Here is a 144,179-nt window from a genome sequence, read left to right as displayed (position 1 = left end):
GTATGTATCCTTGTGTGTTTTATATGAAACTTCAGGTCAAGTCTATGCCTGGATATTTTATCAGAAATGTATCATATGAATTGGTTTCTTTAATATGTATCATTGTGTGCTTGATACGAAAATTCAGATCAAGTCTATGCCTGGATATTTTTATCAGAAATGTATCATATGAATTGTTTTCTTTAGTATGTATCCTTGTGTGTTTTATACGATACTTCAGATCAAGTCTATGCCTGGACATTTTTATCAGAAATGTATCATATGAATTGTTTTCTTTAGTATGTATCCTTGTGTGTTTGATATGAAACTTCAGGTCAAGTCTATGCCTGGACAATTTATCAGAAATGTATCATATGAATTGGTTTTCTTTAGTATGTATCCTTGTGTGTTTTATATGAAACTTCAGGTCAAGTCTACGCCTGGACATTTTAATCAGAAATGTATCATATGAGTTGGTTTTCTTTAGTGTGTATCATTGCGTGTTTTATATGAAACTTCAGGTCAAGTATATGCCTGGACATTTTATCAGAAATGTATCATATCAATTGGTTTAATTTATCATGTATCCATGTGTGTTTTATATGAAACGTCAGGTCAAGACTATGCATGGACATTTTTATCAGAAATGTATCATATGAATTGTTTTCTTTAGTATGTATCCTTGTGTGTTTGATATGAAACTTCAGGTCAAGTCTATGCCTGGACAATTTATCAGAAATGTATCATATAAATTGGTTTTCTTTAGCATGTATCCTTGTGTGTTTTATATGAAACTTCAGGTCAAGTCTATGCCTGGACATTTTCATCAGAAATGTATCATATGAATTCTTTTTCTTTAGTATGTACCCTTGTGTGTTTTATATGTAACTTCAGATCAAGACTATGCCTGGAGAATTTATCAGAAAAATATCATATGAATTGGTTTTCTTTAGTGTGTATCCTTGTGTGTTTTATATGAAATTTCAGGTCAAGTCTATGCCAGGACATTTTTACCAGAAATGTATCATATGAGTTGGTTTTCTTTAGTTTGTATCCTGTGTGTTTTATATGAAACTTCAGATCAGGTCCATGATTGGACATTTTATCAGAAATGCATCATATGAATTGGTTTTCTTTAAGATGTATCCTTGTGTGTTTTATATGAAACTTCATGTCAAGTCTATGCCTGGACATTTTATCAGAAATGTATCATATGAATTGGTTTTCTTTAGTATGTATCCTTGTGTGTTTTATATGAAACTTCAGGTCAAGTCTATGCCTGGACATTTTTAACAGAAATGTATCATATGAATTGTTTTCTTTAGTATGTATCCTTGTGTGTTTTATATGAAACTTCAGGTCAAGTCTAAGCCTGGAAATTTTATTCAGAAATGTATCATATGAGTTGGTTTTCTTTAGTATGTAACATTGCGTGTTTTATATGAAACTTCAGGTCAAGTTTATGCCTGGACATTTTATCAGAAATGTATCATATCAATTGGTTTAATTTAGCATGTATCCTTGTGTGTTTTATATGAAACGTCAGGTCAAGTCTATGCCTGGACATTTTTATCAGAAATGTATCATATAAATTGGTTTTCTTTAGTATGTATCCTTGTGTGTTTTATATGAATCGTCAGGTCAAGTCTATGCCAGGACATTTTTACCAGAAATGTATCATATGAGTTGGTTTCCTTTAGTATGTATCCTTGTGTTTTTTATATGAAACTTCAGGTCAAGTCTATGCCTGGACATTTTATCAGAAATGTATCATATGAATTGGTTTTCTTTAGTATGTATCCTTGTGTGTTTTATATGAAACTTCAGGTCAAGTCTATGCCTGGACACTTTATCAGAAATGTATCATATGAATTGGTTTTCTTTAGTATGTATCCTTGTGTGTTTTATATGAAACTTCAGGTCAAGTCTATGCCTGGACATTTTTATCAGAAATGTATCATATAAATTGGTTTTCTTTAGCATGTATCCTTGTGTGTTTTATATGAAACTTCAGGTCAAGTCTATGCCTGGACATTTTCATCAGAAATGTATCATATGAATTCTTTTTCTTTAGTATGTATCCTTGTGTGTTTTTTATGAAACTTCAGGTCAAGACTATGCCTGGACAATTTATCAGAAATATATCATATGAATTGGTTTTCTTTAGTATGTATCCTTATGTGTTTTATATGAAACTTCAGGTCAAGTCTATGCCTGGATATTTTATCAGAAATGTATCATATGAATTGGTTTCTTTAGTATGTATCCTTGTGTGTTTTATATGAAACTTCAGATCAAGTCTATGCCTGGACATTTGTATCGGAAATGTATCATATGAATTGTTTTCTTTAGTATGTATCATTGTGTGTTTTATATGAAACTTCAGGTCAGGTCTGTGCCTGGACAATTTATCAGAAATATATCGTATGAATTGGTTTCCTTTAGTATGTTATCCTTGTGTGTTTTATATGAAACTTCAGGTCAAGTCTATGCCAGGACATTTTTACCAGAAATGTATCATATGAGTTGGTTTTCTTTAGTATGTATCCTTGTATGTTTTATATGAAACTTCAGGTCAAGTCTATGCCTGGACATTTTATCAGAAATGTATCATATGAATTGGTTTTCTTTAGCATGTATCCTTGTGTGTTTTATATGAAACTTCATGTCAAGTCTATGCCTGGACATTTTTATCAGAAATGTATCATATGAATTGGTTTTCTTTAGTATGTATCCTTGTGTGTTTTATATGAAACTTCAGGTCAAGTCTACGCCTGGACATTTTCATCAGAAATGTATCATATGGATTCTTTTTCTTAAGTATGTATCCTTGTGTGTTTTATATGAAACTTCAGATCAAGATTATGAATGGACAATTTATCAGAAAAATATCATATGAAGTGGTTTTATTTAGTATGTATCCTTGTGTGTTTTATATGAAACTTCAGGTCAAGTCTATGCCAGCATATTTTTACCAGAAATGTATCATATGAGATGGTTTTCTTTAGTATGTATCCTTGTGTGTTTTATATGAAACTTCAGGTCAAGTCTATGCCTGGACATTTTATCAGAAATGTGTCATATGAATTGGTTTTCTTTAGTATGTATCCTTGTGTGTTTTATATGAAACTTCATGTCAAGTCTATGCGTGGACATGTTATCAGAAAAATATCATACGAAGTGGTTTTATTTAGTATGTATCCTTGTGTGTTTTATATGAATCTTCAGGTCAAGTCTATGCCAGCATATTTTTACCAGAAATGTATCATATCAATTGGTTTCTTTAGTATGTATCCTTGTGTGTTTTATATGAAACTTCAGATCAAGTCTATGCCTGGACATTTGTATCAGAAATGTATCATATGAATTGTTTTTTTTAGTATGTATCCTTGTGTGTTTTAGATGAAACTTCAGGTCAGGTCTATGCCTGGACAATTTATCAGAAATATATCATATGAATTGGTTTTCTTTAGTATGTATCCTTGTGTGTTTTATATGAAACTTCAGGTCAAGTCTATGCCAGGACATTTTTACCAGAAATGTATCATATGAGCTGGTTTTCTTTAGTATGTATCCTTGTGTGTTTTATATGAAACTTCAGGTCAAGTCTATGCCTGGACATTTTATCAGAAATGTATCATATGAATTGGTTTTCTTTAGTATGTATCCTTGTGTGTTTTATATGAAACTTCAGGTCAAGTCTATGCCTGGACATTTTTAACAGAAATGTATCATATAAATTGGTTTTCTTTAGTATGTATCCTTGTGTGTTTTATATGAAACTTCAGGTCAAGTCTATGCCTGGACATTTTATCAAAAATGTATCATATGAATTGGTTTTCTTTAGTATGTATCATTGTGTGTTTTATATGAAACTTCAGGTCAAGTCTATGCCTGGACATTTTTATCAGAAATGTATCATATAAATTTGTTTTCTTTAGTATGTATCCTTGTGTGTTTTATATGAAACTTCAGGTCAAGTCTATGCCTGGACATTTTCATCAGAAATGTATCATATGAATTCTTTTTCTTTAGTATGTATCCTTGTGTGTTTTTTATGAAACTTCAGGTCAAGACTATGCCTGGACAATTTATCAGAAATATATCATATGAATTGGTTTTCTTTAGTATGTATCCTTATGTGTTTTATATGAAACTTCAGCTTAAGTCTATGCCTGGATATTTTATCAGAAATGTATCATATGAATTGGTTTCTTTAGTATGTATCCTTGTGTGTTTTATATGAAACTTCAGATCAAGTCTATGCCTGGAGATTTGTATCAGAAATGTATCATATGAATTGTTTTCTTTAGTATGTATCCTTGTGTGTTTTATATGAAACTTCAGCTCAAGTCTATGCCTGGACATTTTATCAGAAATGTATCATATGAATTGGTTTTCTTTAGTATGTATCCTTGTGTGTTTTATATGAAACTTCAGGTCAAGTCTATGCCTGGACACTTTATCAGAAATGTATCATATGAATTGGTTTTCTTTAGTATGTATCCTTGTGTGTTTTATATGAAACTTCAGGTCAAGTCTATGCCTGGACATTTTTATCAGAAATGTATCATATAAATTGGTTTTCTTTAGTATGTATCCTTGTGTGTTTTATATGAAACTTCAGGTCAAGTCTATGCCTGGACATTTTCATCAGAAATGTATCATATGAATTCTTTTTCTTTAGTATGTATCCTTGTGTGTTTTTTATGAAACTTCAGGTCAAGACTATGTCTGGACAATTTATCAGAAATATATCATATGAATTGGTTTTCTTTAGTATGTATCCTTATGTGTTTTATATGAAACTTCAGGTCAAGTCTATGCCTGGATATTTTATCAGAAATGTATCATATGAATTGGTTTCTTTAGTATGTATCCTTGTGTGTTTTATATGAAACTTCAGATCAAGTCTATGCCTGGACATTTGTATCAGAAATGTATCATATGAATTGTTTTCTTTAGTATGTATCATTGTGTGTTTTATATGAAACTTCAGGTCAGGTCTTTGCCTGGACAATTTATCAGAAATATATCATATGAATTGGTTTCCTTTAGTATGTTATCCTTGTGTGTTTTATATGAAACTTCAGGTCAAGTCTCTGCCAGGAAATTTTTACCAGAAATGTATCATATGAGTTGATTTTCTTTAGTATGTATCCTTGTATGTTTTATATGAAACTTCAGGTCAAGTCTATGCCAGGACATTTTTACCAGAAATGTATCATATGAGTTGGTTTCCTTTAGTATGTATCCTTGTGTGTTTTATATGAAACTTCAGGTCAAGTCTATGCCTGGACATTTTATCAGAAATGTATCATATGAATTGGTTTTCTTTAGTATGTATCCTTGTGTGTTTTATATGAAACTTCAGGTCAAGTCTATGCCTGGACACTTTATCAGAAATGTATCATATGAATTGGTTTTCTTTAGTATGTATCCTTGTGTGTTTTATATGAAACTTCAGGTCAAGTCTATGCCTGGACATTTTTATCAGAAATGTATCATATAAATTGGTTTTCTTTAGTATGTATCCTTGTGTGTTTTATATGAAACTTCAGGTCAAGTCTATGCCTGGACATTTTCATCAGAAATGTATCATATGAATTCTTTTTCTTTAGTATGTATCCTTGTGTGTTTTTTATGAAACTTCAGGTCAAGACTATGCCTGGACAATTTATCAGAAATATATCATATGAATTGGTTTTCTTTAGTATGTATCCTTATGTGTTTTATATGAAACTTCAGGTCAAGTCTATGCCTGGATATTTTATCAGAAATGTATCATATGAATTGGTTTCTTTAGTATGTATCCTTGTGTGTTTTATATGAAACTTCAGATCAAGTCTATGCCTGGACATTTGTATCAGAAATGTATCATATGAATTGTTTTCTTTAGTATGTATCATTGTGTGTTTTATATGAAACTTCAGGTCAGGTCTATGCCTGGACAATTTATCAGAAATATATCATATGAATTGGTTTCCTTTAGTATGTTATCCTTGTGTGTTTTATATGAAACTTCAGGTCAAGTCTCTGCCAGGACATTTTTACCAGAAATGTATCATATGAGTTGGTTTTCTTTAGTATGTATCCTTGTATGTTTTATATGAAACTTCAGGTCAAGTCTATGCCTGGACATTTTATCAGAAATGTATCATATGAATTGGTTTTCTTTAGCATGTATCCTTGTGTGTTTTATATGAAACTTCAGGTCAGGACTATGCCTGGACATTTTTATCAGAAATATATCATATGATTTGGTTTTCTTTAGTATGTATCCTTGTGTGTTTTATATGAAACTTCAGGTCAAGTCTATGCCTGGACATTTTATCAGAAATGTATCATATGAATTGGTTTTCTTTAGTATGTATCCTTGTGTGTTTTATATGAAACTTCACGTCAAGTCTATGCCTGGACATTTTGATCAGAAATGTATCATATGAATTGGTTTTCTTTAGTATGTATCCTTGTGTGTTTTATATGAAACTTCACGTCAAGTCTATGCCTGGACATTTTGATCAGAAATGTATCATATGAATTGGTTTGCTTTAGTATGTATCCTTGTGTGTTTTTTCAAATGATCACTCCTCCTAAAGAATTCTACACAAACTTCACATTTGAATGGTTTTTCTCCAGTATGTATCACCATGTGCTTCTTTAAATCACCACTCCAACTAAACATCTAATCACAAACACTGCATATGAATGATTTTTCTCCACTATGTATTTTCATATGTCCATTCAAGCTAGAACTCTGGCTAAACATTTTATCACAAACTTTACACTTAAATGGTTTATCTCCGGTATGTATTCGCATGTGGACATTCAAAGTTGACACCCTATCAAATAGTCTGTTACAAATTTCACACTTGAATGATTTTTCTTTAGCATGTAACCTCTTGTGAGCATTCATGCTGGAACTGTGGCTGAACATTTTTTTCACAAACATCACATCTGAAGAATGTTTTTTCTCCCGTATGTACCCTTATGTGCTCTTTTAAACTAGAACTATAGCTGAACATTTCAAGAGGCAAATCTCACATTTGAATGGTTTTTCTCCCAGTATGTAACCTTATGTGCTCCTTCAAATTTGAGTGCCTACTAAACAATTTATTGCAAACTTCACAACTGAATTTTTTTTCTCCAGTATGTACTTTCAAGTGTACTTGTAACTTATCACTTGCAGTAAACATTTTATCACAAACGTCGCATTTGAATGGTTTTCCTCCACAATGTATTCTCATGTGCTTCTTCAATGTGGCATTATCTCTAAACAGTTTATCACAAACTTCACAAATGAATGTTTTATCTCCGGCGTGTATCTTCATGTGGGCATTTAAATTTGAACTCCTCTCCTGCATGTACCCTCAAATGGATTGTCATTATAGAAATGTGACTGAACGTTATATCGCAAACTTCACACTTGAATGGCTTTTCATTACCCTGTAATCTCTTGTGCTCTTTCAAGCCTGAAATGATTTCATTACAAATTTTAGCCATGAATACCGTTTCAACTGTATTTCATCTTTATATATGTTCTCCTGGAATCGAGTCATTTCCACAGTACCCGCAATGTCTAGTCTATTTTTAGGACATTTTTTTTTTCTCTCTCATTTTGGTAGTGATAGAATAGTTATATCTATGCATTCTTGGTACGGATTTAAAGGTAATTGTGTATTCTTGAGAATATGAGCTTATGGTATGGTTGCCTGTGTGATTTCGGCGACAGTGCATAATGAGTAATAAGGTCTTGGTGATGATCCGGAAGTGAAATTTGTGTTCAATTTGAATGGTTATCAGGTCACAATTAGTACTTCCAGCTCAATACCCGCAATGTAGTTCTAATCTATGTTTAGAACATTTTTTCCTCTCTCATTTTGGTGGTGATAGAAGAGTTTTATTTATGCATGTTTGGTAGGGATTTAAAGGTAATTGTTTATTCTTGAGAATATGAGCTCAGGGTGTGGTTGTCCGTGTGTATTTTGGCGACAGTGCACAGTGAGTAATAAGGCCTTGGTGATGATCCGGAAGTGAAATCTGTGTTCTGTTTACATGCTGCTCTCTTGACAGTCCAGCATCTCAAAAAAGCAGGTCAATCTTTGACAATAACTTCCCCGTGAAGGTATTTTAGATTAGCACATGATTTGTATTGATTGTCACACTGGAAAGAACAGTACTGAGAAACAAATATTGAGAACATATAGTAAAATTACTTGTGTTCTATGGCCAATTGCACGTTGCTTTGTTTACAGTCCAGCTTCTAAAAATATGCCGGGAACCTTAGTACAACCACGTAAGACACGTCACCCGATATTTTTGTTCTGGGGGTGGGGGTGATCGGTCTTACCGCCTAACTAACGGCACTGTTTGGCGTGTTTTGATGTCGACTAAAAGTGTAACTAAAGTCAAATTTTCAGAAGTATCACACACAACTGGCAACCAATAACGACTCTTTTCTACACAGTAAAGTTATAATGTTTTGTCAGACTTTACTTACCCTGATGTCTTTTCTCTAATAAATTCAAATTCTCACAAAAGAAATGGACTTGTTTTAAAGTTTTGTTGGCCTACATTTCAATTGGCTTGAAAGCGATGAAAGCCGGAAATGCCGAAATCGGGTTAAGTGGAAATACTATTTTTTAACGACAAAATTAAAAATATATTTGCATATTAGAACTTTAAGGAACGTTTCTTTCCGTTCAAGAAACATATCCCCCACATTAACGTACTTAAACATATTTCGGCATACCTCGACTACTGTCGCATTGCAACAAATTCAAATGTATGTCAATGGAACACGAACATGAGTCCATTGTCTGTGTCATATTTTCATTCCGCCAGGATAAAGACAGCACAGTAAGTATATTAATTACACATAAATTGGTGGGAGAGTGTCGACATAGGCTGCCAAGTGTGTGAGATATTCCTGAAAGTTTTACTACTCATTCCGAGACATCGGAATACGCTATATAAAGCCTTTATTTGGTTAGTAAGACATATCGGTAAAACAAGAGCAACATGTGCTATGTCTTACATTATAGGACTAGGGGAGCCTTTGACATGAACTTCACTGTGATGTCATCTTTGAAGGTATTTTAGATTAACGCATGATTTGTATTGATTCTCTCACACTGGAAAGTTCAGTACGGAGAAAAAAATTAGAGAATATATAGTAAAATTAATTGTGTTCTATGTCCTCCCGCATGGCGTGTATCGTTGCTTAAAATTGACCTGCCATATATGTTTGAAATAATAATTACAAGGGAGGACATACTGAATGAATTACTGTCCTTTCATTGGTTAAAAGAAAACTAAATCCTTTATTTATTTGTAACTTACGTTCAGTTGGCCAATAGAAGGCAGTATTCCATTCAGAGCGATGTTTTTGCATATTAGGCGGGCGCGATCAGGTACATGTCGAGTGGTACCGTGGGAAAAAGATTAGGCAAACCTTATAGGTATTATATTAAGTCAAACTTTTGACAAGGATACACAGTCGAATTCCTGAGCTAAACATTGGTACTGAATTTATTACGTTACGAGAAATGTGGCTTGAAATAACAGCATTTATTCTTAAATGGGTCGCGCGAGAAAGGAGATAAGTGTCCTCCCTTGTAGTTATTATATAGTACATGTTTGACAGGTCAATTTTAAGCAACGATACGATCCCCTCCCTATGTGTCCTCCTGGCAATATCGCTAAATAACCACCGCGAGCTATATTTATTCCGATGATGACCTCGATTGCTTAAACGCTTGGAATCAATCATAATTTTAGTCTGGTTCTCTGCTTTATATGCTCCCTACGTTGCACTCCGAAATAGAAATATAGCGCAGTGCAACGCAGGGAGCACACGAAAAAGCAGAGAATCATACTACCATACTTTAAAAGCCATACTGGAGATAAGAAACAAGAAAGAAAAAAAAATGTTTGATATTATTCACATCTAATGCAATCAAATAAACATACCTTCAAATATAAGATGGAATTTTCATTGATTGAAGTCCCCCAAAAATATTTTTACACAATTTACGAACTGTTACTGAGAGCCAAAATTGCATATTGGGAAATAGTGCTTATCATGCTAAGAGTGCAAGATCAGTTGTATCCGTAAATATAGAGACAGGTGAAGAAATAACATTTTAATTGATATGTGCAGCTGGAAAATATTTTAATATTTGCACGCTTTCTGTTCAGCGCGTTGCAAATAATATAACCAAATCTGCTTTCTTTAAGAAATACAAACAAAAATAACTTTTCATTAGTGTTGAAGAGAGATAACTGTCTCTTTGGCAAGAGTTAATTGAGTATTTATCCCGCTTGTTATTACATAATATTATATTACTAGCTATTTAATTTTTTATCATTCTGAGACTTTCGTTGACAATGAAATAGAAACTACCGGAATTACTATAATATATAATCTTCCGGAGGTTTCACCACTGCCAAGACACATAAGATATTCGCCAAACACAGGACATATAAGAAAATTTTATGTTGATCAAAATGTCAAGATAAAATTTTTATTTTATCAATCTGAGTTTCTATCATCGGTGGAGAAACTCGCAGAATCGTATAATATATATCAGATACCGGTAATTTCTCCAGTCACAAGAATATCGAGATAGAATAATTTTTCTGCTACTTCAATGAAATGTCAGCATTATTAAAGGGAAATAACTCTCTTCTCATGACATAGTAACTTAGCAGTTATCTCCCTTCCTTGATGTCAATGACCTTTATTACGAGATATAACTCTGTAGTATATCTTTCTCCGTAGATCGTAATTACCTAATTAACCGTCAATGTCAAAATTATTATAACGCATTCAAGAAAATGTTTTACTTATATCAGTTCTCTCGAATTCAGCTTCAGTCTGACTGGGGAAAGAGAAATTCTGGCTTGCTTTTATAGTCCAACATTTTGTGAAAACCCATAATTATAGAACACTCCAGGATGACTTGATCATATGATTCTTCAGAATTTTCTAGAACTATGGGTTTTCCCAGACGGGTTTTCCAGAATGACCTAATCACATGATTCTCTAGAGTTTTCTAGAATTGTGAGTTCTCCCAAAATGTTTGACTATAAATTTGCTTATCAGTCACCCAATAGCATATATTTACAACTATAACAATGCAATATCCGGGATATCATTTGCGCGTACATAAATGTACATAAAATAACAGGCTTCGCTGAGGCTCATCGATTTCTAGGTTAATATAAAATTACTTCAACATCCGCAACAGGTCATTGTCATGTAAAGTTTTGCAAAGACAGCTTTTTTTTTTTTTTTTTTTTTGTTCGTTTGTCTTGTCTATATTTTCTATTTGCCTTTGAAACAGACTCATTAAGAGTCGAAAGCGCTTAGGCTAGTTAGATATTAGTTTTGCACTGTTCTTAGTCAGTTTGTTACATTTATCTTAATCAATTCCTGACAAAGGTGATCCCTTATTGGATCCACTGCACTTAAGTTGTTTTCATATTTAATTGTATACAACTTTTCATATTTAATTATAGATATGAAATGTTGCCAGAGAAGACAACATTATTTGACTACTTCGTAAAGATAAACGAGCATACCGCGGTCGGCTAACATAACGTCGTTTGCTTCGGAGAATTGTTAACTTTATACACACAGTGGCAAATCACTCGACAAACTTCTCGGACACAAATCCACTATAGCCTGCTCAGTAGTCTATGGGTTATACAACCCAGCTTCGTTCTCTGTGATCTGAAGAAGAACCACATCAGGAATATCTGACCAAGTCTGAAAACGTTGAAGGAGTGTATGTACGCAAGCCTCACGAGAACCTCTAAACTCACTCTCCTAGAGAAATTTTGATCACTTTAAGCTGGAAGTCTATGCTCGCAAATAAAGAGATGCAGCTTAGAGCCGTGGAAACAACGAAATAACTTATAAGCCTAATTTGCACAAGTTTTCAGTCACGTCCGCGACAAAATTAATTTTAATCCTATTTTGCTTTTACAATTTACCTCAATATTTTCTAATAACGCATGTTTTCAATAACGTCCGCGCCTCACAAACACCAAATTGGAAAACGACCATGTTAAAGGACACAATCCAGACAGTTAAGTCGCATTAAAGAGAAGAAAGAAAGGACCATGAGAACTATCCAACCAGGATACAATGCCTGTTTTCCAAAACAAATATTACTCCGTTAATTGATTTCTTACACAAAAAGCATTAAAAAAACATTAAACAAAATATAAATATTTGCTGATTGGGAAGAAAAAAAAGATATAGAACCACATTTTTTTCATTCGAAAACAAGAGGGAACATATCCATGTCCTAAAGAGTTAGAATGCGACTAGGGGATTGCTATAAAAAAAAATAATTTAAAGAACTTCGAAAATATTGCCGTCATATAGATACAGCCCTTACTAAGATTGCGTAGATCAAAAATATAAGAAACTTGGCAAATATTATGAGTCCTAATGCGCTAACATTAGTTTGTAATCATAGATATTTGTCACACATTTGATATTCAAAAGAGAAGAAAAAATAATGAAGATTCGTCGCTTTAAACAACAATTGTAACTCTTTCTAACTAGATTTGGCTTGTATCTCCAACGCGTTTGTTTTTAACTCATTATATGTGGTATCTAACGCGCCAAAAGTTTTAAGGAGAAAACCGTGCTTATAAACGTGTGTGAGGTAAACTTTATCGTGATAGTAATCTATTCTAACTTGGTAGATGCGTGGTCTAAATCATTAGTTGTAAATATAACGCGCTAGTTTGTCTATAGTTTACACAAATATGCAAATTTGATGTTGGATTTGAATATGAATGGTTGGTATGTCAGTGGCTTTGTATTAGCAAATCGCTCACTCTCAGCAAATACATACCCAACAAATATAGTGTCCCCTTGTTCTTGTCATGTGATGTAAAGAATGTATGGATTAGAACGAAAAGCAATGCCTATGAATGTTATTCTCCCCCTAAGATACAAAACCTTTTTCGAGTTTTAATAGATGTTTGATTTGTGAAGGAATCTATCTATTTATATGTCTGTCGAATATTTGTTGTCTGATTCTAAATTTGCTGTATATTTTGTGTGAATAAGAAAATTGTTCAAGGAGGGCTTTCTTGGTTTTATTTAATATGAAACTTTCTCTGGTCTTTTTGCCAAATCATGTCTTTGCGGTTTTATCTTCAAAAAAGATGATATACTGATATTTCATGGTGTAATGGAAATCATATCTAGAACAAGTCCATATGTTGAAGCGAAGATATCTAAGAACCAAATCCTTCATACTGAACTTCGTGCAGACACAAAATAACTACCACGACCGCAGCCATTCATGTTTGTCAGTGAGAAATGAAATTATTGACAGTACCCCGCTTCCTTTCTACAAATTACCAAGGCAACTATAACGCGCATGGTTTGGAAACCGCCCCTTGCCGATGTTGTGCCATTCTAATTAGTCCCGTTGGAACGTTCACATGATGCTCTCATATATCATGGTAAAGAGACATCCCTGGACAAATGGGATAAACATGTGATCTGGCCGAGTTGCGTGTTTTTCTGTATAAACTGTACGGATAACTACTTTGTACCTAGCATACTTGGTTAGAGCATCCGCTTCTTTTGCGAGAGGTAGAATGTTCGTAACACTGGTAGAGCCATACGAAAGACTTATAAAAATGGTACTCGCAGCTGCCTCGCTCGGCGCTCAGCGGTAAATGAAAACTAGTACGTATTATGAAAAATATAAACTTTAAGGAAACTCAACGAAGTGTTGTCCTTGTAAAAACATAACTTTCGGACCCATAATCGTACATGTCATAATTTTGGACAGGTATATTTATTACAATTCAATTAAAACTTAAAAATTTCTAAAACGGCTAGGTGGGTTTTGACTTTTATAATCAGTGTACAGGAATAATGTTTGCATGTTAGAAAAACTGCAGCTGTTACCGAAGAAGTTCCTGTATCCATGTAAAACATTACGATCATCGAAGACGCACAGACGAAATGTGTTTTTGTGGAAAATCTGCATATACATTCGGGATTATTTTGATCAAGAAGACGGAGAAAGCAGAAAGAGAAGTCAGAACAAAAGATGCAATGGGGCTGGAAGCTTCCAAACTATATGGAAAATTGATTATAGTACGTTGATATGAGATAATGAGGGCTGTCTCAGAACCATTATACAAACGCTGGATTGTCGAACATTAGTATTGCTCTAGAATATTGATGGTGCCATACTTTACTTTTCCTATATCATCGCTTTAAATTGAACATTGATTAGTGAGATACAGTCTGTGTTTATTTAAGGACTAAACTAAACTAAAAGACTAAACTACGAGACGTATAAGAATGGAACAAAAATGATTTTCCTGTATCTATCACAGCCGGGTTAAGAATAGAAGAACAACAATACTCTTAGTGTTAGCCTGCCCGATATATTGTTGGCTTCATCGTACACATTAAGTATTTGGACTAACTCTTAGTTTGTCCTGAGCAGAAATTCATGTCCAGTGAGGTTGATGAAGTGTTTTTCCGCGATTTCTGCTTCTGTAGCAAATCCCCCATACAGGATAATTCCGCGTCATAAACTGAAATTGTACTCCATGATATATAATGTAATTCTGAAGCCATGAATATAATTTTATTAAACAAGATGCACTGCATTTAATTGCCACAGTCACGTCGCGTGCAGCAGTGTATGAAATATATATTCTGAGGTCAGTGTATTGCTCGAAGGAGTCTCTGCTTAGTAAACATCGTTGTAAATGAATATGCTGAAGGTCACCGGGAACAATTCTTCAACAGAATTTAGTGGACTCCTGATATATCCCCTTATATTTCTAAAAGAGCTGCAGTTGTTGGTCATATTGATAAGCCCCTTGTCATCTATAGCTTTATAATTGACGTTTTCCAAACGTTTATATGTCTTGCTCATCTCGAGCGGATCTCTAACGAATAATTTTCTACAGTTGATGAGACTCATGGCGTTATCGTTTCTAGTAAAACTTCGGCATTTGTGTAAAGGTGAAAATCGGACAAATTGAAACTTTTCTCGAAGTTGATTTCTTGTTACCAACTTCGTGATATCAAAGTTGAGCGAACCTGCTGAGAATAAGCACACGTATAAACCACCGTACACAAGGAAAGAGGAAAAAACAAAATCTGTTAGAATTCATCTTTAATTAACACGCTCTATGTCCTCAGGATCAGGGCATCCTGAAAAGAAACCAAAGAAATGATAATTAGAAATGAATTAAAATGGTCACGTTTAAAACCAGCAAAGTGCTATGTTTTCATTTATAGTGCCTGTATGTATTTTGGTATTACAGTTAAAATGAAAATGAATCAGTGTGCAGTGCTCACAGACTGATGCATTTGATATTGGCAATGCCCAATGTTTAACCATTTTCCTTCTTGATTTTCTTGACTATTTCACAAGTGCATTTACCTTCACTTCCTTTTCAATAGACATCAAATGCATCGATATGCTATTTATAAACATCACAGTTCCATAAGCAAAGGAATAAGATCATATCTAAAGGATTTTTACGACACCTTTAATTCACAATAATAATAATAATAATAATAATAATAATTACAAACAATAAATAAATAATATTAAAAAATGTATAGGTCAAATGCCACGCCAGGAAAGTATACTGTGTAAAACATTTGAGTTTCGTATATCATGAGACAACACCTATGTCATAGACATGAAGAACTATATTACAATACATTTTTCTAATAGCTGGGGACTAATACAAATTATAATCTCTAGACTGTAGTTTAATTGTAAAATTTTGATAACATATCCCATCATTTACAATTAAATAGAACCAAAATTATTATATAGTTTCCATGAAATATTTACCGACTTCCTCATTCTTTGCATGTGGAATTGTTACCTGTTGCTAAATGCAGATATTACAAACTGACATCTGTATCGAATATGACCCTTAAACATTTATTTTCTTAACAAAATGAATATTATAGATCTTTGACATGGGAAAGCAGTCCTGTGTAGCAATTTCCTCTCTATGGGCCAATAATCACGTCATAAAGATTAGTATACGATATAACAAGAGAAGATTAGGCGATTATATATATATATATATATATATATATATATATATATATATATATATATATATATATATATATATATATATAGGGCCGGCGCCAGACTATCTGGCCCCCTAGGCAAGGTTAGATTCTGGCGCCCCCCCCCCCCCAACGAAAATATCAATTTCAAAATTTATAAACAATAAATTTTAAAAAAAATTCTTCAACATTTGAAATTTTCGTATACACGCGATTTTCACTCACTCATTTTGCTTGTTCCGGTCAGCCTGGTGTTTCGGTCAGGCTGAATCTACCCGATTATTTGTCCCTGTATAAAATAAACCAGGATAAAAAAACGACCCTCAATAAAACTGAAATTTATTTATTTATATTTCAAAACTGTTGTTGCTTTGGAGAAATGCGCCTCCTGAAATCAGCGCCCTAGGCGGCTGCCTAGTTTGCCTATATGGTAGCGCCGGCCCTGTGTGTATATATATATATATATATATATATATATATATATATATATATATAGTAATACTCTCCGATGAACCTCATTAAATGCCTGTCATATAACTATTGGCCGAAATAATGAAGCGTGAACTGCCTTGTTAATACACAGCCGCAACCCTATTAATGCAGACTATACTACAAACAGGTTCCCCCAGCTCGACACCTGACGTAGAATGTACATGACAATTCCAGTTACTACCCGATGCAATGTACATAACAATTCCAGTTATTATCTACAGGTTTCCCCAGCCCGACATCTGACGCAGAATGTACATGACAATTCCAGTTACTACCAAGGGGTTGCTACAGCAAGGACTCCGACTTATAAGATTAAATCCATACCGAATGAAAGCTTACACTAGATATATTTAGACGTGACCTTTAGGAGAAGGTGGCAAAACTATCTTCTGTGTAAAACTTTCTCAAGTTTATCTTCTGTAAAGACAAATAACTTTAACGCAAAATATTATAACTGATAGTCTGTTTAAATCATTAGACAGCCAAACATGTGAAATGACCAACATAGGGCATGTCATGGAGCTTGACGAATTGAAATTTATTTTCATGCATGTATGTATGTACATTTGTGCGTATAAATCTATATCTGTGTAATTGAAAGTTCCTTATTGTCACCGGGTTATTTAGCGTTTGTACAACGGCCAAATATGCTTGCTTCAGCTGGGTGGTTTATACTGCTTGACTCGAACAATTCCACCACACTGCACCATACATCACCATTGCATCCTCCGTTAGCTCATATATAAAAATTTCCTCTCCTTGGTCCACTAATCGAGTTATATGCACAAGTACATGATTCCGATTTATCAACAGTTGATTTGCAATTGGATTTGGAATCCTCGGTTCGGAATCCGTCGCATTCGGATTACTTGGATCGCAATTCTTCGCATTCGGAATCATTGCCGGATTGTTTGCTTTGAAACGCTTTGCATTCCACAATACATTTCCTCAGATGCCTCGCACGTACACCTACACCCTATCTAGTTTCATATTTGGCCATTAAACCGGCTAGGGACATTTCCATTGAAAGTTGGAGTAATTTGATAAATCTATATTCTGCTGATAGGGCATATCTATCCCGTTCTCGTCGCTGCTGTATCAATTCATGATCGTCGTTTTATCACCATCATGTTGAACCTCGAAACAATTATGTTACAATTTCTCATTTGCAGAGCTAATCGCGTCGATATTTTATTTCATTATCCAGTAAATATATTTCTTTAATAAAAGGAGACACCACACACACACACACACACACACACGTCGATAATGTCATCACTTCACGTCACTGCGTTTTAACTTTGTATATGCTGATAATCCAAACACCAATGCGATATTGTGTTGATGGATCGTGTAAATTGATTGTATTAAATCCATGTGGAGTTCTCTGAGCATGTGCAAAGAAGTTTATAATTTAATTATGTCCATGTCTCCGGGACACCATGTCATGAATATCTCGCAGTCAATCTTTATCAACGCCTTTATTGATATCACCCAAAATTACAGTAATCGTTGATCGTTGTCTAACATAAATGCTGTCTGTGTTTTTATGTCTGCCTCGTAAAAATAGTCTGGCTGGATTTGTTAGTTTGTATAGATTATCAATACTACCATCAAGATCGTCGACTGACGGTGTATCATTTATGTCAGCGTAACAACACCTGTATCGTGCGACATGAAATCATTTGCAGCTTCATGGAATTCCTTAATGACATCATAACATAGTTGGTCGTCTACGCATGGCGCTACTAAATAATGTTTGTCCTATTTGAGCCATCTCATTATCAGGTTGAGCACTATCTTAGTTTTCCGAGACCGATGCTAATCGCTCGAATACAATTTGGTAACGCTGGATGATATTTGACGGGTGCTTGCTCTTGTGTCGCTGAAAAGTAAATCACGTCCATATTGTAAGAATATGTATTATTTATAATAATAAGTATATAATGTTCGATGAAAGTTTGTCACGGATATTACTGGGCTAAGATCAACAACGGCAAATAAAAACAGGTTGATGCTATATTATAAACACGTGTTTCAGACGCGAGTCTTATTGATTTGGTAATATAATGTATAAACATGAGTATAGTTACGCAGAAACATGTTATCGATCGACATGGAGTGGCTGAAGTTAGTAAATCCAGGAGAGTCTGTGTCAGCGCGAGAACAACAAAGGAAAGACAAAAGTACAGAACTAAATTGAAAAGTATGAGTGCCAGTAGTCTTCCATTTAGCTGTATCGTGATATGTAAAATTGGTCTGTCAAGAGTAACCAGTGCCATTATGTTTCCATTGAGCTGTATCGTGATATGTAAAATTGGTCTGTCAAGACTAATCAGTGCCATTATGTTTCCATTAAGCTTCAAATGGCGAATACTCAGTGTTAGTATTTTACCATTGAGCTTAGATTGGTGTATTTAAAATTGGTCTGCCAGAGTCAGCAATGCCAATATTTTTTTCCATTGAGTTGAAAACGGCGTCCATGTACAAATTAACATTGATAGGAACAGCCTGTTTTTGTCGCTGGTCATGTTGGCACTTCGGGTTTAGAAAATGGTTGGTCAAATGGATTTCAAAACACCACCAAGATCTTACTAACCAGGCTTACATGCAAAGCTCTGATCAGCTTTTGTCAATAAAGATCTCAGCACTTTTTGAAATCCCGGATTGTATATTGGAGGACATAGGGCAGTGTTTGGTTGACTCCCCCCGAGGTCACGTGTCCCGTGACCTCACCCACCTACCCCTGCCACTATTGTGATGAAGAACGTACCATTCCCTATTTACGTGGAAGATATTGCTCTTAGATCTTAGACACAGACACTGTGATATCATCGAAAAGTGCTTTTAAAACTTACCCGTTTATACAACAAAGATAAGACATAAAGACGTAATAATGTTTACTTCCTTAGTTTTTGGCGGCATGATTTTATATTGCAATTTCATGGTGTCTATGTTTCTGAAATCGTGTCGTTATAAACATTTTAATGTATTACTTACTTCTGTATGGAGCTTAGAGCTTCTAATGATTAGGTGCTGTACCAAGTCCATATTGCTAAAGTTTATTATGCATGTATGATATGATACCTAGAAACCTTTTCCTCAAATACCCATTTTCTATTAATTAGTCTGTCAAATCAAATCAAAAGAATTGGAAAAATGAATCAGAGCCTATGCAAACTTTATTGTACTTCCATTGATTTTTCCATAGCATTTGATATGTACTTAGGTGTGATTACTTATGTGTGTACCGAAAGTGATGAATAAACACGTTATCTAATGGACAATACTCATTTTAGAAGCCCGAGTGAGCTTTGTCGATTATTTCCCTTACAGTTTGACCATCGTCAACATGTTTTTACAAAAGCTCTTATAAGAAAGCAAATGACTAAGTGAAGTCATTTCAGAACCTTAAACGATCGGTATTTAACATGAATAACATGTTTTTCTTAAACTGGGAACAAAACCATGGTACGGATGGATCATTTACAGGGTACGTGTAAGGGTATTTAGTGAACCTTCCACCTTGTAGCTGTCCCCCGTCTAGCATCTCGTGTTCTAAATCGTTCTTTAGTATCAATACATGTGCGGCTTTTGATAATGTATTAATGCCATTATTTAGTCTAGATATATAATGATAATAAATGAATAATCTGACAGTGTACTTCGTCTTGGCTTCGCCCAAATCTTGGCGCCCTAAGTGGCCGCCTAATTCGCTTATTGGGTTTGAACCGGCTGATAATTTGATGCCAGAGGACATTCCTCATCTGGGATTCCGCTGGATCATAATGATGACGAAAGCACAATTTCAGCCAGTGGCAATAATTCTTATAAAAAGGTCACACGCCCAAACCTTTACGTAAACTAAACGAACTTCATTCAACTCTCTGCAATTAAAGTGGCATCTCTGTCTTTTGGAATAGTTAGATATTTATGCAATTATTGCATTAAAATGCATAATTCTATACGTATTATTTTTATAGCGATTTTTATAAAACAAACTAAGTGAAAAGTGAGTGCAGAATTCAAATATGTTGACAGAGTTTTCACGTACGAAGAATGAACACTTTTAGAACTCAGTTGGGTAAAGACTATATTCAGTCAATAAATGAAAACTGTTGCTTAAAATAATTAGTAGGGCTTGAATTAGTTAATTAAAAATAACAAATATATATTATTATGAGTAGGCAGTGATGTTGATTAAAAGATTGGAGAGTGTGAGGTTGGGCTTATTTCACAAGAAAAATCAAGCGGACTTGAGTCTAATGGATTATGTTTTGCTTGTGGAATAAGCTTATCATTCATGAGGAGTTGATTGTGGAATAACCTTATCATTGATCAGGAGTTGATTGTGTAATAACCGTATCATTGATCAGGAGTTGATTGTGGAATAAGCTTATCATTGATCAGGAGTTGATTGTGGAATAACCGTATCATTGATCAGGAGTTGATTGTAGAATAGCCGTATCATTGATCAGGTGTTGATTGTGGAATAACCGTATAATTGATCAGGAGTTGATTGTGGAATAACCGTATCATTGATCAGGAGTTGATGCTTGGAATAACCTTATCATTTATGAGGAGTTGATTGTGGAGTAACCTTGTCATTGATGAGGAGTTGATTGTGGAATAAGCTTATAATTGATGAGGAGTTGATTGTGGAGTAAACTTATCATTGATCAGGAGTTGATTGTGGAAGAAGCTTATCATTGATCAGGAGTTGATTGTGGAATAACCGTATCATTGATCAGGAGTTGATTGTGGAATAACCTTATCATTGACCAGGAGTTGATTGTCGAATAACCGTATCATTGAAAAGGAGTTGATGGTTGGAATAACCTTATCATTGATCAGGAGTTGATTGTGGAATAACCGTATCATTTATCAAGAGTTGATTGTGGAATAACATTATTATTGATCAGGAGTTGATTGTAGAATAACCGTATCATTGATCAGGAGTTGATTTTTTTCGAATAAACTTATCATCGATCAGGAGTTGATTGTGGAATAAGCTTGTCATTGATCAGGAGTTGATTGTGGAATAATCTTATCATTGATTAGGAGCTGATTGTGGAATAACCGTATCATTGATCAGGAGTTGATTTTTTTGGAATAAACTTATCATTGATCAGGAGTTGATAGTGGAATAAGCTTATCATTGATCAGGATTTGATGGTTAGAATAACCTTATCATTTATCAGGAGTTGATTGTGGAATAACCTTATCATGGATGAGGAGCTGATTGTGGAATAACCGTATCATTGATCAGGAGTTGATTGTGGAATAACCTTATCATTGACCAGGAGTTGATTGTCGAATAAACGTATCATTAATCAGGAGTTGATGGTTGGAATAACCTTATCATTGATCAGGAGTTGATTGTGGAATAACCGTATCATTTATCAAGAGTTAATTGTGGAATAACATTATCATTGATCAGGAGTTGATTGTGGAATAACCGTATCATTGATCAGGAGTTGATTGTGGAATAACCGTATCATTGATCAGGAATTGATTGTGGAATAACCATATCATTGATCAGGAGCTGATGGTTGGAATAACCTTATCATTGATCAGGAGTTGATGGTTGGAATAACCTTATCATTTATCAGGAGTTGATTATGGAATAACCTTATCATTGATGAGGAGTTGATTGTGCAATAACCTTATCATTGATAAGGAGTCGATAGTGGAATAATCGTATCATTGATCAGGAGTTGATTGTGGAATAAGCTTATCATTGATCAGGATTTGATGGTAGGAATAACCTTATCATTTATCAGGAGTTGATTGTGGAATAACCTTATCATGGATGAGGAGTTGATTGTGGAATAACCGTATCATTGATCAGGAGTTGATTGTGGAATAACCGTATCATTGATCAGGAGTTGATTGTGGAATAACCGTATCATTGATCAGGAGTTGATTTTTTGGAATAAACTTATCATTGATCAGGAGTTGATTTTGGAATATGCTTGTCATTGATCAGGAGTTGATTGTGGAATAACCGTATCATTGATCAGGAGTTGATTGTGGAATAACCTTATCATTGATTAGGAGTTGATTGTGGAATAACCGTATCTTTGATCAGGAATTGATTGTGGAATAACCATATCATTGATCAGGAGTTGATGGTTGGAATAACCTTATCATTGATCAGGGTTTGATGGTTGGAATAACCTTATCATTTATCAGGAGTTGATTGTGGAATAACCTTATTATTGATGAGGAGTTGATTGTGGAATAACCTTATCATGGATGAGGAGTTGATTGTGGAATGAACTTATCATTGATCAGGAGTTGATTGTGGAATAAGCTTATCATTGATCAGGAGTTGATTGTGGAATAACCGTATCATTGATCAGGAGTTGATGGTTGGAATAACCTTATCATTGATCAGGAGTTGATGGTTGGAATAACCTTATCATTTATCAGGACTTGATTGTGAAATAACCTTATCATTGATCAGGAGTTGATGGTTGGATTAACCTTATCATTTATCAGGAGCTGATTGTGGAATAACCGTATCATTGATCAGGAGATGATGGTTGGAATAACCTTATCATTGATTAGTAGTTGATGGTTGGAATAACCTTATCATTTATCAGGAGTTGATTGTGAAATTACCTTATCATTGATCAGGAGTTGATTGTCAAATAACCTTATCATTGATCAGGAGTTGATTGTAGAATATCGTTATCATTTATCATGAGTTGATTGTGACATGTTCTTATGTATATAAAACACTATGTTTCCTGAAAGGTTAACATTTGAAAACTGGCTCTTGTTGACAGTAATTTGCGCACTTTGGCAACTGCATTGGGAGAGGCTAATACCACTGGGTGATGCTAATACCACACCTATGGTAAAAGCAAAAGCAAAATGATGTGAAGAATGTAATTTTCGTTTCACTTGTAGTTTAAATCGTCTTGAATCTTATTTTTAATATATTTGTATATACTTTTTCACACAATATTTAAAGGAAACCACCTTTCAATTATTGTATCTGTATAAAATGTGTAATCATTGGATACATTATCGTAACATTATAAAATCTGTGACCATGGGATATATTAATACGTATTTTCATTTATAACCTCAGATATGATGATATGTTATTTTGTGTTAGCTGGCAAACAAAGTGTAACCGTCGTAACGTAACACCAGTAGTCTATTTATCACAATGTAGTGATATATGTAGTATTACATTTATTTCATTATAATGTAATAACAAATATTGTAATAGTATCACATTGTGAATTGTGATTAGCTAAAACAGCCGTTTTAAAAACTGTGACAGGATGATTGAAAACTATAATTACACTTGATTTAAATTAAATTTTACTGGATTTTTCCTTTCAACCTATTATATTCTAATTGAGTTTCTATATGCAGCCACATATTCATATTTTTTTAAAGTAACAGTTGCATAAATTTAATTATCAATTCACAATATCTTCAATAGCCCTTTCTTTTTAGCTATATAACCATACATCTCCATAGGTGTGGATGAAACGTGATATACTTGCATATTATCATTAGAACGTGCTTAGTCCAAGGGTAATATCTACCTTATTATGGTGATTGGCTAATATTTTAAGTTTGCCATAACAATTTCCTTATCGTTGCTATTGAAGAGCCATTTGAGGTTAAGGAATAAGCTTGAAATACTTGCCATGTACACACTTTAGGTCCATTGTTCGAGCACAAGGTCAAGATCGTTATTGTATGCTTCAGTAGTATTTTCCCTTCCAAGATATGGGCTGTTACAGATAATGAATGAAATCAGTACATTTGTCTCCAGAATATGTACTGCATTTCGTATTCCATATGTGGGAGTTCATCTTGAAGGTAAAGGTCACATGTTTGCTTCTGATTTATCTTAGAGGTTTGGGAACTAACCATTATGCACTTATATTTCTCTTTCGTCCCCTCCAGTGTATCACGTATATTTGTCTTTCCTCTTGCATATCACATATATTTCTCTTTCCTCTCGTATATCACGTATATTTCTCTTTCGTCACCTCTAGTATGTCACGTATATTTGTCTTTTCTCTTGTATATCACATATATTTGTCTTTCCTCTCGTATATCACGTATATTTCTCTTTCGTCACCTCTAGTATGTCACGTATATTTCTCTTTCGTCACCTCTAGCATGTCACGTATATTTCTCTTTCGTCACCTCTAGTATGTCACGTATATTTCTCTTTCCTCTCGTATATCACGTATATTTCTCTTTCGTCACCTCTAGTATGTCACGTATATTTCTCTTTCGTCACCTCTAGTATGTCACGTATATTTCTCTTTAGTCGCCTCTAAGATATCACGTATAGTTCTCTTTTGTTGCCTCTACTGTATCACTTATAGTTCTCTTTCGTCGCCTCTAGTAGATCACGTATATTTCTCTTTCATCGCCTCTAGTATGTCACGTATATTTCTATTTCGTCACCTCTAATATATCACGTATATTTCTCTTTTGTCACTGCTAGCATATCACGTATATTTATCTTTTCTCGACTTTAGTATATCACATATATTTGTCTTTCGTCGCCTCTAGTATGTCACGTATATTTCTCTTTTGTTGCCTCTAGTATATGACACATATTTCTCTTATATATATATATATATATATATATATATATATATATATATATATATATATATATATATAGACCATGTAGCTAGTGCCAGCTATTTGCTTGTAAACGTTCTTATTCTTAAAGCCGTTTATAATGGCCCGTATGGCATGTCAAGCACTTATTTTCACTTTTCTAGCCACAACAAACACTTTTACTGCATTTTACAACCCGAAATCTGTTTTTGTTTTGCTGGATAATACCGTATTTTAACGAAGAACTTTTTTCTTTCATGTAGTCTCTCCGTCTTTCCTTCTCTCTGGGGTTTAATCTTTGACATTTTGAAGAATACGCATATGTCTAAAATGAATTTGATCTCGATATAATTAACATGTCGCATGTGCAGTGATATCCTGACAAGATCCATATTGAGTTATAAAGAGTTTTTGAAATTACTGTTGTGCAGAATAAATCAGGATTAATGTATCTTCTCATCTTAATGTTTTATACTGTCAAAATTCAAATTTAATTGACCTGGTTAAAAATTTAAACTATTAGAATAGGTTTTCTAATTTTAAAATCATTGTAGTTTGTTTTGTATTTGATTGATTGGTGGAGTATTTTAAAACTTAATGGATTATTTTGTGCAATCCTTAGCACGTTAAAACTAACAAACTTCTACATGACATAAAAAGGACTGAAACGTGATTGGCATATATGTCATATGTGGACAAAGAACTGAGATGTTAGGTCTATCTGTAATATGTGGACACATAACTCAGATCTGTTAGGTCTCTCTGTTGTTACTATTGTAGGGTTTAACACCATTTTTCAGCACACGATAGGCTATACATTGCGGCCAGAATTAATGGTGGAGGAAGAACCCGGGAAAACCCAGGAAATAACCACCGATATCATCTTACTAGCGTTTCGTTTCATGTAAGTCATATTAAATTTATAATAAAGCTTTATCAAGTTCATAATCATCGAGACCTTGTCTATGCTGAACGGGTGCACACGTGTTCCATACAATTAGAGAGAGAGAGAGCAAGAAATTCATGTACATTTATTAAAGAAAATGCAATACCTAAAACGTTATTTGCTGAAACGATTTATATACACAACTACATATATGTTTTATTCAAAGTGGGACAAAAGAACGAGTTTGATATTGCGCGGGAATATGGCAAGTTTGTATCAAATGAGTTCCTTCCCGCGACTCGGAACAAACACGTGTTTTTTATTGATTAAATATTCCCTTTTATTCACAGCTTCCTTTCAATTTGTTAAGGTTTGTAATGAATGCATCTGGTATTTTTCTTAAAAACATTGTGCAACTCATGTAAAATTCCCATTTACCTAACAGGGGCTTGGCCTAGATATATACTGTGCAGATGCATCGTGGGTCTGTCTGCATTGCATATATGATATTACTATTTAGCTTGACAAGATAAAGTGCCTGCTCTCTCTCTATCTCTCTCTCTCTCTCGTTTGATGCCACTTTGTACAACAGTTCATCTGAGAACTTGTCATCGAATGTTCTGCCCAAACTGCTGTTGATCACCTTAAATAACTATAATTTCTCGGGAGTAGATACAGGGATATGCCCACAAACAGCTCGTCACTGACGCTACTTACGATGTTCTCTTATTATCCTCATTTTCACAAAATACGATTGGCATTCATTTCTTAAAAAATACAAATGAAAAATACTGGAAAAATTTAAAATGTATAGCAATAAATTATTCCTCATATTTTATAAGTGGACTCTTATTGAATATTTGAAGTTGTACAAATAGTTCGAAGTAGGATTTGCTATAAGGAACCTTTAGGTGTGCGATACGGAAACAGAGACCAAATACCTATATCGAACGCTATATAAATCATACGATTAAATGGGTATATAATTGAATAAAGTTTCCAGCATGATTTTTTCACAAATACGAACCTACATTATTATTTACAGAAATAATCTTGGTTTGTGTCTTTTTCCTTTTGTAGACCCATGCCTTTCTGGATAAGAATCTATTTTTCATTTCTTTTTTTATGGGGTGGAGTTGATGAAAATGCTTTCCCAACATCAATTTGCAAGCAGTCATCTGGTAAGATATGGACATGTAGAAGACGTGACTGGATTCACAAGCCAAAGACGTTTAGTAGCATGTCTTGCTTATTTGTAAGGATGGTATGCTTACATATTCGTGGTACTTATATAGCAGGATAGCTTTAACGATTTAGCTATAAACATTTTAGTAACTTCAACACGTTTTCATTGAGTTCCCAAATAATATTGAACCATGCATTATTAATGGAGACAGTTGTTTCACATACTTAAACTTTTTTATCTATAAATTTTTCAAATGTAATATCTCTCTGTATTGTTTCATATTTCTTCATTATGTATATTTATTGCAACTAAAACCTTACACAGTCTTTATCAGAGAATAGTTTCGAGTTAACTAATTGTATATATATATATATATATATATATATATATATATATATATATATATATATAGCTTTATACCATGAACAGTTAATTCTATGTTTCCATTTAAAAGACAAGAAAGACAATTCAAAGAAAATCAGTCTGGGTTTCAAACAGTTTCTATATTACAGCGACAGCCTTAAAAGCAATGTCAACTGGACCAAGTGTCTTAAACTTTAGATAGATTCCGACTAAAAACGAGACGAAATATTTTTCTTCCACAAGAAAAAACGCAAGAGTTCACAAATGAACTGAACGGAATCTAATCGAAAGCCACAAGAATCTATTTTAAATCTACCTGATTTTAGCAGAAAAGCAACAGATTCCATACGGCTTCTGGTCAATATCAGGTGAATATTCTGTGCTGATACTGTACTGGAAACTATGAACGCTTTTTATCAAGTTGTTGATTTTATCAAGGGGCTGTACACGCATTTCAGCATTTCTTTGGACTTGCATGTCAACACTTATATCTTATATTTAAACGAAAACCAGAGCATTAAACACATAAACAATTTTTTCTTCTCTTAATATTGATGATTGGTGACTTTCTATTGTACCATGCTATTCCAAAGAAGAAAGGTGTCCAGAGGAAAACAGAATCAGAGTAATAGTTTAGGATTTTAAGCACACACTTGAAATACCTAATGAATTGTTCGTAATAATTTGCAAAATGAAGACAATCTCTAATTTATTTATACATAAAGTAAAACATTCAACCATTTACAATACAAAATATAATTTTAATATTTGATGTGATGAAATATATGGAAAGTCAGAAAACTCACACGCTTATGTTAAAGACTGGAAGAGAAAAAATGTGCAACACTCAGAATTACCTTTCAATCACAAGCATTGAAAACTCAAATAATCTGAAACAACACATTGGGAATGGAAAATTGATTACAAGTTGAATTACATTTCTGCCGAAAAATAAATAAATATAGATTACAGTGTTTTAATCAATGAATTTAAAACTCCCTGATGAATGATGTTAAAATGTCATTTACATACTGCCGATTGACCGAATATTTCTTGCTCACAATTTTGAACATGCGCCTAAGAATTCTACAAACTGAAAAAAAAATATTCAAGCTGAAGAAATATTTTAATTCTTAATACACTTTTTATTTATTTGTATCTGTTTATTTTTGTGTTAATTTTCATTTCACAGTTTCAATAATAATAATAATAATAATAATAATAATAATAATAATAATAATAAAAATAACAATACTAGTATCATATTGGTATATAGGTGAACTAGATAAGATGGATCTTATATTGTCAAACTGGGAACTAGAAGGAACAACACTTTTTAAGATAGGCACGACGTACTTGCCAAAATCAGCAATGATGATTATTTACAACAGTTATCTCCCATTTGTGTTCAGTAAGAAGGTGTCTTTGGATCAGAAATGCTTTCATTCACTAAATCAAAGCTACCGCGATAGACTATACTGCTTTCCTCCCCATCCAAATGTAGGGGACGCCACAGCATGCCGGCCGAATCTTTGTTCCAGATGTATCCATTGTATTCATTCGTCTGAGACGACGTGATAATGTTCAAAGATGGGAATGACCTTAGTTGCGGACTCCTTTTATGTGTCTTTGATGAAATCATCCTTTACAAAAGAACACAGAATTGTATTATATTATATTATATTATATTATATTATATTATATTATATTATATTATTATATGTTGATTTATGACTGTAAACTATACTTTGTAATTAAATTATCAGATCAATCTTCGATTGTATTCAGCGCATTTAAGATATCTACTATTAAATACATATTTTACACAAATGAACTTCTCAATTTTTTGCAAGAAATATTGAATAAATTGTAAACATATACCAAATGTTGCATAGTTTAGATAGAAAGCAAAACATTGAAATATTTTGCATGAGAATGTTTTTCAGCCATTCAATTGTACCTTTCTTTAATGTCGCGTTTCTATATGATCTTTCAACATAATATATTTATCAACGAATAAGGATGTTTATAAATTTATATTTGAGGGAGACGTGCAACTTAAGAGGACCACTTTCCACTCAGCCATTGTCATCTTTCAGAATTGTATAGCTAATTGTGGATGGTTTTAAGAAGGAATAGTTTATTAAATGTTCAGGTAAATGTCTACCATCTTCAGGTAAATGTCTATCATCTTCAGGTAAATGTCTACCATCTTCAGGTAAATGTCTACCATCTTCTGGTACATGTCTACCAACGAATTCAATTCGATTGGATTACCTCCATGTTCACCACAGAAACGACATCGAAACCTCCTCTAAAACAGTCGTTTTGTCATTACTTTCATATCTCCTTTCCACACATAAAGCCTTGCAAAATAATTAAATCACAAATGATTGAAAACCATGATCGTATGCAGGCTACCTAGTCACATATGAAAAAAGCGTGAAAGGGAATGTAAAGCACTCACAGATGTCTCGCATTCACAAATTTACGACATAAGGACTCCATATTGTGCTTGAGATATTTTTTTTCTTAAATCGGAACATTCTATGCATACTTGTAAAAGTATGCGGAATGAGTATACCTCATATAGAACAAAATCGCAGAGATGAGCTCACATTGTACCAGTCGCTTATATAACACACATATATAAACTATAGACATCTCCCGAATGATGAGCATCAAATAAAGTGCATATAATGTCAGTGTCCACTGGCTGGAGAGCACATTCCTGTCGAGTGCATAGCGTACATTGTCTTACCATTTGGTTTCATGAAAGAAAATCTTCCCAAGCCAGGCCAGTACATTATTATTGATTGTAACTATACTATATTCTTCTCCGTGCAACGGTTCTTTAGATATTTTAACTTTTTATATCAGAGGCTTTTAACAAACATCGTAAAACCGCGCGCAATAAACTACAACTTCTTTGCGGGTACAAAGTTTTGTTACAGTACAAATATTTAAAGAAGAAGCGTGGAACCAGTTCTTTAAAAATTCTATTTGGTTCGCCGTTCAAATAACTAAGGTCCAAGGAATTCAAAGACCATTTGTAAGAGCAGAAACCGGTCTACATCAAAGTTAGATACTTTTCTAAAAGTATGCAAAGCAGTTTTAAACCAAATTTCTGAGCAGGAGCTTGCCAGGAAGGAATTGTATATAAATGAAGATCAATACTTCTGCCTATCGGGGGAGGAAATATTTCAACTTGGAAGACATATTTGTGGTTGTACACGAACACGTGGGACAGTCAAAGTTTCCATGACAACCAAAGGGTTCAACACGAAGGGTTGGAAACACTCGGTTAGTCAGTTTGCGTGGGCAACAACGCTTCAGAATTTGTGAATGAGGCTGCATCAATTTGTCAGCATCTGCTTACCAACGACCTTATGAACCCGGGGTCGTTTTGCACACTGATGCACACATTTACGTAAGGAATTTTCGATGATGCTAACAATTGTGGATTAGGAGTAATGGTGAGTCCCCCAAAACGTATCAGACGAGACAATAAACAAAGGCAACTTGTGAATAAGCATCAGATCCCGCACTGAACATGGATGCATTATACAAATGGATCGAAACACACACAAGTTTCTATTTTTCGTACATGGATAAGGTTCTTATTCAAAAGGATTGAATAGAATTAACGCATGATGCATTTCAGTATTTTCTTCCGTGGATGGCCTTCTTAAAAATTGATGAAACATTTGTACAAACCGACAATGCTGACTAAATTGACAATATTAATGTTGGACTTGTCTACAAGGTCATTATGAAGTGGTTCAGCAGCTAGCTCACGATATTTCATCGATGTAAAAGAACCTGAGGCATATTTTAGCAACGTTGATAGTGCCATCATTCTCCGATTCACCAGATACACAGACTAGTATGCACCATCCGCTCTCTCATCTTTGATATTATAACAAGGATAAATTCGTGCATGCAGATCGATTCTAATAAACCATTAGAAGGTTACGACAGTAGAAGGACATGCTGGAACGCCGCTATAATTGCGTCACTAACAATTACAATACTGAATTCGCTCAGCCTTGAGTAAAACTTAGTGGCACGTTTTCGCGTGCGATTATTCTCAGTCACATATGTGCATTTTGCAAAAATGCTCTGAAAGATATATTTGGTGCCAAACGCACGGTTGCATTATGCCAAAAGGATGACAACAATAATAAAAGTTGGCATGACGGCGTATTTCATTATGGTAAGTTGACTTGTAGAAAATAAAATAGTGGATGACTATGGTGATTCCGTCAATGGCTGCAGAAACACGTGTGTTGTCGTTATGAATTCTGGAGGTATATCACCGCCATAATTTCACACACGTACCACAGGCTCAGCAGAAAACGAGGGTCAGCAATTTCATGGCAAATGACGACCTTACATGGATAGCTCAGGTATGTGGCTTTCTAATAAAAAAACAGTTTACTGGTTAATAGTGTCTGAAGCTTCGGTGCGGTCAACTGATCATCAGGAGCCCTCCGAAGAAATTAAGCCTGACATTGGGCCGGGATCAAACTGTTGACACATGTCTGCAGATTTTCCAGAAAGGCATCACTACAATGTACCCAACGTACTACTTTTTGATGGGCCACCGGGACCTCTAATATTTATGGCTGACATACACTTTTATTCGCATGTAACAATCTTGCAATAGTACGAGACGGTCCCAGTACGATTACTAAGCTACTCAATGGCTATCGATGATACAATAATTAGCATAGCTGAGTTAGAGACGTCATGGATGAAACAGAAAACCACCGATGATTTCATGCACAGATACACAAATGAAGCGTTAGCGGCCCAAAGCAAATATCTCATTTGCAGGAAAATTGAAGCAAATAATGATCAGTACATTTGGCTTCGAAAATCGTTTACTCGACTACGTTAGAAGCCTAATTCTGAGCAAAAATCATTGAAGATAGTCAATAGTATCCAGTGTGTTTGTAAAGGTTTTGCACAATGTGCAAATACGGAATTGTATGCACCGGCTGTAGCAGCGTTTTGGCGGTTTTATTGTTTTCATAGTTTATGCAACTAAAGTTTCCAGTTATTGTATTTGTAAAAGCGCAATAATTGAATGTCTCAAAAATGTATAATTTAATTCGAAATATTATTAAGAGCTATGTCATTTCACGCCAAATGATTGCGCTACGCAAAATTATTCACACTTGCGTTAGCATAACATTTTTGATGCCCTATCCCGCATTCACTTCCATTTGACTATCGGGTTAAAAGTAGTAAAGTCATTTGGTATAGAAGCATGTTGACCTATTTAAGATTCCGAAATCCGAAGCGCCCATTTTGTGGTACTACTTGTTTGCAAAAGAACAGGTTCAACTTGTATCATACCTGTATGCTACATCGATTACGATGACAGTCAATTTATGTTTCAACTTAAAACTTGGATTGTGAAAATCGCAAATAAGAAACAATGAATAACGATTGGACATATGAGCGATAGAAAAATTTGGAGTCACCTATAGTGATCAAGGCCTCTTAAACTGGTTCAGATAAGGTAATGCTTGCTCATACTTTTTTGTGGCGTTTTTTCTTATATTTTTAAAAATTACTTTGAATTACAAATCTATTTTCGCTACATGTCCACTGTTATTAGAAATGTTTAGAGCTTTTGCAAAATATATTCAGATGTCCAGTTAAAATATGGATAATATATGTTTTGATAGATAACACAATCCTTCTACTCACCGTATGCGTACTAACGTAAACACAACAACTCCAAGAAGAAGCAAACCTCCTCCAGCCAGTCCTCCCACCAGGGCAGCACCTGCAAATGAAAAATTACATATTCTTAAGTTTAAATAAAAGTATGCTGCATATTAACGCGGCAAATCTTTACTAGGAATGGTAGGGCTTCATTTACAGAAAAACTGAGAATTTCCTGCTTGTTAAATTCTTACGAATTTACTATTTTTGAACAGTCTAGTCTGTCGGTTCAATTCTTACGAACTTAGCAGATTGAGTCACTTCTTTACTTCCTTAGTTTCCATGAATGTTTGCTTAACATTTGCTAATTTTTACGAAACTACAAAGATTGCAGGTCACGGCTCCGATGGCTTAGTGGTTGGAGCGTACACCTTTGATGCGGGAGGTTGCTGGTTCGAACCCCGACTGAGTCATACCAAAGACTTAAAACAAACGTTTCTAACAACTGCCTCGCTTGGCGCTCAGCATTAAGAGGTTACTGTTAGGACTGGTCGACCTGGTGTCAGAATAATGTGACTGGGTGGGACACATCACTAAAAACTATCACTCTGCAGACATCGTAGGGATATGACAAAAGTTGTAAAAGCTACTTCAAAAATTCAAACACACACACACACATACACACACACAAACTTGCGCATAAAACAGGCATACATTGAGTAGTTTCATCATACCTACTACACAGTTGTCATTTAGGACATCAATTGAGTATTCTGAGTATTCTGAAACGTCAGTTGCTATATTTCATGTAAACTTATCTATATACTGTCTAGAAAAAAGTCCCCATTTCCGGTTATCTTTCCAACACTTTCGGAGCAGATATGTCAATATACTTTTTCATTTTTGGGATATAATCTTTGTTGGGGATTCCAACTCCAGGTGTTATGCAAAATGGGAACCAACTAATTTAAACAAACAGAAGTTTGAGGAAGATAAAACGCTGTTTGGCACAGTGAGATCTATTTGCACTGAAAACTATTCGGAAGATATCTTATTTGCGATTTTTAAGCAGCTATGGTTCAGAAATACTTCACATAAACACAATAGACCGTAAGAAAGTCAACGCTACTTGAATATTTTGTAAACATGGACCGGACAGTGCTTTTAACATTCAACTCGTCTGATCCAGATGTCGTGCAGGATCCATTTGTAATTTTCTCATTGATGTTTCGTTGTCCTTAGTGTTACTTTAATATAAATGGTAGGTGTGACATTTAATGGGGAGACAAGAGTTTATGTGGCATGTTTCAATAGATCTAAAACAAATGATCATATTCGTTCCATCTGATACGCAGATTTAACTTTGGAATGAAGTTTTGTGTTGAAATAAAGTAAATTCAAATTGAGCCAGAAATTTTACATACTTCTCACGGCATTATCGTCTCCCTGAAATTCGTTTCGGCTATTGCTATCGTTCTGCACTGTGGTGGTCAAGGTTGGTATTTTCTCTGTGTGAGCTGATGCATTAATTGCCTCTTTTGTTGTATATGTTGATTTCATTGCTGAAATTGTTGTCCTTGTTGTTACTGTTGTTGATGAATCAATACTGCTAACATCTATAAGGAATATATATTTATTATTGCGTTTACTGCATAAATAATTATCCGAATAACGGAACGGAGTATATTAAAACAAAGATTAGACAAAGATTAGAAAAAGATTAGTGTCTTGTGTTTGGTTATGATATATAACTAGCATTTTACCGGTGAAAACACATTTATTCGTAATTAGATTTAGAAACTTGTGCGATTGCGATTGCGTTTGCACTTATGGAAGGAACTATTGATATTAGTTACAATTTCACTAATGTAGACTATAAACTATAAATGAATTATAATGTTAATTTTATTTTTAAAATAAAACACCGATGACATTGATTAAATCGTTTCTGTAGTTGTTGATATGAAAGAGTTGGCAGCTGTGAACTTTGTGCTTGTGTTGATTCTAGTTAAAAAAAAACAGAGAACGCTAAAGAAGTATCAGATTCGGTAAGTTGTTTACTTGACGCTGACGATCTTTGCAATATGTCAGTGACTGCTGTTATATCCGGGTCCTTAGAATGTTCCGAAACTCTCAAAGACATACTTGAAGCTGTACTTGGTGTTGAATATGTGATTGCGTTTGCACTGGAAAACATTGCAGAAATTGTGGCTGTTTCATTTGTCATTGTAGAAGAATTACTTTTGTGTTCTGATGTAATGTTTATATGCATTGTTGTTGATGTTAGCTTAGCTACGGCCACAGTGGATTTAGAAATTACCGATGACTGCAATATTGTAGTAAAGGTTGATGTATAAACATTCGGCAATGTTGTGGCAACGGTTGTCATACTTATTGTGCTTGGTGTAGTTGATCCATCTGCTGAATCGGTTTCTGTTTTCAGCGTGGAGACACTTGACATATTCCACAGCATTGATGATCGAACTGTTGATACTGAAGTAACGGGTGGATACGTTGGGAATTGTTTACTTGTTATAACACTCAAAAATGTCGACGTTCCTCTAGAAGTACTGTAATCGGGAGAATTTGTACTTGTTGTTGTTGCTAGCGTGTGCATTTCGTTATTGACTGGTGTGCTCCCTAGAACTGTAGAATAATTGTCAAGAGTAGTAGGCTTGCTAGCTGTTGAACTTGGCGGTGACTGTTTAATTCTGGTTGTACTTGTTGGAATTGTTGAAACTGTTGATAGTTTGTCTGTAATTGTAGAGGAACTGGTGGAATACCTGCTGTTTAATTCTGGTGAATTTTGTGTACTTGTGGTTGTTGTTGGATTAGTTGAATGATTAATAAAGTCGGGTACTTCACTCGATGTCTTTATGGGCATCAATGATAGCGATGTTGAAGGAGTTGAAATCGGAGTTGATATATAAATTGTTGACGATTCTTCTGTTACAGTCGATACATTCGGTGTGCTTGATGTGTATGGTTCTTGTACCGATTTATCTTTGGTAGTTAATGTGAAAGCGGTTAACATATATGACTCACTTGTTACTCTAGATGACATTGATGGTTGTGTGGATGCCTTTGTACTCTCCGAAATTGAGGAAATAGTAGAAGACTCCGAAGGGTTGGTTGTTCTGTGTCCTGTAGCAGTGGATGGTTCAGAAATTGTTACAGGCGCACTCGTGTACAAATGTGAAGCAGAAGATATAAGAATGGGAGAGGTTCTTTCGGCAGTTGTAGAATCTGCATATGGTGTACTTGATGTTGTCGTAACTGCCGTTGTGACACTATATAAGGTAGTATCTGCCGTTTGAACACTGGGAGTTTCGGGAACATTCGTTGATGAACTGACTGTTGAAACTGAAATAGGATAGGATTTATTCTAATCAAGAAACGGACAAAACATAAGCAAAAGGTTATATAGGATCATCATAGTCATCGAATGTAGTGAAAGTGGATTTCCACAGCGTATTTACGCTCTCATTGCTTCTTCTGTTAAATTTAAGCCCCACAATAATAGTGAAGTGGGACACCCTAGGGACAATGGGACTTTAGTGTTAGAAAAGGGTATATCCACTCTGGGAACAATGGCAATTTGACATGGAACATTTATCATGGAGTGTACGAGGAATTCAACATAGGATGGGTTCGTATAGGGACAATAAGAATGGAACAGGAGGGGTGACGTCACTGTACTGGACATTGGAAACAATGTTGCAAGTGGCTGACCTCAGTCGGGCGAAACGGGGATAGCGGGGGAAGAAAGAAAAAACCTATAATGCTTGGCAGGACTTGACATATAGCTTTATATAATGCCTTGCAGTGAAGGATATATAATTTCTTTATAGACATTGACAAACAAACAAACAAAGAAACAAATACATCAATATGGCAAGAGAGTAAATCTTTTTGAGGCAATGGAGTGACCCTGAAAAGAGCTTTTATGTTTCTTCTTCTTTGTTTAATTTCTTCTTTTTCTCCACCAACTTCCTATTTTCTCTCTTACAATTTTCGCTTTCTTCTTCCTTTCATTCTCCTTCTCCTCCTTCTTTATCTTCTTGTTTTTCTCCTATTTTTCTATTTTTCATGCCATCTTTTCATATGTTCTTTGTCTTCTTCGTCCTCCTTCTCCTCCTTTTCCTTTTTAGGTAGTTCCTTTAATAGTTCCATCCCTTTCTTCAAATTCTTGATCTCCATGCCTAGTCTGTACCGGCTTTAAGCTATATACTGCATCATAACCAACGATCCTCCACCATTCCTATGCTATCCACCACTTCTTGCAATTTAAGCATCATGTTGACGTGATTGCTTGACATGGCTGATTATTCAATGTTGAATGGCGCGAATGACAATTAACTGCAATTCAGATCGTTGTTGATGCTGTTAAGGGATTGGGTGGATTCAGTTATACGCCATTGATGGGTGCTTTGGTAACTAATGGGGCTACCACTACCACTACCGATGACTTTAGCCATTACAGACCTCTGCCTATCTACATCAAAGGGTATTCCTACGTTGGAAAAGATGGGCCCATTGATATTACAGTCCAGTTTGAGGTTCAGTATCATTACAAGGTAGACTTTAAAACACGCTGTGTAGGTACCTATCAGTTCAACAAGTTGGAGAAGCCGCCAGAAGAATGGGCTACTCAGATGTACTTGGATCGTATTCCATTTTTAGGACACTCCTTTACTGAATTTGCTTTGAAAGGAGCTCTTCATCCAGGGCCCAACCCACCGCCTGTTCAAGGGGATCGACAATCTTACCAGGATGATTTCATATTTCAAGCACTGTCCCACCATAGAGATTCAGCATATACTGGGGATGATTATATGGTAGTGAGTGATCATGATCGAACTATACGTAAACGACCCATTTAAGATCCGAAAGTCAACAGTACAACATCTCCACCTAAACGTCGTCAACTATGACCATTTTAACCAACTCCATGCCTATGGGAGAATTCTTAACCCGGACAATACAGACTGGTTAGAGACAGTCCCGCAACGTGGGTATATTCGAGTCTTTCGTAATGCTCAAGGACAATTGGATTGTAAAAATGTTTTAATTGCTGTTAATTGGAGCTGGGCTCATGAAGTTCACTATGTGTCCCGTTTACAAATGCCATTTATTAGCTGGATTTATGACAGAAATGGTCAACTAGCACCGCCTACCATCCCGTGCGGATTAAGAAAGGAAGCTCGTCTCATAAACGAGTATCAAGACCAGTACCGCCAAAGTATGCAGTTATACCCACTCGCTGCCCCCTCTCCATACCATCTATCAGTTGTTTTAAATATAGGAACTCTATGCGGTTGCTAGGTATTAGAGTGCTGGACCTCGTACCGGAGGTATGTACTGAGCATGCAGAAGGCGGGAAATCTCATTTCCTGGCGTGAAAATACGTAAGCAGAAATTACGCAGCGACGCTGACAGAAATCATTTCACTGCTAGAATTCAATGAGAATGGACGGAATCCAGTGGAGGAATTTCTACGAGACAGTTATTTATCCCAAGTGATGAAAGAAAACGGCCCAGGAGTCGCAGAGGGGGAATCACGCAGAAACCACGGGAACAAATTATGCAAACCTAGTTAACTCGCAGTCCCACTACAACCCAAAGAGAAGACAAACACCAACAGCTGATTGAGCCAACAATAACAACTCCAGGGGCCCTGTCTAATGTTTTGACTGCCCGGGCTAGACCAGATCACGTTCTGGTATACAAACAACAACAACAACAACAACAACACCAAAAGTATTGTTGCATAAACTCCTAAAAGCAGGATTCCACCAGAAATTATCACATCTACTCCTACACTAATGCAGCACGATTACCCCAAGGCACTCAAAGATGTACAGTTGCAACTAAGTGCCATAAATGTACCTAGTACTACCGTCATAGAAGAAACAATTTAGGAATCTGATGACGAGCAAGAAGAGGCGACAGAAAAAGAACAAGAACAAGTAGAGGGAGAGGAGGAAAGCGATCCAGATATCACGAGGCTTTATAACTTGCAATGAACGAGACAGTTGTTGACCTCAAAAAAGCAGGAAATTTAATTAATGCAGTCTCTTATTTGGTGTGAAAGTCTCTCAAGACTATGAAACCCTGGCCTTAACAATTGCATTTTGGTAGACGCATCATCTGCACCTTCTACAATAAAGCTTTCGAGCAACACCCGATGTTGACCCTGATTGAAGCTGCGCTGTTAAAATAAATTACATGTGTTCGAGGCATTCCCTACTCAGTGGTACAAACAAACTCAGACGGCTGCAGATATATGTAAAGAAGAAACCAGTTGGAATACCTTCTAACCAGCTGCCTTTAACAGCCCTTTTTAGGGTTACCAATCAAATTACATCCTACTAAGGGATTCCATATTGGCTTGGAATCCGAATTTGATCAAAACACATCGCTGATTTGATCCTTTATTCGTCATTTAAAATTTAAAATCTTATACCTAATATTGACAAAACATTTCATGTCGCTTAGACAATACTTAGAATAGAGCATTACAGTTTTAAATTATGTACACTAAGTACTCATACTATTTAGTCAGAAAATAGGAACATTGTTTATACTATATTGCGTGACTCTAATTACAATTGTGGCTAGCACAATTGGTTATAGGGAATCCCAATAATTATATAACTGGGAAAATTTGAATTATGCTAGGATTTGACGTTTCAGGCACGTTCCGGCTGGTGTATCCCTTCCTTTCATTTCGGACATTACAAAAGATGAGTATGTGGGCCGCTTCCCACTGGGCATGACGTCATCAATATCATGACCAATCACAATGGACGTCTCAAACTCCAGTGATAGACTACTGGAATACAAACGTGTGTGTGTGGTGGGTCAATTCCCACTCATAATGGCCTTCAATAAAGGTTGAACATGACTTAATTTTCCCTCGATCTGTCTGCTAAATTAAACATCACTCCTTGAGTGAACAATTGCATTGGGATATGATTCTCACTCCTTCCCCCACAAATAATTAAACTTCCTGCTATGCAGCCATTAAACAGTTGCACATGCCCTTGCGGGTGAACTCGACTCAGATAGATAGATAGATAGATAGATAGATAGATAGATAGATAGATAGATGGATGGATAGATAGATATATAGATAGACAGACAGATATATAACAGATAGATAGATAGAGAGATAGATAGATAGATAGATAGATAGATAGACAGACAGATATATGACAGACAGACAGATAGATAGATAGATAGATAGATAGATTAGCGCCATTCAGATAGATGGATAGATTAGCGCCATTCAACATTGAATAATCAGCCATGGAAAGCAATCACGTCAACAAACTACCTAAGTTGCAAGAAGTCTTGGATAGCATATGAATGGTGGAGGAAATGTTGGTTTGGATGCAGTATGGAGCTTATAGCCGGCACAGACTAAGCATGGAGATCAATAATTTGAAGAAAGGGAAATGAATATTACAGAAACTAAGAGGAGGATAAAGAACAAATTCAAAGATGGCATGAAAAAATATACAAAGAAGAGGAAAATGAGAAAAGGAAGAAGGATGAGAAAGAGAATGAGGAAAATGAAAGGAAATTAAAGAAAAAGAAGAAGAATGTAGGAGAATAAATAAGAAGTTGGCGGAGGAAAAGAAGAAATTAGATAAAGAAGAAGAAACCCAAAGGCCCTTTTCAGGGCCAGTCCCATAATGATGTATTTGTTTGTTTGTCTGTTTATTTGTTTCTTTGTCTATGTCTATAAAGAAGTTATAACTTCCGCACCGACAGGCGTTATATAAAGTCATATGTCCCGCCCCGCCAAGGGTTATAGCTTTTTTTCTGCTGTCCCTGTTTCACCCGATTGAGGTCAGCCACTTGCAACATTATTGCCAATGTCCAGTACCATGACGTCACCCCACCTGTTCCATTCTTATTGTCTCTATATAAACCCAACCTATGTTAAATTCCCCATTCACTCCACGTTAAATTTCCCATGTTAAATTCCCATTGTCCCCAGAGTGGATATACTCTTTTTTAACAATAAAGTCCCATTGTCAAAAGGGTGTCCCATTTCGCTACTCACAATTGCTAAAAAATGGTTTCTTCTGTTTAATAATCGTATGATAAATGACCACGTTTGTTTCTATGTGATATAATAGCATTAATACATTATCCGAAGTCCCATAACTTATGTCTTAGCATATACAAATATTGTGTCATCAACGATGCACGTTACCTCAAAGTGGTGCATGTATATAAAGTGTAAACTAATTATAATGAAAGGCCCCGAGTGGCCTAAAGCGCTCACCGTTAGGGATCACTGCCATCTCACCTCTGTCTTTGTGGGTTCAAGTCTCGGGTTCGGCCTATATGGGTATGTAAGAAAGCTTGCCAGTAGCTTCTCTTGAGTCGGTGGTTGTTTCCGGGGCTTTCCCGGGTTCTTCCTCCGCCATTAATACTGGCCGCCATGTATAACCTATATTGTGCTGAAAAATGGCGTTAAACCCCACAACAACAACAACAACAACAACAATTATAATGACAGGTAACCGGCACTTTTGTAAGGAATCAAAACGCAAATTACAGAAGAGCCCGTGTTGCAAGTTCATATTCTGGGCAGTAAAGTTTAATATTGACATGGATAAGTGTTTGATTTAATAAATACTAAATGCTGACAATTGCAAGGCACACTGTCAACCTTACAAAACCAAGTTCTGGGTATATATTTTGAACTGGTGCTGCTATGGTCTGTATCTTAAACAGCATACGTTACGTTTCATGAAGATGTATGTTTGCTTTAGCCTTGTGAACTATATATCACACTTTGAATTTGATACTTTACAACATTAAGTCTCACCAGTGCAATTAATCGATCCTGTGCTAAGAGTCATTGTACCCTCGGGACATTTGATACAGCTTTCCATGCCTTCATCAGTTTGAAAAAACCCAGCTGGACACGGGTAACACAATCCACTTTGACCATATTGTCCAGCTGAACAAGGAACTGTAGTATAAAATGTGGAAATAAAATGAAAACCATCAAAAAATGTTATATAGTACACTTAGAATGTGGAACAAATGAAGTGAATCCTATAAATAGAAACAACTGAAACCCATAAAACAATGTTACACTTAAGCATATCACTGTTATTACGTTAATTATTGTGACTCAACTTAAGCATATCTCTGTTATTACGTTAATTATTGTGACTCAACTTAAGCAAAGCACTGCCAGTAAGTTAACTATTGTGATTGAATGTAAGCATACCCCTGTCAGTGAGTTAACTCTTTTCATTGAACTTAAGCATACCTCTGTCAGTGAGTTAACAATTTAACTATTATGATCGAACTTTGGCATACCGCTGTCATTAAGTAAATTATTGTCATGAACTTAGGCATACCACTGTCAGTGAGTTACATATTGTTATTGTACTTCAGCATACCTCTGACAGCGAGCTAACTATTTTGATTGTACTTAGACATCCCACTGTCAGTGAGTTAACTATTGGGATTGAACTCAGGCATAGCGTGTGTGTGTGTGTGTGTGTGTGTGTGTGTGTGTGTGTGATTTGGATTTTTAACGTAGCTTTAACAATTTTTCAGTCATATCGCTACGATGTCTGCAGTGTGGCAGTTTTTAGTGATGTGTAGCACTAGGGCATCATGCCGCAGACATGTGGCATGATGTCCCAGCCAGTCACATTATCCTGACACCGGGCCGACCAGTCCTAACACTAACCTCTTAATGCTGAGCGCCAATCGAGGCAGCTGTTAGTACCATTTTTGTAAGTCTTTGGTATGACTCGGCCGGGCATCGAACCCACGACCTCCCGCATCCGAGGCGGACACTCTAACCACTGGGCCACCGGAGCGGTCTCTCAGGCATAATACTGTCAGTAACTTAACTATTGTGATTAATAGTATGAACATCATCTGTCTTCTTCATTAACTAGATGGATTGGTCTAAAGCAGCGTTATCAACTGTATGATCTTGTTTCAGCACAGCGTAATTAACTACTTTGACTCAAGTGGGGCAGTGTGATTAATTAGGTGGATTCGTCTGAGGGCAAATTATTACCTTAAATAAAAGAAAGAATGGCCGTTGTATGAGGAATAAATAATGTGATTGAAAGCAAGAATGCCTATGTAGACGTGATTAATTATTGCGATAAAATGCAAGAATATATTCTGCCTGCATGATTAATAACTGCGATTCAGCTCACAAATATCTATGTTAACGTGTTTAAACTACTGTGCTTTAGCTCACGAATATCTACGGTTAGAGTCAAAACATCCCCATTAAAGAACATAAGAGTCAAAACATCCCCATTAAAGAACATGAGAGTCAAAACATCCCAATTAAAGAACATGTTTTAAAAATAAGATTCTCAATAGTGCCAAATATAGGATGCGGTTCTTTGAACTCTTTAATGACAGTGAATAATGATTTAACTTCGTGATCAAGAAGGTATTTTTGCATACATGATAAAATTATATGGGTGCAAATTTATTTACGATAGTTTCTCTTATTGTTGAAACATTAGTATTGTTGTGTAAGTTGGTTCCAAGCTGAAACGAAATGACAACACTGTTGTTTATATTTATTTAGGCAGTGCATTTTGATACATTTTCTTACCGCGGTTTTAATCTGAGATTACTGGATGGCTAAAATGTATCCACAGCTACAACCACTCAACATACATACATAAAACGCATGTCATAATATTACAACGCTTATTAGGTAATTAAAGCAGTCTACGCCGAGTGGCTAATTAGATAAACAGGTCTGACTATGCTAATTGAGTGACTCAGTGACTAATTGGGTAATCAGGTCCGACTACGCTAATTGAGTGACTGAGTGACTAATTGGGTAATCAGGTCCGACTACGTTAATTGAATGACTGAGTGGCTAATTGGGTAATCAGGTCCGACTACGCTAATTGAGTGACTGAGTGACTAATTGGGTAATCAGGTCCGACCACGTTAATTGAATGACTGAGTGGTTAAAGCAGTCTACGCCGAGTGGCTAATTGGGTAATCAGGTCCGACTACGCTAATTGAGAGACTGAGTGGCTAATTGGGTAATCAGGTCCGACTACGCTAATTGAGTGACTGAGTGGCTAATTGGGTAATCAGGTTCGGCAGATTTGAGTGACTAATTAGGTAAGTGTCTGTTAACGTTAACTGAGTGACTAATTGAGTAATCAGGTCTGTCAACGCTACCTGAGTGACTAATTGGTCAGTCAACTCTACATGAAAGAGTAATACGTAAAAGCGAATATAAGGGAATCTACAAACCACAGTCAGTTGCATTAGTTGATCCTTTTCCAACTGTAGTCAAGCCCGAAGCACATACTGTACAATTAAGTTTAGCAGGTAGGTCCTGAAAACTTCCCTTTTCACAAGGAATACATTTGGAGTTGTTGGAATATCTCGTTCCCATTGGACAGGAAACTATATTAATAAATAATTGCAATTTATTATATAAATAAAGTTCAAATAACAAAGGTTTCCCTCTCATCAGTAAATATCAGTATTTTCATCTATCGATCGTCCATCAGTCTATATATATATATCTTGTTTTGAAGGATTGCTTTAAATATATATATATATATATATATATATATATATATATATATATATATATATATATATATATATATATATATATATATATATATGTATGTTTGTGTGTGTATGAGTGTTTGTGTGTGTGTGTGTGCGTGCTTGAGTGTGGATACCTTAATATGTATTGAATCAGCACACAAGCATTCCTACATAAAAGAGAAAGCTATAAATCAAAGAAATATCCTAATTTTGAAATAATTGTCCATTTATACTAACAAGTACTTTAGTTATATATTTATTAATACTTTAACACCAATTCTACGTTCTTATGTTTGCAAGTTAGTTTTGTATATGTTTTAAAACCGTACTCATTCAACGTGTCTTTAATTCCTGAGATTAATTATACTCTCATGTCAAAATTGAAACTTAATAATGAATAATAATAATTAAGATCAATGACTTAAGAATTGGCATTATGTACAAAAGTCTTACCACAGATTCCATTATCTGATACGTATCCTTCAGTACACTCCAGACTTCCAATAGTTTGAGAGGAATTTGAGTCAATAGAATAGGACACACCATCTACAACCATTGTCATTAATGTATCGGTGTTGTTCGCAAGTATTTGTGCAGTAGTTTCCATCTCCGTAAATGCTGTGATGTATTCTGCTAGTCCCTTGCTCACTTTGATTTGAAGAAGAGAATATATATATATATATATATATATATATATATATATATATATATATATATATATATATATATATATATATTTCTCTCAAGAAGTTACTTAAACCTAATATTCTATACATTGGAACAAAACATCATCATTAAAATATATGAACTATAGAATGAAGTTGAATGAACGCATTTGTCATTTGGAACCTAAACTATCTTATACAAGCACGAGAATATATATATATATATATATATATATATATATATAGAGAGAGAGAGAGAGAGAGAGAGACAGAGAGACAGACAGACAGACAGACAGATAGAGATATGGAGAGATAGGTCGGTGGATAGATGGGCGGACAGACAGACAGAATGATAGACAGATAGATATAATTTACAACTGGTTGATTTAATTGTCCTGCTTTTTAGGTTAGTGCTGAAAACGATACATTTAGAAATATATGTCACTGACTCACCTATTCTAGAACTATAAAATTGCTCCAACTCTAAGTCATTCTGTGATAGAGCTGTTGAGAGTTTAATGTCAACTGTCACTGGTTGATTTGAATCAATGACATGTAAGCCACATCCGGAGACTTTTATGTTGACTTCACATGTTCCATTTTTTACACACTGCAAGGTGTCCATGTTTTCCATAACAGCTGCTTTTCCCCTCTCTGGATCATCGCAAGGGAATTTTGGGTACTTCACGGATGTAATGGATTCTATTTTTGAAGGCTTCTCTACTTCTGTAATATAATGCGACACAATATTGCTGTAGGCTTTGTTTGATGCATATTTCATTAATTTGTCAATTGTCTTTAAGTATTTAATTAACGTATACTTTTGACCAAGTATTTGTTTCAGTCTTGCTACTTAATTTGCCAGAATTTAAGAGGTCAGGAAAGTACTAAATTTATTTAATAAGAACAGAAGAATGCAAATTATTCAATACAGTTTCATACTTACTAGCTGGAGACATTAATACTTTTCGAGATTTTTTTAAAAAATTTAATTCTACCAATCAAGAGGTGTAGGTATCTTATCGAGCAATAATATCCATATTATCCCTATCCAATAATATCCATAATAACCCTATTCAATAATATCCATAATAACCCTATTCAATAATATCCATAATAACCCTATCCAATAATATCCATATTATCCCTATCCAATAATATCCATAATAACCCTGTTCAATAATATCCATAATAACCCTATTCAATAATATCCATAATAACCCTATTAAATAATATCCATAATAACCATATTCAATGATATCTGCAATATCCCTATCCAATAATAGCCTTAATATCCCTATCCAATAATATCCATAATATCCCAATCCAATAATATTCATAATAACCCTATTCAATAATATCCCTAATATCCATATCTTATAATATCTGCAATATCCCTGTCCAATAATATCCATAATATCCCTATACAATAATAGCCATAATATCCCAATCCAATAATATCCATAATATCCCTATTCAATAATATCCATTATATCCTTATCCAATAATATACCTAATATCCATATCCAATGATATCTGTAATATCCCTATCCAATAATGGTCTTAATATCCCTATGCAATTAATATCCATAATATCCCATTTCAATAATATCCATAATATCCTTATCCAATAATATCCATAATATCCCTATCCAATTAATATCCATAATATCCCATTTCAATAATATCTATAATAACCATATCCAATAATATCCATAATATCCATATCCAATAATATCTGCAATATCCCTATCCAATAATAGCCTTTGATTATTACCTCTTTCTGCATGGGTTCAAGTTTCAGGTTCGGCCTATGTGGGTATGTGAGAAAGCTTGCCAGTAGCTTCTCCTGAGTCGGTGGTTGTTTCCGGGGCTTTCCCGGGTTCTTCCTCCACCATTAATACTGGCCGCCATGTATAGCCTATCGTGTGCTGAAAAATGGCGTTAAACCATACAACAACAACAACAACAACAACACTGTATAGCAATTAGGCTATACTCAATACATCTTTCAAAGACACAGTCTTCTGTTCTTGGAATGTTTAAAATATTATAAGTATATATATATATATATATATATATATATATATATATATATATATATATATATATATATGTATATATATATATATATATATATATATATATATATATATATATATATATATATATATAGGTAGTTTGGATTGGAAATTGAACAGGTAGAAAAAGGAAATATTGTTCTACATATAATCGTTACTGGTGTTTTACCGCGTTTGCTGTCTAAGGTGTAAAATCTCAACACACTTAGAACATAGTACAACCCATAAATATCCATTAAACTTCGGGAAATAATTAACTTGCTAATCCAGATGGTCAATTAAGAGTTTAATGTTGCATTTTTTCCGAGTTTTTCGTGGTATAAACTTTAAGTTGCCGAATCGCATAGGAAATAACGCCTGAAAGGCGTTATGTAAGCTATAAGAGTCGGCAGCTGAAGTTTATACCACTATAAACTCAATTAAATCAACATTAAAGTTCTAATTGCAATTCTGTATAATTGCATTAATTCTTTTTAAAAAATATTTTTATGTTTTAATTTTTTGGTGCTTTTTTAAAGGTATTTTGTAGCAGTTTTAGAACTCTATCTGAGCTTGTGAATTCTTGTTTAGATCTTCTGCTATATAGCTATTCATGGCACAGAAGATTCGCTATCATTAGCGTCATAGCTGTGTCAACATCAAACAACCGATTCTACCAATGGCAGCTGATACAAGGTTTTGAACATTCCACATCATGGTTGTATTTTATCTAAGGTGGCACATATGTTCTGAGTAGAAGTTCAATATTCCTAGCAAAAGGATGTGTTCTTTTGTTGGACATGCAAATGACTCTTCGATTCGATACTATTATGGTCGAGTTCAGTGTGACTTCGCCTATTCATCATTGGTCAGACTCGTGAGTAACTAACTTTTATGTCCATAAATCTTTTTACAAATGAAATTAAGACTATCAGTAATTGGTTTTAATAATGGGCATCACGAGGAAAATGAAGTAAGACATCAACATTGACAGTTACGATAGGAGAATGGTGAGATATATATCCGAACGCACCCCCCACCCCAAAAAAAAGAAATTGTAACCATCACGGTTGGCGTCTTAAATTGTCTGCCTATGGGTCCAGTTGTTATAATGTTATTCTTTGAATCATTTCATTTGTAACCAGCCTCAGTGAATTAAAAATATCTAGCGTATATGCAATCGGTTTTCTCCATTTCTATATAAAATCTAGTCAAAGATATAATAATATATTTTCAGAAATATGCATGTTATTTGTTTTTGTTTTTTTCAAAATCAATTCATTAAATTTTTCAGGATATGATATAAACCGACCAACATTTATTTATATTTCATTTTAAAGGCATGCAGTGCGCATGCCTTCCTTTTGAGTATTTACATTGGTTAATTTGCACGTGATTCTGTTTATAGAGGTTGGTATAAAGTAGTTCCCCGTGCAGTTTATATAGAAATAAATGCAGATCATCCTGATCACATGGTTTCATGCTGACCACTGGAATTCTTCGTAACATTTACTACTGCAGTTGCAATTATGAGGTTTACGAGGTCTTTAACTCCATTTAGAAAGATAATGGTCATTAAAAGAATTGGTGTCTCTAAATTCATCATCATCATTACCTTCTCATCTAAATTCATCATCGTCATTACCTTCTCATCTAAATTCATCATTTTCATTACCTTCTCATTTAAATTCATCATCGTCATTACCTTCTCATCTAAATTCATCATCGTCATTACCTTCTAATCTAAATTCATCATTGTCATTATCTTCTCATCTAAATTCATCATCGTCATTACCTTCTCATCTAAATTCATCATCGTCATTACCTTCTCATCTAAATTCATCATTGTCATTACCTTCTCATCTAAATTCATCATCGTCATTACCTTCTCATCTAAATTCATCATCGTCATTACCTTCTCATCTAAATTCATCTTCGTCATTACCTTCTCATATAAGCAGGCTCTGAGCGGTCTAATAAAACTCATTCACAAGTTTGTTTTGCAAGATTAGAAGTACAAAATCAAAAGAAATAGTACTGCGAAGGATTATCTCGAGTTCTAGATTAAATATAATAATGTATTTAATTTTTATATGGTTTGAAACTTGCATGGATCAGGAAAATAGCGTCTGATGATTCAAAATAGAAAAGCTTGTTTCAATATTCAGTGTCAAATATGAACTGTCTTTCATTTTGAACATATTTTCTTAACTCAGCAAAACGGGATCTCGGTCCCTTGGGAAATAAATATTAGAAGCATTTATTGAAGTAACCAGATCATGAAAATGGTCATTGCTAAATGCTTTATAAAAACACATGGTTTAATCCTTGCATTACAATAACGGAAATCCAATTATAGCTCTAATGCAAAGCATACATTCCTAAATATCGTTGTATATAGCATTGTAAGAAATGAACAAGTATGTAAAGTTAAATATAACACATTGAATGGAAACAATGAACTACTAACTTTAGATGGAAATTAAATTTTTAGCTGTCAATGTAGAACATAATGATTGGCATCAATTATTATTGGAAACATATAAAACAGCAAGTTTTGCAGATCTTAGATGGTTTCAGCTTACAATATTACAATATTATACAGAATATTGACTGCAGTCATATTTCTCAACAGACTTAGAATCATTTGAAATAAACTCTGTTCCTTTTGTTCGTTATTTGCAGAGGCAATATCTCATTTCTCGGGACGTTGACTATCACATAAATAATATATTTTACAAGGGTAAAATATAAGTGATAGTTTTTAATTCATAAAACTAAAAATGATCTTTGGAAGAAAAGACAAAACTCATAATTGCAAAACAGTAAATTTATCAGTGTAGATTTAAAAGAGACAGGCCAAATTTGTGTTAGTTTTATAAGACTGTTGCTTTTAATGTTGACATTTACTAACATCTAACTTTTCAATCCTCCCAAATGAAACAATTGTTTTAAGTCTCTCTACTACTCCCTCGTGTTGTGCATTCCGTGCAGTTTATCCATCACTGATTTTGGATCGTTCACTGCAAACGATTCAGTCTTATTAACTTTCTCTGGCATCTTTTTGTCTCTAATTAGCCATCCTCTATATTTTAATCAAACAGATCGAGCACCCTAAACGTTCTCTAAAATGTAGGCAGTAACAACAACATAAATTCAAACAAAGGTGTGAGCATTGTATTGTACGTAACAGTTTACTGTTAAAACTACTATGCTGACAAGTTCCTTTGACAGATGTTTCTTAACTTCGTTGCCAATAATATGTCACCCCTCTTTAGGGACAATTATCTCTTCCTTGTTTCTCTCGGGTTAAGCAGAAATTGAGCCAAACACTTGCTGTGTGAAATGGCACACGGTGACGGATTAACTAATAGTGAAAGCTACAGTGAACTGTAATTTTCTTGAAAACCTTAACTTCCAAAATTTCGTTTCAAATCATTTCACTTAAAGCTTACATTCATCCTTTAATGTGCATTGTATTGGGGGAGAGGGGCATATGTAAATGAAAGCAAGAGTTTGTGATCACATTATAAAAATAAATCAGCGAACCATAGTTCATCTGATTAAGGGCACAAGATTCCTCTATGTCCAAATTCGCAAACCATACATTGTCTTCCGTTATATTTAGATGCAGGAATGCAAACAAATTATAAATATATAAATAAAACAACATAAAGAAGACATAATTACCTGAGCAGGATGGTAATGTATCTATTCCACCAGTACTGTTGCTGGTCCAGACGTAATGGGTACTCCATCCACACAAGTATTCGAGCTGATTAACGCCCAGCCCCAAAAACACTAATCCTGGACGACATGACAGAGTACAAGTGATTTCTCCGTCTATACCTTTCTGTGTGCACGTCCGATTTGCGTTATTAGGTTCTTTAAGTTCAGGACAAGCTGAAATTCATCATCAAGGTCATCGTTCATTATTATTATTATTATTATTATTATTATTATTATTTATAATCAATGACAAGTGTTCTGAATATGCCATTCATAATGAAATGGTTTGGTTGCTTGTGATCACTGGTAATACAGACTGACAGTAAAATCTATCAACAATTGAAAAGGTATACGATTTAAACTGACGTCTAAAGAAGCTGATAATACGGTGACTTTCACAGGAAACATTAGACATGTGGCGTGTGTGATGAACAACTTACTTGGGCACGGGCTCTCATTGCAAGCGATTGTTTCGTTGCCATTTCCTTTACAGTCCCTGCCAAACTCTCCAGGGAAAGGATTATCACATCTGCGTATTCGTGACCTAGATCCGACACCACAAGATGTTGTGCATGCCGACCAATCCTCCCAAGTACCCCAATTTCCATCAACTGAAAATGTGCGGAAAATGTATTCACTATATATGTATGTATGTATGTATGCATGTATACATGTATGTATGTATGTATGTAAAAAAATATTATTTTTATTATTATTATTGAAAGCAAAGTTGCGCTTATTTAATGCACTTTCCATATGTACATTTATATATATATATAAATATATATAATATATATATATATATATATATATATATATATATATATATATATATATATATATATATCCCTCCCTTCTCTCTCTCTCTCTCTCTCTCTGTGCATATATATATATATATATATATATATATATATATATATATATATATATATATATATATATATATATGCATTTAAAAGAATTATGTTCGGAAATTATTACTGGGTGGTATGTCACATAGTGACCCTTTGTAGCCAGGTAAACATTGACATGTGTACGTGTTTTCCCCATTCTTGCATGAAGACCCTTCGCTGCAACTGTGGTTACGACAGTAGTCTGGAGCCACCTCGCATCTTATCCCAGAGTAACCATTGGTGCATGTGCACTCAAAGCCGTTTGTTGTGCTGGTACATGTATGGTTTCCGCAAGGGTTGTCGATGCAATGATCCAAAGCTGAAATGAAGTATTTTGATATATTGGGCAGGTTCGTAACCCAAATGCAGCAAGGTGTCTACAAACCGAGCAAAGACCTTCTGGCGACTATGAAGAACTAGCTATGCTGTCGTTTCAATCGTGACATCACTGTGCTGCATCACAACACATATTTACTATAGCATTTAAGGTTGCGCTTTTACGAATAGATTCTGGTTTGTATCATCAGATAATGGTAAAGATTAAATATTGTTCTGCAAAAAATAAATAACGATATTAATCTTAGACGTTTAATGTGTTGCCCGCCTTTACCTTTGTTCTTATGAATTTCCTCTCCGAACACGTTTTTTCTTTCCTATCATTAAGTGTTTTTCTAATGCAAAGCAGCTATCACTAACGGAATGATAGGGTTAATTAAATGTTAATTAAATGTTAATTAAATTTTAATTAAATAATTGTAGTGGTATATTGTGTAGCAGTGAATAAGTACATCTGAGGAAAAATCAAACATACCTCTCAGAGGTATAATAGTTTTATCTTTGAAAAGTAACATCTAATCAACTCTCCAATTAAACAAAGCAAAATATTTTTCCCCGCTGAGTAAACGTTTGACGTGTACCCAAAATATGAAGTAGTTCCAGTTATGCCTAATAATTTGCTTGCACACTCACTTTATTTAATACGGTCATTTATATAGAAATGGAAAAATAGTCAAAGGACAGGTTACCTATACATGAGCCAGGAATGTTTACAGATAGTTTAGCAGCAAGGCCAATAAATATGGACATGTCCATAAAAGCCCTATCAAATGTCGCCAGGCAACTGGACATTGGCCACGACCTAGGCGGACCTCTAAATGGCGAAAAGATCAAACCAGAAAGCTGTACGCCTGAAAAAGAAGTCACAAGAAATTTTAACTGAAGTCCTACTTTTTGTTTGCTTTAGTTGCTAGAATGGGTTGGTCACTAATAATATATTTGCCAACAATTTACATAACTACATACTTACAAAAGATACATGCATACATACATACATACATACATACATACATACATACATACATACATACATCCATCCAGCCATACATACATACATACATACATACATACATACATACATATATACATATATACATACATACATACATACATACATACAACCATCCATCCAGCCATACATACATACATGCATACAACATACATACATACATACATACATACATACATACATACATACATACATACATACAATGTGGGTGTGTGAGAAAGCTTGCCGGTAGCTTCTCGTGGGTCGGTGGTTCTTTCTGGGGTTTTTCCGGATTCTTCCTCCACCATTAATACTGGCCACCATGTATAACCTATCTTGTGCTGAAAAATGGCGTTAAAAGCTACAACAACAACAACATACAAACATACATACATACATACATACATACATACATACATACATACATACATGCATATGTGTAACATTGAATAAGTTAAATAATAATTATTTTTAATATACCTTCATCACTTTCTAAGAATACTTTAGTCCTTTCTTCAACAACACTTTTGTTCGACAACGATGGTACTTTTATCTGTACAACACTTTTGTTTCCAATACCAAAGGTGGCCACGCCGTAAGCTGTGTCCAAATGAACATGAATGTAGTTCCACGCGTTGTATGACAGCTGTATGTCGGTAATAACAGTCTTACTGTAAAAGATATGCAACAAGAGATTTTAGTTCTTTCCACAAGTATCATCTTTCAGTCATCTAATACGTAGCGTTCTAACGGGGTCTGGGTGCGCCAGAGGTCTTGAGACGCCAAAACAACTGATAAAAAGTAATCCAAGAAAATCATTTACGAGGTCATCATGAACGCCCCGGGCTCCATTTACTCTTAGTACGCCATGGATTTCATATTACATTTATATAACAAAATCAGTTTTGTGATGATGATGCTCTGTAAAACTAAAACGTTTTAGGGTTGTATAGTACTTGCAGTGGGACCACTAAGGTGGCTTCAGTGGATAGAGTGTCCGCGTCGGATGCAGGAGGTCACAGTTTCGAACCCCGGCCTAGTCATACCAAAGATTTATAAAAATAGTGCTTAAGGTTGAGAGGTTAGTGTTCGGACTGTTCGGCATGGTGTCAGGATATTGTGTATTACCTTATGTGTTCCTACTCGTCAGAAAGGATGGTGAGATAAATATTGACCAGTGGACTGTCGGAATTGTTAAAACAATGAGAGCAATGAGTCGTGTGTGTGTGTGTTTGTGTGTGTGTGTGTGTGTGTGACTTGGATTTTAAACGTAACTTTAAAAAACAATTTCATTCATATCGCTACGATGTCTGCAGTGTAGAAGTTCATACTGATGTCTACCACTAGGCCATCATGCCGCAGACATATAGTATTACGTCCCACCCAGTTACATTATCCTGATACCAGACCGACCAGCCTCAACACTGACCTCTTAATGCTGAGCGCCAAGCGAGGCAGCTGCTTATACTCATTTTTATAAGTGTTTAGTATGTCTCGGCCGGGGTTCGAGCCCAGACCTTTCTCATCTGAGGTGGACGTTCTAACCAGTCAAGCCACTGGGGTGGTGATATATAGGAAAGGAAGGACATCGGCAACATTGCATTGAATGATCCATCCATCCAATAAGGTGCACGGTAGAATGAAAAACGAATTAATCTCAGTTCTGCTACTAAAGAAATAGATCAAATATTAATTATTAACTTTTCAGACGCTATCAGAAATGAAGTATTAAGTAATCAGACACTATCAGAAATGAAGTATTAAGTAATCAGACGCTATCAGAAATGAAGTATTAAGTAATCAGACGCTATCAGAAATGAGTAAATTGCTAAACTAAACTTAGATAAGCGACGGTGGCTGACACTGAAAAGGCAGTGGAACATATTTTGTTACGGTGAATCCATGTATTGTCCTGAATATTTTTTCCTTCTGATTTCCAAAAACAATTGCATTCAGTTTTATATATAGCTTTGATAAACCGTTGTGTTTTTATGTTGTTGGTTTTTGAAAACTAGATAATCTTTCTATATTTGTGCCACACAAAATTAAGTGAATTTCTAGTATGGCCGAATTATCATGCCTTAGAGTATATGAACCGACAAACGCTATGCTTCGTCAACATTTCTTCCATAAATGCTCTTACTTTGCGATTTCCACTGTCACATCTTCGTGTATCCTCAGTGATACCGAGGGATTCCGAGTTTGGTTGATTCTGATAGAAAACGTTTGATTATTATCCATTCTGAGCCAAAATGAGAGTGTATAGTTTTCTGGTTCTTTCGTCATTTCAGCAAGTACCACTGGTTCCATATTCCACCCGAAATGCACATCAAACTCTGAAAACAATTGTGTTGACACTTTTTAGAACACAATACCGTACTTCGATCTTGGATTTTATTACCCTGAGAGATTTAAATTAGGTCTTCAGTTGGGTTGAACTTGAATCTATTGTACGTCATTCTTAATATTAAAGCACAACGCTTAAGTTAAATGTGATATCGATTATCATAATACGATAAGCTTAGGTTAAACGTGATATCGATTATCATAATATGATAAGCTTAGGTTAAACGTGATATCGATTATCATAATAAGAACAAATATCCAGCGATCTGATACATACATACATACATACATACATACATACTAATTGATTACTTATGAGTAGTTACTTGTCAAAGTTGTGGAGAACCTTTACGCGCAAATCTCGGTACAGAATTTTCACAGAATTGTCTGTGTGTTTGTATGTCAAATATGAATCAATGAAATGCACATCAAACTCTGAAAACAACTGTGTTGACACTTTTTAGAACACAATACCGTACTTCGAACTTGGATTTTATTCCCCTGATAGATTTAAATTAGGTCTTCACTTGGTTTGAACTTGAATCTATTGTACGTCATTCTTATTATTATAGCACAACGCTTAGATTAAACGTGATATCGATTATCATAATACGATAATCTTAGCTTAAACGTGATATCGATAATCATAATACAATAAGCTTAGGTTAAACGTGATATCGATTATCATAATACGATAAGCTTAGGTTAAACGTGATATCGATTATCATAATACGATAAGCTTAGGTTAAACGTGATATCGATTATCATAATACTATAAACTTAGGTTAAACACGATATCGATTATCATAATACGATAAGCGTAGGTTAAACGTGATATCGTGACAATACGTCCAAGTTTTAGAGTATTAAATCTAAACCTCAAGTGATTTAATTAAAAACCCATACAAACAATCTGCAGAGATTTTTCTTTTAGTCAGGAGAATGATACGTTTGTTTGATTGGTTTCAAAGCTCTTACGTAGGCCTCAATGCAATTTTGTATTGGATCATCTTTGTCCAACACATTCATCCCATTAATCCTAGTCACACTAATTTTAATTATTTACATATGAATTATAGTAATTGTCATTATTCAAGCATGGACAATATATCATAGGTCACAGTATTTAAAAATTTTCAACATGCAGAGTAACAAATGTATGTATCATCTAAAACATCGAGAAGACTTCGACAAATAGCAATAGTGTATTTAAAAAAAAATATCATTTGTGTTCCCCTTATTCATTAATCTTTTTCATTAAGAACAAATTTCCAGCGATCTGATACATACATACATACATACATACATACATACATACATACTAATTGATTACTTATAAGTAGTTACTTGTCAAAGATGTGGAGAACTTTTACGCGCAAATCTCGGTACAGAATTTTCAGAGAATTGTCTGTGTGTTTGTATGTCAAATATGAATCAATGATATCACTGTCTTAAAATGAATGTAGATTGCTCCTTCAGATTTAAAAATTAATGAGAGATGCAATCGAAGAAAACTGTTAAGACATGTAAGCCAGGAATTGTTGTATACCTACCCTGACAATCTATTTCGAAACGACTGCCAGAGAAGAGAGTTGTCGTTCCTGAGGGGCAAGCCAGACAACTGCGTGAACCATTCTCCGGTTGATAAAATCCACGTAGACATTGGGCACAAGGGGAAATTCCAGAGAATGAATAGCTGCCGGCGGTGCATATGTCTGTAAATAAGTAAAGAATTAAAACAATGTTATTGTCATTGAGAGAATTATACAGTGATTTATTTTTTATTAGGCAATACCAACTTTAGATACAACATTCCATATAAATCTACTTAATCAGAGGGCAAGAAATATAAGCATTATCATTATTAGTCCAAAAGAATAAGGTTGCGAGGCAAGTTCTGCTGGTATATATCAGGTGGATTATACTGCACAAAAGGAACAGAAAGTCCTATCATAGTGTTTTACTGGAGAATGATTGATAATAAGTAACATAATTATTATCAATAACAATAAAAAGCATCAGCATAAAAGATTGAGAATATGAGTTCGTACTCTACGAGATTCGGAAAATGACACCCATCTCCTTGCCAGTAAGAACCGATCTCTATACCATCACCACTATGCACACATCACCAAAAGATGATGGTACGTAGTCGGCGGTATAGGAATCTGTGCGTAGCAAACACACACACACACAAACACACACACACACACACACACACGCGCGCGCGCGCGCGAAATTAATTCTCTAAGTAGTTTTGGTACCTGGAACTATCCAAGGTTTTAAAATTCAGATCATAACAGTGTACTGTTTTATGGCATCGATGTTTGAAGCACTAAATGTGCGAGCATATCCCCCTGGCAATTTATTCTTGTAAAAGAATGTAAGCACTTTGAAAATTTGAAACCATGGGGTTCTACGTTTTAGAAGGCTATATCACTCTGAGGCAAGCAGAGTGAAGTATGTTGTCCCCTTACACGCCACGGTAATTGTACTGTTGGTAGGAACCAAACATGCATCATTCTGGGCACGACTCCAACGCTTCAGCTGTTGATCTATCGCGTCTATTCAATCAACATTCAATGTACGAAATACAATGATGATAACTTTCTTTCTGATGCTTGTGGACTTATTGTCAATTTAAAATTTAGACTGCATATGAATTTTGTTCTAATTCTTACAAACTGTTTCATTGTGTAAACTTCTGGTAATCTCTTGAAGATCGTTTTAAACAAACGCAAATTATTTCTTTCTCTCTCTCTTTCTTTCTCTTTCTCTCTCTCAGACAGACATTATATCCTCCACAAATGTATTCCTCTTTTATCAAATAATGTGAAAATACCATCTACCACGTATGACTTTTTTGTTTACACCAGTTTTGGAAATCAAACTTGGAAAGTTAAAACAATAAAACATGTAGCTAATATCTCTATCACACTGTGCAAAATTAAATGTCATGTTAATTAGTTACCATTAAGTTTCTGACTGCAGTTAAATAAACATAGGTTAAAACCCTAGCATAGCACTTAGAATCAGAATCAAGTTTAGAATGTTAACAATGAAAACAAAGACCGATGTACATGTTTATAGGATTAAATGATCATGTGTGGGCATTTATCGATGTGCAAATTTTACCTAATCACTCACAAAGTAAATGAAGTCAGAAGGACTTTATGTTAACTTTGTGAGTGATTAGGTAAAAATTTACACATCGATAAATACCCAACTATGGGAAGTTACATTGTTTTAACTTATAATGGACGAATTCATTGTGGGGTTCTTAAATTTTGATTGGAAATCACAGGGTGGGTCGTTTTGGCTTGTTGTTATTATTATTGGGGTCTAATGCGTTGATATTGATACAACTTCACATAAAATAACCCCGAAACAGGAAACCAAAAGTAGTCCGCAGAATTTATCGATGTGTAAAAATTCCAGACCAGTATCACAGGACAGTTGACATCCAATCAAATTGTAGAAAACGCGGTTAATTCATGCAAACTGAAATTATTATCACATAAATTCAAGAATAGTGAACTAAGTGTATGGCCAATATCAGCATCCTCACCTTTACAATCTGCAGATATTTTAGCCCCAGTTATAATCGTACTCGTACCGGCTGGGCAAGGAGTGCAGTCCCCTACTGTTTCATTTTCCTGATAAAACCCTATTGGGCATGGTTCGCAGCTTGCCGTATTGATATTGTAGTACTTCCCTGAGGAACACACCTCTGAAATAGTAAATTCATGCAGAAAGTTACATTAGAAAATCTCAAACGCCAGCCACCTTCTCTATCGGGTATGCTTTGTGTTTCAACAAGATGGTAATATATTAGTTACCTCAATAGTATTAACTACCCATTCTCAATAGTTTTAGTTTCTGAGTTGATATGTGTTGATATACAAATTCCTAAAATACGCTGCAATGCAGTTTGGACATTATATGAAACAAAAATGCACTCTTCACCTAGTTCTTCAGGAAATAATTTTTTTCCGCTCAGTGGATAATACTGTTCGAATAGCTATGCTTTCATTTACGTTCCACTTAATAGGTTCTACGATTTGAATAACGATACGTTTCGGTGCGTTCTTTAATGAATCTGCAAGCGGCAAAAGTTGAATTCTGGAATGATTTTAATTGATTTCGACTGATAACTCTGACTTCGTTTATCAAAGTGATCGATAGTGTCATTAAATAAAGTTAATTGTTTGTAATTATTTCCTATGCTAGAATAACGGGTCCATTTTTTTATGCAGTGTTCCAAAGCCTCTGTGTTGTAAAGTACTACTTGACATGCGAGAATGAACACTTTTCTATGGCTTAAAGAGGAAGTAAAAGGTTTATACACAAGTTCTGGTCTAAGGGTGTACATTATCTGTAATCACATCATCTGAGAAGTTATCTTGTCTGTCAAGTCCTGTGATTTCTATATATAAAGAACTTTGAGTAATTGGGCGGATCGCCCAATTACTTGAAATATTCATCAGCTAGGGCCTTTGTATGATTTATAAACGTAGGAATGTAAGGGCAAGTTTCTTCAGTAAAATCAGTGTTATGAAACGACAGTATCATGCAAATGGAAGTACTTGCTAGGTACGATTCCATTTAGGATTTCAAATGAAGCCAACATGTTTCTACGCAAACAAACCTACAACAGCCACAAATGTATGACCAATCCATGCGATTGAAACGCCATTTGCTACTTTTTATTCTTCATACGTACCGCATTTTCCAGTCATCTGGTTTAGGATTCCATCTTCACAACCCGCAAGTTCGCCGAATTCGCTATATTGCAGAGAGCCTTCTCGAAGCTCCAATCCAGGTAAATTGTAATTTCCAGCTAAGATCGCTGTACTAATTCTACTTCCAACGGATTTGGCGATGTTATCATGCTGGTCTAATGCGTCAAAATAAGACATGTTTCCACGATTCCACGGAACTACAATTGAAAAAGCCACCGTCACGGCATTTTCAATCGCCCTGCGTTCTCTCAAAGTGTCATATTCGACGTCACCCTCCTCAATATTATCCCAGTCTGATCCCATATTTATTCTAGCGGATACACGCTTTGAGTGTCTGAAACTGGGTATCGCGAAGCGTCGTCTTCGTCGAGCGACCTGCCCGCACGTAACAGTCACATCATCCGCTTTGCATCCAGTATCTGGATTACATATTGTTATGTTGTAAGCCTGTTCAGTCTGGCGGGTGGCGTTTAAGAAATTCGCTTTTATTTCGTCCAAGGATATGTTGCACGTGTTTGTGAAGTAGAAGAGTTTACTGGGTAGTTGCATGAACTGTGGATAGCGGGTACCTTAAAAATAATCATTGTTATCATCATTATTGATCATGATAATGAAAGGACAACTTTGTTTCTTACACGATGTATCGCCATTAATGTCTGTGTATTTGAACGCAAATTCTTTATGAGAATCCACGCTTCTTTACTTGACTGAAAATGGCTTTTGACTATAAAGTTACATTATTTTCTTTTCAGTAGATTTCCATGTTGGTTTTGATTTGGGCTTTTGGTTATTTAAAAATTAATTTAAAGGTACAGGAAAACTGTGATACATTATTCGCCTCTGTCACACATATACGATTTAAACAAGGAAAATCCATCGGACCTTTCTACATGTTTATGTCATATGTAAAACATGAATGAAACATTTTCACTTTACATACATAAACACATGTAATTTCTATGCACGAGCTATCTATTGAGTAAATTTGCAGTGTACATTTTCCAGTGTCATATAGTACAAACGTTTATGTGCAATATTCATGACATAATCTACAACTCAGAATATGTGTTATATATAGCATATGTATCAGGCTGAACCCATGTGCTTGCATGTGTGGTTCACATATGGTTTATATGTAATCCAGTCATGCTTTAAATGTGTGGCAACTGTGACATTACATACGCATACTGTCACCCTTTTATTCCAATTTTTGTAGAGCCGCATCGGCCTCGAAGGTCCGTCTGTTCTTATGTCGGTCCATATGCTAGGTTAACTTTAACGTTTAAGTTTATAATCACGTATTATTTAAAAACCATTTTATCCTGTCTTTTCGCATTTCGAAATACAACTCACTATATGCCTTTCTTAATCTAGATACATGAATACCCCCCCCCAAAAAAAAAAATCAATGCTAGGGGAGACAACTACAGGCAGACCACGATTAGTCTCGATCCCTGCTTAGTATGCTCAATGCATACTGTCACCTTTTTATTCCAATTTTTGTAGAGCCCGCATCGGCCTAAGCAGGAAACTAGACTAGACCACGATCAGCTTGTTTTCATGGCCTGATAACCAGCCCTTATTATACTTCTTTCTAGATTTACAACAAAGATGTGTTGTTTCTTTTTAAAGCAAATGTAATAGCATTTACGTATGCAGTCAGGCACTGTGGCTGTCGGAACCCAGGTTCCACTGTCAGAGCATAGGAATATTCCTGAGAATTTGGTCTCAACATCGTAGCCTTTCATGCAGGACATCTGGCAGAACGGCCTGTTGTTTATCGTATCATGACACGCTATGGCTCCGTTTTTGGGAGGAAGCAGTTCAGGACACGTGATCACTTTTATGAAAAATAAAATCTTGTTATATCCTTATGAAAAAAACGTAGCAAAAAACTAATGTTAAATGATAACTTATAAAACTTTTTTCGGTCAATACTTGCATTTGTGTTATAAAGGATACAGTTTATCAATGCACTGTTTGTTTCAACAACAACAACAACAACGATAATAATAATTATAATGATAGCAATGTTATTCAATCACAAGGTGAGAAATATTTAATCTTTATCATTGCAAACGCTGACACGTATATTCTTTACTAAGTGTTATAATTAACGAGTCTTTCTTTATGACAATAACCTCATAAAAAATCTAGGACACAATACAATGACCAGGTTGTGTGTTAAAAAAGTCGAAAACAACATAGGCCTTGAACTCAAGCATCTGTACACAACCTATTTATAACTTATAAACAAGACCAACTGAATGTATGCCTTCTAGAAGCTTCTAAGGTCAAAGGGCCATGCCAAATATTTACGTTATCTTAAAGAACACTTTACAATTATGGACAAAAGTTATATATATGCATTTACCCTACTTTGCTAACTGCTTATATTGCGTACTTTTGACTGATTAATGTTCCTTTCTCGAGTACATGAGAGCGGTCATTTAAAACAGCTTTCTGGCTTAGGCTTGATATATTTATCGTATAGCGAGTGAATGACGTTCATGGGTCCTGGGCAAGATCTGAGTCAAGGTAAAGGACTTAAAGCAACCCCATATGGACAATATAAACGTGTCGTTGAGAGATAACATCAGAAATCGAAGGAACTGTCTTACCAACGCATTGAGGATCCGTGCCATTTAACGATTCCCACTTGCCGATACCGTGATCTGTTGAATTAGGTGTGGTTTCGCATGCAATGACTCTGGATCCATTTAATGGATAATTAAATTGGCACCTGTTTTCGCATACTCCACCCCAGCTATAACCGAAAGGACAGGAAAAAATAATGTACTTGTCTTGGAACTGACTTTCGGGTGTACCACACTGAATCTCTGCAATAAAGACGGCATAAGTAGTCACTCACCTCTGTCAGTCTGTCTGTCTGTCTGTCTGTCTGTCTGTCTCTCTCTCTCTCTCTCTCTCTCTATATATATATATATATATGCATGTAGGTGTGTGTGTGCGCGTGTGTTTGGGTGTGTGTGTGCGCGTGTGTTTGTGTGTGTGTGTTTGTGTGTGTGCGCCACGCACGCTGGTTTCAACTAATTTGCTATGATGATAAAGCTAGCGTAAAAAAGTACGCTACTTTCAAGTTTATGTTATATTGTTATCTTGTTATATTTGTAAAAATGTACAGCCCAAGAATATTACAAATCCAACGAAGCAAAACTGCACATATTCTTCATGTGGTCATTGGGCTTTTTCATAGAAATTGATTACAGTGATATTATAACATCTTATACAAACATGACAAGAACAGACAAGTCAAATGCAAGGTGTTGACATAAGACAGAGAATAATTGCTATTAGGTGGCGCTTTTATTCACGTATTTATTGATGTCCTTACAGTGATTAACCATATATATATATATATATATATATATATATATATATATATATATATATATATATATATATATATATATCTTGTTGGGGGTGGCGAGGGGTATGAATGTCGTTGAGCATCAAACCTTTCTTCGGTACTACGTCGCGGATGTGATGGTGCGAATAGGGACTAGTTTTAATCCTTATAAACCCTAAACTTTTTTGTAATACCTTTCACCTCGATATTGACCGAACAGAAGGGAGAGACGTTTCCACTTGGGTCTGTAGCATAGTAACGGGAAGAATAAATCCCAATAGAAATGGTGGTGTTTACAAGTGGACCATCCACCTGTGTGATTGTTACAGTCTCGTTAGAGGAATCAGTGGCTGTAGGTAACGGCCATGTAACGAACGTTGATTTCCGACCCTTGTCAGCATAGTATGTTTGCATTCCTGGGCACGTGATCATTGGTGGCTCTTTGTCTGCAAAAGCAAAAGGAGCATAAAACACATTTCTTTACATAAAGCCATCCTTTATATATTTAAAGTAAAAATACATTGAGATAATTCGAATACAGCTTTTATTTCATCCAAGGCCAAATTAAGATTAATACTAGTAACTGTGTTTGAATTACATTCATCAAACAATTGTTTTTGTAAGGCATATTTCCAACGATAAGACACGGTGCAAGGATGAACTTCAGCTAGGACCTTAAATAAATAATGTTACTGGCACAAAAGTACTATTTGAAAAATGCCAAAGTAGTATACTTTTTGTCAGCGAAAGTATGATTAACTAGTGTTCGTTTTGTAGATAACACCAATATGAAGTAGAGACAACTTTTACAGAGCTTAGCTTATCAAATAAGCCAGCTAAAAATTTAATTTACTATCGTGAAACCTATGCATGAACTTTTCCAGAAGAAACTAGGCGCTACAATGGTCGATTTGAATCGACTTGCACCGTACCAACTGTAAACACCATAAGGATGATTTTAATGAAAAATGATTAAATTTTTGAAGAAAGATATGTGCAACAAGCATTAGAAATTTATGTTCTCTTCAAATTATGTTACGTTCGGTTAAGTGAAGGCATGCCTTCATAAAATGTATTAAATTCACCTGATGTTTGAAAATTAATATATTCATTTATTTGCCCGTCAATGAGAAGGCAGTCAGAAAATGTATATTATTTATCTTTTCTGGTTACAGCTACGTTTTTGAAAAGTATGTACGTATGTATGTATGTATGTATGTATGTATATATGCATGTATGTATGTATGTATGTGTGTGTGTGTGTGTGTGTGTGTGTGTGTGTGTGTGTGTGTACTTGAGCGAATTACATATGTATGTAAGAATATACGTACATGGTTGAATTTGTGCCAACATTATAGCAGTGAATGCAACGTCGGTTGACATGTATTTATCACGCTATTATTGTAGAGATGAAGGCTTCCTTTGAGTGCCACTGGACTTCGTTGTTGCAAAAAATGATTAGAATGCGAGGAATGGCAAATATACTAGTGTCGAAGCACCACGATTGCCTCTTATTTACTCTTCCTCTTTTCTATGTACTATACATCTCTATAATGTTCTCCTCTTCAAACGAGAAATTTCAGAGCCAATAACTTCTTTAAGTTCAGAACGAAACAAAAGAACGGACAGTTCACCAGTTTGTGTGATGGAGCGGTAGGTACCAAAAACCAATATTCTCTTGACCAAGCTGAAGCATTAATGCAGTTCTCTCAAAATCAAATCTGTATAGTCATTTTTATTTATAGATAATCCCAATTTGTTAATATGAAAATGGTTTAGAAAATCGAGTGCATTCTTTCAAGGGAGATCCTAATGTATAAATTAGCCAAGCAAGACTTTTAAATCTATTTAATTATTTCTTTCTATGTTAATATTTATTTTACGAAATGAGAACATTGAATTGGTCCCTGTTATTCATTAAAGAAGCAGATTGATTGCATCATAGCATTGAATGATATATCACATCAACCTTGAGTTTATCTCTTTCTGTCCCGCTGTCTCCTATTTTTGTCCTCTACACTTTAATTTCAACATAAAGACATGCTTTAGATATTAACGTTAGTATTGCATTATTTAGAATTTGTGTTGCATACAGCTTTGTATCAAGTATACTTAAGTAAGACAGGGGACACTGGATTATGCTGAGATCATTTATGGGCCGATCCCAGTGCCAGTGTAATCAAGAAGCATTACAACGTTGAATCTGACAATCTCCTATTATTTACAAGATAAAACTGAATTGATGTGGATTTGTCCATTTACGTGTTTATTGGCTTATTCGTTGGATGCAAACCAGATTAATAGTGTCCTTCGAAATACAGCACTGTCACTGTTTATTGTACCATTCAAACTACAGCGCAGTACAGACTTTAATAAAACACGGATTGCTATAAACTTATGCTAAGCCCGCAGTCTGTAGCTTGTAAATTGTAGTTCAAGATAATAATCATTTGTAAACAACACGTTCACTTAAGTTTGAGCTCACGGCCTAACCTTCTTTAAGGATTTTGAATGTCCTGGAAGTGAACTTGTTTATAATTTGGTCCAACATTCCACTGGAGAAAAAAAATGCGTTTTCCAGAAATTACATTGTGGGTAAGGTCAAGTGAAATTAGTATATATATGACTTATTAAACATTTATTCCTTCCTGTTTAATATCAACCTTTGTGAATCTGTGATCAGAGAGTTCACATATATATCTTTAAGAATTATTTATACAAATTATTCATTGCAATTACAAAGTGCTCCTAGGTGGGACTAAATCATTACTTTGGGATGATTGAAAACTTTTTACAAGACGTTCTCGATTATATCATTGTGACAAATCAGGACAATCAAGTATATTGGAATTCATTCGAAAGATTCTGTACTTTTGGAATTAATCTCGGACATTTAGGATTATTTGCAATTTAATTCACAATAATGTAACTGTCGTTTAAATTTTCACTTCTTGTTCTAGCGAACTAAATTGTTTTATTTTGTGTTATTTTGATTTTAAATTTTATTTGACTGTTGGTTTCACTTTCTTTCTGTTACACAGTTTAAGACCACCTAGTCGTAACATATTTAACATATCATAGTTGCTATATGTGTTTATCTTTCATAGGTTTTGTAAACTTCTATATTAATCTTGCAGTTTTAGTGTTTTTGTCTTACTGTGTCTATTGCAGGTGCACCATACAGGTTGAGCATATTTTCAACCGTAAAAACGGCTTAACCGCAAGTAGTATTAACAACGACTCAACCTTTCGGAGACATTGGGACATACGTCTTATGAATGGGTTTGCGGTTCATTCAGGTGTATCAGCTACAAAATTTGGTGAAAGTACGTACATATTTATTCGAACAAATTATGGCTATGCAAAAACCCCTACTATCCCTAAACGAGTTCTAGTGCAAATATGTATAATTATGTGTTACATACGAATGCTTCTGTTATCGTAGTATCTGATAACCACACTTGTTCCTCTGAGCCACAACTCTACGATTCATATTTCCTACCAATCTTACCTTTGCAGACTGCCTTCTTGCTAACCGTCCATTGTGCAGCGGTATTACACTGGATGACAAAGCCTTCCACCAGTGTGTACCCCTGGTTGCACTTGGGATAGCACGCCGTCGGATAGGAATACGACGATTGCTCCGTACATTCATATGCCCCGCTAGCTATGGGTGGAGGAGGCTGGCACCGTACAGCTGTAACAAATTAAAATCATAAGAAACCATTACATCCTATCTAACCTAGCTAAGGTATGAAGCGGTATGTAAATCATCGTTCATATCATGTGTGGTAACTAAATGGGAGCGGGTAAGTAAAAGAAAACAAGTTCTATCGATATTGACAGTTCTACGGTTTTCCAATCTGATTGTAAAACATTTCATATTGATATTACAGTTGTGTTTTCTTTTCCTTCATCAAAGATCTTAACTTAAATTGTTATATATCTAACCGCACCGGCAACGATGATTCTACGCACCGGCAACGATGATTCTACACACTGGCAACGAAGATTCTACGCACCGACAACGAAGATTCTACGCACTGGCAACGATAATGATATACAGTAGCAACGACAGCTCTACATTCCGTCGATATTAATTCTACGCAAAGGCAAATAATAATTCTACGCACTGCCAACAATAATTATACTCAACCGCAACGATAATTCTGCGCAATGGCATCGAAACACTTGGCTGAACTCTCTGCTTCTCTCTTATAAAGCATTGATAGTTCTGCTGGTGGTAATAGCTAATCGGAATGTTTAAAAGATTCTTAGTGTGAGCACTGAATAATAATAATAATAATAATAATAATAATAATAATAATAATAATATTATTATTGTTATTATTATTATTATTATTATTATTATTATAAAGTCCTGTTGTTAAAAGGTAGACCGAGTTATTACAAAAATAAATATCCCTTGTGATATTTATTTACATATGTAGAAACACATCTATCAAATGCTGATGGAAAACAAGTATCAAACACAATAAGTATTAAGCATTAGTGTACAGAGAGTATCGTGCACACAAATGTAAAAGACTGTGGCTTTTTTCTTTCACACACACAGGTAAATATTATGAGAAGCGTTAATATAATATATGCATATACTTATATAAAATCAATTTTGCCTTAATTTGTCATACAGTTCATGTTTGTGATAAGAAATAATAAAGTTATTGGATGATACTGAGCGTGGTATTGCTATATCACTATCTATGTTAGTATTATTCGTCCATTTACAAAACACATCATTTGTTGAGCATATAAACATTAAACACCCTTGAACATAAATATAGCCTTTCTTTAACGCATTCATTCATAAATGGCATGCCATTCCAATTTTTTATATATTGTCGGTTGTTATCAGCGTAATAGTAATTGCCCCTAGCATAGATCCTTGACATTTTCCACAAGGTACACCTTTTCCTTCAGGTGTGTCAGGTTCATGGTAACATCTGGTGTATTTCCTTTAAAAAAGTACTTGAGAAAATTTAAAGAGCTATTACTGAGATTGTTTACTGGAATCATGATGAAGTAAGTCTATATCTTTCCCAAATTCACCAAATAAAAGTCTTATTGGGTGTACATTACCTAAGGCCTCGTCCAATTGTTTAGTTATTCTAGCAAGAGATGAAGGCATGAACTCTACGTCAAGAAAGCTCGTTCGAGAATCACAAAAAGGTATCTGCAGAACTCTTCATAAGACACAAAGGAATGAAACAGGTCTAACAAATTGCATCTCTCAAGAGGGTCAGATTTATGCAAATTTTCTATTTGGATAGACATTGATTAGACTTAAAACACTACGAATACATATATAAACTACGCTTTTTGAACTGAAAGAAACTGCTATCCGCAACAGTCATGAAGTAAGCACATACGAATTGTGTTACTTATAACTTTCGTAGATACCTTAGTATGTTACCGTCAGTTACGAAAGACATTTATTAAAAAGTATCATCGGGTATTTGTTCCTTCGCAAAGGAATTGAATCAGTATAATTATAATTGGTTATTTATTTTCAGCAATGCCAGTAGGAACGTTATGGAACGCCCTACTGATATCTTCATTTTTATGAATACAAGTACTACCTTTCTTGGGGCGCCGAGAGGGCGAGTGGTCAAAAGAGCTCTCTGTCACGGATCTATGCCATCTCACCTCTGTCTGCGTGGGTTCGAGTCTAGGATTCTGCTTATGTGGGTATGTGAGAAAGTTTGCCAGTAGCTACTCGTGGGTCGTTGGTTCTTTCCGGGGTTTTCCCGGGTTCCACCATTAATACTGGCCGCCATGTAAAGCTTGCCAGTAGCTACTCGTGGGTCGTCGGTTCTTTCCGGAGTATTCCCGGGATCTTCCTCGACCATTAGTACTGGCTGCCATGTATCGTGTGCTGAAAAATGGCGTTAAACCCTAGAACAACAACAACATTTCTTAAGATTCTATAGCTTTTAGATGTGAATTTTAGAAACAACCTTTCCCAGTTTCTAGTTCCTTTGAAAGTTCAAAATGTGTCCTGGTTGCTGTTAATATTCGTGAACCAGTTGTTGCTAATGCGATTTGTTTGTTCAGATTAATGCCTCGTACAATATCATTCTTCTTTTGGTTTTCTTGGTTAATACGCACAAGGACGTGACGTTTAGCACGTGGTTTGATGGATTCTAATGATCTGAGTGTAAGCTGTGTTTGCTGATTATATATTCAGCTAGGTGATCTTTTCAAAGGAATACTCCCATCATTTACATCTAAAGTGACTAAGTTGAAGTAATCTAATTAACATCATCAAATATTCATTTAATATCCATGGACTACTTTGAACTGTTTTTTAATTGAAAACATGTCTAAAGCTATAGCATGCTGAAATGATTGGAGTGTGAAACCATTTATCACGCATATTTTAAATGTAGGACAATGGTCACTCATGCCGATGGAAGTGTACACCAATAAAAGTTACATAACTCGAAGACTTCAAATAAATATGGTCAAATATAATTTAGCGTTTTACCGAGACATCTCTGTTTCACTTGCATAGCAAATCATTCGCAATGAAGCAACATAATAATTGTTACTTTTACTCTAGTTAATGCTGCTAAATAGAGAACAAAATACATTTTGTTCATTGTACTTATACAATAGCAACATTTCAACACAGTGGGTTCTGCGTTGACTGAGAATTAGGTGCAAAACAACGTTTTTCTTTAATGCATAGTTTTCGTGTTATAAACTAAAATTAGTCGCTTTACTAGGCGGATGACGCGTAATTGGTGACAGTGAACTTAATTGTCACAAAGATGATGATTACTTTGAATCAAACTGGAAGGATATCACCTTTTCAAAATTGGTCCAAGACTGAAACCTTGACATTGTTTTCATAAACTAGTGACCTCATTCCAACTTAACTATAAATAGTATCACTTGTTTAGGTTCTAATCAACAGTAACACAGAAAGAGTTAAAAACGACAAGCTTTGTAAAATTTAGCAAATTAATTATTTCCCTGGAAAAAACACCATAGAAACGAAAAATAGTAACTTACAATTTTAAGAATCAAATCCAAAAATAATCTAGGAATAATCCAAAATTAAATTTTAGATGTCCTAGTAATGAAATGTTCTAATGAATTCAAGTTCGAGTCCCGACGAAAAATCCAAAAATGGAAGGCGATGACGTATGCTGTAACCTGTATAGCACTGAAGTGTCAAACAGTTCTTTGTTGGACCACAACAAATAATATTTCGGTGTTTGAATTTCCGAATAAAATTGGAAGAAATGTCTTTGTCCATGAATTCTTTATGAGCACTCAAATATTTTCAGAGAAACAAATTACTTTTTGAGAATCCAAATAATCTGAAGAAAATTTAAAATAAAACTCGAAACTCAAATCTGGTCAGCACAGTAGAAAACAACTTGACATCAAGTGTTTAAAAACCCAAACTGTAAAATCTTTCTCTAAACAGCTCTATTAAATCACACTTCTGTGCAATTACGGAAAAACCTAGATTTTGAAATAGAGGGTCAGGTGATCATGTTTGCATCTTAAAGTCACGTACTTCCATATGACCCTGAAACAACCAATCATTTTGCTCTAAGAATAAAATAAAAAAAGAAAGTTGTTTACTCCACTGAGTGACTTCTGATCCTAGGTCGGAAACTAAGACAAAAATAAAAACAGTGTTTCTATTATTAGGTGTTTATGAAAAGATTCAGGTTAAACTGATTTTTCTATTTAAAAAAATGCCAAATCAAGTAAATAAGATCACATTACAATAGCATGTAATAGAATAAAGTTTTTTTAAGCTAACCAACAACCAATTAAATTAAATCAAATATAAATTTAATCAGATATTCGTATCAATAGAAAGAAATTAATGTTTTAATTTCTAAGTTAGTCATATTCCGCTCTGTAATGATTCGTATATACCTTAAAATCATCGCGTTCCACCTGATTCGTAGAAATATAATGTTGATAATGCAGCTGGTCCAAATAACTCACATCCATCTATACATTAGAGTTGAGTTAGTGAACTGTACATGAGACGTCTTTCTATATTAATGTACTAGCATCTGCTTACTTTCCGTATTCTATCATTACCATCTGCTTTACCTAGTATTCGACTCTAAATATACACACTGCACCTACTGCTCAGATAAAAAAAATTAAGAAAATGATTTTAAAGAAACGAACAGCAGGATAGTAATGTTCATTTAAGCAATGATACTTATAAATTACAAATACAGGATAAATTAGAGAGTTATATCTACAGGGTGTGCCCACGGTTGGATCTTAGGAATTAAACAAGATATAAAGTCTGCCTCTACAAACTGAAAATATTGTTTTGATTTATCCGCTCTCTCATTGTGAGCATATAAATTGTTCAAAGGTCTTGAAATAATAAAGAAGAAGAAATCGTGTTTGTAAAAACTGTCTATTACATAGCGTTGTTAAACGTAATACGTTTTATAGACATATTTGCAGGTATTCATTGTGAAAGAAAGTAAGAATTAAACAATCAGTCTATATAACACTCAGTGAAGCTATTATCATTATCAATTAATCTTGTCATTTATATTGACAAAATATAGAAGTCGATTATATACCCTTCACGTGGTTTCTGCCACCACAATTTTCTTGTTAGCCAGTTATAAATGCCATTGTTTTCTATTCGATATCTTTGTCGGCACGTTATCTTTAACACATTTGATTAGTATAATCCCTCCATATTATATTTTATTTCGCGTAATACGTTAAATACTGAGAAATAATGATGTGACTTTTTTAAAAAAAAATCAATAGACATTTATATTGAAGACAATTAAGTAAAATGGTCAAAGAAGATAAAGATTCAGGAAAACTGATACCAAAAGAAACTTCATTTGTCAACTTCTTTTACGTAATAATGACTGTATATTTAAATTTGTATAAGTGTTGTATCTCTCTCCCTGAGATGTCACTAAATAGATGTGTCTACATCCTTTCTCAACGAACCCTTAACCCGAAACCCTATACTTTTTTCCCATCTATGCAATATCAACATTACGTTCGCAGACTGGTTGCACTCCATCAGTCCTCCATGTTTTTGACGTATCACACATTGTAGTTTGGGAACCAATCAAATTGTATCCGGGATGGCAACTGTAACGACAGCTCGCACCATATATATAGCCGATTGCATCACATTCAATGTATCCATTCGTTAGCGGTATTGGTGGTGATTGGCAACTTATAACTACAACAGACATAACATTATTTCGATGATGTTAAAGTTTTAAACAACTAGAGAGACAAAGAACACTGGAAAATTCATACAAATTGCTTAAAGCAAGATTTCTCAAAAACGAGAACACAGATATAAATATATTTAACTATGAAACAGTCATCTTTTTCAGAAATTTCAGCACAAATAAAATATTTATTCCAGAATTCAAAAAAAGCAAATCAACAATATATTAAGAAAACAAAATAATAAATATAATGTTAAAGGCAAACAAAAATAGAATCCATATCTCTATTCGGTCAAAAACGCTGTTTTAATACATTTTGCTCCCCCATACAGATAGTGTTTGGTCACGTGTCTGAGATTTTTATATTCATGTGCAATTACTAAACAATCTAATCTACCATGGGATTATCATGATGTTCTTGATATTCAACGATTTCCTATACCCCCAACCTTCTGTGAAACGCGTTTGACTGGTCAATGAATCCAGTCCACACTCACATACTCGAGAACTAACAAATATCACCAAGTGTAGACACTATATGCTTTACCATAACCAATTCAAGTATCACCAAGTGTAGACACTATATGCTTTACCATAACCAATTCAAGTATCACCAAGTGTAGACACTATATGCTTTACCATAACCAATTCAAGTATCACCAAGTGTAGACACTATATGCTTTACCATAACCAATTCAAGTATCACCAAGTGTAGACACTATATGCTTTACCATAACCAATTCAAGTATCACCAAGTGTAGACACTATATGCCTTACCATACTCAATTCAAATGAAAAAGAGGCAACATTTTTCCTTGAAAATCCTGTTACGTTACTGAAATGGTACTGACTGAAATCGGGTCATGTTTAATGCGATGTACCGTGACTCGAGGTTATCATCGAGAGAACTTGTTCATCGGGAGACTGCACTAGTGCATGCTAGGACAATAGATCTTCGAACTTGGAAAGAATTTCATTAGCATTATACTGTCAGGAAACTAGAAGTTCTTTCTTTACATTATATAGTACCAATTCATTTTACATTGTACGCAATGGGCGAAACTTGTTCGTCGTCATCACTATTTGATTTCAAATATTAAATGATTCAAACATCCGTGTTATTTAGCGAAAGTGTTAATCTTTAATATAATGATAGTTAAATCTATGAGAGAATAGTGGGATGAATTACCTTTTATCTCGATGTTGAATACACACACCGAATATCTACCGCCTTTATCGGTTACGTTGAAGACGACATAGTTGTTACCTTCCTGATATTTGTCTTTCTTTCCAAAATAATTCCATTTGGCCCTTCGAGAAATAAAGTACAAAAAAGCATAAATACATATCCCGACTGTTAAAGAACAAAAACACCATTAATGTAACAATAAACACAGTATCATCTAGACAGAATAATAGTAAATGTCGTATATTTGGCTGTTATGTGCAATTTATAAAACAGCAGAAACAGAATCCTATTCTCATTGCAACAGTATACTGCAAACAAAGATTACACGTCTCTATTTCCGAAGAAATTACTTTCCTAATAAACTCATTATTGGGTCGTATTAGTTTTAAAAGTACGTCAGTTTGACTCGACGGAAGAGTTTTGTTAAACCATTTAACATTTAATATGTAACCATTTAATCACTGATTAAGGATAGGGATTTATAAATTCGGTCGTGACTTCCGCGGATAAAAAAAAACGATTTTCCCAATCGATTATTTTTTTTATGTTTGCAAATATCTACTGACCGTATGGTATATATGATATATTGTTGTCAATTACTATGGCAAAATATATGTTACTGTAGAAAATGCTATGTACAAAATGCATCAGTGATTGGAATTCTAAAACGCTCATATCCACTGCCAATGGAGATGAGCATCTCTACTTTTGTGATGAACATGGTTAGTTCATATCGGAATTAAAACATGTAGTTGACCAATCAACAAAGTTAACTTTTCTCAGTGACTTAGACAATTCTCCTTCGTGCTAGAATCATTGCGTCTCTATATGATAGATTTATTCCGCTATAAGTAATAGGAGAAGAATTCATATCCTAGTAGTGGTCGACAATAGTCATACTTTATTGACTGTCTATACTGAACTACTTATTGGCCGTAATTCATGGCCCGTGAACTCTTAAATTGTGATACACAGCATCATTTTGTCAGACTGAACAATTATCATCAAATGTCTGCATTGTTTTTAAACAAGATAGGGAACCTTTATTGTGCAGCGGTCTATAATGATCACGGTTGTAGTAATCACGTCTATAGCAATCACGTCTATAGTGATCACAACTGTAGTAATCTTGTGGAATTGAAACAGAATAATGGTTGTTATTTTTGTTGTTGCAGTAGGGTTTAACGCCATTTTTCAGCACACGATAGGCTATACATGGCGGCCAGTATTAATGGTGGAGGAAGAACCCGGGAAAACCCCGGAAAGATGCACCGATCCACGCGAAGCTACTGTCAAGATTTCTGACATATCCACATTGACTGAATCCGAGACTCGAACCCACGCAGACAGAGGTGAGATGGCAGTGATCCGTAACGGAGAGCGCGTTAGACCACTCAGCCACTCAGGGCCCCAAACAGAATAATGGTGTTTCGCACATATATATTTACAATGTTAACTAACTTTAGTTAATACTTAGTGAGAAAATCTAAAACTAGTCATCGTGTCAAAATATACAATCTGCACTGACCATGCACCCATTGCCACGCTTGTCTTATTTTTCATGATAATGAAAAACCTCAGCATTTGCTTATCATTACGCCCAGCTAGAGCTGAATTAATGTATACTACCATCAGACCTAAAAGGGACAATTAAAACACAGCTCTTCCAAGCTAAATTTGAACATTTATACCAGCGTAAATTCTGGAAGCAAATTAAAGAAACTGCTTCTGCAACTTCAAATAAGCCACCAATTTGTATTGATGGCAATCATAGTCCAAATATCATACGAAGCATATTAAATGCATTTTGAATGCTTCCGCAATACAAGTGGTGTTAGTAACAATTCCAATAAGGGTCATGTTCCTTCAGCAGGCAAGGCCTCTTCTAGGCACTGATTTCATTGTCTCAGATCAAACATATACTACTTGTGCAATATTATGTTAAATGTGCAGGCTGACATGTTATATGTAGAACATGTTTGTTCATGACTTTCTTCAAGCTAATCTCACAACCACTACAACCGGTAGTACAAAACCTCATTATAAACAAATCGCCTCTGCGACAATTTTTTGAGAATATTTGAACGTATTGTACACCAACGACGTGAAATCACAATTTCTGATAATGAATTTCCGCTTAACAAACAAATTCAATCGAAGTATGCCTCTATGCATTTGAAGAAACTGTCAAATATATTTAGAACATGATAGCCCTGTGACGGTACCTATTATTAGACGCTAGTAAGGCATTTGATAGGGTCAATCATTAGAAACTGTTTAAAATGTTGTTCGTCAGTCAGCTACACGTAAACATGGTTCACGTCCTATGTGAGTGGTGTGGCAAACAGTTGTTGTATGGGGTAGGGAAAGTGAGGTATCCAATTTCTTCCTTGAAGTGAGGCAAGGAGGTGTTCTTTCGCCTTTGATGATTAATTTATATATAGATGATTCAAATCGAAAGTTGAGTTATCGTTACGCGGGGCTACATTTTACACCAAATGCTGTATTTCTTACCATTTTAGCTTTGTTGATGGTGTGTCATGTATTAGTCCTTCATTAATGTTTGAAATAGAATTATAGCTTAATTCAGGACAGTCCAGTCAGAAATAAAGAACACTTATTTTATCTTGACGGAAAAGTTGCGGGAGGAGAAGTGTATCTTCTGACTTTAATTAGATTCAGGAACCCACTCATTCTTGTAACCGAATACGAGTGACACCGGATTAGATATGTTGACATATGTTTGAAAAGATATATTTATTATTGCGCTTTGAACCTTGACCGGCAGTACACTTTATTTTGCTTAAAGTTTTAGTTCTCAAACCATTGTGATTCCTGTCAAATTTTATGCTTTTGTCTACAAATAAAAACTGGAAACGTTCCATAAATTTAAGATTTTATATACCTTTTGATTCTATAGATCAAAAGTTTACAAAAACGTACCTAGCAGGAATTATTATACTTGGGTGATATACCTGCCCAAAATAATTATTATTAATATTATATATATATATATATATATATATATATATATATATATATATATATATATATATATGTGTGTGTGTGTGTGTGTGTGTGTGTGTGTGTGTGTGTGTGTGTGTGTGTGTATCTGTGTGTGTGTGTGTGTGTGTGTGTAATCATTTTGTGTGCGATTGGAAACTAGCCAGACTGATTTGTAAACATATAAAGGAAAACGTTGTAAATATAAAATAGCAAGGGGCGGATTTTGCAGAACTATGCATGCAGAGTAGAATATCATTTTCTGTTAGTAGGTAGGTTTTTTGGTATATGCGTAAGTAGGTAGGAAGGTATAAAAACATAAAATAGGCTGATTGACTTTCCCTAGTCAAAATTTTGGAAGTCATTCAGTCACCTGTGATTTGATTCATTGCAGACTGATAAGTAGATCGCTGTAAATTTTGTGTAACAAACTAAAACCGGAGATTATTCACCAGTTGTTGTTAATAAACGCCTTGCATACATACTGTTCTTTTGATCCGTCAAATACTTCAAAGTCTGGATCAGTCCAGGTGGCAGTTCCTGTTCGAGTGGCTTTTGTTGCTTCATAAGAACTAAATAGACCATCAGGAGGGCATGTCTTGATCTTCGGTGCTGGTTTCTCTGCAATTATGCATAAAACAAAATCAGCCACCATCTACCAATAATTTCGGTTTACGTAGGTTTGATACTGTCAATGAGGTCAGAAAATGCATTCTCATATTCCTTATCATTATTGATTATTAACTAGATGGGGCGTATACTGTGTGGATGGCAATTTCCAACGTTTTTTAACTCATTTCATTTTCTTTCTCAAACAAGAATAAAAATAGAACGTAATTATAAGCTGGAACATTCCCTTTCACTCCGCTATAGGAGCATGCAATGATCCATGCCTAGGTTTAAACAATACATACCTTACAACAGAAGATTGGCAAAGAATATATTAGTCAAGGACAATTAACAATCACGTGATATTTAAATTCATAACCTGTAAACTGTGCAATCTCGACAATGGTTTGTTTTTTGTTTTTAATTAAAGAAACGATTACTTTAAAGCTGGTCAAATGAATATCACAATTTTGGGACGTTAGGTTTTGTTTCAGGCTTAGGACATCAAATGTATGATAAATGGAAACAAAAATTGTACGCGATGAAGTGTTTACAATACAAGAAGTGAGCTATTCTCCGCACTGATGATCCTTTCCTAACATAATACCAAAGACCTGGGAATGACATGATGCAATACATATATATGTATGCTCCATTACACAGCCAATCTATTTTATCCAATGATACTTCGCTTAAATTAATACTGACGGAGAGCAATACATATGTGAACAGATGCTAACAGTTGTTACTGGGTGTTCTTTACATATAAAGGTTGTTTCTCATTGTACGTGTACATTCAAAGCACATAAGTACAATCAGGTGCTGAAGTCTTATGGGATAAACACTACTACTGGATCCCCATGACCCAATATTTTCGTCCAATGAAATATATTATTGCTCGTCATTTCCGAGTTGTTACAAGTGTAAGCGTTCAAACATGACACAACATCCCGATTCAGCAGTTAGATAAGACATGAATGCTAGTGTATGTGTATTTACAAAGCTGAATGCGATTCCAACCAAGAAGTTGTTTTCGGCTCTTCGTAAACTATTTTCTGGTGCAGTGAAAATGAAATGTTCGGAATGACGCTTACGCATACTTACAAAATGGACAATGCCCCTAAGAGGACAGTTAATTTAGTTTTAATATGTATCCAAATAAATAAATCGTCGATGAAAAACGTATCTTTAACGCTTTCCCTTATCCTTAAAACCTCACATAACTCACAGAATACACTGCAAACCCTTTTAAGTATGCATATATGGCTGCGTATTTTTTTCTTTATTTCTGTACATTTTATTTTATTTGTTGTGACCAAATCCACTAGTTGTTTCTAATCATCATCATCAGCATTATCATCATCATTATCATCTAATGATGACGTGATCATCATCGTAAACTACGAATGGTACACACGCATCGAAAGAAATGTCTCCACTGATGAAGACTAATGATGGTATAAGCCTAAGAAGGAAGTAGTATATTAGATAGTTAAACATATTTGCAATTTATCATCGATAACTTTGCATACGTCTTTTCAAAAATGAACACTGTCATTGAATTAGTACTGTTTTCATATCAAACATGAAATTTTCATTCTTGTCTAACGCTACCTCCCGCTTTCATTCAATTCACTTTCTCAAACTAGTAGGATTAGTTTTCCTGCAGGATATCTTAATAATGAAACTAATTCGCTAACAAAAATTCCAAATCGCATTTGGTCAAATCAAAATGCTATATGTGGTGTGATTACAGGAATCATTATCATGACCATCATAATTACCATCGTTAACATCATTATTAAATTACAAAACTATATCGGGGCCCCGAGTGGCCGAGTGGTCTAAAGCGCTCTTCGTTACGGATCACTGCCATCTCACCTCTGTCTGCGGCGGTTCGAGTCCAAGATTCAGCCAATGTGGGCATGTGAGAAAGCTTGCCAGTAGCTTCTCGTGGGTCGGTGGTTCTTTCCGGGGTTTTCCGGGTTCTTCCTCCACCATTAATACTGGCCGCCATGTATAGCCCATCGTGCTGAAAAATGGCGTTAAACCCCACAACAACAACAACAAAACTATATCAGTAATTACGGGCAATATCATGAAGTAATGGGATATTCAAGACGTACAAAGTTGGACACTTAATATAACTTTGTTTTCTTCCGTGTGTTCAGGTTTAATGGTGAATAATGGTTTCAGTACAAGTATAACGCGCAAGATCGTCTAGAAAATAGGCCACTGTGACACTAGACGACAACGATTGTACAAGTGCCATAAACGAACTGAGTGACCATAACGTTAGCAAAATTGCACGAATATCTCGTTGGTAGAATCGAAGGATCGTGATTGTATTGGAAACCGAAATCCTCTCAGTTGCTGACAAAGTAATTACAATATATATATATATATATATATATATATATATATATATATATATATATATATATATATATATATATATATATATATATATATATATATGCTGGATTAGAACAGTAGCTGCCTGGACATGCTAAAACGTAGGCAATATTTTGTTTCCTAAATTGATGTTAGTCACGCTGAAAATTTTTGTACATTGACACAACTTCTATGCATCAGTATTTGTATTTCCAATGGAAGGTAATAGCCATATATTCTAAACCCATTTCGAAGACAAAGGGAAACTCAATCTATATTACTAGTAATGTAGTGGAAATGACCACCCCACCCATCTCTCTCTCTCTCTTTCTCTCGTCAAACCGGTACGGCGTAAGAATTTACATACTTTAATGATATATCTCCCAAAGAAAGCAGGTTGTGAAATTTTATTACAATTATAATTATGTCTGACGTAACTGTGTTTGCCATACTTTCGGTATATGCATTTCAGAAAATCAGCATGCCAATTCATAAGAACCGAACTGGATTATTATTGGTGGCGGTGCATATTTTTTCTTTGTTGTCATATATGCACATCTTATTTCCACACGACCACTGTTTGTTGATGCTTACCTTTGTTACATAATATAGCACAAGTGATTAGTCCAGCCGTCACTCCTAGTAATACTATTCCTATTACTATCCATTCAATGAATCGCTTATGTATCGCATGCCCTAAAAATAAAATTAAAAAAAAGATTTGAAAGTGAATTTAGTGACTATTGAAATATAGACGGTAAAGAATTTCATTAGTCGAGAGTTGCTTTCAGACATGCATATAATTTTGATCCTAAACTCTGAAAATTGATTCATGTTTTTAAATAAACGATATCAATTTAAGATAGTTAAAATTCAATCATTCTGCCAAAATAATTTGCAGAAATAAATGGATGCTCTTTTGACTAGCGACCAAAAGCCATTTCTGTATATGTATTGTCGGGCGCAGTGATGTCTGTCTTGGGGACTTTCTTTAGCTCGATTACCTGAACATGATATAGTTTGTGATATGTTAACTAAGCTTTAAATGTAGACTACTCAATTAACCAATTCTCTCTTTGACTAAAGAGATATGAAATAAATCATCACTGAATTGCTTAGTAATACTTTATATAAACATGTCATGTCTTTCTTGAAGTAACTGTGCGTGCTATATAGCTTTATAAATATTATCCATTCATTCTCGGCTTCGAATACGTTCAGTATTTGTAGAGCTCTTCTTAACAGTGGACTTTTATCTTTACAGCTGCAATATGACATGGTTCATATTGATACGTACAAATAATGTTAATTATTAATTGCTTGAAGCGAAAACAAACAAACAAATGTTGTCGCTAGTTATTTAATATCCACAGAAAATTTGTATTATCTCAGGTTTGTTTTCCTTTAAAAATATTAACTTGGGTCACTTAGCGCGACTTTTAGTATTCTGAAGTGAAACAAATAATAAGAACTATGATAATCGTTGACACGTTAACAGCAAACAATGATAAACAATAATTGTTTCTAAATGGCATCATATATTTTCGTACCTACGTCAGTTCCAGAATGTGTTTTATAGAATAAACCATTTAAACATATCAGCTCGGTCGTTCTCCCATCTGTGTCTTCTTTTAAAAGGCATCGACTGCTCTCATTAACACTTGCATGTTCGGTCGTTGCATTGGTGTCACATGATTCTATCAAATGATGAATTCTTTCCAATGAACACGTTTCTTCCCTGGACGCCTGAAGTATGTTCTGAAGCTAAAATAAGAAAATAGTAAAAATAATTGGCATAGTTTAAACCATGTCTAATATTTCGTATCAAAGAGATTTTGCAAAATCTGACCAATGGCTGATAGAACCAAAAATCACCCTACGGTAATTTTAGTAATGTATGCGCTTTTGGAGTTTACGAAATATAATTGTGTTTACCTCTGCTTACCGTGAATTACATCTTTTACATAATTCGATGTTTATATGCATGGGCAGAAACTGTCGCTAACAATATCCAGTTTCTTTCTAAAAGCCACCGTTTCCTCCAAAACGTATCGGACAAAATACCATGTGTGTGAAGCACTTTTCTATTGACTAGACACTGTACCCTTTACACCTTTGAGCTTAAAACATAAAGGCACGCATCTCACTGGCTTCTTGTATAGACACGTCTTACCAAACAAAGATGTACTTGAACAAACGATATAAACAAAATCTATCTTTGCATTAACTGTTATCGTTTACTCTAATGAACCTTATTGTTATTATATGAAAACCATTTCTTCAGAAAGATTCGAAGAAAAGGAAAGGAAGCAGGGATATTCATTCCTGTTTCAAACAATCTTACAGTTCTGAGAAGCACTGATTTCAAAATATCTAAAAGAGAATCAAGATTGATCAGATTAAGTTTCCGGAAGAGAAACACTATCAATATATGCCGTGCGTATCGATCTTCGAACTCTGTTTTGCCATGAACTAATTTTGGTATTTAACAATGCCTTAGACGTAAATATTGAATTGAGTTCCGTTATGAGTGCCAAAGGGATTCACATTATGCACCTTACGCGATTTTGCAAGGGTAATGAACCTACCAGTGTTTCCCTATAAACGTAGGGCCAGTCTGTCCAAGAAGACATTGCTTCTAACTACAATATAACAGATCCATCCAAAATCACTAAAAAGATACTAACATCTACATAATGAAAGCAAAGTCCATGTGAAGGTTATTGGTACTAGTGACATGAACGAACATGAAATTGCATATCAAATGAATCTCCTTTTTCCAAACTTGCTCAGTCTGATTTTACACATCTGAACATATAAAAACATACTGCCTTATTCATCATAACATTAGCTGATACTGTTGATATTATTCCTAAAATATACACTAACAAAATCGGCGGGTCCGTGTTGAATTCACCCCAAAGTTATCAATACGTCGGAGTTATCAATGTTTGGTTTGTAAAAAAGACGAAATAAACGTTAGTATCACATCCAAATAACTTTTAAAGTCAATCAAATCCGAATAATTGCAATTCATAAAAGAAATGAAAAGAATGAATTATAGAAAACATATCTGGTCCATATTTACTTGATAAAGGTTATTGGAAAACATGCCAGCCATAATTTTTATCGATATTTAGTATGAATTCTTCAATAACCCTCAGAGGTTTTGTAGACCTTAATTTGTATTTATAGTATGATCCCTCTGAAATCCGTTGCACATGCGCATGTAGTCTGCCAACGGCCATACCTGCATTAGCAATTTTTTCGCTGCCTTCATCCTGAATGTGGACTGCACCTGACAGTGTCCTGCCGAGATAGGTTAACTTGTCCACAACCACGATTGTTTGGTTATTTACAGTGAGGGTAGGCTTTGCGTATGGCTTCCCTATTGTAGGTTGGTGCTTTCTTACTATTGATTGTAAAACCGAAAGATGAACAGAAATGTTGCAAGACAAACGCATAGGGAAGAGACGTCAGCAAATCGGAGATTTTAATGGACACTTCCTGTAACTTTGTGTTCGAAGGAAGACTCTTCAGACTGAAGAGCCTGCCATTAGTCCGGTATCTAAATTAATCTCTTTGTCATGGTCAAGAAAGGCTCCAGGGCAGAGAACATGATACTAAAGAGGACCTGGGACCAACGCGCAGCCATGCTGGACTTCATCGGCGCCTGGGAGTCGTTCAGATGACTGTTCGTCGAACACGACACAGATGAGCTTGGCACCATGTAACGGACGCATCACCATGATGAATTTATATGGACAGCAAAGCTTTCCATTACTTTGTCAAAGGCATATGTCAGGTCAGTTAATGTCGTGTACTAGCTGGAGTACTATTCCTGACATTTTGTCAGGTTCCTGATGAACATAGTATTCAAAGTATCATAGAAGTTCATCATGTCATTCGTGTCTGTGCAGAACTGAATCTCATTTGCTGCATTGCTGTGTCATGCATCTAGCAATTCGCTGCATTGCGTTAGAGAGTCCTCTTAATGTTATTGAGGGCTGCCTTTTTAGATGATGGAGTGTTTTGTTCTAAGCAGGCCTACTGTGTTGAATGTATCTAGTTTGCTGCACAGTTGTGCGACGAATTTCTGTTTCACATTTTTCTGTTTCAATTTGGCAACATTAAGCCATTTGAACACATTTTCCTTATGGTAGTCCGCTAGGCTGCATCCGGATATTGAGCTTGAAGATTACGAGTCTGTGGTCAGTCAACATTCTGCACGTCTCATGATCTTCGTCACTCAGACATTATATATGTCTCTTCTGAATACGAAGCCAGAACTTGTAGGTAGGGTGCATCCAAGACATTGTTGCAGTTTGTGATGCAGAAGAAGACCGTGATGGTTATTAGGATTTTGTGTTTAGAGCATTTCCCCACTAGGAGGAGTCCGTTATTATTTCATTTACCAACGTTGTTGTTGTTATTGGGTTTAACGCCATTTTTCAGCACAAGATAAGCGATGCATGGCGGCCAGTATAAATGGTGACGGAAGAACCTTTGAAAACCCCGGGAAGAACTATTGACAAACGAGATGCTACTGACAAGTTTTCTCACTTACCCACATTAGTCGAGCCCGAGACTTGAACCTACGCAGACAGTGGTTATATGGCGGTGATCTGGAATGGTGAGCACTTTAGACCACTCGACCACTCGTGCATCTCCCAACGTCATTTCGCCAATCACACCTGGTCATGTCTAATGTCTAATACCAACTCAGCACTGAATTCCTTACCTTCATTTAAATTTGTCTACATCTCATGTGGGATGGTCATTCGGCAAGTAGTGTTGTACCCAGTAATGATGTTTGGAAGCTGGATACAGCCAGTTCTCTACCAACCAGAGTTGTTGTTCTCTCTGATCTGTCTGCTGATGCACTGTCCATTAGCGTTCGTACGTTCTTGGTACCGATGATAATTTGAGTCATAATTTTATTTTTGCAATATGTTTGACCTTTAGTGTGGAATTCCCGTCAACGTCAACAGTTTTATGCTGACTTAGCACATAGCGTGGCTCTACATAGGCAGTCGTAATTCCTTACACATTATGCATGTGTTCGGCCTAAAACATGTTGTAGAACTTTTTGAAAAAATATTATAAGTCCTACTTAAGCAAATTTGAAAATTACAGCTCATACATTTTTAATCTGAATGTTCCTTAAAATTGAAAAACATTTCGTGTAAGTTTTTGCTTTATATTATAATTAAATCTTCACTGCATGTACTATCATCATGGCTTTAATGTTTGTGTCCTCAACACAACAGTGTTTCGTGTTGGAAGCTGGAGAAATGACTATTATGCGGAAAATGTATCAAACGTAATACCTTCAGAAACATTTCGATCATTCAAGGAGAATTGTTCATGAGTTGCTGGTCCTCACCACATATACTAAGTGAGATCATTTTAATAGTTTTATAACATTTTTATTGAAATAATTAGACATTTGAAAACAAACTGCCCAAGAGATTGGGTTTGTGGTGTGTAGTTGTGAATACTTTGAAATGGTTTATGAGTGGGAAAAAAACCCAGCAAATTACGTCAAAATAAGAATTTTTGGACGCCTAAACTTAATGTTAACATGCAAAAGTACCTCGCAAAATGAACCGAAAAGGTTGCAAAAAGAAAGGGAACAGATTATATATGTATGTCTTATTTATCATATCTGATCTAAACATCAGAACTAGAAACTGCTGCTGGAAAATATCTAGCCTTCGCTGCGTTATGTTCAAAGAATTCGTAAACTTTTTTCATGCTTAGCATGAACTATTTTGTAAGATATATGCCGCACAGATGAAATGTGGGGACAAGATATTTAGCCAGATATACGTATCTCATATGAGATGTGGGGACTAGATATTTATCCAGATGTCTGTATCTCATACGACGTATGGAGACTATATATTTACGTCTTCTGACAACAAATTCATATTTAAGTAAATACGGAAATAGAGTGAAACAATTCCCCAGGTTTCTCGTATTTTGCACAAGTTATACGAGGATTTTACGTAACTTTTCGTAACAACGATAACAATTTCTTCAAGTCAAAATGCATGACATTAAAGTAAAGATCTATTTATTTTGTAAAATAATATAAATATTTACTTAGATGCTCCTTTGATGGATGTTCCTTCATTTACAGTTATAGTAGCAACGATTTATTGGAGTTAGATAATTGAATAATATTTGTATTCTATGTAATTTTGTATGGATTGAACACTGTTGCAATCCTCTAAGCAGCAGAGAGACTGGGCCCACCAACTATTTCGTCCAACAGGACCATCTATCGAAAACTTTTCTGATAGAAGGTCTTATTTCACAAAAATAACCCTTCTAGCCAGAAACTATGATGACTAAATCCTCTTTTCTGGCTAGAAGGGTTATTTCGACAAAGATAACTCACTATGAAAAATGTTTCTTCACGTGGTGACGTCGACGACGACGTTAGCGGCCCAGTCTCTCTGCTGCTAACGATGTAAAATATTTTAGGATTTTTAACTAAAAAACGTATCAAGTCCAACTCGGTATCGTGTCCAAGGATCATGCAACGCTATCGTCACAAACCCGTGTGGTTTTCGTTGAGCATGACTAAAGAAATTTCTGAATTTATTAAAGTCCATGTCACCGCCGCACCAAGTTCGATGAATATTTTGTAGCGTGTGTGCGTCAACGCCTTTAAATACTGCAAGAATGTTACAGTTATCTCTGATCACTTTCGGAATTTGTGTATAACGTTGAGTTACATAAATCACATCAACGTTTTTGTGCCTGCCACGTGAAAATATTCTGGCAGGGTTTGATTGTTTGTCCAGCATGATATCATCGTACCCAACTAAATTATTAATACTCCCATCGATATCATCGTACTCGGTGCTTCATTGATATCGGTTATAAAATCAATAACATCTTCGTCGTTTATCGATTTTGCACTTTCGTTAAAATCTTTTAGCACTTGATAACACCGCTGATCGTCCACTGACGGGGCTATCAAATATAATTTATCCCACTTCATCCACTTCATTATTAAATTAAGTAACAACTGTGTCTTACCCGACCCAGATGGGCCTATGATAATCATTCGGATAGAATTTGGTAGCACTGAGTTATGCTTGATTGGTTCTCGTCGCTTTGTCGCGGAAAAGTCAGTGATTTCCATTAGATATATCATAAAATAAATATGGATTTATATTGTGTGAAATGCCGAGCACGTACCCCAACTGCGGATACAACAACAATTACAACAAAGAATAATCGACAAGCGCTTACAGGCAAGTGTGAACGATGTGGCACCAAAAAATTTAGATTTATTTAAAAAAAAGCGGAGGTGATATCGCAGCCAAGTTAACAGCGTTGCCAGGAGCTCCGTGGGCTAAATACCCAGGAGAAAAACATCTTCCAGGATATAATTACTGTGGTCCAGGAACCCGACTTGATATCAGACTTGATGCTCAGGATCAACCAAAACCAGGTGAGTATCCGATAAACGCTATTGATAGCGCGTGCCATGCTCATGATGTAGCTTACCGAAGCAAGGATTTGCAACAGCGCCATCTCGCGGACATGAAATTAATTCACGCGTTAAATGCCATCCCTGATAAATCTTTCAAAGAAAAGTTAACATCCTGGTTGATAAAATCCGCAATGAAAGGTAAATTAGCGTTGGGTACTGGTATATAATGGAGTCGATTTATTATTCCCCAAGCGGATACTGGAGAGGTAACGCAGCAATTGATAAACTTGCCAGCGCGGCATCAGTAACACGCGCGGTTGCCAAAAAATGGTTATCCCGACAGGCAATATGGCAAATTTATCTACCGCGCCCTAAACAAATTCACTTTGCGCATTTCGATGTTAGTGTACCAAATGAGGTTCATCAAGCTGATATATTATTTCTGCCACATGATACTATCCGAAGACGCACATACAAGTACGCGTTAACCATAGTTGATGTTGCCAGTAGATACAAAGATGCGGAACCGTTAACAACTAAAACAGCATCTGAGGTTGCTTCTGCGTTTGAAAGAATTTATCAACGAGGTGGTCTACGCTGGCCAAATTTATTACAAGTTGATCCTGGCAAAGAATTTCAAGGTGCAGTATCATCGTTGATGAAACAACATAACGTCACCATACGACGAGGACACACTGAAATTCACCGTGATCAGGCAATTGTTGAGCGATTCAATAGAACACTTGCTGAGCGGTTATTTGGATATCAATACGCGAGGGAATTTATTCAAGATGCGAGATCGCGCGAATGGGTTGCAAGATTACCAAGCGTGATAACTGCGCTAAATAATGAAATTACCGAACCACCAACATGAAACCTTCCATCGCGATCACAAAAACACAAGGTGTTTTTCAAAAAAATATACCACTACAACGAAAGAAAGAAAAACCGCAAATACTGGGTAATGTCACAGTTAGATATTTATATGAACCAGGTGAACTTGAAGGTGGTAAACGAAGAGCGACTGATCCCATTTGGAGTGTTACCACACATAAGATATCCACCGTGACAAGATCCACTGGCAGACCAGCAATCTACAGGTTGGATTCAACTGCTCCTCAACGTGGATTCACCCGTGAGCAACTTCAGGTAATTCCCGAGGACACACAATTGCCGCCAAAATCACTGAAGTGACTTAAGTAGCGCTGGCACCCCGACGTCGATTACACTCAAGACAGGTCAACATGACATTATCACGTGTATGACCGCGATTGTTATCTTTTCTGTCTACGGTAAATTGTCTTGAATTTTTATTCGAATACTGCCATAGCATTATACAATTACAGCTAGCACAGTGATTATTCTGTTGTTGTTTCAGCGCAACAATGAAGTCATCCTCAAGATCAAAATCGCGATTATTTTTTTTGTCACTCTGTTTGTAACCGGCGAGTTTTTTTCTTATTATGTTGCTGTTGTTTTCATTATTAATTTTATCAGCGTTTGAATGAAAATCCGAAGGATTTTTCAAGACAATTCTTCGCAGTTGAGATATTCTTCTGACTCTGGACACCGCTAAGTAAACTAAGTTTGACCATTCGATTCGATCATCAATGATCCAGACAGTTGTATCTGAAATAGTCAGTCCTTGAGAACAATGAATGGTCATTGCGTATCCTAGCGTCCACGGGGATTTATTCATCGCTAGTGCATCCTCGACAGCATCGATGTCAACTAACACAATATCATTCAATACTAAATTCTGTTTCTCTGTCTTTCCTGGAATATCAACATCTATATTTTGCAACCGCGTATCAGTTGGTCTATAACATAACGGCGTTGGCAGCATTGGAAACTTTATTTTTTGTAACCGAAATAGCTGTTGTTGAAGTGTGTCTCTGACTATCTTTCTACTCGCCACTATCAAATCGTTTGGTTTCCACACGCGTAAAAAGTCACTTATCGAAGTTTCAGGAATCATCTCGCGCATAATTTCACATTGAATTTTATTCGGTTGTAGCCTGATTAATGTTTTAAATTCTTTCAGCGTTGCATCAAGTGCTCGGTAATCATCAGACACTTCTTCGTGATAATCAACAAAATTCCTCAGCCAATCATGAGGAGATGCGCCGACAAACGGAGGTGGTTGACCGTGATCGCTGTCACGGAATGGTGTAAATGTTGTTAATTAAATACATGTACTCGGGTTTCGTTTCTTTTCTCTGTACAACGATACCCGAGGGTGATTATAATATGGTCTATGTATTTCGAAATCGTGAGTACGATTCGTCCTGTGCCACACGTGCAAGGTGCCTTTGATAAAGAATAACGAAAATTCTAAAGGTATAAATACGTTACTACATGTAAAGGACCTTGACAATACTAATGGTTTTGTCAGCAAGCGGCCTGCTAAAAGGATTTCGCACAACTCCAGCTGTAGGGCTGAGTGAGTGTTTTGATGGTAGGAATATCCGGGGTGTCCGGTGTTGTCAGAGTGTAGAAACGTCCGTGTGTCCGGAGCGTTTAAGGTGCCGGAGCGTCTAATATCTAGCGTCCGGAGTGTCCAGAGGGACTAAGGTGACCCAGCTGTAGAGCCGTCAAAGGACCAGGGGGTCCGGAGGGTCTAATATTGCAAGTGTCCGGAGGGTCTAATATTTCAAGTGATCATAGTATTCCGAGGGTCCGGAGTATATATTGGTTGTGAAATTGATTCGGAGGAGCTGTGGAGCGGATATGGTGCACGGGTGACGGAGTGCATCTCCACACATGTATTTTTAGCTGTATGCTAATTTTGGGTTAGTAAGACCCAGTGTATTATTCAGGACTGGAAGGATAGATTGCATATCCGTTCTTGTTTAGTGACATAATTTCGCTACCTGAGCGAATACATTTTTTTTACTATGTGTAAACGCTTACATTGTTTACTATTTGAGTGAACTGTATTCATCTTTCCATTATTGAATCATTTGTGAAATCATTTATCCTGTGTTTTAGGGTTACTGACCTAAATCTATTTGTATATTTTTTTCATCTTTGTAACTGTGCGTTTTTATGTTAAATAGATCCAATATTTGGATTATAAATACGCACACATCTTCATCATCCACTACTCATATAAATCGCCACATTAAACCATATATTTGTGTCGTCAAAACGTGTTCTGTTGTTAATCCGAAATATCCCACCCGGTTATCTTGTTACAATCGCCGCACATAACGACTGCAGTATTTTTCGTTAACAGCCAATCAAGAAATGTTTTTAACGTTTCCAGCGACACCGTACATATCTCATCCCAAATTATTATATCATTGATATATTTTGTGCCCATTCGATCTGGCGTCCACACACCGCCGCTATATTTGAAAAAGCTGTGATAAGTACAAGAATTGACTCCTCGCTGTTTCATCTCTCTGGCAAGCCTGTGTGTAGGTGTTAGCACAATCATATCTGAATTTCGAAATAATTCAATCGCTCGAGTTGTTTTACCAGACCCTCCCGGCCCGTTCAAATAAACAGTTTTATGTCTGGTGATTGGATCATTCACAGACGGTGCGGAAGATATTTCTGGCATTGTTGATTTACAATAATCATCCTCGATTGCAACATCAGCGGATTCACAATACTCGTGCAACATCTCGGCTTTTATTCTCCACGAACCCCATTCATCTCCGCCGCAGAATTTCATTATACCGGTCAGTGATTCTGAATATTTCTTGTCGATGTAAAATGAATCCGTGGCAACTCTGACTGCGTTACCAGGAAATCGATTTACCATCGATAACAAATTTATAGAAACATAAGCCAGCATTGAAGATCTCAAATGTGTGTATTGAGGCGATTCTCCGTCGATATAACTTACAATTGTACCCAACTTTTTCCCGTCGGACAAGAACACATCCTCCTTGTTACAAAATATGTCTCTGGCAACCGCGTCGGCGATTATAAAATCCAATTCAGCTTCATCGATAATCAACAGCGAGTGATGCATTTTATGATCAAATGCTGCACCCTGAGTAAATTTACCGATTATTCTTCGTCCAAGATCTTTCGCTGTGCTTTCACTGTTTTTGAGTTTGTCCCACATCCCACAATCAAGAATTACGAAGCATCTCGCGAGGGAATAGTTAGAAATAGCAGGTTGAAAAAACCAGTTGGTGTTGTTACTAATTCTGGTTATCTCCATTTTAAGGTTTCTGGCGGTAAAAGCTACTATAATCATAGATTCGTGCACGAGTGTTTCCTCGGAGAGATCAAAAACGGCTTTGTAATTGATCATATTGATAATAATAAACTTAATAACAATTTATTCAATCTGAGAGTTGTGACGCAGAGCGAAAATTGCAAAGCTGGTAATACTGGCCGTAACAATAAAAGAGCCAAGAAGGTTGTTTCAATAAATTTAGGTACGAATGAACAAATAATATTTCAATCGATATATGCAGCTAGTAAGCATTTTGGTATTTGTGCGCCCTCAGTACGAAAAGTCGCAGAAAAAATATATAAATCCGCGTTGGCAAAAAAGTATAATAATCAGAAAATTATATTTCGTTATCAGGAGAATTTTCCAGCGGAGATAACTCTGCAGCGACTGTGTAAAAGTCAATGATACAATTATTTCCCCGTTGACGCTGTCAAGGTGACTTTGTCAACAGCGCGCTATAACACTTTACAGGTGCGAGCAGACGATTTTCTGCACAAGGAAGTAAATAACTACCTGATTTCACAGGTAGATCAGTATATGATATTTTTTAAACCCTGTATTATCAGATTGGAAAGTGGCACAATGGTAACGCGTTTGACTTTCGTCCCGGCGCTATCAAATGTCATGTTCGAATCCTCGTTACGGACATACTGTCGACGGGCCCGATTTATAGGGTTTTTATAATAGTTGGGGGGTCGAACCCCAACGAAGTTGCACAACTTTCTCCGTTATCACCCGTCAGGGGTGATCTTTTGCCCCCAACGGGATTGATTTCAGGGGTGGGTGTGCAACTTCGTTGGATGTAGAATTATAACCCCGCATCTGTCTGTGTTGTCTATATGTTTGTATCGTCCTAGGATAAGTTATATGTTTGTGCCGTCTTAAGATAAGTTAGAATTAAGTTATGTATTTGTACCGTCCTAGGATAAGTTATATATACAATTGTAAAATACAACTGCTGTAAATAGCTTCTACTGCTGTAAATATGCTTCTACTGTAAATACTATATGTTTGTGCCGTCCCTAGGATAAGTTAGAATTAAGTACTAGGATAAGTTATGTGTTATGTGTTATCCCCATATGAGCCTTGCTAGCATATCAAATGGTAAGCTAGGAGGTTCACAAATGGGGAATGTCTCGTCGTTTCGCAAACACACCCTCTGGGCTTTCTAGACTGCTATTTGGCAGTTTAGCAGCTCAATCGGGGGTAGTGTTTCCGCCCCCTCCTGAGTTTGGTAGGATGTCATAAGACACCCTAGAGACTCAAAGGAGATGTGATGTTTTTTCTATTTTAAAGATATAAAAATATAATAAATATGAATCAAGAAAATATCAATAATGTGATTGATGCTATTAAAAAATTAGAAAAACAAGGATTTAATATATTACTAAATGTTGAAACTATTCTGTCAGATTTTGAATCATTATACGCAGGGCGTTATATTCTTCCTGCTCAATATCGATTCATAAAGATGATTCAAAACAATTTGTATAAATCGCTGGCCAGCGTAGCGGAGACACAAATAAATGAATTTGTTCCACTGTCTCGTGCAATCGAAAAGATCAGGCTGGCACTGGCAGCCGAGTATGAAACAAAAAAGATAATTAATAATCGGGTCAGAAAATTAAAGCATTGTATGTCCGCTGACGAAGTCAAGGGTGAAAATCCAGAGAATTTAGAAAGCAATGATAGCTTCGTCACGGATTACGAAGTAAATACCTCACCTTGATTGCATTACTTCCTTGACGAAGTCAAGGAAGTGAAATCGGGTACCTAGAAGTGAAATCGAAAGTAAAGAAAAAGTAATATTTTTTTTACTGTGTAAATTATGCAACTGTCCGATTTCGTTGGTTTGTACTAGCTGATACCCTATGAAAATCAGCGAAATTGTCAGTGGTAAAAAAATATATACAAAGTAAAATATTTTTAAGACATTTTTAAAAATCCTAAAGGATGGAAATATCGAAGATATTTCTACTGCAGTATTTTATCGAGATGATCCCGTGAAATGCACGAGTGAGCAACATTGAGGATTTGGTCTGCGTCACAAGTAATCATCGTGATATTGTTTTCGCGGAGTTGTTTCAGCTGAAAATCTGTCAGTAAAAAGTCATCATTGCCGTACTTATCGATGATTATTTTAACAACGCCCGGGAAATGATTTCCGGTAAATATTTTTCGGATGAATTCTTCAAGCGCGCTTTTGTTGTGTATTAAACATTTCACGTGCTGATACATACTATTATTTTCGCGTTCATTTAATATAATTTATTACGACAGTGCTATCGCTGATGGTGATGTCGTTGGAAACGCCAACCGGGCTATCATCGGAATCACTTTGCGATTCACAATCACGCTGTGTTTCACTGTCAGAGACATCTTCATCACTGACAACAAAATCACTGTCAGAATCACGCTGTGATTCACAATCACACTGTGTTTCCATGGAAATGTCAGAACTGTCAGAGAGATCATCATCGGAATCATACTGTTGGTAATTCGAAGATTTTTTGTACATTATTATGATAGTGATATCGCTAATTGAAAGTCCTTGAAAAAATCGAAGATTTTTTACGACGAAAATCCTTTAGGATTTCACCAGCAAATTAATACTAACAGTCTCTCCACGCAGGTCCAAAAGTCTACCCTGTTGGTCAGTGACTTTAAAATTTATCCTTGTGAGCGTAGGGTTATGACACCGCAGAAATACAGGATTGATTGGCTCTTGCACAATCAAAAATCCAGGTGGTTCTCTAGGAGTAAATGAATACAATATAAATCCTTGCTGGGCTTGATTTGATTCCGTCGTGGTTACGCTGTAGCTGCCATCGATGACATCACATACAAGATTGACCGCGACGACATCAGTGATATTTACTATCCCGGGAGAAATATGTCTGCCATCACCGCTGGTGGAATTATCGTGTTCCAAGATAGCGGTTCCGGGAATGATTGCTTGTGCGCGGCAAGAATATCCTTGAAGGATTGATCCAGGAGATTGGATAACGACGTTACCATCTCAGGTACGTTATATCCGGGTAATTTAAAATTTCGTAATTCATCTTCCGTTGTTTTATACAGTTCCAGAAAATTCTTCTTCTCGGGGGCATCAATTACCATCTGAACCAGTCGCTGGTTATAATATCTCATATCGTCGATTATTCGATTTATTATTTCGATATGTTTAATGATTTTGTCACGTGGACTGTATAGATCAGAAATATGTTCCTGAAAGGATTGCTGCAGAAGTTTAAGTTGTGTTTTAAATGCCTCGTTCATTGCTTTAAGATTCTTGTCATCTCTATCTTTCCGAAGAAAGATAAATAATCTATCGGGGACGGGGGGGGGGGGGGGGAGAGGCTCCCCCGAGGGGGGGAGAAATTTCCAATTCATCCCCACTCCTCCCTTGTCATCTCTATAATTTGTGTTAGTATTTGCTGGATTCTTCATTTCGCGGATATCATCTATGTATCGTGATTGAAGGTCATGATATGACATGGTATCCGTGAAATAATCGGATCTTACAGGGTCTGGTATACGCGGTTTTGCATCAGGGGCTTCACCTGGCCATCCTAACACGGTTTTGATTGAACTGTTATAGATATCAACGGCGTAATCCGGTGTTGAGATTTCGATGATCGTGGACAACGTTGGCTCGTGTGCTAATATGCTGATCTTTGCTTCTTTTCCGATGATACGCTTCATTTGACGCTGTATTTCTTTGTTGATTTCTTCTATCTGATAACTCCCAGTATTCCAATCTGGTGTGCCATCAGCGCTATTCTGATATGAAAATACAAATGAATTATTCGACAACTGTCCGTGAAATGATGTCGACCTGATGTTGGGCCAACTGTGATATACTCGTAATTGTGCCAACGCTATTTCGGTAACTGGAATTGCAGTTGGAAAATTAACATTGAATTCAGGTTGCGTCCAGGATATTGATATCATTGTGGTCCTTACCGGAGTTGTATTTGCGGCTATCTATTGAAGTATCTCCGTCATTATTTATCTTCATCGTTTTCAAATTAAAATTCTTTGCACGCTCGTAATCGTTGTATATGCCAGACATCAACGTGAATTCGGAATCTGATATTGTTGTATCGTCAAGGCTGGATGATATCAACGAGGACAATTTCGAATAGGCGCTGTTGGCCGCGTTGTTTACCCGGTCATACTCGTGTAATTTTGTTATCGCGCACGAGGATATTTTTTTTGCAATTATATTAGCAACTCCTGCAATCGTCGTTGATGCTGAAATTGTGATTGTGATAGCGATTGCAGCAGTCACTGGTGTCAGCGCTGACAATAGCACACCCGTGGATGCAACTACCGCGGATACCGAATACACTATTGTATCCAACACGGTTACACGCCGTTTGTATTTTTTTATTTTTGTTGCGCATTTGTCAATGGTGTTTTTCAGCGTCGCCTGCCATTCTCGTACTTGATCATACCGGTATTGCTGAGCGTCTAATGTTGTCGTTGATGCTGATTTCATTTTTATTATTCAAAATCACTGGTGATTTTCAATTACGCGGTAACCAATTGAGGCGTTTCTGCGACGAATTCCAAACACCACCAGTAAGATGTTGCGGTTAATTTCTTGTCTGCGGCTTCAAGTACAAATATTTCTTCGGTTCCGCTGTTCAATATTACAGTTACAACCCCGGAAAACCTGTCGGTGGAATGACGCCATGGAAAGGTTGTAAACATTTCAAATTTAGCGGCGGAAAACACAGACAACCTGTACACGCCAGTGGCTGTTGCCGTGTATTTGATAGTATTATTTTGTCGAGACCATGTTGCGAATCCCGATGATACCGTGAATACGATGTTGGTGATATGCCCGGAGGTAACTCCAGTGGGGACTTTAATCAGACTGGTTTTGTTAACGATCTCAGGAATTCTCGCTACGATGTTTTGCTGTGTTTGTTTGATCGTGTTAATGTTATTTTCTATCAACGCGATTTGATCTGAAAAACTTTTTTCTGTTCTGACTACACCTAACCGGGTATTAATCTTGTTGATATCGTTGGCGTTAGCGGTAAGATTTGGTATGATTTCAGAAAGTTTCATGTCGATGACCGGAGGAACCCCAAAGAACTTATCCGTGGCATCATCAGTTTTTGCGAAGTTTCTTCGAAGTCTTGTAAACGCGCCCACGTGAACATCATACTCTGTCCGCAACGTGGCTAGTTTACCGTCAATGGTGTCTACGTATTTTTTGTTGGTGGCATCTTCGGGACCTTCCGGATCCGCTAACACAGTTATTTTGTTACCGTTCATGCTGAGTTCACCTGTCATTGTATCACCGGTCTTCGCTACACGGGCAAGTGCAAGTTTTTGCATATCATCTCGAAGCGCCGCGATTGATATCAACGAATCTGATTCTGCCACTGTCAGTGAATACAACAATGTTGTCCGCGGTAGCTCCAAGGACCCTGCGAATTATGTCATTCCACTTAATGTTACTGGTTTTTAGCTTGCCGTGCCTGTCCTGAAAAATAACAACCTCATCTGGGTCTATTCCGGTTAACGTTAAAAGATTATCAATTTCATCTTTGGTCGCATACGCTGATAAATCAATATCTTTTTTTTCTTCCTTGGTTCTGCTTGATCTTCCGTAAATATCAACCATTATCAATTATGGGGTTGTTTAAATTTGGAAATCACATCTGTGGTGTATTCATGCACGACTTTGTGAGGAGGACTCGCTGATTTCGAGATCGCATCAAGAACATTTAATACTTCACGACCACATATCGGAGGATCAATCAGTGTTTGTGTTGGCAGCGTTGACTGCCAAACTGGCATGTTGGAAAATCTTTGGACGTACCTGAAAAACTCAACTGGCGGTGCTAGCCCGTACGAGTCAAAATAGATAATTCCACGTGGATCGATCGCGTAAGCAACCCAGTGAGTTCCAGGACCGTTTTTATTATCGAGATTAATAATTCCTGTTTCTGGATTATTCGGTCGTGCTGGTAACTGATCTCGTATAAATACACCTCTGAAATTCTTTATACGTAATTGTTTAACAGCATCAAGCAAATCAAAATTAGAAGCTGGAAGCTTCAACATCGGTGTGAAAACGCTAGCGTTGAAAGCACTTAAAACCTTTTTGGGTACCATGACGCCGGAGTTCCTGGAAGTCTGAGACCTCGGCACGTTTTTTTCGATATAGTTTTCCTGTGGCTTTCTTTAGTGCCATTCCAGCTGCGGTTCCAACAGCTCCTAACGCGGCTGCTTTTGCGACTGCGGGAGCAGCACCAGCTATCAGTGCTGGTATCGCGGCGAGAAGAGGAAATATACCGCCGGTTTTAACCATATCTTTGACCGCGGCCGGAGAGAGATCAAGTCGAACTCCAGTCGTTGCTTGTTTCGCTTTATTGAAATGTTTTAGCTGAGTTTTAGTCAATGACAATTTGTTTGGTCCGCCCGCTAGCTGATCGTGTTTTAGTGTTATTGATGTCCCACATGTGCTCGCGTTCTTCGATTGTAATTTCTTCACCTGACCAGGAGTCAGTGTGACATTAACATGACTGTATGACATTTTATTTAATACGATGTTGATCTAATTGCATTGTTAAAACAATGCTACAAGTTTTCCACTGGTGCATCAATGACTCTCATTCGGCCGCCAGCACCTTCAAGTAACATTGCTTTATCGGAAAGTATGACCGCGATTGCTCTAACACCTCCAGGAACTACTGGTGGACCAGCTGCCCCAGCTGGTACTCGAGCCAGGCGAGCCCGAATAACTATATCAACGACAGATTTTCTGAATAAATCCAAATGTTCCAACGAAAAGTAATAGATCGGATACAACGTTGTAAAATCACGCTGGGATATCTGCAGCCCAGTGTCAACGTTTTGATCACGCCCATCATAAGACATCAATTGATAATATGCCCGTGCAACATCATTTTGTTCAAAATTTAGATTGATATCCTCAGCGGGTTCTTGATGTCCGTTTATTCTTAATGAAACTTCAGAAACTCCAAGTGTGTCAAATATCATTGGATTTGCTTCCTGGTTATTTATTCTAGAATTTGCCTGAAACGCGATAAATATATGTCGCGCTGCTGATACTCCCTGTTGTGATCCCAATTGCCACGTGAACAGTCCAGGAGCGTTGATAGAAGTACTATCTGCTGTCATTGCTAACCATGATAACAACGATTTTCCTCCCTGATTCATAAAAGAAAGTAACCGTTCTTCTTCAACGATTGATGGAGTCATTGTTGGCATCCACAGAGATAGTTTTCTTAACACTACTTGACCAGGATCAACTCCAGCAGCTCTCCATATTGCATCATTATCAGAGTTTTTTCTGACAAGCGTTACTGTGTGTTTGGCACCAAATATAACCTTTCGGACACTTCTACAAAATCCAAAAATATGAGATAGTGGAATAGCACAGGAAAACTCTTCGTCGCCGTTCAGCATTGATCGACGCGCGGCAAAACCCAAGTTGAAATTTTCATTCATGGCTTCAACTGCATTCCCAGCCGCGTTCATCGTTACATTTCTATTTTCGGGATGATCAGATGTGTCCTTCACAAACATCATTGTTGGACCAGCTGATCTTGTGTAATCATCAGAATATCTTGCAAGACCAAGTATTGTCGTGGCAAGTTCAACATTATCCAAACACGACTCAATATCTTTTCCATCAATCGAGTATGTGGCTTTGCTAAATAACGCCATCACACCATTATTAACAAAACCAACACGATCGCCTATTCCGTATCCAGTACCATCCGCTTTTAAGATTCTACCTGTGACCTCAATAAAAGCCTCACAAGGCAGAAAATATCTACTTGTATCATGAATTTGAAACTCAATTCTCCCCGGCGCGTTAGGTGTTTTTGTATCATAAGAATAAAATTGATAATCACGCAAGGATTCATCCTTTCTGACTGGTTTAACCATATCAAATGCTACGTTGGATATGCGCTGAAACATCTTATTGTAATACATTATTATCTAAAACGAAGACCACTTCCCGCTACTAAACTTGAAGCTATATTTTTTTTCTTTTTCTTTGGAAGGTATCAGTGACTCTAGTTTCTGATTCGCAGTTTCATTTATTATTTTGCTAACATTTGCAGGCATATCCGCAGTGCTTGGTAATTTTACCGGCGGAGGCTTTCTGCGTATTAATCGTACTAGTCTGTCCTTGATCGCCGTGAACACTTTGCCGGCAGCATCACCGATTACACCAGAAGCTTTATCTCTAATAACATCAATAGCTTTTGACGATAATTGTTTTGCAATTGGTCCCACCTTTGGAGCTATTCTTGTAAACAATCCTTGAACAACATCTCCAAGTCCATCTCCATAATATGCACTGTAAACAGGATATCGCGAATTTACCACTCTCTCTCGTCGGGTCATATGATGAGAGTCATGTATGATCATTTTATTTAATTAGTTATTTCTCTAATCGACTTTCAATCGCTGTCCACGAGTTCATCAATAAGTTCTCGATAGATGTGAGTATCCATGATGCCGCCGCGAAATAGTCGCTGACAGATATCAGCCGCTTCATTAATTATTCCTGGTGAGTTATTTCCGGCACGTTTTCCTCCGATGAGAACTTCTAGCCGTGATACATCATTGATGATATTATCAGGGCAGGGAATAAAACCAGACCCTAAACCTCCCCCCGATTTTTCTTTAGGCTCATCGAAAAATTCCTCTGGAATGATTTCCTCCTTGGGGGGTGATCGTTGTCGTTGTTGTATCTCTGCTAACTCTACCAGTCTCTCATTAAATTTTATATAACCAGGATCGCTTGGATCAACGGGTAAATCTTGTCTATCAAAATATACCGCCTCTGCCCATTCCTCGAAGGTGTCAATTTTTTGTTTACGTTTTTTTTTTTTAAATTTTTCTCTGTCATCAAAATTATTTGAAGCAAAAGCGGGAAGAGACATAGTCATAGTATTTTCTATTTTATCAATACCGAATTTCGTAAACGAACCCCGAGGAGTTTCTTGCTGGGTCTGCTGCAACGGAGGAGGAAGTCGATATAATTCTTCTGATTCTTTTTCTGTTGGATCTGCGACGACTTGCGGTTTAGCTATTTTTTTCGGAGTTGGTTTTTTATGTCGCTTTGTTTGTCGCATTTGGACATCAAATCGATCTGATCCTGACATATACTCTCGATAAAATGCATCACTGGTATCTAACCGTTCAACACCCCGTTTTATTTTATAAATTCCATCTAGAAATTGTTGTTTAGATACCTTTTGATTAGGATCTTAAATAAACTTTTCTCGAGAGTGATAAGCCCCAGCAGCGTCAACACCAAAAGCAATTATTTCATCTCTATTTCTGACTGGACGATTTTTAATTTCATCCACAAAACCTTCAATAAAATCCGTTTTATAATTAAATCCTTTGATCGGTTTCGGTTGAGCCTTCTTAAGTTCTTCTATTGCCTGAAGAAGACTTTGTTGCGGTTTATCAGGATCAGGTTTTCCTATGATAGCGGTTTTTATTGTTTCAGTAGCTGTTGTTACGGGTTTAAATAATTCTGTTGTACCTTCCATGAATTCAACTTTTGCTTGCTGTTGCGCTTGTAATTTTTCTCTAACACTATCACGAACAGGAAGAAATTTTTTTATTGCTTCTAGTCGCTCTCGAGCTAGTCTAGCGGAATGTGCTTCTCCAATGTTGGCCATTATTGTTAACTTAAATTTTTAATTCACAACAGAAATCCTAAAATATTTTACATCGTTAGCAGCAGAGAGACTGGGCCGCCAACGTCGTCGTCGACGTCACCACGTGAAGAAACATTTTTCATAGTGAGTTATCTTTGTCGAAATAACCCTTCTAGCCAGTAAAGAGAATTTAGTCATCATAGTTTCTGGCTAGAAGGGTTATTTTTGTGAAATAAGACCTTCTATCAGAAAAGTTTTCGATAGATGGTCCTGTTGGACGAAATAGTTGGTGGGCCCAGTCTCTCTGCTGCTCTCTAACATTCGTTTACCACTCGTAGATGGCTGTTCGATTTATTGGCTTGTCGGCCACTTCATAACCGGACGATTTCTTCAGAGTTACCTGCTCTCAAAATACCTTTTTAACGTTATAGACGTCGATTAAGAGCCATATTGAAAGCACCTATACTAGAAATTGAAAGCACAGTTGCTTGCACAAACATAAGTTGAATGTATGAACAAATAAACCGTGACAGAATTAAAGAAAATGAAATCTTGAGTTGAAAGAATGTCTGCCCAAACAATCTTCGTACACATTTCATGTGCAAAATAGTAAAACGTTTCCCTGTTGACGTGTCCATATTATTCACGTGGACGATCAATAGCCTATATTCACAGGGTTCAATAATAACGTTGATATGGCGCAATCTTGTCAAAAAATTACCATGTCTCATATTTTTCTTAGAGATGAGTAAAATGATAAGCATTATGAAAAACAACTTAAAATCGTGTAAAAAGCGAAACCCATAAAGAATATTAGATTTTAACTTTGATTAGGATCTTGGCTTTCTAATTATGTATATTATGAAAACAACAGAAACAGTATATCCTATATCCTATTTTCACTCCATATATCATCATAAACAGATGCAAGATTATGTATATTCACATAATAATTCAGAACAAGCCACAGTCTTTAATTCAATGGGAAAATTCTCATGATGTAATTATTAAACAAAATAATTTACACAACTATAGTTACATAAAATCTTCTGTTTGAAATGGCATTTTCATGTCGGCTAGAAAAGTTAGAGCACTTGATTTGGGGGTATCTTTGTTTCAGTGGGGAAGCATGTGATACAATATCCCATCTATGTATTGAATGGGAAAGAAGAACGAATTGTGAATGAATAACAATTTTAAAATTGTTAATACTCACTATTTTCTGGATGTGGTAATTGCTTATTTCGTTTGTTCTCTGAGAATAAGTCAATTGTCCCTCAAGATGGTTTCTGTTGCCTGCGTTTGCAATGGTATATGTTGTATTTTTCTGGCGTACTTCCACTGCATAGATTGGTAGTGTCAACAAAATTAAAGACATACCATACATGGAGAGTCCAAACTGCAAATAAAATTAAGATGCCTATATGCTTTTTGCCATCTTTCTTCTTCACAAACAACATGAACTCTAAGACTAATATCTAAGCCATATAGCACGCATTGATTACCACGTGGGTAACAACGCCATTTTTCAGCGCATCACAGAGTATATCCCGCGGTCAGAATATTTGGTGGAGGAAGGAAAAGGGAAAAGCCACCGACCGACGAGAAGCTACTAACAATCTTCTGCACATATTCCATAATATCCGTATTATGTTAGCATATTTATTTAATTAAATGAAATACTGAGGTACAAGTACCCAATACATCCCTCTCCCCCCCCCCAAATACATAAATATATCAGTGCATACGGCTGTCACTAAAAGAACGGATGAAGGTGACTCAAGATTTCACTTAATCGATTACTCATTTAATCAATGAATAATTAATCAGTCAATATATCGATAAAGTATTTCGATATGTTTTTAATTCATGCATTATTCAGACTGTTTCTGATTTTTTTTATTCATTTAAGTTAGTGCATAATAAAAAAAATGTACGGATGTAGTATATTTCTCCGAAATCTGAACGAACTCTAGAAAATTTGGTCATAGTTAAATAATTACAAAATGGTAATATATATATATATACAGTATATATATATATATATATATATATATATATATATATATAGAGAGAGAGAGAGAGAGAGAGAGAGAGAGAGAGACTCACAGACACAAAGACTTACCTCCTTTGACTTCATTGCGCCGGGTGTACTCTTGGTTGCTCACTCTGCGGCCCATTTATATATTTACTTGACACCCACAAGGAAGTGCCATGGCGCTCAACCGGATTGGTGAAATGTACATAATAGCGTTTGACGTTGCGTATTTATCAGTATAATATTATTATGTGTGAATGAATAATTTTGTATTTTGTAAATTATTGCCAAGTCTTTATAACATGCACCTAATAGTCCATTTCGATCATGGGGATTCTTTGTCTTTTAACGGTGCTCTCTCTCTCTCTCTCTCTCTCTCTCCATATTTTCCTGAGCTGTTTTATACGCCTATATTCTTCTGTATTTATCGACCACTTTCACCCAACATATTTTTAAAGGCTGTGATGCTATAGATTTTGAACTTTCAATGAAAGAAGGTCGCGAGGTTTGCACTGGCCTTCAGATGTTTCTGATATTAATTTTTCAAAAATACTATAATATAAAAATCTTTTTAAAAAATTCATTTCATGGAATAGATATTTAAAAATAAAAGGTTTATTATGAAAATACAATTAGCCTGGGAACCAGTTTCACCCGAAATAACGAAGACGAAATCTGGACATTTCTAAAAGTAATGACTGCGGAACGACGCAAACAATTACAAAATTAATTATTGTTATGTGGGACTTGAATCTCATGTGAAGATGCGTATCACTTTACATAAATTGTTACTCTTTCTCAGTTAAGCTATGATATGAAAAACAATTACGACATTAGTGGAAGCTTTATCGACTTAGTAACATACAAGGGTAGTTAATTTGTTTAAAACTTTGCTAGTACTTCATTACTGAGACACGATATGTTGGGTCACATCAAGCAGTCATAACCAAAACCATTTCAATCAGCCAGCAAAAGCAAAGAATATCAGATAAAAATATTTATCAGTTTTAAGTTTACATACGAATATTGTGAACAAAATAAGCAACTCACCCGGACATATCAAAAATAAAGGACTATGAAACATATATCCTAACACCGGTGCGTAGCAATAGCTCAAGCATACACAAGCAATTAATGCTACTGATGGGGGGGGGGGGGCGACGGGAGCAAAGAAATAATCTCATATGTGTTTTGCGGGTGGGATATGGGTGTCGGAGTATAATATCTCGCTACATTACAGCCTATTGTACGTAAGCATCTCAGTTAATTGGTTTCTGGTTGATACAGTTATATGTGCTTCAGCGATAGCAGCCTTATCGTGTATATTTCTCGCGTCAAGAGGGATTTTGATGAGAAATATACGGCGGATTGTAATACTACCTTGGCATTTGATATTTTCTCCTGAATGTAAAATTCAAGAGACGTCTAATGTGTTTCTTTTACATATTATAAAGGGAAACCTTTATCAGACTAAAACTCGATATGCAAAGTGTGTTCACGAGCGTAGAAACTTGCTATTTTTGTACAATTAGACAATATATTCTTGCTGCAGTTTCAGATCAGATATTTAAAGATAATATATGTTATATACTGCTTCATATAATAGTGACGTAGCAGAATTATTTATGCTCAAGATTTATGTTGGTGACATTTTAAAGACGAAACATTTTTAAATGTTCCTGGTTGTCAAATTATAGAGGTGTATCAGCTTTATGATATAGTTAAGGTACAGACTTGATTGCATAAGGATAAAGCGTGACAAGGTTTTATTTTCAAAATACTTAACGCTTTTCAACTTGTTCAATAATGGAACACGCCAAAACCAAGTTCCCCTACAGTATCTTTACTTTCTTGTCAAAATCAGTTATGCCTAACATTGAAAAAAGAATTAGTTGTTACTCCAATATAGTAAGACATTCCAATGAGCTGTAGTAATCGAACACCTAAAATACTTTATGAAACCACACGGGTACAAACCCCCATTGATATATTGTATTCGTACTTAAACGTTTACTTTTAACTCGAAGCATGGACTGAAACAAATGTGGAGTTACCCTTTCACAATTATGAACGCCTCTAGTATCCAAACCAGTTTATTTTTAAGCACTTACGACACTACCATAAAGATCGAAATACTTACAGTGCTGTGCAAGAGAAATAATAAATTGAGCATTTTTTTTCTTCAAAGAATGTGATGGTAAATTTGTGACATTGCACAAAAATACAGCTTCATATCGGGGAACACGGACATGCAACAACATAAAAGAGCAATTCTTTGCTTACACATTGAAAACTCGCGGCAACAAAGCCTGTACAATAGGCTTGCTATTTTGGACTTTCAGGCCATTTCTCAGCACGTGCTAGTTTGCCCATGGTGACCAGTATACTTGATGAAGGAAGAACCATGGACGAACGCCAGAAGAACCATCGACCAACAGCAAAGCTACTAGCAACCTTTCTGATATATCTACTTTCTTTTTTTCGGGGGATGTGGTGGGGGGCACCAGACAGATGCCCCACCACCACCACCACTTAACCAAAACATAAGGTGTTTTTATGTATTAGTGTTACCCATAAGGTGTGTATGTTTCTTTTCTTTAGAAAAGGAATTTAGATCAAAAGTTTAGTTTAAAGCTAAATTTTGATGGAGTATTTTTGGTTCCCTGGTGTTTTCGAAAGGTTTGTTCAGCCGATAAAGGGTGTGATCCCGAATATCAGAGTTTATTCCCATGTGTGATATGTGTTATCAATGCTATATTGTTTGTATGATATCTAGTCTGTATGTAAGGACGGCAATCTTCAGCAAATATATCCCAGTTGTCTTAACATAATATTTTAGACTTCATAAGTCTAAGGTTATCATTATGATATAGTTTAGTTTTTATTATCAATTTAGAATTTCGACGAGAAAATGGTGTACTGAGTCATTAAAATCAAAGAAAACCTAGTAGTGTGTGTGTGTGTGTGTGTGTGTGTATGTGTTTAAATATGTGCCGTTCCCCGTTAAACTAGTTATATCATAATTTCGTTATCTTTCGATTGTTTCGGGTTAGGCCTTCTCTTTTACTTATTTATCTTACTCTGCTAACAAAGGGTTTTTTGTTGTTGTAGTTGTAGGGTTTAACGCCATTTTTCAGCACAGGATAGGCTATACATGGCGGCCGGTTTTAATGGTGGAGGAAGAACCCGGGAAAACCCCGGAAAGAACCACCGACCCACAAGAAGCTACTGGCAAGCTTTCTCACATACCCACATTAGCCGAATCCGAGACTCGAACCCACGCAGACACAGGCGAGATGGCAGTGCTCCGTAACGGAGAACGATTTAGACCACTCGGCCACTCGGGGCCCCTTCCGAAAGGGTTTAAGTATTGGATTAATTCTTAAGTTAGAATGTATAACCTTTTGTTAGTTCCCGTGTTTGTGTTCGTTTGTGTTTGTTTGTCCATGCGCTTCATGTGGATTTTCCGATACTCTTTCGCAAGCCTGTTCACTTCGAGTGGCGCATTGTGAAGTAGCTCTGCGACGTCTATGCATCTTACTTCATCCACATGAAGGCCCCCTGTATCCTCCCTAATATAGGAAAAGTTACCGTATGATTTGTCATTTTAAAACAATAGTTTTGTTCTATTAGTAATCCTAATCTGAGTTACCCTGTTAGTCATTTTGTGTGTTAGTTAGAGCGTAGAGCTGCAAAACCTCAACATGGCTTAAAATAAAAGCATCTCTAGGCCTGAGTAGAGGGATGGGTGCTCCAGTTAGCGCACTAGCAAATTGAAGCCCCCCCCCCTCCATCCACCCCTCATTATTGTCATGTTCTGTCTGGTCGATATTGAGATTATTTAGTCCGTTTGTTAGAAATGTATAAAATATTTTGTATTGTTATCCAAAGAGGTGAAATGATGGAGTATTTTTAAAACTGAAAACTTAGAATTACAACGCTTAGAAAGAAAGTAACCCTAGACCTGAGTTGGTGCATGAGGTGAGGGCTCCAGCACGCGCACTGGCGGTGTCGCACTCCTAATAGGTAGCAAACCGAAAAACCCACAACACCCCCACCCACCCCGTATAGTATGAGACATTTAATATTTTTGTATTCTTATTACCTGACCACCGGATAGCATTGTTATCGTAATGTAATCTATTATTTTCAAAATTACCTTAGTATCATATTTTACATCTAAATATAAAATATTATTCCTATGATACTTGTATTTCTTACATATGTCCCTGATTAGCTTTAATCAATTAATTTTAGTTTTGTCTAATTATCATAATTCTATTATATCCATATTCTTTAGTAATATATATATATATATATATATATATATATATATATATATATATATATATATATATATATATATATATATATATAAATCGTCTTTGAACTTCTATTTTTGTCAAGTTATTATTTATAATACCTTTATCAAGTTTATTCAGATTTTTATTTTCCATGTCAATTGATCTAACAGTGTAATTTATATTTGAGTAAAGATAAGTTTTTGCTACTCGTCACGCTCCATAATGCAAAGTGGCGTTAAAGTCCAGATATTTACTTTATCTTTAATCTTTTTCATTAAGTGTTCATAATGCTCTAATTCATTATTTCTATATATAAAAAAACTCCTAGATCTTTCATTTCATCTCTCAGGAAGTGCGGAGGCAACCCAGGGTGGTTTCCGTCCTAGTTACCAATTTTAATATTTCGGTTAAGTCGTGATTTGTTTTAGAACCAGATGGGTTACCGAAATTTTCAAATTCTTCCTGTAAATAAGCATAACGTTTAGCAGCTCTTATAAATTTGGTGCAATCGTCAGTATACTGAATCATTTTTAATTCCTTTAGAAGATTTGAAATTTGAATACTTTGTATTTGTGAGTTGTTTCGAATTGTATGGCTTAAAACTTATATTGCTATCACGTATAATATGACAATTGGCATCCTTGCCTGACTGATCTTTGGATATCAAAATCCTTCGTGCATTTTCCATTTACCAGTACACATGAGGTTATTCCAGTGTATATCATTTCGGTCCACTTACGGAAATTTGTTCCGAAACCGAATTTTTCAAGTGTTTTCTGTATATAGCTATATTCTTATCGGTCAAAAGCTTTTTCTTGATCGAAAGGTGCCATAGCAACTTTCGATCCTTTTTCATTTATATAGTCAATTATTGTTTTATGTTTAGAATGTTACTTTGTATAGCTCTTCCATTTCCACCACAAATTTGATGTACATTGATTATTTTTCCTAAACCAGTCTTTATTGGTTAATATTTAACTGAAGATTTTGTCGTCTGTATTTATTATTTTTTCCACTAATTCTGCATCGATTAAAATTTTGTTATTTAATTATCCAATGGTCTCGGAACCTACTTACGCCTATTTCTAATTTTTAATTCAGTGTAAGCCATAATGTGGTTAGATAGTTTAAAATCAGTTATTTTAACATTTTTATATGTCAGTGGATTAATATTAGTTCTATAAAATCTATTTAGCCTTCTTGTCTGATTCCGTTTATATCCATATGTGTATTTTTGTCGAACTATATTTAGTTTCCTATATAGTTCGTCTAAATTGTGTTTATTAATTACATTTATCATACCAGTTTTACATAGTTTATCATAATCTGAAAGGTCAGTTGTCCTATATATTTCTGCTCCTAACCAGTTAAAATCCCCCAATCAGATTTTCCATTGAAAAATTTAGCAAATAGGTAAATATGTTTTCAATAAAAACTTGTTTTTTCACCTCTGTTCGCTGGAAAATATACATTAATTATATGCCACTGGTATATCTTAATATGTAATAGACGCATTTCAAAAATTCTCCTACAGCCATTTGTTCCCAACTTAAACCTTGTTTATTTTTTATAATTGTGGCCACCGCCAGGGCTCTCTGGTATCTTCGTTAATATAATCATTACAGATAACAAATGAGTTTAGTTTGTCTTCTAAGATATATTTTAATTCCGGTGTAATCCCATTATGAGTTTCCTGTAACAAAATCTCGTCAAAGTTAATTTCTTTGGTTAATTTGTCTACGTTTCCTTTATTTATCCCATTGCGAATGATAGTTGCAATTCGGAAGTTTCTTCCCTCTATTTTAGGCTACACTTAACCAGATGCCGCATCACTAACACTGTATTCCTATTTAAAATTGTGTTAAAATATTTACAGGTATTGAACAGTAAAGTTATTCTTGTGTTTTTGAAGGGCTCTAAACTAATTCCAGAGCCTCTTATGATTTCTGATCCATTTATGATCATATGCCTAACAGGTGGAGTAATTGTTTGTTGGGTTTTATTTATGCCAAATTCATCACCACTCACCTCCTCGTCTAGGGAGGGGGTCTGGGATGAATTTGTATGTTTCCTTTTCTTTGGGGCCGGTGTTGATGTGAGGGGTTTCAGCCCTATCGGAACGACCAGCCCAACTTCTGCTTGATGTCCTCTGGTTCTTGAGTTTTCTCATTCTCCTACACATGAAGGAGGTAGTAGAGATTTGTTTTTAAATCTCCCTTCATTTTCAAAGGACACAGACTTGCAATATTTTCTGGGGTGGCAAAATCCTCCCATTCGAGGTCTTTAACCCCACCCCCACCCCAGAACTCCAGTTATTTCACTTTGGGCTTAGACGCTGTTTGTGTCTGTAGCATCATCATTTGATGGTGTCGTTATTTGGTAAATCCCATCATGGGCAGAAATTTGGTCATTTGCTACTCGATCATTTATTGCCTCAATATGGGCTGCCTGGATATCTGTAGCCTCACTTTGGGCATCCTGTTCCATAAGTGCTGAGGCTATTTCTATTTGTGTGGGTCCTACTGCCAGTGCTGCATGTGCGGCATATGTGCCAGTGACGTAAGGTTACTTATAGTCCCTTGGTGCATGGCCTGTTTAATTACGTCTAGGGCAGGCCCTTTCTAACTCGCATCATCTGTACCAGGATATCAGTAGACAAATATGGGTATTTTCACCGAATCTTCCTTGGCTATTGTAAGTATTATTATGCCTGTTTTGACGGTTTGATAACCCCACACCACATCCATTTTGTCGGCCATACCTGGTGCTTTGAATTTGTGATGTATGTTCTTGACTAATACTTCGTTGTGGACCTCTAGAGGGAGCCCTGAGATAAATATTTCTCTCTTTTTTGGCTCAACCTCTCTTAGTATTGATGGTACGTTTAATACAGTCGTTATCATTCCTTTGAATTCTAGCTCGTCAAACTCTAACACAGGAGAGTCAAAGTCCTTTGGGTAAATCACATGTCCTTTCCCCCCATTTTGTATACCATTATCTTGTCTATTGCTATTCCCTTCAGTTTTAGGGCGGTTAGTATGTCGGAGTGTCGGGGGCAGTTAATCACTGCCCCGCTGCCGCGAAGTCCAACAGTTGACAACCTTTATGGTGATCTGCACCTAAATATTCTTTTCTCACCATTTCTCTACTCTTACAGCAAGATATTCTTCTTATTTTGCTCCATTGCACATGACTTGTTTTCGTATCTTATCCATTCTATTTGATTTGAGGATAATTCCCCGTATACTGGTAAAATTTCTCCTAAAGACTAGTACGATTATGAGTAGAGCTCACTGATAGATACGTTGATGTGATCTTCACTCAATGGGTCTCACACCACTAAACACTAATACAAAAAATGAAGTTTGCATAATTTGTTGAAATGGCAAAATGAAAGGGTCAAATGCAGATTTATGCAGCTAACCAATCTACAAAAATTACAAAACGCAAAATGGAAATAAAAAAATGAAAATTGTTGGCAAAAATTTTGTATAAAAAAGTACATCAATGCACTTTGAGAAAGATTTTGAAATGGAAAAATCAAAAGGTCAGGTGCAGACTAAATAGTCTGAAGCTAACCGAAAACTTCAAAATTTACAAAATTGGAAATTAAAAAGATGCAAAGGAGAAGATGAAAACGAAAAATATAAATTGTAAATTGCAAGCAAAAAGGTAAATATCAAAGATGTATCAAGGCATATACTTCAAAACCTTAGAGCTTATGAGCTCATTTACTTCCCGTCGCTTCCCATTACTTACTTTGGTCGAGGCGAATCTCGAACTCACGAGGTCAGAAAAGAAACGTGAGCGATATATACATGCTATCACCTTAGGCATGTACGCCACCCCGCGCCTAAAAGTCCAGTGTGAAGTAACGAATCATTTATTAGTCATTCACTTTACAGAGCTACACCTGTATCCTAAGTACTGGTAGTGGTGGTGATGGTGTGCATGTTCGAGTGCTATTGTTCACGACTTTTATGTTTTTCCTGTTTTCTGTCACTTCCCCAATCTTGGAACTCGTACGTGATCATTGGGTAATACGCACTGAATGACGTTGGACAATGTCTACTCCTATCATTGTATTTATAATGTCTGGAGTAAATAATTATTAAAGAAAGCGTATATATTATATAGTTATGATTTTGACTCTCTGCTTCATACAGCTATATGTATAAACTAATTTTTAAAAGGAGAATTAAATTTTTAAGATATATTTATCGTCACCATAAAGAACCTCACAAGAACACATGCTACCTCTACAGTGAAATTTGCCTAGAACGTCAACGCATAGTCGCAGGGATGGAAAGTAGTATGACAATGGATCTTTTTAATCAAGCTTATTGATATAGGTCAATATATTCTTTGCTCTATGAGTTCACTAAGTTTGCAAATTTTTGCACAATGTCGCGCTTGAATGTCATATTTACGCTTGCGGTGGTAGTGGTGCGGCGATAATAGCAGCACAAGCAATCACCGCAGGTGCGGGCTATCTTGTTTGAATAAATAACGTCAATAGCGTGATCATTGTCGAAACTCTTTGTAAAGATGAACGAAAAATAATTAATTGTGGATAACGTAAGAAAGCCATACAGGAAAATCTGCAGACCTGTTGTAACAAAATTGATCCCAGTCCATGAACCACCACTTCTTACGATATGCACGTGCAAAGTAATAGTTTGAGACTTCCAGTAAAATTTCCTCGGAGGGTTCCTGATAACAGCTGACACAATTCAGACACTCCAAAAAAGTTAAATGACATTTCATTGCGCCCAGAGTTATAGTTCGAAGCGATATCAATGCATGTCTTGCTGCGCTAATGCTGTATTGTGCAGTTTTTTTTCCCTTGATAATTGCTGACCGTTTACTTCATGAAAGTCAGTGGAAATCGTTTGAAATGATAGCGGTGATGTACCAGAACTCATAAATGAAAACAAACGTGTTTCTGCAGTCACTGAAGTATCTACAATGCTAATTTTGCCAACACACCTTTGCCTGCAGCATCTCCATGACGCCATTGCATCATTGTCTGTTGATTTTCGGTACAATAAGAATGTGTGTTTGGTTCCGAAAATAACTTTCTGTGCATCCATTCAAGACACAAAAATGTGCCATAGGTATCACGCACTAAAGTAATAATTATCTCCGTGAAGTTGACACCGAAGCTGTACGAATCCAATGTTATATTTTGCATTCATACCAACTACGGAGGATATTATAGCATTTCCTATCGTGTTTCTGACGTTTCCAACGGTATACTGGAACTGATCATGCTCGAATGCATACTTGTTAGACATCATAAACAGTTCAGCGGAATATGCATAATCATCACTGCATCTGGTGAGTCCAAGATTGGTTGTGACAATGTAAACGTTGCTCATACACGCCTAGGTCTCCTTTCCGCCAATTAAATAATAATAAATAATAAGCGCCGCTAAAAAACACCAGACGCATGACAGAAGCACGCAGATATTTGCGTGCCGACAAATGCGCGCAATGATAAACAACCTGATAAATACGCACAAGACAAAAGCGCACATGTACATAAGGTTGAGTGATGTGATGTGTGATTTGGATTTTTAACGTAGCTTTAACAATTTTTCAGTCATATCGCTACGATGTCTGCAATGTAGCAGTTGATAGTGATGTCTAGCACTGGATCATCATGCCGCAGACATATAGCATGATGTCCCTGTCACGGAATGGTGTAAATGTTGTTAATTAAATACATGTACTCGGGTTTCGTTTCTTTTCTCTGTACAACGATGCCCGAGGGTGATTATAATATGGTCTATGTATTTCGAAATCGTGAGTACGATTCGTCCTGTGCCACACGTGCAAGGTGCCTTTGATAAAGAATAACGAAAATTCTAAAGGTATAAATACGTTACTACATGTAAAGGACCTTTACAATACTAATGGTTTTGTCAGCAAGCGGCCTGCTAAAAGGATTCGCACAACTCCAGCTGTAGGGCTGAGTGAGTGAGTGTTTGATGGTAGGAATATCCGGGGTGTCCGGTGTTGTCAGAGGGTAGAAACGTCCGTGTGTCCGGAGCGTTTAAGGTGCCGGAGCGTCTAATGTCTAGCGTCCGGAGGGTCCAGAGGGACTAAGGTGACCCAGCTGTAGAGCCGTCAAAGGACCAGGGGGTCCGGAGGGTCTAATATTTCAAGTGTTCGGAGGGTCTAACGTTTCAAGTGATCATAGTATTCCGAGGGTCCGGAGTCTATATTGGTTGTGAAATTGATTCAGAGGAGCTGTGGAGCGGATATGGTGCACGGGTGACGGAGTGCATCTCCACACATGTATTTTTAGCTGTATGCTAATTTTGGGTTAGTAAGACCCAGTGTATTATTCAGGACTGGAAGGATAGATTGTATATCCGTTCTTGTTTAGTGACATAATTTCGCTACCTGAGCGAATACATTTTTTACTATGTGTAAAGGCTTACATCGTTTACTATTTGAGTGAACTATATTCATCATTCCATTATTGAATCATTTGTGAAATCATTTATCCTGTGTTTTAGGGTTACTGACCTAAATTTATTTGTATATTTTTTCCATCTTTGAAACTGTGCGTTTTTATGTTAAATAGATCCAATATTTGGATTATAAATATGCACACATCTTCATAATCCACTACTCATATAAATCGCCATATTAAACCATATATCTGTGTCGTCAAAACGTGTTCTGTTGTTAATCCGAGATATCCGGCCCGGTTATCTTGTTACAAATGGTGTCAGAAGTGGAATCATTTCGTATATAACAGAGCACTGAAATTGTTTTACTATATTTGTATGCTTTTTGTGTGTTTCAGATGCGTTTGACAAAGCACCAAGGTTAGGTAGATACCTAATATTACTTTATTTTTTGTATTTAATATTTTTGTTGCATTTCGTGAAAGAAAATACGGTTTGTGGTAATTACGTGGTTTGTATAAAACTGCACTTTAAGGTTGGTCACCACCAAACTTTTGAAATGACTTCTATGAAAGAACTGGTAGAACTGGGGAAACAGTTTGGTTATGAGGGGGAGTCCCTTAGAAATTTCGTTCGTGAAGAACAAGCCCGGGAGAGGGACCAAAGATTAAAGGAGAGGGAATTAGAAAGGGAAAAAATGGAAACCCAGAAGGAAATGATAGAACTAGAGAAACAGGCTGGGAGGGAATTAGAAAGGGAAAAAAGGGAAACCCAGAAGGAAATGATAGAATTAGAGAAGGGTAAGATAGAACTAGAGAAACAGGCTGAGAGGGAAAGGATAGAATGGGAAAGGGAAGCAGACAGGGAGAAGTTAGAAAGGGAAAAACAGGTAAGGTTAGAAACTTTAGAGATGGAAGATAGAAATCGGGAGAGGGAACATCTAAGAAATTCTGAGCTATTGCAAGCTAAAAAAGAGGGGGAACATGATGTGAAACTGAGAGGTCCAAAATTGCCCCCATTTGAAGACGATAAAGATAATATGGATAGTTATCTAAATAGGTTTGAGAGGTATGCTACGGTACAAAAATGGAAGAAAGACGATTGGCCGCTCCATCTTAGCGCGTTATTGAAAGGTAAAGCGTTAGACGTGTATTCGCGTTTATCCACGGCCGATCCGCTAAAGTACCCCTGTTGAAAGAGGCACTTCTCAAGAAATATGAACTAACCGAGCAAGGGTTTCGCAAGAAGTTTAAGTATAGTAAACCAGATAGAGGCGAAACATTCACACAGTTCGTCAGTAGGACTTGCAATTATTTGCAGCGATGGGTGGAATGTGGTAAAGTCGTCAGGACATTTGAGGGTCTTGTCGATTTCTTGCTTCGTGACCAATTGTTAACAACTTGTGGCAAGGAGTTATATTTATTCTTGAAGGAAAGATCCTTCACAAATGTACATGAAATGGCCACACAGGCGGATTTGTTCGCCGAAGCTCGGGGAGGTTCGCAGAATGTCATCACGCGAGATGTCAAAGGTGGGAATCGGGTCAACGACAGAAAACCCAGGGAACCTGAAAAATCTGGTAGGAGTAACCAGGGGAAGCGGAGTGACATGCAATGTTTCATTTGCAAGGAAGTGGGTCATATCTCCCACTATTGTCCTAAGCGGAAGGGACCAGTCCAGAAAGTAGCGGTAGCCATTAGAGGCAGAAGATCGGTAAATGGAAAACTTAATGTTTCCCAGCAAGTTAAGCGGAAAGCGGTGCGTGAACCGGTGGTGCGTTCAGAGACCAGTCGCGATGTGATCCAATCAATCGGCACGTGTATTTTTCCAGAGGCACGGGTGCCGACCGCAAACGGCACTGTTAACGGACAAGAAGTCACCGTTCTACGAGACACGGGATGCACTACTGTAGTCGTGAAACGGAGCTTAGTCCGCGATGATCAATTGCTTGGGTTTAAATCACCTTGCATGTTGCTTGACCAGACAATCGACCACGTTCCAGTTGCAAGGATAATGATAGATACACCTTTTTTGACCGGGACTGTGGAAGCTTTATGCGTAGCCAACCCGATCTATGAACTGACGATTGGCAACGTACCGGGTTCTAGACTTCCAACCATAGCAGATTTCCGACTCCCTATCATCCAGGCAGTGCAAACTAGGGCTCAGGTAAAGGAGGAAAATAAACCTTTGCGTAAGTTAAAAGTACCGGAAGCCATTACTGATATATCCCGCGAAGAATTCCAAAATGAGCAAAAACGTGACGCGTCTTTACGTGCAACCTCTGAGAAGGCATTAACGGGTACCGTGAGAAAGTGTAAGAACGGGGGTTCCTCTAAATTCCTTGTTCGAAAGGGTTTAATGTACAGGGAATACTCTACATCGGATAGGAAGTTCTTGCAGTTAGTGGTTCCCCAGAAATTTAGGGCACATGTATTAAAGGTCGCGCACGAGTCGAGTATGGCAGGTCATTTAGGCGTAAAGAAAACAACGGATAGGGTATTAAGAGAATTTTATTGGCCTGGCGTCAATAGCGACATAGCGCGGTTCTGTCGCTCGTGCGACGTTTGCCAGAAGACGATCTCTAAAGGCAGGGTAACTAGAGTACCGTTAGGTCAGATGCCCTTGATAGATACTCCGTTCAAACGAGTAGCCATCGACATTGTAGGACCAATATTTCCGCATACAGATCGGAAAAACCGATACATCTTGACACTGGTAGATTACGCTACCAGATATCCAGAAGCCATAGCTTTGCCATCAATTGAAACCGAACGTGTAGCCGAAGCGCTCGTAGACATGTTCAGCAGGGTCGGAGTGCCCGAAGAGGTTCTTACGGATTGTGGAGCGCAATTCACCTCAGATCTTATGGCAGAAATTAGTAGGTTGTTGTCCCTTAAACAGTTACGCACAACACCTTACCATCCTATGTGCAATGGATTGGTCGAGAAATTCAACGGCACATTGAAGCAAATGTTGCGGAGAATGTGTGCGGAAAGACCGAAGGATTGGGATAGATATATGAACGCCCTTCTGTTCGCATATCGTGAGGTTCCTCAGGAAAGCTTGGGTTTCTCCCCGTTTGAACTATTGTACGGTAGGACAGTTCGTGGTCCTATGCGTATACTTCGTGAACTGTGGACAGACGAGGTCGCGGACGAAGAAGTTAAGACCACATACCATTACGTAGTTGATTTGCGCGAAAGATTAGAAAGTACTTGTCAAATGGCGCAAGACGAACTCGCGAAATCTAGTCGTAGGTACGCCAAGTACTACAACCGAGGAACTCGGAGTAAAAAATTTGACGTAGGCGATCAAGTGTTGGTGCTTCTCCCAACGAATAACAACAAGCTGCTAGTCCAATGGAAAGGGCCATATGAAGTCAGACAGGTGAAAGGCGAAATGGATTATATCATTGATATGGAAGGGAAATCCAAGACATTTCATGCCAATATGCTTAAACTCTACGTAGCGAGACCTGGACAAACGATTGATAAAGGGATTTTGAATGTAGTATGCGTTGCGGTGATAGAGGATAGGTCTGTTGACGAAGCGGAATTCGTCTCCAGCACAGAAATACCCCTTGAATACCCCATGGACGTTGGTAAAGAAAGTATTGACCAGATACATGTATGCCCTGAGTTATCGGAGGGTCAACGTACACAGATTATGGAGGTTTTGTCCAAATATCCAGATGTGTTCACGGACAGACCAGGCTGTACGGGTCTAATTCGACACGAGATCAAATTGAATACCACTGAGCCTATCAGGATTAAAGGATATCCGATACCCTTTAATGCACGGGAGACAATCAGCGAAGAAGTGATGAAAATGTTAGACCAGGGAGTGATCGAACCTTCAAACTCCCCATACTCGTCCCCCGTGGTGTTAGTCAGAAAGAAAGACGGGACCAACCGGTTTTGCATCGACTTTCGGCAATTAAACAAGATCACCGTATTTGATGCAGAACCAATGCCAGATATGGAAAGTGTATTTTCAAAATTGGCAGGTCATAAATACATTTCCAAATTAGATCTAAGCAAGGGATATTGGCAGATACCCATCGCCGATAATGCCCGCGAGTTAACGGCATTCGCGACTCCCAAAGGACTGTTTCAATTTAAAGTTATGCCTTTCGGTCTAGTCAACGCCGGTGCGTCGTGCGTTCGTCTCATGCGCAAATTATTAAACGGAACGGAAAACGTCGACAGCTTCGTAGACGACATCTTTGTTTACACGCATACATGGGATGAACATGTTAAGGTATTACGGGATCTGTTCGATAGACTTCACATTGCAAACCTTTCAGTTAGGCCTACTAAGTGTAGCATAGGGTATTCCAGTCTGGAATGTTTAGGACATCTGGTAAGTGGACTAGGCCAGTTGCAACCTCATCCAGATAAAATAGGAGCAATCAGGGATGCCCCTAGACCAGAGACAAAAAAAACAAGTAAGGTCTTTCCTAGGTCTAATCGGGTTTTATAGGAAATTCGTCCCCAACTTTTCGGCTATTGCCAGCCCATTAACGGATTTGACTAGGAAGGGGCAACCGAATAAAGTTTCATGGGGTGTATGCCAGGAAAAAGCGTTTAACACTCTAAAACACAAACTGGTAAGTGCACCAATTTTAAAGTTGCCGGAAATAGATAAACCTTTTGTACTGAGGACTGATGCGTCCGATACGGGTCTTGGGGCTGTTTTGCTACAGGAGCAAGGGGGGATGAAATTGCCCATTGCTTATGCAAGTAGGAAATTGCTCCCTAGAGAGGAAAAGTACTCCGTGATTGAAAAGGAGTGCCTAGGTTTAGTATGGGGAATAGGAAAATTCCATACATATCTTTTTGGGAGGGAGTTTACCTTGCAAACGGACCATCAGCCGCTTTTATATTTGAATAAAGCAAAGGTCACCAATGCAAGATTGATGCGTTGGGCGTTGTCTTTGCAACCATACAGTTTTCGAATCAAGGAAATTCGAGGGTCAGAAAATGTGGGAGCTGATTTTTTAAGTAGGGTGTAATTAGCAAATCATTTCGTTCGGTCTGAAAATTGGAAGTTTTAATAATGATTCATTGTTCACATTCCGTGATTGTTCTAAAAGTGATACCACTTTTTTTTAGGGGGGAGGTATTGTCACGGAATGGTGTAAATGTTGTTAATTAAATACATGTACTCGGGTTTCGTTTCTTTTCTCTGTACAACGATGCTCGAGGGTGATTATAATATGGTCTATGTATTTCGAAATCGTGAGTACGATTCGTCCTGTGCCACACGTGCAAGGTGCCTTTGATAAAGAATAACGAAAATTCTAAAGGTATAAATACGTTACTACATGTAAAGGACCTTTACAATACTAATGGTTTTGTCAGCAAGCGGCCTGCTAAAAGGATTCGCACAACTCCAGCTGTAGGGCTGAGTGAGTGAGTGTTTGATGGTAGGAATATCCGGGGTGTCCGGTGTTGTCAGAGGGTAGAAACGTCCGTGTGTCCGGAGCGTTTAAGGTGCCGGAGCGTCTAATGTCTAGCGTCCGGAGGGTCCAGAGGGACTAAGGTGACCCAGCTGTAGAGCCGTCAAAGGACCAGGGGGTCCGGAGGGTCTAATATTTCAAGTGTTCGGAGGGTCTAACGTTTCAAGTGATCATAGTATTCCGAGGGTCCGGAGTCTATATTGGTTGTGAAATTGATTCAGAGGAGCTGTGGAGCGGATATGGTGCACGGGTGACGGAGTGCATCTCCACACATGTATTTTTAGCTGTATGCTAATTTTGGGTTAGTAAGACCCAGTGTATTATTCAGGACTGGAAGGATAGATTGTATATCCGTTCTTGTTTAGTGACATAATTTCGCTACCTGAGCGAATACATTTTTTACTATGTGTAAAGGCTTACATCGTTTACTATTTGAGTGAACTATATTCATCATTCCATTATTGAATCATTTGTGAAATCATTTATCCTGTGTTTTAGGGTTACTGACCTAAATTTATTTGTATATTTTTTCCATCTTTGAAACTGTGCGTTTTTATGTTAAATAGATCCAATATTTGGATTATAAATATGCACACATCTTCATAATCCACTACTCATATAAATCGCCATATTAAACCATATATCTGTGTCGTCAAAACGTGTTCTGTTGTTAATCCGAGATATCCCACCCGGTTATCTTGTTACAGTCCCACCCAGTCACATTATCCTGACACCGGGCCGACCAGTCCTAACACTAACCTCTTAATGCTGAGCGCCAAGCGAAGCAGCTGTTAGTACCATTTTTGTAAGTCTTTGGTATGACTCGGCCGGGGATCTAACCCACGACATCCCGCATCCGAGGCGGACGCTCTAACCACAAGGCCACCGGAGCGGTATATAACGTTGAGAAGACAATAACAAAGTTTAAATGAGAAAGCAATACAAAAATGTTAACTGAGAAAACAATACAAAAATGTTAACTGAGAAAACAATACAAAAATGTTAACTGAGAAGATAATACAAAAATGTTAACTGAGAAGACAATACACACAAGTAAATTGTGCAATTAACTTAAACGGTTGAGAAGACGGAGAAGCTAACATTGCTTTGAATTAATGTATTATGAGAAAATGTTAGTTGATCCACGCAGTTAAATTGTAAACAAGACCGTAAGTTTGTGCTTTATCTGCTCAACTTTTGGTACTCATTCTTGCTTCGGTCAATTATAAATAAATTTAACCCTCCGTTGATCGGCAATAATTAACAAGTGAAGCGTGTTAATTGGCAAGGCATGTGGTCTATTCGAAAATGATATAGATACGTATGCCTAAAAAAAGATTTTAATGCCTTCTATTGTAAGATGATTTGTTCACACGTTCTTAGGCGCGCTTATGTCTGCGCTGTGCGCTTGTGACTGTGCGCTTATGTCGTCGCGCATTTGTCTTGCGAGCTTTTGTCAGATCACCCAGCACCATGATACCGTTGTTCATGATTCCAACCCGGGCATTGACGGGGCGTAAATGCTACGAAATGTCATTAACATTATCAGTTGTCCCGGATCACTTTAGGCAAGTGCAAGCATCGTTGTGTTAGATAAATCATGACTGGTGTTGTTGCTGTTCTAGGGTTTAACGCCATGTTTCAGCACAAGATAGGCTATACATGGCGGCCAGTATAACTGGTGGAGGAAGAACCCTGGAAAACCCAGGGAAGAACCACCGACCTACGAGAAGCTACTGGCAGGCTTTCCCACGTAATCACGCTTGCCGAGCCTTGGACTCGAACCCACGCAGACAAAGGTGAGATGGCAGTGATCCGAAACGGTGAGCGCTTTAGGCCACTCGGCCACTCGGGGCCCCCATGGCTGTGTTCTCTTGATCTTCACGTATTACATCGAAGTGTATGACATGATTATTTGCACTCGGGGCAAGATCATCATCGATTGAGTAAAGTATTTTCATTTTTTTATATCTTTAATTCCTGATATATGGAATTCCCGTAAATCTTACCGTGTTTGGGTATGGAGAACTATCTGTTCGGTACAGTTAACTGTGAAGGTCTTTATAGTGAAGTAGACGTTAAAGGTAGCATATTTTTAATGGCTTTTTGCGTTTTTTACAAGTGCGTATTTTATAATTTGGTTATGATTTATGGGATGTATATATTTAATTATTAATGGTCTCTTGATAGCTGGCGGTGTTGCAGCATAAAGTTGATAGGGTGTGACGGAATAGAGCGGGCAGTGTGGCAGTATAGAGCTGGTAGCATGTGACGGAATAGAGCGGGCAAGGTGACAGTATAGAGCTGGTAGGGTGTGACGGAATAGAGCGGGCAGTGTGGCAGTATAGAGCTGGTAGAGTGTGGCGGAATAGAGCGGGCAATGTGGCAGTATAGAGCTGGTAGGGTGTGATGGAATAGAGCGGGCAGTGTGTCAGTATAGAGCTCGTAGAGTGTGGCGGAATAGAGGGGGCAGTGTGGCAGTATATGGCTACCAGTGTGAATCTGCCTGAAGACCTTACAACACGAATGAAAAACTATTCGCGTAACACAATTATATAGTCCTCTAAATGTCCTCAAGTCACAATTAGCATTTTCTAAGTAAAACTATTAAGTAATTGAAAATAACTTTCTTGAAATATTTAATGCTTACAAAAAAGATTAGTCATAATTAGAAGCTCTGTTACTAAGACTGTAATACTGGATGTGGAATATATCAGGTTGGGAAGGTCTATTTGTAGGGGAATTCTAATAATCTTGACCCATACCCCAAAAATGTTTATTTCTATTAATAATGATCCTATATTTTAAACCCATACACAAAGAGATTATTTTAGCTATGTATTAATTGTTTGAAAATAAACAAAATTAATGATTCAGTTCAAGTAGAAAATAAACTTGATTTTGGACAAGGTCAAACCAAACATCCAATGTTATATTACAATATCATATAATGAAATGTATTTTTTTAAAAACTAACAAAAACTATCAAATAATGCAAATTAAATATACGTAACAAATAACAGTTTGGTCTCATATCTGGCAACATAACACAATACTAATATCACCGAAAGGGGCGGAGGATCAAGAATTCGTTCGAAGTAGGTGAATTTCTAGCTATATAATAAGACATTGAATTGTAAATTTGCATTGTTAGTGCAAATTATTATATCAACTTCCTCATTTTTGTAATGACATATCCACAGTATTTTGATATCATATCTTTGGCGAATGGTATCTTTTGACATATTCATGAGAAAGTCTAGTTTCGTCTTTTCAATTAAGTCATAGTATGTAAGGCAGATCATTATTAGGCAACACGTGTCTGTTTGATGTTAATTGTAATAGTTATTATATTTCTTTATCCATCTCATTATGACATTACTATTTATGATGATGAATACGTATCAATTACTGCACTGATTCGAATACTACAAGGTTTTGTAGGAAATAACATGGAACGAGAAACCTTTGCTTGTTGGTTTAGACAACAGCTATTGAGAATTTCTCCCATTGATTACACTTTGCTTCTGCAGCGTAGCACAACATTTTATTAAAAGAAGTCGAGTGTGGATGCCATTGGTATATTATAATGCTAAAGGAATCTCCCTAATTCATTTATTCCTTGCGATCTTCACTTCTTGTACTACATTGATTAAAAAATTAAATGTTATAGATGATGTATTCACTACTCGTTTAATTGTCAATGTAAGTGATTTCACTTTTTCTTGCACAAGATCATACAATGACATTTCCGGCCTTTTTGATAAAGGCTTCACAAAGGTTTATATTGCTATTTTTTGTTCTAAGATAATTTCTTAGTCGATTAATCTATATTAACACATCGGATACCGAAAAGGAAAATATGCATCTTTCTATAATAAGTCTGCATGACGCAACTAAGCGAAACAGCCATTTCGTCTTTGACACATTGTTAGAAACATTACATTGCTCGGGTAATATGATTCCCGCATTGTATATTCTTTCAAACTGATATACTCAAAACTCAGTGAGCATGCTCTTATAAGGGCACAATGAAGTAATAATTGGTAATGTCAAGGAGTATTGATGACGTGGACTTATATTGGTTAGGTCGGTCTAAAAAAACCATTGCAATATTACCTTTAAAATATATTATGATTGTCTACATGAACATAAGTATTGGTGGCTCGAGACTAAACTAGATCTTTCTTGATTATTTTATTGCATATCAAAACGTTTATTTTCCAATTTCTCTACGTTATTCATCCCTATTATTGCTATAATTTTTCACTGTTTCTGTCTTTCTTTTTCATATCACGGATTTTTATGAATAACTGAAACTGTTATCCAATGATCTGAAATAATTTCCAAATAACAGCGAACATTTCGCTTCAAATTCTGGTTACTTGCATAAATAAATTTGTCTATTTGTCATTATGTGCCTCATATTTTGCTTATAATTCCAGTTTTCTGAAATGTATGTATGTATGTATGTATGTATGCATGCATGTATGTTTGTATGTATGTATGTATGTATGTATGTATGTATGTATGTATGTATGTATGTATGCATGCATGTATGTATGTATGTATGCATGTATGTATGCATGCACACATGGGACTTGTTCAGTAACTTGGGTTGTCTTTGACTGAACGTCGCCTGTGGAGTTCGAATTCGAAACATTCAAACATATATGTATGTATGTATGTATGTATGTGTGTCTGTCTGTCTGTCTCTATGTATGTATGTATGTATGTATGTATGTATGTATGTATGTATGTGTGTGTGTGTGAGAGAGAGAGATGTTACAAGTTCTTTATTACATGAATTCTACTAATGTGAGATAGTAATTTACATATGTCTGGGAATGTGAGATATGTGGCTGATTAAAACATTGTGTCTAATGTTAACTCAGCATGTGCAAATTTTACCAAACATTTGGGAAAACAAATAAATGTTTTGCTAACGTGTTCATAAACAATGCCAGATCCTGACCATTAATGTTCTTTATACGGTTGAGGTCTTTAATCTTCTTTATACGGTTGAGGTCTTTAATCTTCTTTAAACGTTTGAGGTCTTTAGCGTTCTTTATACGGTTGAGGTCTTTAACGTTCTTTATACGGTTGAGGTCTTTAATCTTCTTTATACGGTTGAGGTCTTTAATCTTCTTTATACGGTTGAGATCTTTAACGTTCTTTATACGGTTGAGGTCTTTAATCTTCTTTATACGGTTGAGGTCTTTAATCTTCTTTAAACGGTTGAGGTCTTTAATCTTCTTTATACGGTTGAGGTCTTTAATCTTCTTTATACGGTTGAGGTCTTTAATCTTCTTTATACGGTTGTGGTCTTTAACGTTCTTTATATGGTTGAGGTCTTTAATCTTCTTTAAACGGTTGAGGTCTTTAACGTTCTTTATACGGTTGAGGTCTTTTATCTTCTTTATACTTATGAGGTTTTTTTTTCAATTTTTTTTTTAATACCCTGTAACTTTTGTCTCCAGCGCAGTGAACTGAATAATAAGCACAATGAGACTGACGAACTCTCTCTCTCTCAAAATTATGATCATTTGCCTATTTTCTAATGCGTACCTTCTACAAATTGTGTTCAACGTTGCATAAAATGTTACTATCTTGTGAGATAAGACATATACTGTTCACGAAAGCATCTAAATATCTTTTTTGCGACGGGTACAGGTAAGACGTTTGACATTACACCTGTGTCAGATAATGCTGACACTGCCGAATTATTTATGCTCTAGATGTAGTTCATTATCATTTGTATGAGATCTTTTTCCTCGTTCCTTCTTATCAAATTATAGCTGGGTATTACCTTCGATTTTTATTAAGAGTACAGGCTAGACGTATGTCACATGCATGACTAAATTAACATATAAACAAACAAAGGGATATTTAATAAGGTTCAAGTTATTTTCAATAATGGAACAAGCCGAAACCAGCCCCACGTAATATCTATCCAAAGTATCCAGTTTCGTCTCAAAATTAGTCAAGCCTGACTTTCTTCTTTATTAATAAGATACAGGAACATAACTGCATGGGCCGTTGCAGCAGAACAGCGAAAATATATTACGAATCTGTAGCAATAATAAATCGCCCTCGATATTATGATAACGGTGTTTACAAGCATAATTTTAAATAGAAGCATACACTAAGACAAACATTTTATAATCATCCGATTGCTTTAGTGCCCAAACTAATTATTTTAACACTTCCAAGAATCCCAAAGGGTGAGTATTAGCATGCGTGCGTTATATTGATAACGTACAGATAACATTTACCTCATTATTGGGACATCGCCAAAATTGATTCATTGATTTATTGATTGATTGATTTATTGATTGATTGGTTGATTGATTGATTGGTTGATTCATTGACTGACATTCTCTTGTTTAATTTGAGAAGACTTTAAAGCTCCAATGTTAAGAAATTAAGCTTAATTTACGACAGGTGCTTAAAATCATCCTTAATATAATTGGGTTGTATTAGTGAATAATACACCAGTGCATCGTCCCAAATCAGTCAACATTCACCTCTACACACTATATCTGTCTGATTATCCATTTATTCAATGCTTCTTTTTATCAGCTTTTGACATTCTAAATATAAACTGGCAAGCTACACTCCCATCCGCATAGATACGAGAACACAATATATATTTCTGACAGAACATACCACTATATTTAAACAATAAAATTAAAGCCAAGTTCAAATTTGCATTTATTTATTTCTGTCACTGAGCGATGTCATTTATATTCTCTCTCGCGTGAAGCATAACAGGTTCCTCCTAGCCCATTACCGTCATTATATATATGGGTATCATTTCACCTTATACTTTTTCGGAGCAATGCGGAACGAGGAAAATACTTTTGAAACGTATATATCCAAATTGATATGCCCTTTGTTTGATTCAAAGGACTGTAGCAGATCCTCATATCATTTCTATCTTTCACAAAAAGTTGTTTTTGTCAGAAAATTACTAAGAACAAAAAGCACAAATACTTTAAACAGTCTCAGCTTGGATTTATAATATTAGTACTAGATTATAAAACAACAATTTATTCTTAAATTAAGATGAGCATATGTTCATATACGACCTGTATGACTCTTTTGATAATAGTTACGGTGCAGAACATTCGATAATCAAGACTGAACAGACTTTGGATTGGTAAAATTAGTAGTAGATTATAAAACAACAATTTATTCTTAAATTAAGATGAGCAAATGCTCATACACGACCTATATGACTTTTACTATAAGATTAAGCGTTCCTAACATGTGATATACTCTTAAAAAATTACGATCTGAACAGCGCTCGACCATTTCCGTTCGCTCGTGAACTTTATTTCTCAACTTCACTGAAAAGACGGAGGATGTTCCGATTGCGAACGTTACTGACGTAAAACATATGAAAAGGAAAGTGCGCATGAGCTCGAAGCAAAATAAACGCATGTAAATAAATAACTCGAATTATACACAATGACACTTCACAAGTGAACTCGGGGCGATATGAAGACAGTAATTTGCTAATCAAAGATAGGTATATTTTAAATCATCAAGCATGACCAGCAATGGCTTGGATACTCGTTAATTTCGACAACTGCACCTTAAACCGGAACTTAAGATATAATATACAGGACAAGGTGAAAATTAGTGCTTAATCATCTAAGAAAGTTGCTAAGAATGCCTGATTTAAGAAATCTAATTTCCGACTGATAAAGTCAGAATATCAAAAGTTTGAATTAAAATGGATTAGGAATTTTTCTTTCAAACTAAACTGGTTATTTATCACGATAGTATTCGTACACCCTCCCGTTTAGGCCACCGTATAATAACTAATTGATTAAGCCAGCTTGATTTCTAATTTTTATAAGATCCACTTTATCGAAAGTTGGAGTTGAAGAGAAGAGCAGCAGAGAGGACGAACAGACCTTTTGCTGGAACGTCATTTTGAAAACTGAAACCTCATACGGACAAATATAAAATAATAAAGTCAATAACGCCCATCCGAAGCCTCTAACTTACCGAGAGTTTCTCTGCTTGGGTTAGGTTCTTTTTGTTACTTTATTTTTGTCGAAATTTGTATGTGTTGTCGTTTACCCGCCTGAAGTCTCATTGAGGTCGCAACCTCTCTGCTTCTATAATTAGATCATTATTATATCAGCCAAATATTGTATCAAGACCTGCATGATATCTTGTTCTGGGATCGTGTAAATCCGTGCGGTGCAGATAGTGTTTTTGAAAAGAAGCTACTAAATTCAATTATGTCCATATATCCGCTGCAGTAAGTCTGATGAATATTTCTCAGAGTATGTGTATCAACTCCGTTAAATCCAATTATAGCATTATATTTATCTCTGCTCACTTTTGGTATTTGTGTATAACGTTGAGTGACATAAATTATACCTGTATTTATATGCCTACCTCTAGAAAATATTCGAGCTGGATTTATTTGTTTGTCAAGCATTACTTCGTCGTATACTACGATATTATTATTAAAACCATCTAATTCATCTACGAACGGTGCTTCATAAATATCAATTATGACATTAATAATGTCATCACCATCTTCATTTAAATATTTTGCATTTTCATTAAAATCTTTAAGTACACCGTAGCATCACTGAGCATCAACTGACGGAGTTACTAAATATAACCTGTCCCACTTGAGCCATCTCATTATCAAATTAAATAACAATTGTGATTTACCGGACCCAGATGGACCTATTATTATCATTCTAATAGCATTTGGTAATGCTAAAATATGTTTTACTGGCTTTTGCTTTCATGTCGCTGAGAAATCAATGACATCCATGTTGTAAAAATACAATGAATAATATGAATCTATATTGTGTTCGATGCAGAGCACATACACCAACGAGTATGTTGACAACCATACTAACAAACAATAAAAGACGCACACTTTCAGGTAAATGTGTAAAATGTGGCACAACAAATAAATTTATTTCTACTAGTAAAATAGGTGGTGATATAGCTACTTCATTAGGATAATTACCAGGAACGCCATGGGCTAAATATCCAGGAGAAAAACACCTTCCTGGATACAACTATTGTGATCCTGGTACCCGACTTGATATCCGACTTGATAAACAAGATCACCTAAGACACGGAGAGTATCCTATAAATGATATTGATCGAGCATATCACGCTCATGCTGTAGCTTATAAAAGTAATGATTTACACCAATGACATATTGCAGATGTGAAATTGATACATGCATTAAATTCTATAAAAAAATAAATCTTTCAGAGAATCATTAGCTAATTGTTTGGTAAGATATGCGATGAAAGGTACATTATTATTCGGAGCCTGTAATTAATCAACAAATTATTAAAATAATAGACTCGATCTGTTACAGCCCAAGATGATATTGGAAGATTAGAGCAGCGATTAGTGAACTCGTTGATGCAGCAAATGCTACACGTTCCGCTCCTGCAAAATGGTTAGCACGATAGGCAATATGGCACATTTTAACTGCCACGACATATATAAATTCAGTATGGACATTTTGATTTCAACACTCCTAACAAAGCTAATAAGGCTGATATTTTATTTTTACCCCACGATACTATCAAAATTGGTAGACGTCAATTGACATACAAATACGCGTTGACTGTCGTTGACGTTGCAAGTAGGTATAAAGAAGCAGAGCCACTATCAGCTAAAACAGCAACTGAAGTTTATTATGCCTTTGAACGAATTTATCAAAGACGACCCTTACGATAGCCACAACTATTACAGGTTGATCCTGGAAAAAATATGCGAAGGAAATAATTCAGAAAAATACCAGATCCCGCGATTGGGTTGCAATATTATCAAGTGTGATAGCTGCATTATATAATGAAATTACTCGAATAAATGCCATGAAACCCATTAAAGAGACTACAAAAAAGAAACATATGTCAATACAACGACATGACTTTTCAGAACAACCAGTATTAGGTAATGTTACTGTCAGGTATTTTTATTAACCTGATGAACCTGAAGTTGGTAAAAAGAGTGACTGATCCTATTCGGAGTATTACGACATATACAATTTCGATCAGTGTAAAATTCACAGGTAGACTTGTAATATACAGAATAGATTCAATAGCTCATCAACGTCGATTTCTATGTGAGCAATTACAAGTAATTTATGAAGACACACAATTACCACCTCATTCACGTTTGTAAACTAGCACCTCGACGTCGATTACGTTCAAGACAGATCGGCATCACATTTTCGCGTGTATGACCAAACTTACTATTAATTATGTTTACAGCAAATTGTCTTTAAGAATATTGTTCAACAACATTACCGTACTACAGCTCGCACAATTCTTATTTTGCTATTGTTTCAGCGTTGTTGTTGTTGAGTTTAAATATAGTGGCGTGCGCACAATTGTGCATGTGCCACTTTTTTCTGACTGCGCCGCAGCCTGCTAGTTGTTCCTGGGGAAGGGGATGGTGCCACCTCCCCCAGGCTTTTATGGATTCAAGGAACCCTGATAGTTTGGCCTCAATCTGTGGGTCCATAAAGGTCCCTTACAGTTGAATGGTTGGCTGTCATTAGTGGGAAGGAGAGCTCGGGAACAGTCCTGCTTGCTTTACATCGCTGGTTTCTTGTTGCATTTGCCTGGTGTTTCTTGCGATTTTGTTTTTCGAATTTTTTTCTTCTTCAAAATGTTCTAAAAGGGGGGATGTTCTATGCTGTTTATAGAGGTTCTTAGTAGAAATCATGTATGAAGAGAGATTCTCAAGGTTATTATGGTATTACTAGTCGAGGTGTTTAGGGTTTGTTTCCTACTTTATGTTATTTATAAGTTTTTAGATTTTGCCTCTTTAAGTTATTTATTAATTAATGTTTTTAGAGATTGAATGTTATTTATACTTTATTTAGCAAGAGACCGGAATCCTAGCTGATTACTCGGTTCGTTAAGGACATCTAGGACATCTGATTTTGCGGTTTCCTTAGTTTTTTATTGGTGCTTCGTAAGTGAATTATTTATTAATACTTTAATAAAATTGAATGATATGTTATGGGTTTTTATGTGGTGGCGTTTAAATTTATTTAGCTAGTTACTGGGTCTTTTGGTTTTGTGGGGATAGTAATTATATTTTGTTCCTAAGTCCTGCTGAGTCTATGAATTGATTTATATATTTATATGCTGATTGTTTATTTTTATTAGAGTTCATACGTAACCCTGGGTATGTGTGTGGTGATCCAATCTCTTTATGGTTTTTGATAAATATTTTCTAAGCAGGTTGATATTTTGGGCATATACTGAATACGTGGTGTAGATCTTCGGTGGTGTGGCAGTTAAAGCAGTTAATGGTTGCTGGTTTGGGTCTTATAAACCTTCCAAAACTGCTAGCTAGCTTAGTTTATCCAGTTATTATCCTGTTCTTGGCGGGTTGTTTATTTTTGATCCATCGGTATACATTTTAACATAGTCCGGGTAATTTTGGTTTATTTCGTTTACCAGTACAGATTTTAATAAGTTTTCTTGTTCTTCTTTATTGCCTAATTTGGTAGTTTCAATGTTAATCCTTGGTGGTTTTTGTAACCATGGTGATTTGTTCTGGTCTATGTTGTTTTTTATCTGTTTTTTTTAGCAGAGGTATCTTCTCTCTTAGTTCAAGGATTACTTTGCCACTGGGTGTGGTGGGTATGATTTTGGGTTTGAAGACAACTTTACCCTTATTTATAGCTATTTTGGTGGGATGGTTGTCTGGGTGGGTATCTAATCGAATAGAATATCGGAGGAGCAGTTCTTGCCTACGTAATTTTAAGGGTAGGTCTCCTCTTAGTGTTTGTAGTTCTTCTAATGATGTTGAGGGGAGTGTTCCTGTGCATAATAGTAAGGCTTTTCTCTTGATAGTGTCAAGTTTGTATAGTACAGGCTGCTTAGTCGAGTTATATGCTTGGCAACCGTAATCCAGTTTTGATCTAATTAGGGTTTTATATATCGTGAGGAGGGTTTCCTGGTTGGATCTCTAGTCAGTCCCTGTGATGTTCCTGTGTAAATTGAGATCTTTGTTACAATTCTGGGTGAGTTGTTTAATGTGCTGTTTCCATGTGAGGTGGTTGTCAAAGAACATTCCTATTAATTTTACTATTGTTACGAATTTGATTAATTGATTTCATATATAGAAGTTTTGATAGGCTAGGTTGTTATTTCGTTTGGGGGTGAATATGATTGCCATAGTTTTTAATGAGATATTTTGAAACCCCATTTGTCCACGCATGTTCCTATATTGTCTAGGCTCTGCTGGATTTCTTTAACTACTGTCTTATTGGCAGGATTTCCATTCCTCCATATGCCACTATCATCTGCAAATTGTGACAAGTTTATCTTTGTGGAGGCTGCACTGAGGTCAAGGTAGTTTACCATTAGGTTAAATAGTAAGGCACTTATTACACTGCCTTGCGGTGTTCCATTTTCAAGTGAAAATTCTTCCGAACGGGTGTTGCCTATTCTTTCCGGCCTGTGAGGAAATCGCCAATCCAGTTGGAGAAGCGTCCAGTTATTCCAAATTGGTTTAATTTGGCCATTAGTCCATTGGTCTATACTAGGTCGAACGCTTTTCTAGGTCTAAAAAAAACCGCTATGATGTTGCGATCGGTTTCAGCGTGATCATAATTTCAGCATCAAGATCAAAGTCGCGCTTATCTTTTTGTCACATTGTTTATAGTATAAAAAAATTCTTACTATATCATTGTCAATAACATCGCTATTACCAGTGATTTATGTAAAGTCTGTGACAGTTCTCCGCAGTTGAGATATTCTACTGACTCGACATAAACTAAATTTGACCATTCGATACATCATCAACGATCCAAACAATTGTATCAGAGATGGTTAATCCTTGTGATGAATGAATTGTCAATGCGTATTCTAGCGTCCATGGAGTTTTGTCCAATAACGTGTTGTCAACAACAACGACAGGAAGTAAACCAATATCATTTAATACAAGATTTTGATTTTCTTACGATCCGGGTATATCAACATTGATATTCTGTCGTCGCGTATCAACCTGTCGATATCACAATGGTATGGAAAGATTTGAAAGCTTTTCTTTATGTAACATAAATACTTATTGATGAAGTGTATCACGAAATATTTTTTACTTGCAACTATCAAAGCATTTGGTCTCCATAAATTCCAATAAATGATAATAGGAGTTTCTGAAATTATTTCACGCATTATTTTACACTGATCTTATTCGGTTGTAGTCTGATTAAGTTCTTAAACTCTCTTAATTCTGGATCAAGTGCTCTAGGATCATCAACTATTTCTTCATAATAATCTACACAATACCTCATCCATTTATGTGGAGGTAATCCAATAAAAGGTGGTAGTTGACCATAATCGCTGCACATTATCACAACAAAATATTTTGTTAATAACCAATGAAGAAATATATTTAACGTTTCTAGTTCGATCAGGAGTCCATGTATCTCCCTTCAATCCAAAGAATTTATGATAAGTGCATGATTTAATATTTCTTCTTCTCATTTCTCTTGCGAATCTGTGTGCAGGGGTTAAAACGATCATATCAAAATTCCGAAATAGATCAATCACACGAATTGCTTTAAAAGAACAGTCTGATCGATTAAGATAAACTGTTTTATGTCTAGTTACTGGATCATGAACTTACGGTGCAGATGACAATTTTGATATTTGATTATTTTTGTAGTAAATATATTTGATTTCAATGTCGGCGGATTCAGAATAACCGAGTATATCTTATTATTTTATTTTCCATTCTCCCCATGATGCATAAATGCCGATATTCAATTTTTCCAACAATCCTGAATAGTTTTTATTTATACCAAACGAATCTGTAGCGAATCTGACAGTAAACCTAAAAACTCGATTTATCATCGATAATATATTTATCAAAACGTACGCCACCATTGAAGCTCTTAAATGAGTAAACTGCTGTGACTCACCATTAATATAACCCACAATTTTACCTAATTTAGTTGTGTCCGACAGATTTACATTGCTTCGACTTATATATGTATTTTTTTTCGTTGTATCAGCAATTTTAAAATCTAACTCATCATCGTCTATAACCAATCTTGTACAATGTCATTTATGATCATATGATTCTCCTTCGGTAAATTTACCGATTATTTTTCAACCAAGATCATTTGCGATTTTATTTTTCGTAATCGGTTATGTCAGGATTTTCATCATCAGAATATTTCTTTTGTTGTGGTAACCAAACCTCTTTCTGCGGACGAAATGATATAATTGATTCACATGCTGTCAGAAATATCGGTATTTTTACCTCGAACATGTATCGTAATAATCCTAATGAAGCCCAATGTTTTTCTCAAGAATGTTTGCCAAACCAGACATGACAAATTGGATGAAGATTTTCGGCCAATTTAAATGACTCAGTTCAAGTGAATTTCAGTCAAATTTGGCAATATTCCGTTTATCGATACTCTGGTCATTTCGTGTGTGTGATGACCAATTCGCTCATAATACTTATAACACTCTCCTATTCCAATAAAACTTCCGGGATAACACGCAACCGTATCAACCGAGATAACATTTTTATGATTGTATTTACTATTCCATAATACACCGTGTCCCTATTCGACACAACTCGATATTATATCATTGAGAAAATCAAGCCGAGTTGGTTTCCACGAATTTTTCTCTCTACCAAAAGGAGCCGCAACTGACGGAACTGTAAATAATTACTGAGTAATTGTTAAGCATCATCGGTATAATTTAACGCAAGGATTTTCATTTCTTCGTGGAGAGATTATGTACGATAAATAACGCCATTTGGTCGTACAAACTGATCAAAGCTTCAATCATCAGAATTTTGAAACAGCCACACGGATACAGGATAGTTTTTACTTATTTCATTAATAAAATCAAATATATCATCGTTATAAAATTTAGCAGTTCGATTTCGTGGAAATATTGCTACTGCATTAGTCCACGCATGCGCACTATGATCAATAATTTCGATCGAAGCTCCCTTTGATTTATATTTTGATAGGTACAAAATCTCTTCGGTTGTCTCTTTTTTTACTATTATTGGGAATTTTAGTTTCTTTCCTAGCTCAGCGACATCTTTGACATACGTTCCGGTATCTTTAACTATTTTCCCCACTTGCTTCTTATTTTACGTCTTTTATCCGTTTGACCGTTTCCACGAGTAGAAACGGTACACTGTTCCGTTACTAGTTCGGCTACACGATTTAGCCAACGCGCAAATAACTGCTGTTACATGATACGCTCGTTCATAATACGGTTTGTCAATACCAGTCAACATTCCTGGTTTGGGATTTTTACTCAGAATGGCACTTTTTTCATTATGAAGGACTGGGTCATATTTGCCACGGATAATCCAAGTATTATTATCTGTTTCTGCCAATACAACAAATTTTGCTTTACAAAATATCTTTGTCGAGATAACTAATGAATAATACCGCTCGTTTAGTAGCATCGACACCTTTGGAGTTGCGTTTGATTTTAAATGTTGCGCCATCTTTGCTAAATTCTTTTTTGGCGTCATGAATTTTATTAATCAAAGTTGTGTTCGTCTTATCAACCAGATCTTTTATCGGTAAGTCAAGGGATGTTATGTCAAGTTAAATTTTTCTTTAGAAGGAATAATCGTGGATAATCTCTTAAATTCATCCATATTATAATTAAGGCAAATATTTAAATTGGAATATTACATATATAGAACAAATGCAAGTGGTTAATGATAGGTTATACGACTCATTGCAACAAAGCTTGAGTAAACGAATTCTGTGAATATAATTTACAAAACGTTCGTAATGTAGGTCTAGGACCAAAACCTTGTCTGAAGTGTGGTGTTGGAGTTAAAAGAGAAACGCGTTTGCGCGTGCAATGTGGTGGTAAAAAATACAGGGAACTGAAAATATCTTATGATAGAAAAATAACACCGACAATAATGACAAAGTAAAAAAGTGCAGAAAATTATCCTGCTAGATTTAATAATGATTTATACAAATCATTATTTAAACATATGATATTATTTGTAAAATGGACAAAATTGTGAGAAATTCCATGATAACGAATTACGAAGCATCTTGTGATGGTATAATCGGGACTGTCGACGAAAAAGACCTTTAGTCAGCGTTTTAATAATTTGGTTATCGAAAATTTACTGTTGGGAAGAAAAAATATTTCTGCCATATATTTATTTACGAATGTTTCAACGGAGTAATCAAAGATGGTCTTGTGATCGATCATATTTATTCAGATCAAAACAAAAATAATTTATGTATTTGCGAGCAATCACACAAATTCAATATTGCAGATTTGGAAATACTGGATATAATGATAATAACGCCGAAGGAATTGTATTTACAAATATAGAAAATGGCGAAGGGATATTTACATTGACATATGCAGCTGGCAAATATTTTGATACTTGTTTTGTCTCAAAACATTCGGTGGTAAAAAATATATAAATCTGTATTTTAGAAAAAGTACAAACAAAATATTACATGTTAGTATTGATAAAAGAGTTTACTGTCAAGCAAAAGTTTCCCCGGTGGAGTAATTATATTACTAACTACTTATTTAATGTCTTTTTCCTTGTATCATCATGATCATTGTTAATATAATTATGATAGAACGATTATTGTACCATATCCATACTTCTTACGTTGGTGGGGAAACGTCAGAGTAACACACACACACACACACACACACACACACACACATATATATATATATATATAAATATACAATCAAATAAATTATTTTTAGATCGGTTACACAGGAATATATATATATATATATATATATATATATATATATATATATATATATATATATATATATATATATATATATATATATATATATATATATATACTTTTGGCTCTGGCGGTCCTTGATATTTTGATGGAACTTCAGGCCATTCTAAAGCAGGACTAGTTAATGATTGATAACTATCTAGAACGAAGTTGGAGAATATATTTCAAATTGCAGCTGATAACGTTGGTTCGTGAACTGTTATAGTTATTTTTGTTTCTTTTCGGCTATAGATTTGATTCTGCGCTGGAATTCATCATTGATTTGTTCGATTTGATAACTACCTGTAGAAAAAGAAAAAAAAACATTCCAGTATGGTGTTCCATCATCGCTATTTTTATTTGCAAATACAAGCGAATTATTTGCCTGTAATCCACCAAATAATTTTGATCTGATATTTGGCCAGCATTAAAATACTCATAATTGTGCTCTTGTGATTTCTTTCACTGAAATCGCAGTTGGAAGGTTAACACTAAATTCTGGATTCGTTGAGCTTACTGATATCATTGTTGTTTTTTGAAGTTGTGATCGTTACAATTTGTTGTAGTAGTTCGCTTGGCGATGTCAGTTGAATTGACATTATTATTTAAATCCTGATTTTCTAAACCAATCACAGTCATTGCTTCTTTGTAGATTTTGATCATATCCATGAACTCAAAATCTGATATTTTTCCATCACTTAGACATGTTGATAATAACGAAGATAATTTGAAGTATGTTAACGTCTCTGTGTGTAATTTTATTATATAATCATGCAATTTTGCATTTGTGCACGTGCATATTGTTTTTGCAATGATATTGAGAATACCGGCAATCGTTGTTGCAGCTGAAACAGAACTTGTTTACAACTACTGGTGCCATCACTAGTGATGATGTTATTGTTGATAATAATACGTCGGTTCCAGCAATAACAGCAGGCGCTGAATAAACAATTATATCAACAATAACTACACGTCTGCGATTTTTCTTTACTTTTACTATATACTCGTCGACGATATTTTTTAATTTTATTTGCCATTCACTTACCTGATTGTATCTATAATGTTGAGCTGCAACATCACGTTGAACATTGATCGGAAGGCTATTCTATTTTATTTAGTAATCAACTGAGGTGTTTCAGCCACAAATTCTAGTCACCACCAGTAAGACGCTGCGGTTAAATTTTTATCAGATGCTTCCTGAATAAATATTTATTCGTTCCTTTTATTTAATATGATAGACACTACTCCAGAACAATTATTGGTTGAATGACGCCAGGGATACGTAGTAATATCTTAAAGTTTGCACAACTGAACACGGACAGCCTATACACACCAGTGACTTCTGCGGTATGTTTTATAGTGTTATTTTACTGTGACCATATTGAGAATCCTGATGACACTGTGTATACTATGTCGGTAATCTGCTCGTGGGGTATTTTAGTCAGATTAATTTTTTTAACGAGATCAGGAATCCCACTTATAACATCTTCTAGTTTTTTTAATCGTTTCAATATCTGATATAGCTGTTTTAATGTCAGCAGGTTTTGTGATAATATCAACGAGTTTTACGTCAACAGTCAACGCACTTCCAAAGATCATCTGCGATTTCATTAAGTTTTTGAAAGTTTCTACAAAGTCTTGTAAACGCGCTTGCGTGAGCGTCATACTCAGCTCGTAGAGTGGATAATTTAATATCTACTGTATTATAGTTATTATCTACATATTTGCTATTACAGCATCCTAAAACACCTATCTTATTTCCGTTCATGCTGAGTTCGCCTGTCATTGTATCACCGGTGTTCCGCAAAAGAATAGCTTCGCTTCTTGCAATTTAATTTCAAATAGTTGCAAATGATACATTTGAGTGTCTGATTCTACCGCTGTCGGTAAATACTGGAATGTTATCCGTAGTACCACCGAGAAGTCAATGAACTGTATCATTCCATTTGATGTTGCTCGTCTTTAAAACACCGTATTTATCATGAAAGATAACGACTTCATCTCGATCAACTCCAAAGAGGTTCATAATATCAGTGAGTTCATCTTGGGTCGCGTAATTTGACAAATCAATATCATCTTTTCTTCATGCCCTTAGTGGTACCACTAAGAGAAGATCTTGCGAAAATATCAACCATTATATTTTAAGATCTGTTTAAAACGATTAACGGCTACTTGTATAATTGTGTACGAGTTTATGAGCTGCATCTGAAGATTTCGATATAGCGTCAAGTACATTAATTACTTCACGACCATATATCGGTGGATCTATCATTGTTTGTTGGTATCGTTGAATACCAGACTGGAATTTTTATTGTCTTTTTATATCTTAGAAATTCAATTGGTGGTGCCAACCCATACGAATCAAAATAAACGATTCCACGTGGATCAATTGCGTATGAACCAGAACTTTTATCAAGATTAATAATTCCTGTTTCAAAATTGTTTTGTTTAAAAGGCAACTGATCACGCATAAAAACACCTCTAACAATTTTTATATTTAATTTTTAGCAACATTATGTAAATCAAAGTTAGACATTGGACTTATTAATGACGTGTTCCTAGAAGTCTCAGAACTTTTCCGTACCGATAAGGGGTTCTCGGTAATCTTAGGCCTTTCCCCTTTTGTAAATCCTTTTCCTGTTGCTTTCTTTAATAACATTCTAGCGGCGGTTCCAACAGCACCAAATACAGCTGCTTTTGCTACAGCTGGGGCTTCAGCGGCTATTAACGCTGGTACAGACGCAAGAAGTGGAATTATACAGCCTGTTTTAATTGAGTCTTGAATGGAACTCGGAGAAAGATGAAGTTGAACTCCGGTTTTTGATTCAGAAGCCTTATTAAAATGTTTAAGTTGTCTTGGGTAATGATAATTTGTTTGGACCATCATTAAAAATTTGATCTTTTTTATTGATATTTTTGTTCCGCATTTGCTAGCAAGTTTTGATTGCAATTTTTTCACTTGACTGGAAGTCAGAGGGACATTAACGTGACTATATGACATTTTTATAATATGATAAGTGATTTAATTACATGTTTTCAACGGGTGCGTCAACAACTCTATCTTTGCACCAGCACATTCAAGTAACATTGAGTTATCTGAAAGAATAACTGCAATTGCTATATAACCATCAACGGGTACGTCGTTTACGCAACCTCAGAAGTGTATATCAACGACAGTTTGTCTGCTAAATCAAGATGCTCCAGCGAAAAGTAATAGATTGGATATAAGTTGGAAAAATCTAATTGTGATATTTGTAAACCAGTATCTGTATTTTGATCACGTCCCACAAATGTCATCAGACGATGATATGCATGTGCTACATGATTTGTGGTATAATCTAACAATTTATCCTCAGCTGGCTCTTGTTGGCCATTTATTCTTAAAGAAACAGCGGTAAGCCTGAGTTCGTCAAATATCATATGACTACGTTCTTGCGAATTTAATCGATTATTATTTTGCAAAGCAATACAAATCTGACGTGGTGCAGAAAAACACTGTTGCGATGCTACATGCCATGTAAATACACCTCGAACGGTGCTTTGAACGCTATTTGTGGTCACTGTTAAGCATGATAATAATCATTTACCGCCTTGATGCATAAAAGAAAGTAATTTTTGTCCTTCAGCAACTGATGGAGTCATTACCTGCATCCAGAACGAGAGTCTAACTATATTAACTTAACCATCATCAGCAACACGAGCGCCCCGCCAGATTGTGTCGTTGTCATTGCATTTCCTTGCAAGTGTAACTGTTTGGTTAGCCCCGAAAATAACCTTTCTAACATTTCTACAAAGTCCAAAAATATGTGACAGTGGAATCTTGCATGAAAATCTTCTACGTACTCCTAACGACATTGATACACGTGCTGCCAATAACCAGTTGAAATTTGCATTAACACTTCCTATAATATCAAAATTAGCAGCTGGTCTATATGCTTGTTCAAAATCATCTGGTTGTGGACCGACTGCTGTAACATGTGGCATATGTATTTTAGTATATTGAACATGATTATCATTGTCGGTAACATCCTTAGCAAACATCACTGATGGACCACATGAACTTGCATAATCATCAGAATGTTTTGCTAAACCTATTATTGTTGTAGCAACGTGGACGTATTTCTGAACTGATTCAATATTTCTTCCATCAATCATATATGTAGTGCTATAAACAACGCCATAATTCCATTGTTAACAAAACCAACACGTAGATTTCCACTATATGGCGTATCAGCTGCAACATTAGTTACAAGTTCCCCTTCTACTTCCGTAGATGGTTCAGTGGGTAAGAAATATCTACTTGTATCCTGAACTTGTAATTCGATTCTTCCATGCTGATTTGGTTGTCTTCCTTTATAAGAATAAAATCACGTATCAATTAACCTTTGAGAATCGGTGCGTCCATGTCGAATGCTAGATCAGATATATGTTTGAATATTTTGTTATCTTTATCATCGTCTAAAACGAAGACTACTTCCTGCTATTAAATTTGCTGTTATATTTATTTCTGATTAACATGCAAACTCCTATAGCTTTTGATTTGCGGTTTGATTTATTATTTTACTGACATTCGCAGGCGAAACTCCGGTGTTAGGAAATTTTACTGTTTGTGGATTTCTTTGTACTAATCGAGCTAGTCTATCCTTGATTGTCGAGAACGCTTTAAGGGTAAGATTTCCAATTGCGCGGATGCCTTTATCCGAACAGCCTCAATAGCCTTCATTCCTAGTTGTTTTGCAATCGGTATTAGTTTTGGAGCTATCCTTTTGAAAATACTCATAACAACATCACCGAGTCCATTTCAGTAAATGGCTTTATAAGTTGCTAATAGTGCGTTTGCTACCCTGGCCATTACAGGTCCACGTTGTGCATTGTGTATAATCATTTTTAAGTTACATGCTGATTAATTAGTTGCTTTTTAGTCCCTGTGATAATCATCAACAATTTCATTAATGAGAGAACGATAAACATTAATATCCATGATACTGCCTGTAAATAATTTCGACAAATATCAAATATTTCATTAATGATTTCCGAACATTTGCAGCACGTTTTGCTCCAATCAGAACTTTTAATCTCTCTATCTCAGAGAGAATATTGTTAGGACAAGAATTAAGACCGCTTCCTCCTGGTGTAGTTGAGTAAAAACCACTTCCAGTAGCGCCTACTTACGTTCGTCTTTGTTAAGCTGGTTTTTGATATCTTCTCTCTCTCCCCCCCCCCTCTACGACCCATTACTCCTTGTTTAAAGTTAATAAATTCCTGACTATTAGTATCGAAAGAATCTCGATTTTTATTGGCGGCATATACTGTAGCAATCCATTTTCCAAGATCAACCCATTCGTCTTTCAAATATTTGTTGCTGCCTCCAAAATAGCAGCAATATTTGCTGATAATGTTCGATTATCAAGTGTTCTGTAATCTTTTCTTTAAACATATTTTTATAAGCGCTACAGTTTTGCTCAGGAGGTTGTGGTTTTGATTGTGTCCGAGGAATTCGTGACCCAGGAGTTTTGTGATTGTTTTTGCTGTCGTTCTATTTGTTGCTGCGGTAGAGGAAGTTGATAGGAAGGTTCTTGTGCAGAAGTTTGTGGTTTAGTAGTTGAGTTAGAAAGTGGAACTGTCGATGGATCAATTTCTTTATTATGGTTTGCTGTTAGTTGATCCTCTTTTGCAGAGAACTTTGTAAAATCTGAATCAGCCGTACTAGTACCACCCTCATTATGACGAATTCTAAAGATCATCTTACGATATTCATCCTCATAAAGTCCATGATATTCTGGTAACATCAGACGAATAATTAGAATCATTGGTAGCATATTCAGCTAATTGATCATCATTTACATTATTTATATTTTCAAACGTACCAGGTTTAAATTTATCAATTAAGTTTTTAACAGTTGGAAGAATTTCTTTCTCTTGTTTTTGTTCTCTCATTTTTTACTGTTTTCGTTTTTCATATTCATCATACACATCGTTTACCGCCTTGATGAGTTCTATGTACGATACACTTTTTTGTCGATTCGCTCTTTTCCAGTTTTATTTTTATAGAACACATCAGCCCAGTGTTGTATACTGGAGATATATTTTCTATATGTTGGTCTCGACATTTTTTTTCTCATTTCATGGTGTGTGACAACAAAAGCTGGAAATCCATATGGATCAGTTTCATAGATTAATTTTAAAGCAGCTTCAGCAAATGTGTTACGTAATTCTTCGACTATTTCTTCAACAGTTTTTTTCTCTTTAGTAATAGGTTTTGCTGGTTGAGGCATTCGACCAGGAAGATCTTGTAAAAGTCTTGATCTTTCTTCAGCTTTTTCAGCTATTTCTTCAAGTTGAGGAAGAAGGGGTTTAGTTGTTTCAGTAATATATTTGAATAATTGTTGAGAACTTTTTGCATAATCCATCCGAGATGGTTGACGTTCTTGTAATTTTCATCTGACAGAATCGCATACAGGAAGAAATTTCTTAATTGCTTCAAGTCGCTCTCGAGCTAATCTAGCTGTATAAGATTCCATAGCTGGTGTCATATTATTGATATATAATAATGAATAAATTATAACAGCACAGAGGGTGCAACCTCAATGAGACATCAGGCGGGTAAACGACAACACATATCGACAAAAATAAAGTAACAAATAAAAACTAACTCAATTAGAGAAACTCTTGGTAAGTTAGAGGCTTCGGTTATACGTTACTGACCTGTTTTTTTTCGTATGAGGTTTTAGTTTTGAAAATGACGTTTCAGCAAAAGGCCTGTTCGCCCTCTTTTCTGCTAGAAGGATAGATTGTTAGTATATAAAGTGAGTGACTTGAGAAACATACATCTCCGGCTACTCTTCTTATGTCTGTTATATTACATTGCTTCGATTGGTTGGAGTGTTGGGCGCTTCGAAGAGTAGTTATGGGGTTTGGATGTGCGCTTATTACTTGATCGCATCGCTGTTTATGACACATTCCTGACCATCCCATAGCACATAAGCGGGTTGTAAAACAGCAGCAGAGAGACTGAACCCACCAACTATTCCGTCCAACAGAACCCTCTATCGAGAACACTCTTGATAGAGGGTCTAATTTCACAAAATAAACCCTCTATTCAGAAAACTATGATAAATAAGCCTTCTCTGCTGACTAGAAGAGTTATTTCATGAAAAATAACTAGCTATAAAAATACTTCTTGACTCCGGGGTCTACTAGACGAAACACTTGGTGGCCCAGTCTCTCTGCTGCTAGAAATGTAAACATTTTTAATCCTTCAGGATTTCTAATTAAAAATTGTATCTAACCCAACTCGATACCGTGTCCGAGGATCATGTAAATTTATCGTTACAAATCCGTATCGTTTTGCCTGAGCACGACTAAAGAAATTTCTG

General features: G+C 35.9%; 1 protein-coding gene across 2 annotated transcripts; it reads right to left on the bottom strand.

The window, feature by feature from the left end:
- Positions 1-28,313: 28,313 nt before the first annotated feature.
- On the bottom strand, positions 28,314-103,917 carry LOC149775019 (uncharacterized). 2 transcript variants are annotated; one of them, XM_089944536.1, is made up of 28 exons: positions 103,900-103,917; positions 102,991-103,173; positions 81,997-82,210; positions 81,041-81,142; positions 77,929-78,064; positions 74,441-74,562; positions 73,068-73,256; positions 67,539-67,724; positions 64,222-64,473; positions 63,279-63,497; positions 62,309-62,497; positions 60,639-61,226; positions 59,484-59,645; positions 57,469-57,630; positions 55,713-55,905; positions 54,050-54,240; positions 53,271-53,432; positions 52,334-52,564; positions 51,793-51,963; positions 51,314-51,526; positions 46,017-46,289; positions 45,352-45,546; positions 44,590-44,745; positions 42,149-42,295; positions 36,346-36,663; positions 34,725-34,916; positions 33,343-33,421; positions 28,314-29,264 (listed from the first exon to the last, which is right to left on the bottom strand). In XM_089944536.1, exons 1-28 carry the CDS (start codon positions 103,912-103,914, stop codon positions 29,030-29,032), a joined length of 5,475 nt encoding a protein of 1,824 aa, XP_089800662.1. In that variant the 5' UTR covers positions 103,915-103,917; the 3' UTR covers positions 28,314-29,029. The 2 variants fall into 2 exon arrangements, with proteins under 2 accessions (XP_089800662.1, XP_089800663.1); XM_089944537.1 differs by lacking the exon at positions 36,346-36,663.
- Between the last annotated feature and the right edge of the window lie 40,262 nt (positions 103,918-144,179).

The sequence above is a fragment of the Sinohyriopsis cumingii genome, unplaced genomic scaffold (genome assembly GCF_028554795.1).
Source record: "Sinohyriopsis cumingii isolate HCF-2022 unplaced genomic scaffold, ASM2855479v2 utg000036l, whole genome shotgun sequence".
In the NCBI taxonomy this organism is placed as follows: domain Eukaryota; kingdom Metazoa; phylum Mollusca; class Bivalvia; order Unionida; family Unionidae; genus Sinohyriopsis; species Sinohyriopsis cumingii.
This window is presented reverse-complemented; position numbering and strand designations above follow the sequence as displayed.

Bases quoted from the DNA above. Each gene is read 5' to 3' on its own strand.
- LOC149775019 (XM_089944536.1), bottom strand. The intron at 67,725-73,067 runs GTAATGTTGATA...AATTTGTTACAG, and splicing joins AGTGCAACCAGTCTGCGAAC to CTGTACGGTGCCAGCCTCCT. The intron at 44,746-45,351 runs GTAAGACTTTTG...TTATTAATATAG, and splicing joins ATCAGATAATGGAATCTGTG to TTTCCTGTCCAATGGGAACG.